Source organism: Hemibagrus wyckioides, linkage group LG03 (assembly GCF_019097595.1).
Source record: "Hemibagrus wyckioides isolate EC202008001 linkage group LG03, SWU_Hwy_1.0, whole genome shotgun sequence".
Classification (NCBI taxonomy): domain Eukaryota; kingdom Metazoa; phylum Chordata; class Actinopteri; order Siluriformes; family Bagridae; genus Hemibagrus; species Hemibagrus wyckioides.
This window is the reverse complement of record NC_080712.1, coordinates 26229288-26373466: the sequence shown is the minus strand read 5'-3', so window position 1 is coordinate 26373466 and position 144179 is coordinate 26229288. Positions and strand designations below refer to the sequence as shown.

At 38.7% G+C, this 144179-nt stretch overlaps 8 protein-coding genes and 1 long non-coding RNA gene across 13 annotated transcripts in view; 3 read left to right on the top strand and 6 right to left on the bottom strand.

Annotated features, from left to right (window-relative positions):
- The window catches only part of acoxl (acyl-CoA oxidase-like), a 48141-nt gene extending 35834 nt beyond the window's left edge, over positions 1-12307 (bottom strand). Inside the window, exons 1-9 of the mRNA XM_058379588.1 lie at positions 12102-12307; positions 11736-11832; positions 11560-11646; positions 10485-10571; positions 7086-7184; positions 5876-5990; positions 4564-4650; positions 4392-4464; positions 1330-1462 (exon numbers count right to left, since the gene is read on the bottom strand). Coding sequence (XP_058235571.1) covers positions 1330-1462; positions 4392-4464; positions 4564-4650; positions 5876-5990; positions 7086-7184; positions 10485-10571; positions 11560-11646; positions 11736-11832; positions 12102-12244 — 921 coding nt within the window. The 5' untranslated portion in view covers positions 12245-12307. The remainder of the gene's footprint in view (positions 1-1329; positions 1463-4391; positions 4465-4563; positions 4651-5875; positions 5991-7085; positions 7185-10484; positions 10572-11559; positions 11647-11735; positions 11833-12101) is intronic.
- A 10609-nt stretch (positions 12308-22916) lies between these two features.
- lhcgr (luteinizing hormone/choriogonadotropin receptor) lies at positions 22917-44890 on the top strand. Of its 2 annotated transcripts, XM_058385697.1 has the most exons (13): positions 23323-23390; positions 33898-33969; positions 34804-34871; positions 35703-35777; positions 36128-36202; positions 36865-37006; positions 38639-38713; positions 39155-39232; positions 40146-40214; positions 40316-40390; positions 40618-40803; positions 41098-41163; positions 41790-44890. In XM_058385697.1, the coding sequence occupies exons 6-13, from the start codon at positions 36906-36908 to the stop codon at positions 42991-42993; spliced, it is 1854 nt and encodes a 617-aa protein (XP_058241680.1). In that variant the 5' UTR covers positions 23323-23390; positions 33898-33969; positions 34804-34871; positions 35703-35777; positions 36128-36202; positions 36865-36905; the 3' UTR covers positions 42994-44890. The 2 variants fall into 2 exon arrangements, with proteins under 2 accessions (XP_058241679.1, XP_058241680.1); XM_058385696.1 differs by lacking the exons at positions 34804-34871; positions 36865-37006 and having other exon boundaries at positions 22917-23390.
- A 175-nt stretch (positions 44891-45065) lies between these two features.
- Positions 45066-67307, top strand: mertka (c-mer proto-oncogene tyrosine kinase a). The gene is made up of 19 exons (XM_058385695.1): positions 45066-45262; positions 47045-47324; positions 47546-47646; positions 48035-48205; positions 53260-53346; positions 53470-53585; positions 54131-54311; positions 55116-55261; positions 58775-58910; positions 59822-59969; positions 60755-60843; positions 61933-62028; positions 62169-62249; positions 63075-63167; positions 63389-63507; positions 63742-63851; positions 65042-65201; positions 65353-65489; positions 66305-67307. The coding sequence occupies exons 1-19, from the start codon at positions 45202-45204 to the stop codon at positions 66735-66737; spliced, it is 2745 nt and encodes a 914-aa protein (XP_058241678.1). The 5' UTR covers positions 45066-45201; the 3' UTR covers positions 66738-67307.
- Positions 67308-71481: 4174 nt separating this feature from the next.
- On the bottom strand, positions 71482-85893 carry tmem87b (transmembrane protein 87B). Of its 2 annotated transcripts, none has more exons than XM_058385963.1 (20): positions 85633-85893; positions 83005-83065; positions 82784-82875; positions 82471-82605; positions 81526-81579; positions 81377-81433; positions 81182-81275; positions 80988-81049; positions 80674-80857; positions 79427-79526; positions 79244-79337; positions 78617-78688; positions 76299-76407; positions 76074-76132; positions 75881-75987; positions 75293-75366; positions 75125-75195; positions 74074-74126; positions 72909-72939; positions 71482-72806 (listed from the first exon to the last, which is right to left on the bottom strand). In XM_058385963.1, the coding sequence occupies exons 1-20, from the start codon at positions 85891-85893 to the stop codon at positions 72765-72767; spliced, it is 1812 nt and encodes a 603-aa protein (XP_058241946.1). In that variant the 3' UTR covers positions 71482-72764. The 2 variants fall into 2 exon arrangements, with proteins under 2 accessions (XP_058241946.1, XP_058241947.1); XM_058385964.1 differs by having other exon boundaries at positions 71483-72806; positions 75881-75984.
- A 4729-nt stretch (positions 85894-90622) lies between these two features.
- LOC131350912 (fibulin-7) lies at positions 90623-114351 on the bottom strand. 2 transcript variants are annotated; one of them, XM_058385919.1, is made up of 8 exons: positions 113638-114351; positions 108225-108387; positions 106209-106385; positions 100570-100701; positions 99900-100037; positions 95507-95641; positions 92452-92590; positions 90623-91286 (listed from the first exon to the last, which is right to left on the bottom strand). In XM_058385919.1, exons 1-8 carry the CDS (start codon positions 113713-113715, stop codon positions 90911-90913), a joined length of 1338 nt encoding a protein of 445 aa, XP_058241902.1. In that variant the 5' UTR covers positions 113716-114351; the 3' UTR covers positions 90623-90910. The 2 variants fall into 2 exon arrangements, with proteins under 2 accessions (XP_058241902.1, XP_058241903.1); XM_058385920.1 differs by having other exon boundaries at positions 100570-100698; positions 113638-114349.
- A 448-nt stretch (positions 114352-114799) lies between these two features.
- LOC131350913 (zinc finger CCCH domain-containing protein 6) lies at positions 114800-124799 on the top strand. The gene is made up of 12 exons (XM_058385921.1): positions 114800-115256; positions 118675-118891; positions 119001-119123; positions 119240-119450; positions 119708-119859; positions 119937-120065; positions 120156-120270; positions 120390-120499; positions 120608-120825; positions 120960-121387; positions 122298-122474; positions 122564-124799. The coding sequence occupies exons 1-12, from the start codon at positions 115171-115173 to the stop codon at positions 124045-124047; spliced, it is 3450 nt and encodes a 1149-aa protein (XP_058241904.1). The 5' UTR covers positions 114800-115170; the 3' UTR covers positions 124048-124799.
- Positions 124485-130714, bottom strand: LOC131350914 (uncharacterized). The gene is made up of 2 exons (XR_009204317.1): positions 127663-130714; positions 124485-125074 (listed from the first exon to the last, which is right to left on the bottom strand). It is a non-coding gene; the product is annotated as an uncharacterized LOC131350914 (long non-coding RNA).
- An 88-nt stretch (positions 130715-130802) lies between these two features.
- Positions 130803-137134, bottom strand: LOC131349502 (catenin alpha-2). The gene is made up of 6 exons (XM_058385253.1): positions 137017-137134; positions 136544-136739; positions 135005-135188; positions 131604-134897; positions 131308-131490; positions 130803-131197 (listed from the first exon to the last, which is right to left on the bottom strand). The coding sequence occupies exons 1-6, from the start codon at positions 137132-137134 to the stop codon at positions 131021-131023; spliced, it is 4152 nt and encodes a 1383-aa protein (XP_058241236.1). The 3' UTR covers positions 130803-131020.
- Positions 137135-139760: 2626 nt separating this feature from the next.
- Positions 139761-144179, bottom strand: part of itga9 (integrin, alpha 9) — a 66501-nt gene continuing 62082 nt past the window's right edge. For both annotated transcript variants that reach the window (XM_058382891.1, XM_058382901.1), the window contains one exon: positions 139761-140005. In XM_058382891.1, coding sequence (XP_058238874.1) covers positions 139907-140005 — 99 coding nt within the window. In that variant the 3' untranslated portion in view covers positions 139761-139906. The remainder of the gene's footprint in view (positions 140006-144179) is intronic.

Sequence of the window (144179 nt, the reverse complement as noted above, 5' to 3'; positions counted from 1 at the left end):
ATTGTGTACATGACAAATAAAATTTGAAGCATGGTGGAGGGTCCCTGCAAGTCTGGGGCTGCATTTCTGCAATTTCATTGTTAATCACGAGTAAATATGCACAGTGTGAGACATTTGGGACCAGCACTGAGAGCTGTTAGACCACCAGGGAACACTGGGAAATATTGCTGCATCAAAGTTAATATGTAAATCAGCTCAATACATGTAACTAGCAGCTTCCTTCGTTGTTTCTCCTTTTCGGGTTGATATATGCATGAGACTGTGGCTCTGTCGACTGGATGCTATTCTCAATCTGCTTAAAAGTAAGCATTTTCTTATCATTCTGGCCCATAAGCATTTTCTTTTTGTAATATACTGGAATATATGTTGGAGAAATTATTGCATTTGTACATATTTGACAAATTCCTCTCAGACCTCCTGTAGTAGACTTCAATGCATCTGAGGTGTGTTTTTACATGATCAATTTGTTTAATCTATTTGGAAAAAATGGGAACGGCACAAAATAGAGGCACATTAGGGCAAGAATCCTGCTGCTCCATTCTACGGGGACAAGCAAAGGACAGGAATGTTAATGACAGGGTTGCCAGATTTTGGGTTTGGTTATAAAATCAAATACTATGTGTATAGCAAGAGCTAGTATTCCAGCAAAGTATCAGAAATAAATCAAATAAATTTCCACAAAGGGCAGACAGTCACTGCAGACACTGTGTCTGTAAGGTACATAATCATCTCCACTGCTAGACGTATTCTAAAGATTGTAAGAGGGAGAGGGGATTTATGGAGTGAGTAATATCCGTACCTCAGAAATATGTGTGAAATACTTTTTCTCAAAGGCTGAGAAACAGAAAAAAGACATGCGTACACACTCATTAACACCTCCAGGCGTTAAAAGAAAGCTGATAACTGGTTATATCCGGTTTGATGAGCTGTTTAACTGTCAGTGTTTAGAATTATAATGTCTTAAGTTTTGTAACAGCTTATCAGTTTAAAGTGTTACTAGATTTCTAGTCTGGTTCATTTTTTATTTGTTTGCGTTATTCCCCTGCCAATGTTCACTTAAAGGGTTATCTGAAAGCTGATGAGCTGTGAGCCCTGGCCTTGAACTTGTTCCAGGAAAAAAATAGGGACACCATGACATTGAGTTAGAAATCCTATCCATCTCTAAATAAACACTCTTAAACCACGCTGGATTGCTCCGAGAGGGCGAGGAGTTTAAGATACAACAAGATTTGTAATATACTTAAGGATAAAAGAAGTGCTGTGTGAAATGTTTAGTTTCAGGTCACCCCCTTGTGGTGAGGCAGAGACAGACACAGTTAAGGCTCTGACCTTCATGGCAGCCATGGCCTGCACAGTGAGAGCCAAACGTGTCGGGGTGAGAGCAGCAAGCATGGCGTTGAAGCGGCTGCCTTTACTCTGAATGGGAGAAGAGTACTGACCATCAGCTGACACCGAACCGAATCTGTGAGAGACAGTAACAGATATATTTATACTTGGATGAGATTTATAAAGACGCAGCCCAATTTGTCATGTTTAGATTTTAAAAACTTTTTTTTTATTATTATTATTATTATTATTATTGTTATTTTTTCAGTAATGACAAGTCCTGCAAAGCTTAGACCCAAAAGATTTTAACATATCAATCGTGAAAACAGATACTGCATTGTTTAGTTTCTGTTTATCCATTTTGTCCATCACCAAGTCTATTAATTAGGTTTAATATAATTTGCATATAGTGGTTAGCACGTTCGCCTCACACCTCCAGCGTCCTGGGTTCGAGTCTCGCTCCCGCTCACTGTGTGTGTGGAGTTTGCATGTTCTCCCCGTGCTTGGTGGGTTACCTCCGGGTGCTCCGGTTTCCTCCCACAGTCCAAAGACATGCTACTAGGTAGGGGCTTAGGTCAGTGGAGGATAGGGTTACAGGGTGGGCACTCAGGTGTTTTGCCTTCTGGTTATATTTAATATATGGAACCCATGGAACAGCCACTGACTATTTAGGTCTAGTGAAATCTTTTACTTAATGTTTCTCTTGACATTTATCTTCTTAGCATTCCCAACATGGGCATTATTGTGAAAACCCTATGGCTTCAAACCAGCATCTTGCACACTTTGTACACTTGCACAAAGTCGGGGATTTTGTAGGATCAGAGTCAGGTATATGATTAACGAATTATACCAAGCAGATGCAAATGATCATCAATTTCACTTGTAGGTTGAAACACAGTCATTACCTGAAACAGAAATAGCTGAGGTTTAAAATTGGGTGAGGAATAGCTAAACTCTGCTACTAAGGCGTGGTTGTGGAAGACAGTTTCATGTCACAGGTCATACACCAGGTCAAGACTGAGCACAGCAACAAGACACAAGGTATTTTGCATCAGCAAAGTCTCTCCCTGGCAAAGATTTCAAAGCAGACTGGGGTTTTAAGATCTGCTGTTCAAGCTATTTTGAACAAGAATTCTGACCAAAAAGCCACAGCTTTGGCAAAGAAACAAGGCTAAGCGACTCAACTACGCACAAAAACACTGGAACTGGGTACAGAAAAATTGGCAGCAGGTTCCCTGGACTGAAGAGTCAAAAATTGAAATCTTTGGTTGTAGCAGGAGGCAGGTTGTTTGCTGAAAGGCTGGAGAGTCGTCATTGAGTCTCTGCAGGCAACAGTGAAGCGGAGGTGGAAGTTCCTTGCGAGTTTTTTTGCAAATGTTAGAGATTTGGTCAGCATTAATGGTGTCCTCAATGCTGTGAAATACAGACATATACTTATCATGCAATACCATCAGGGAGGCATCTGATTGACCCCAAATTTATTCTGCAGCAGAACAATGACCCCGATGACATTAAGAACTATCTTCAGTGTAGAGAAGAACAAGGAGTCCTGGAAGTGATAGTTTGACCCCCCCACAGAGCTCTGATCTCAACATCATCGAGTCTTTCTGGGATTACATGAAGAGACAGAAGGATTTGAGGCAGACTGCATCCATGGAAGATCTGTGGTTAAATCATTAAGATGCATTTGAACTCTGCTGAAGTGTACCCAGAAGAATTGATGCTGTTTGTATACATATAACAAATAAAACTTGAAACTTGCATGAAGTCGCTCCTTATTTGCATAAAGTTCGAATTGTTTCAGCCTTGTCACACGGCTGGACGCTCCCACATCTATTCGCCAGAAGTCTTCAGATCTTACTGAAAATGAATGTTCTCTAGTCGCTTTGTCGTTGTGAGTCTCTGAATGTGTGAACGTACTATAGCATGTATGGCTTCCTGATGCACAGGAAACAGTTCTGTATGTTCAGCTGGGCTCCTGCTCACCACACCGCTTCACCATCAGAGGAAAGGCACAACAGCACCTGCATTTTATTCTAGTGCTTCTAAAAATAGTGCATAGAAAATCTTTTTTATAGGCAAAAGTGTAAGAAAGAAAGAAAGAAAGAAAGAAAGAAAGAAAGAAAGAAAGAAAGAAAGAAAGAAAGAAAGAAAGAAAGAAAGAAAGAAAGAAAGAAAGAAAGAAAGAAAGAAAGAAAGAAAGAAAGAAAGAAAGAAAGATCTTTTCGCTTCCACTGGTGTTACTCAGTCTTCATGTTTTAAATAACTCACTGGATGTAACTGAAAAAAATTCAATGAATAGGAAAAAATATTTTCAGACATATCTATTGTAATCAACTTTTATCCTGATGAATGATTCCTCTGAATGCTGCTGAATTATTTTTATGAGAATCTTCTTTCTTTCTTTCTTTCTTTCTTTCTTTCTTTCTTTCTCTTTCTTTCTTTCTTTCTTTCTTTCTTTCTTTCTTTCTTTCTTTCTTTCTTTCTTTCTTTCTTTCTTTCTTTCTTTCTTTCTTTCTTTCTTTCTTTCTTTCTTTCTTTCTTTCTTTCTTTCTTTCTTTCTTTCTTTCTTTCTTTCAGGAGGAATCACCTCCCTGATCTCAACAAGTGCTGCTGGGAAGGAGGAGAGTAGAATTCACTCAGATCTTCGCATGTGTGGGGTCACAACATGGTCGGGATGATAAAGGGTTACCTGGATAGGAAATCTTAGCTGATCTGTGTTGAAGAAATTGAGTTTTATGGCTAAACTAGGCTTAAAGGTGTTGAGGGGTTGGGACTAGGAACCTAGGCAGGACACTTGAGTTCTTCCACTTCGAACAAACTAATCATATCTTCATGTGTAGCTTGCTTTGTGCAGGTTTTTGGCCCAGTAAAGGAAAAGCTGAAGCTACAGCATACAAAGACATTCTAGAAAATTCTGTGCTTCCAACTGAAAATGTAGATATGGCTGTGATGGTCAGGTGTCTTTGAGCCAAATAGTGTATTCTCTATATTCAATGGTCTAACTCTGATCCACACCATGTCAGGTTAATAAACATGATAAATAAGCGGCTGAATCTACTCACTTGTGTAGCAGGTTTTCCCGTGGGATCCTGACATGATCAAATATCAAGATACCATTGTCAACTCCATGGAGGCCTTAATAAGTGCACAAAACAACAATAGAACATTTTCAGAGCATTCTCAGAAGAAATGTTAGTGCTTATTTTGTAAGATGAATCTATCAATCTCTCCCACCTTCTTTATGTTCCATATCAACCGCAGTCACTCCTACACACATGACCCCATTCTGGTCTCGGATTGGTACAATGAAGCAGTGAGGACCTAAGAGCAAATAAATAAGAACAACAAATGCAATTTAAATGTGTTTCATGGAAGGAAATTGGGAGTATTTGATATATAAATCCAGTAATCCTTAGCCGACATCTACACTGAAAAGTCCATTAGGTTTAACTTTCAATTATCGCAGGAGACTTGGGGCACAAGGCAGGGGAAACCCTGTACAGTATGCCAGTCTATCACAGGTCACAGTCTCACACACACACCCATTCATACACTACAGACAATTTAGAGATGAAAATCAACCAAAAATACATGGATCTATGGATCTGGGGAGGAACCTAGAGAAAACCCCTGAAGCAGGAGAGAACATGCAAACTCCACACACACATGGAAGAAGCATGAATCAATCCCCCAACCCTGGAGATGTGGGGAGAAAGCCTCCTATTTAAATAAAAAAAAAAAAGAGAGAGAAAGTGGCCTAATATACTCTGCACTTATGCTTGTGCAAAGAGCAGTTAAAGGCAATATCTATCCATCCTTTTTCTGAACCATTTATCCTACACAGGGTCACATAGAGCCTGGAGTCTATACCAGGGGACTCTGGGGACAAAGCAAGCGCACAATCACACACACACTACAGACAATTTAGAGATGCCAATCAACCTACAATGCAGGTATTGGTCTAGGGGGAGGAAACTGGAGTACATGCAAACATGGAGAACACAAACTTCACATACAGAGAGGAGGTGGGAATTGATCCCCCTTAACCCTGGAGGTGATAAAGTGAGAGTATTAAGTGCATTATTATAATGTTGCAGGAGACTGAACTGTGTTCACTTAATCTGTTACTCAGAGATCATCATCAGAATGCTCATGTATTTGATAAAGAAGTTGGGGATTTATAAAAACAAATGCACATATAATCACACAACACATGTTTTACATGATATACCCTAATTTCTGGAGATCATGAGCAATCAAAACCACATTTTAATATTGTTTAAGGATACAAATCTTTCCTCAATACTTTTTCCATTTTCGAAAAAAATCATGTTGGAGGAGGGAAACATTTACACCAGATATCCGAATGGATGACTTTAACATTTATGTATGGCGTTTACTATAAACGATTACTTTTGATTGTGTCCTTTTAAATGTCAGCTACTGATCCCTGAGTTGGATATAATTATGGTTCATGTCAGTTACCCAACAATAAAATCTTGACAGATTGAAGTAACATGCGATGCACCTTTTCAGTTGTACGTACCGTGGCATTCTCCGTTGATCATGAGCTGTGCAAAAACAGCAGCATAGTTTCCTTTCATTGCATTTCCGATGTACATCTTCTGTGCATTTTCACATGGTGTGTGGATAATGAACTCCTGTCCTCGTCCAGATGAAGGAGAAACAATCGGTGATGAAGGCAAACTGAATTAGATCTGTTCACAACGCTGGATCATAATAAAACCCTGTGTGAACAGAATCCTGGGTTTTCTTGTATCATGTTTTACACTGCTCATACTTTTTTACATTTAATCCTGGCTATTCATAATCTGATGTACATTCACTGTACATTTCTAAACCCTTAACGCTTAATCTTCTTATTTGCTTATTTGTGCTAGCAACAAAATGACTGGATAAATATGGTGCTTTAAATAACGGCAGGTCTCTTGTCTTGTTGCTAAGCCTCTAACATTCTAACACATCATTTCACACTGTACATATTTGACACCTCATTCTCTAACTACAAGTGTAACCCAGGGTTAAAAGCTGGGTTTAGAACAGCAATAACCTGGGGTTGAACACATATTGTATACATAGACAGCAATAATAATAATAATAATAATAATAATAATAAACCTGTTGTTCTGTGCATTAATATTGTATGACAGACCTGATGCTGCTCCTGTGGCTAGCATGACTGCATTTGTATAACGATATTAAATGAATTCTAACATACTATTGCTTTATCTATAAACATCAATGCTATTGCTTAAGATTTCTTGCAAATTTTCATTCTTTCAAAAGAGGAAAATCAACATCAAGCATTATGCTGCCTTTATATGTTATCAGAATGATCCTGCTTCCTCCTTCTGAAGTGGTAATAATGAGCAAGTCGTTTTCACATGCTTTAAGCATGAAACATGGACGACAGCAGGTTCATTCAGACAGATTTCTTTGACACCATAAGATATATTACTCACTCATGGAATTTAGGTCAAGCTATTTTCACAGTGTAAAAATGTACAACATGTAAAGCACTGTTGCTGATATACATGAATGAAAAGGACCAAAACAACAAGCGTAACAATTAACAGCATATTAAAAAAATTAACAAAATCTGAAATTCAGTAAAGAAACTCTACTCTCCTGCACCACGATAAAAGTTTAAGACTTCTGATAGCGTGTGAAGGCAGCTTTATTCCAACAGTATAGTAAATAGAGGGAGCAGTCAATAAACTCTAGCTGGAATTTACCTGTACTGAAGGGTCATAGTGAGCCTCGGTGAGTATGCCTCGCACGTTACTCCCATGACCTCGTTCTGTCATGGCAAACATCCCAGTGAATTCCAACTCCTACATGTTAAAAAAAGCAGACAGAGACTTTAGTAAGCCATAGAAATATTAGTAATTACAAGGCAAGAGTATGTTCTGCAAACTACAAATAATGTAAATTTAGATATAATTACATTTCCCTAGAAGACAGCATTTTATATCAGATGTTAACCCCATGTTTCTGTAGAGAGAATATCTTCACTATCAACTAACGATATTTACATACCAATTTTTCACATATCTAGTGTGCCAAATGTAGCACTGTAAAAGATTTTTGTAAATAGCAAGTCATTCCATATTGTAGTGATTTCCAGTGATTTCTGAGGCCCCTAGCAGTGTCTGATCCACCCTGATGCCCTACTTCCGCTTGGAGTCTCATCATTTGGAGGCTGCTGCTGAGGATGACTTCTCATGGACAGTCTGGAGATCCAAGAGATTGCTGTGGATGGTACCACTAAATCAACAGGAATATGGCTTTGGACTGCAATTGCCATGAACAGTCTCAAGTCTCCCTGACTGAACAGTTAAAAATCACACTCTCTGGTGTCACCAAGATAAAGAAGGGTTCTCATCCGAGTCTGGCTCATTTCAAGCTTTCTTCCTCATGCTGCCCCAAGGAGTTTTCCTCAGTTTCGCAATTTTAGAATTTATATCCTAAATTTATCAATATCTGTAAGGTTACTTAGTGGCAATATCCATTGTCAAAAGCGCCATACAAATAAAATGGAATTGAATTGCATTACTAAATGCAAGGTAAAAAGATCCATGTCATTGCTGCTGCAGGGAAAGTAAGGAACAAATGTAACTAAACTCTAATGCTTCCTGTAGGCAATTGTCCAGTTTAGGATGCTTTGCTGGCCGATGGTGATGATACAGAGAGGAAGTCAATGGTGCAGGTGTATTACTGGATCTCAGCGCAGCATTTGATGGAAAGGACTACTAGAATAATCTATTCAAACAAAGACATCTTGCTGGAGTTAAGGGAATGGTTCTTTCCTGAATCATGTCTTATTTGATTTATTGCTATCAGTTTGTACATGTTAATGATGACGTCTCTATGCATGCAAAAATCAAGTTTAGTCTTTCACAAGGCCATGTTCTAGACCCACTGCTCATTTCATCTATATATGCTACCGGTGTTCCTGGGTATTAGCTTCCATTGCTATATCTATGACACACAGCTGTAGGTTTTAGTAAAATTAGATGACAGATATCAGCTTAATAAAAGCTGAAAAATAGGTAAAAAATGTAAAAATCAGTCAACAGTGGATGCAGGCAACTAGAAATAAACTCTATGGTTATGTAATAACTCTGGCTGGACCTTGTTGTGATTATCGACTCCAGTCTCATGTTTAAAGCTCATAAAGATAATGTTACTAGGATACTATCCCCAATTCATCGTAATAGCATTGTTGCAGTGCTGTGAGGATGTTCCATTAGGTGCAAAAAATAGAGCTAAGGTTAATCCTTAATAGAACAATTGACCAGTAATACACCAATTTTATCCACACTGACAAATTCTAAAATATTACTAATAACCTATAAAAACAATATATGGTCTCACACTACAGAATTTATATTTTTGCTTTAATCATATGGTTCATGTTCTTACTCAGGAACCCGAATAACGAATACTACAGCAGGGTGAGTTTGTTTCACTACACAGCCTCCAGACACAGGCTCAGTCCTTAGGTGCAAGCTTATTTGTTTTGTCAGCCATTTTGTTAAAAAACTTCACTCATAGATCGTGCTGTAGATCTGAGGGGTCATGGACATAGAAAGTGCTAGAAAACTGTAATGTTCTGATTACACTCGGTACTTGGGATTGTGGGGATTTGAGATCATTCAGCTACAAGAGCATTAGTGAGGTCAGGCAGTGATGTTGGTTGTGGAGGTCTGGGGATCAGAAGGTGTTTCAGCTCATCTCAAAGGTGTTCAATTCAGTGATATTAATGTGTGTTACCAAATTTATGGCAACAGTTTCAACCATATACTGGTATGCTGGTCAGTTGTCCACAAAACTTAATAGCATATATAATATTTAACATGTATAGTAGTCTACTTAGTAGTACTTTATATAGAATATATAGAAACCTGTGGTTTGCCTTGCTGACACCACTATTGTCAGAGCAGCGGTTGTAAAAAAATAATCAACACCTTCTGACCAATCAGAATTGAGAATTCAATAGTGCTGTGGTGTAACATTATACAGCCATTGAAAGATTATCACAAGCCACCAGTTGCCAGTTTTACCTATATTTAAAAAAAAAAAAAAAAAAAGTGTAGTATGTTGGACACAACTTTGCTTATGAGGAGGAAGGGGTGGGGCTACCAGGTGCTGATGCTGGAATTTTCAAGATGACCAACAGCAATCACCTGACCTGAATCGAACTGAGTTTTTCACTATATAATAATAAGAATATTATTAAGAATAAGTAGGAACGGAAGATCTGGTATTACCAGTTAAAAAAACGTATCACCTGTTAAGAATACTAGCATCTGGTTATCCAGACTTGGGGCAGACACTGACAGCAAGGGATTTGCAATTTGTGTTTCTTAGTTTGTCCAGTTTCTTTTGGTTGGTCCATATGAATGGAAATCACACATATAAAAAGTGCTGTAATTCCTACATCTTTAATTACGTCTCTGTAAAAACTTACAGTAACTTTGTCGATGTTTAAATATTTACTGTACGTGCAACTTGTGCAGAAAGTCTTAGTAAACGTATCATTGGGAGTCCAAAGTTCTGTAGTATGCAGGCAAAACAAACACAGTTCACTACTGAAGTATTTTTTGTGATGGAATTTTCTCTGAAGAACAAATATCCAGTGAAGTACAACACAGGGGAGGCAGAAGTCCAGGGGTTAAATTGGAAAAGATTGATAAAGATTCACCTTTGGTTTATGTGAACGAGTGAAGCTGATCATTGGGATTAGAACTTTATAGAAAGGAAGGCTAGAAATAATTTTAGAAATTGTTTATAAAGAAATTCTTTCATTTTATGGTGCAGCAAGTTAATTTCTGTTTATTAATTTTTTTTAAGGAATAAAACAGTATTAGTATTGCATACTTTTGACAGAAAATGATTGGAATAACCTGTTATAATTTTCACATCAAACCTGCAAACAAGAACTACTGAAAACATAAGGTCTGTCCACATAATTCTAGTTTGTAAAGTCAAGCCCTTAGACAATAGTGATTAATCACATCACTATTATATCAGTTTTGAGAACTTGGTGCATAAGAACATATGAAGAGAATGGTACAGCTGATCAAAACACAATGTATAATCAGTGACAATGTGAGGTGTTTGACACTCACTGTGACAGGCACATACAATCTCTCCACTTGCTCTGGACTGCCTAGGTTGGTAACTGCCCCACCATACAGTCCACACACAACTCCCATCTGCAGGTTAGAAGAACAGGTACAGTAATATCACATAACTGAATTTCTGCCAACCCAAAGGAATGCAAATACAGTCAGAATATGCAAAGAAGCCACCACCAAACATGCCAGTAGAAATGTTTGTACTCTATGTTACAACAGGTAAAGGTGGATGCATGCCACCATACATTCAATTCTCCTCCCCAGGTTTCATTCTATAGCCAAAAAAGGTACACTCTACGGTCAAATGCATGTGGTCACCTCATAATCATGCCCATGTGTGTTTTTTGAACATCCCATTCAAAAGGTGTTCACCATTTTATATTCATATTAGCCTCTTTCAGGAAGGCTTTTCACTAGAGTATACAGCAAGGTTGTGTGAATTTCTGTCCATTTAACTATAAAGAGCATTACTGAGGTTAGACTATGATGTTGGGTGAAGAGGTCTGGGGTGCAGTCTGCAGTATTCCAGGTCATTCCAGGTGTTCAGTGGGGTTGAGGTCAGGGCTGTGCAGGAGACTCGAGTTTTTTCAGTCCAAGGCTGGGGAAATTATAAGCAGTACAATTTCCAGTAAAGGGGAACTTGTACTGCTACTGCATATAAAGACATTCTTGTTGTCAAGTGTTTTTAGAAATTTGTGGTAACAGTTTGAGGAGAATCTTAGTACACGACTTTTTGTTATATATAACGTTATATATTTATGTAACACTTAGCAAAGCAATATAAATTGTAGTACAGTGCACCAAACATTCTCTACACCGAAATTTAGCCAGTAGTTGTCCTGTAGGACAAGGACTGCTGGGAAATTGTAATGCTACAGCATATGAAGACATTGTAATCAAGTGGCGTGATGGGCGTGTTGGTCCGGTGTCCACAAACTTTTGGTCATACAGTGTAGGTGTTACAGTATAGGTTTTCAAACCTAGCAGACTTCCATTTTTTTCTAATCTGAACACACATCAACCCACCTGGAGTAAAAAACAGCTGAACAAATGTTAAAAGCATCACCTTTACTCCAGTGGCCATATCTGCAGAACAGATCAGCTCTGTGATGCACAGGCTCTTGCTTATGAAACCCTTTTTTCTTCCAGCCACCTACAGACAACAAACAACAGTACAGCCAGACATGATGCTCATGTTATAGTCCATAATGACCGGTGTATGAATGGTCATTGCTCCTTCACCTGATCATTGAGATGGCGTTTCATTAGGGGTAACTTCAAGACAAAGTGCAACCTCTGTGCAGTTAGCTCTCTGATCTGCTCCAGAGTCAGGTCATAGCTAAACACAAGGCAAAAACAAGACATTTCAATGAAAAACGCTTCATTCATTCATTCATTCACACATCCATCATTTGTCCATTTCTACCGGTGCACGCTAAACTGACTGATCGTTTATGACAGAGCTGTTATGTTGGTTAATATCATAGTCATTTTCCATAAACTACTGCATCCTAGAGCTGAGATCAATCTAATAATGTGTCAGTAAGCGACCTTGTTATATTACTATTATTAACGGCACTGTTGCTCCCCTACACAACGTTTGCATACCTGCTGTGCTGGAAGAGCTCACATTCAGAAATTTCCTCTCGGAGGATATCTTTGGTTTGACAGAAATCTCCATCAAGATATCTGGAAAGGCTGGTAGCGAAATATTTCGGCTCCATGTGGAGAGACATGTGTGAAGACAGCATTGCGGTGCTCGCAGCTTTACTTTTCTGACCATCCCTTTTTCTTTTTTTTTACATTTTACTTCCGTGTTTATGATGATGTCAGTTTAGCGCATACTCGTAACGATTCATATAAAGAGCAAGAATTTTAATGCATTTAAAAGGGTTTCATTTAATGTTTAGTGGATCTGTGTTTTATTTTAGCTACCTTTGTGTAAACCTTTGCAGATTTTTCTGTTACCTTTCACCTTATGCTCATATACGTTTTCCTCTTGGGAGAGAGCTTACAATTTCATGCAAATGAACTGCTGAACCTGACCACACCTCTCTACAATTTATGTGCTCAATATAAATAAATAAATAAATACGTTTTTTTATGTATTCCTTAGCCGTACTTTTTGTATTACTAGTGGTCTTCTAATATTATTGGTTGTCATATACACCAATCAGGCATAACATTATGAGCACTGACAGGTGAATAACAATAATAATCTCCTCATCATGGCACCTGTTAGTGGGTGGGATATATTAGGCAGCAAGTGAACATTTTGTCCTCAAAGAAAGGTGTCAGAATACACAGTGCATGAAGGGTCAGAGCATTTTTGGCAGCAAAAGGGGGACCGACACAATATTAGGCAGGTGGTCATAATGTCATGCCTGATTGGTGTACATCCTGTTTAAGGGCATATCATTTTAAAAAATATTATGGTTGACATCTAGAGAAAGAATTCAGAATGTATTCATGTGCCTTCAGATTATAGCCTTGCATTAAATTAAATGCATTAAACTCACTCAGCTCTGTTATGAACACCTGCTCATTCATGCAAGTATTCCAATCAGCCAATCATGTGGCAGCAGTACAATGCATGAAATTCTGAATCCTGTCAGTGTAAAAACAGCCTGTCTTACAGTAGCATGTGCTATTCATTGGATGATTTTTGTTTTCTGCACCATTCTATAACAGAATGTGTCATAATGAGCAGCAGAAAACAAAAAGCAGTAGTCCTTTTGGTGTTTTTTTTTATTCAAACATTTAGTTATTTGTTAATGTTCTCTCATTTTTCACTGACCACTCTACCATTGTGTGAATCATTGATCCTTCCCCACTAGCAGATTCTCTCATCTGCATGCAAGACCTCTAGAGCTGGTCAGAGTGACCTTCTTGTACTTGGCCCCCACCCTTAATACACCCCTCCTGCTTGCATAATTTCACTGGGTGGATTTCAGTAGAAAGAGTTTCTATAGTTTCCCATTTTAGGAATGATAGAAGGGAGCAGGTTTTAAGCCTTTTCAGTACTACAAAAATTGTTTAGTGTCCAATTCAAAACCTGTGTCTCTACACAATCCAGTCCCAGAGGTATATTAACAATTTATTTGATTTTATTAGTTTTATTGTTGTCAGATATTGGTAAGCAAATTCAAACACAATGTATTAATCAAGAAAACATATATTTAAAAACTGCACAGAAACAAGGATCATTCACCAAATTTACAAACAACTACTATTTTCACAGTACTGAGCACAGTCATGGTGAAATGAAACAAAGCTTGTCAAAAAAACACCAGAAGTTGAAATTAATTCGTGAAGTACAAGACAGATTAAAGTAATCAGTGAAGTATGTGACCAGAGCTTGACTTGGGAGGCTGGTTTGTCGGTCTCTGGCTCCAGCTGGGCTGAGGAGGCTGAGTCATAGGTTTCAGGCTTAAACTTGGTTGAAGAGGCCAAACCACTAGATAGACAGACAGACAGACAGACAGACAGACAGAGAGATAGACAGACAGATAGATAGATAGATAGATAGATAGATAGATAGATAGATAGATAGATAGATAGATAGATAGATAGATAGATAGATAGATAGATACTTTATTCATCCCAAAGGGAAATTCAGGGTACAAAAATATAACAAAAAAATATATCAAATAACAAAAATATAAAATATTACCAAAATACTCAAATTAAGGTACAAAAATATAACAAAAAATATATCAAATAACAAAATATAAAATATAACAAAAATATATCAAATAACAAAATATAAAATATTACAAAATATAGCAGAATATAACAATATAAGAAAATATAGCAGAAAAATACTAAATACAGAGATTTAGGAATAATTATGGAGAATGAGAGGAAAAACAAGATAAGCAATGTGCAAAGCCTCTGGCTCAAGTTTGGCTGGGCCAGCTGACCCATTAGTTCCAGGATTGACCTTGAGGAGGCTGGCACACTGGCCTCTGGTCAAGCTTGGCTGGAGAGGCTGACCCATTGGCTTCTGGTTTGAGCTTGTCTGTGGAGGCCAGCTGACCCATTGGTCTTTGGTTCAGGCTTGGCTGGAGCCTTTGTTCACCTTTGTCTCCAGCCATCTCTTCAGTGCCGCAGCCCATGTTCAGCCCACTGGACTTGGACAACACACCAACTATTGACTTCCACCAAAATATTACTAGGTGAGGCCTAGCAACAAGTTGGTTTTGCCTTGAGCTGCTTCTCATGTTCCATAAGTTGGCAGATCTGTGCCATCAATTCCTGATAAAATTTTAGGAACCATGTTACATCCATGTTTAGGTTAGATATAAGAAAACAGGTGCAAATGAAGGGTTTTACTAAAGACAAATTAACAAAACAACAAAGTAGAAACCATCATTCACAAACAAAAGACATGGGTGAGAAGCAAGAACAATGTGGTATACTACTGTACATACACAAGACTAAGCACAACTGAGGACAAATATGACAAAATCTTGACAATGAAACACAGAGAAACCAGAATGTAAGCAGAGTTAATAATTTGTGTAACACAATACAGCTCTAGTGAACTGCACTTTGTACACTTTTGAATGGGGTTAAATGCATTGTTTAAGCTGATCAGAGTTGGATCTACCAAATAAGTGACATTGTCATGGATGTTTGGGACACTTCCCTGCCAGACCACTAGAGGGCAACCCTATACGTTTGAGTTAATGTCTTATTTTAGTATAGTATAGTATATTTCATTTTGTCTGTTCATTGTATTCACCTGTCCTGTGTTTGCTGATTAGTCACCTTATTTAGGTTCCTGTTTTTCACATTGTATTTTCTAGCTTTTGTTGCTAGTTTTGTTTTTTTTGCAGTTCTATGGTCTTGCCCAAGTCAATGTGTATTGCTATCTTGACTCTAGTTGTTATATTCTGCTGCCTGATTTTTCTACCTAGATTTGTGTTGTTTTTTTCTTATTAAAAAAATTCTTCACTTGCATCCGCCTTCACCTTCAATTTGTGACAGACATAAGCAGTTGCTTAGGGCTCCATAGCCTCTACACCTTAACAATGATGACTTATTAAAATATTCATGTGAGTGAAAGTTGAAAACTTTAAAAGAAATGTAACTGATTATGTGTGTGTTTCATAATGGCTCTGTCCCAAATTTGCATTCACAGCATACAAGTAATATAGAAATGGACATGAACTTGTTACTGTTATTATAGAGAGAACACAGTAACTACAGAGTACATTTACATTTCTGGCATTTGGCAGACAGTCTTATCCAGAGCAATGTACAAAAGTACTTTAAAGTCTCTATCAATGAATACAATAACACTGATTTAATAGGTCACAGACTTCGAATACCATCAGTGTAAATACTTTTTATTAAATACAACAATACACAAAACAAACAGTGTTGTAGTGCTTCTAGTGTCAGAAACTAGAACAGCAAAACAAAACAACACTTTTGTCTATCCAGCTTGATCAAGGTCTCTGTTGTTGAGATCTTCCCTGTGGTCTCACACAGCCACAGTCTGATAGAGAGGGAGAGAGTGTGTGTGTTTGTGTGTGTGTGTGTGTTTGCACCTCAACACTCTACTTGAGGTTTATGTTCTATCCCACAACCTGCAATCACTTAACAGCCAATGCTTGGCAGTGCCTATTCAGTGACACATGAGATCCCTTTCCACAGGCATCGATTGTATCTTAATGGTGGAAGGAACTTCCAACCTAAATCTGGACAGCAGAATCCGTCTTCAAAAATGGCTAAAGATTCACCTCTACCATGAACACTTAGCTAACTTCTAATTTGTCCCTACTCTGGGACAAAAATAACTTAGCTCTTATACCTCTAGTCTGTGGACTTTATGTATACATGTGTGTGTTTGGGCCAGATTTTGATGGCTAGATGACTGAATCAAAGCATCTTCAAATCAGCAAGTCTTGTGTGGTGTTTACATTCTGCAGTGGTTTGTACCTACCAACAGTGGTCCGAAGGACATCCGGTTGCAGAGTCATGGGTGCCCAAGCCTCATTAATGCACATGCGGAGCAAAGGCTTGTCTGTCTGATCACCGAGAAAAGCTACTATAGCCGAAATTGCTGTAAAAGTTAATGCTGGCTATGACAGAAAAGTGTCAGAACACACAATGGGGTTCTGTAGCTGCAGACCATTCAGGTTGGCCATGCTGACTCCTGTCCACCACCTTCAGTGGGTATGTGATCATCAGTACTGAACCATGGACCAATGAAAGAAGGTAAACTTGTTCAATACATCATGTTTTCTTTTACATCATGTGAAAGACCAGGTGCATGTGCATCACTTACCTGGGGAACATCTGGCACCAGGATACACTATGGGAAGGCAATGTTCTGCTAGGAAACTTTGGGTCCTGGCATTAGTGTAGAAATCACTTTGATACATACAAACAATTTATACAAGCATCTTAAACAAAACATGACAAAGCATTTAGAATTATTGTAATAATCATATTTTGCAGAAATGATTCAAGATCAATCCATGTGAAAAAAAACATGTCCGTCTAATCAAGAGGAAATCATTTTTGGATTTTACAAAATTATATATTGCAAAACTATAGATAAATGCAGATGTACATTCTCTTCATCCTGTCATCATTACTACACATGAGAAGGGAGCCACAGGATGGTGCTATAATGAAGTTAATAATTCTGGTGAGGAATCTGAAATTGAAATAGTCCCAAAATGCTAGAGCTTATGATCTGACACTCAGGCCATTTATAGATATGGTACAATATATCATGGGAGACAGGAGGCTATATTATAATTGTACTGGGCAGATGTACACCTAAGAGGCCAGTGCAATTAAAAAGCATCAGGTACAAGTTTATGACTGGGGATTGGCAAATTCACAACAACGTGCTTCAGCTCACTTGGAATACATTTGCGGACAGTAAGTCATACTGTTTGCGAACAGAATTACAAATCATTGCCCAATATGGTTCACAGACAGAGGAAAGATGGAGGCTGTCGCCCAGAATGATCATAGAATGTTTTTCAACTGCTGTCACGGTTATGGGTCAGACTGCAGCACATCTGACAGTCCATTAAACCAGTCACCTCTGAGGCCAAACAAGCCACTGTTCCACCAACTCTTGATGTTATTGGTATACTCTCTGTGGCTGCCTCTCAAAAAACTAGATTTTGTTGGTATGGTGGCACAGCAAACCACACAACTTGAATTTATGGATTTTGTGAGCAACTCCAGCAAAATGACACATTTATAAGGGGTCAGACACATTCTTGTGAGTGTGTGTTGATGGATTGCCTCGGTGGGTCCATAAACTAGTCAAAAGTTGATCCCTTTGTCTCTGATTGCCATAAAAAAAAAAAGATGGTTCTGAGTAGGATCTGGATTTGTTGCTAAGCAGTACATGCAACTTGCCAAGTGAACTAATGTAAGACATACAGTTCCCTCTGAAACTATTGGAACAGCAAGGACAATTAATTTTTTCGCTGTAAACTGAAGATGTTTGGGTTTGAGATCAAAAGCTGAGATGTGAGAAGTTTAGAATTTCAATTTCAGCCTTCATTTCCTGTTTTTTATATACAGATGTGTTCAGTGCCAGAACATTGCTCATTTTGTATTTGTCGGTTAAATACTGGAACCTGTGACTGACAGGTTTTTCTTGTTACAGGTGTGAACTGCTGGATTGAATGTTTCAACAACAAATAGCTCTGAACATGGTTTTAGCCTTCAGTGTCACCTGTGTGGCCTGCATTTGTTGTTAGAAAGGATATCATGAATATCAGACAGCTGTCTATGAAGCTGAGAAATGAGGGAAAATCAATCAGAGGCTTTGCACTAGTACTGGCCAAAGCCAGTGAAACAATTTCCTGAAAAAGAAAGAAAGCATGGGTGTTTTGTGAAACAGACACTGAACAGGTTGGCCAAGGAGAACAACAGCAGAAGATGACAGAAATGCTTGAATTGTGAGATCTGTGAGAGATGCAAAGAAAATCCCCAAAACAACAGTCTGTGACATGAACAATAAGCTCCACAGGGCAGGGGTAAAGGAATAACAATCCACTGCTCAAAGAAGACTTTGAGAGCCATACAGCAATATGCAAACCACTCATTATCACTAAGAATTAGAACGCCAGATTGGAGATCACAAAGATCTTTTTCCTAATACAGAGACAAGCTAAAAAAAATCCTGGAATTATGATTAACCTCTACCAAAGTGATGGAAAGAAAGGCCAAACTGTAGAGACAGAAAGGATCTGCTCATGATCCAAAACATACAAGCTCATCCGTGATAGAGGTAATGTCTTGGCTTCGGCTTGCATGGCTGCCTCTGGAACAGGTTCATAGAATGAATTCTATGAAGTCTACAGAATCATTCTGTCTGCCTGTCAAGCAGAAATGCATACAAATCAGAAAGAACTTCATCATGCCGCAAGACAATGACCTGAAACATATTGCCAACAAAACAAATTGCTTCATCAAGAGAAAAAAGTGAAAGGCTTTAGACAGGCCAAGTCAGTCACCTGACAGACTGTAAATCAATTGAACAGCATTTCACCCCCTGAAGAGGAGAAACCAGTCCAAAACACACAACAACTGAAAGATGCTGCAGTAAAAGTCTGGAAAAGCATCACTAAAGAAGAATGCAGCAGTCTGATGATGTCAGTGACTTGCAGGCTTGATTCAGTTATTGCAAGTAAGGGATATGAAGCCAAATATTAATTGTTATTTGTACTTTAATTGTCTTATTAGTTTCCATATTTTTACTCACCTTAACATAATGTGGTTTGATACAAAACATTATTTCATGCTGCTTTACACATCTAGATTTAAATACCAGAAAATGAAAGCTAAAATCCTGAAGTTTCATCTCAGATCCAGCTCAAACCCATATTTATCTATATACACTATATTGCCAAAAGTATTCGCTCACCCATCCAAATAATCAGAATCAGGTGTTCCAATCACTTCCATGGCCACAGGTGTATAAAATCAAGCACCTAGGCATGCAGACTGTTTTTACAAACATTTGTGAAAGAATGGGTCGCTCTCAGGAGCTCAGTGAATTCCAGCGTGGAACTGTGATAGGATGCCACCTGTGCAACAAATCCAGTCATGAAATTTCCTCGCTCCTAAATATTCCACAGTCAACTGTCAGCTGTATTATAAGAACGTGGAAGTGTTTGGGAACGACAGCAACTCAGCCATGAAGTGGTAGGCCACGTAAACTGACAGAGCGGGGTCAGCGGATGCTGAGGCGCATAGTGCGAAGAGGTCGTCAACTTTCTGCAGAGTCAATCGCTACAGACCTCCAAACTTCATGTGGCCTTCAGATTAGCTCAAGAACAGTGAGCAGAGAGCTTCATGGAATGGGTTTCCATGGCCGAGCAGCTGCATCCAAGCCATACATCACCAAGTGCAATGCAAAGCGTCGGATGCAGTGGTGTAAAGCACGCCGCCACTGGACTCTAGAGCAGTGGAGACACGTTCTCTGGATTGACGAATCGCGCTTCTCCATCTGGCAATCTGATGGACGAGTCTGGGTTTGGCGGTTGCCAGGAGAACGGTACTTGTCTGACTGCATTGTGCCAAGTGTAAAGTTTGGTGGAGGGGGGATTATGGTGTGGGGTTGTTTTTCAGGAGCTGGGCTTGGCCCCTTAGTTCCAGTGAAAGGAACTCTGAATGCTTCAGCATACCAAGACATTTTGGACAATTCCATGCTCCCAACTCTGTGGGAACAGTTTGGAGCTGGCCCCTTCCTCTTCCAACATGACTGTGCACCAGTGCACAAAGCAAGGTCCATAAAGACATGGATGACAGAGTCTGGTGTGGATGAACTTGACTGGCCTGCACAGAGTCCTGACCTCAACCCGATAGAACACCTTTGGGATGAATTAGAGCGGAGACTGAGAGCCAGGCCTTCTCGTCCAACATCAGTGTGTGACCTCACAAATGCGCTTCTGGAAGAATGGTTAAAAATTCCCATAAACACACTCCTAAACCTTGTGGACAGCCTTCCCAGAAGAGTTGAAGCTGTTATAGCTGCAAAGGGTGGACTGACGTCATATTGAACCCTATGGATTAGGAATGGGATGTCACTTAAGTTCATATGCGAGTCAAGGCAGGTGAGCGAATACTTTTGGCAATATAGTGTATATCTATATCTATCTCTATCTCTCTCTCTCTCTCTCTCTCTCTCTCTCTATATATATATATATATATATATATATATATATATATATATATATATATATATATATATATATATATATATATATATATATATATATATAAATATATATATATATATATAGCTGTTCCCGTCAGGGTGAAGTCAAGTAACAGATGATCCTACACCTTAGACATTTCGGTTTGAGCTGTATATGAGATGAGAGTTCAGGATTTTAGCTTTAATTTCTACAGTATATGGAGTACTAGATTTTACTGTGTGCTTACTATATTTTATTATATGTCTATATCTTATCATATATTTTACTATATTTTATTACATGTAATATGTTATATAACACTTTATTATATTCAGTTTTTTCTATCGTTTATTGTTGCACTCTTGGATGAGTAAAAAAGAAGCCCTTTTCACTACATCATATGTATGTAATATGTATTCAAGAAATAAAGCATCATGAAGCTTAAAAAACTTTAGTATCATACACATGTAAAGATGGACATTTACCATAATAATCCAGAAAATTCTTGGAGATAAAAAAGGTTCATGAGCTGCACATGTGATTGCTTTCAATGTTCAGTTGTTTTGGAAAATTTGTTTATTCTCTGTAATTATGTGTGTGTGTGTGTTTGTGTGTGTGTGTGTGTGTGTGTGTGTGTATAACCATTTGGAATCAATCAGCAGACTATTAATAGTCACACCATTAGGACTGTAAAATCTAGTAAAATCCTTCAGTATGAATATCTATGTAGTATATTAACAAGTGTTTTAGTTGAGTATCAGTTACATCATCAGCTAAAAATCACGTAGTCCATGATTACACTGCATCTCTTTGCTTATCTGTCACAAACCAGGCACTGGAGTGAAAACAAATAGTGTCTTAGTCTAGGTCATCATGGCCTAAGCAGATGTGGACAGCCACTTGGCACGAACCCGCAAGATGTCTTTCCTCCTATTTTTCTCAAATTCAGCACACATTAAATCAATTTATTTCATTTCTGTTGACAGGATCATGGGGGATAACATCCCTGGAGATTTAATCCATATAAATAGTTCATTTCTCACAGGATTCTATCTGAGCTGAGTTTGTAGGGTACAGTGAAAGTCAGGCTCTAGTCAGCTGATCAGTTTGTATGTATCCAGTTACAGCTAGTTATAAACAGAGAGAGAAAAACTTTTGTGAACTGTATAGTTATATGTAACTGCAGTGTAGTTAACGAGACGAGAGTTTTACTAAATTAAAAATAGAATTATGTTTTTTTTTTTGCCAAAATATGCTCAAGTATGACTAAAATACATATAGCAACAATTAAATGTTCTAACTGATGGAAGGTTTCCATGTGAAAGGTAACATATTCCTTATCTTAAAGTCATGGTTTTCATTTTAAAGCATAAATCCTTTTTGTCCAATGTCAAATGTCATGTCAGTGTTTGCCATTAGCTAGAATTTGTCTGTCGCTGCTGCTGATGATCCCACATGTACAAGATGGAGATACATGAGATTTCTGTGATTGGTAGCACTTAGAAATCATAAAGATGGCTTTAGGACGTCTTCAGCAATGAATAGTTCAACATAATTTGAACAAGAAATTCATGTTAAAGCTAGAATGAATTTCTGGGTTACTAGTTACAGTTGTCCTTTTTGACCATATAGTACACCGTAATAGAAGGGAAATTATTTATAATCTATAATGAGTTTTCTTGCCACCGTCACTGATGACTTGCTCAATAGGGATACATTTACAAATTTAAAATTTCTATCCTTAAAACTTTTCCTTAGTCATGTGGTTCTTCACTTTACACCTCTGTATGTAAACAAGCTGGGTCGGTTCTGTCCATGATGATGGTGGTGTAAATGTCCTCCAGTCATGGAAAGGTTGTTCCTGAGATGGATAGAGCGGTTCTGCTCACTCTCTCTAGAGCCTTACAGTCCTGAGCAAAGCATCTTCCAACTTTTGGGATGTGTAACCAGTACTTTGAAGGTTTGGGTAACAATTGAAGGCGCAGAATTATACAATTAGAAAAAACATCTCAAATTCAGTATAAACGAGACCAAATAATACTTAATGACAATTACTTGAGAATCTTCCACACTTGAGGTAAACACATAATGACTCCTTCACATGAAACAGGAGTGCCTTGATTCATTCCCAGAGTAACGATGCCAGGGGAAAGTCCGTGTAAAAAAAAGGGGGGGAGTGATGAGCTTTAGTGACTGTCAGTACAAACCTGTTATCTTGTCTCTATGGATCACTGAGTCAAATGGTTTGTATCTGTTCGACTCGACTCACTAGTGGGAGCGCGGAGCACTTCCTGTCCCCACTATCCCCAAGTGCGCATCACATCGCCTCTCTCTTTTTCTCTACACACTTTTCAAATACTGTTGTAACAGTACACTGTTACAAAAGACATCTCACTCTTCTTCAGTTATTCTTTTTTTTCTTTAATGATCCACTTTGGTCGAAAGGAGATCTGGAAAAGAACTGATTGAACTGTGCAGTGCGCGCGTCCGCCGCTGTCATCACTTAAACCAAGAAAGGGATTTAGGATACAAACCGAAGACAAGCATACACAATGAGGACATCGCTTTTCTTCTTCATCCTAATGATGTGGCCGTGTGATTGTTTGCGTTTTGTTTGTCCGGAGATGTGCCGGTGCTCCAGTAAAACCATCAGCTGCAACAGCGCGACTGAAGCCACGGCGCAGAAGCAGCGCGGCGCGTTCAGCAGACTGTAAGTACAAATATTATAAAGATATACACATGTCTCATCAGTGAGATCGAGCTGTCAAATCATGACACATATGCAATGGATGGAGTTAGTAATCGTTTCAAAATAAAGAAAGAACTTTAACTTGACAAGTCATAACACAAATCCAGATGTTGGAGACAATGTTACCTTAAATATCTAGTGTTCGGAACAAAACTTTGTTGCATGCAACACTGCAGTAAAAACCCATACATCTTTACATGTTACGTGTATGTAAATGCAGTCTATTATCTATAACATGCTTTAGTATATGCAATATACAATACAAAGGATGGTGAGCTTCGTGGTTAAGGTGTTAGACTACTGATTGGAAGGTTGTGAGTTTGAATCCCAGGTTTACCAAGCTGCCACTGCTGGGCTCCTGAGCAAAGCCCTTAACCCTCAGTTGTATAAAATGAGATAAACTGACAACTATTACTTCTTGTTAACAATCCCAGCTCATGTAGTCATAACAGTACAAATTAAAATCTCAGGAACAATCCTAATATTTTCATTATTTACATGATACAGGTATTTTAAAAATAGATCTGAGTATCAGATCCAGCCATTCTCACAACAAACTAAATCTTTCTTGATAATAGTCAAATTGAATGTATTTCCTCAATACATACAAATTGAGCTAGTATTTACTGTCATATGATCACAATAAAGCAAATATAAGATTATTAAATGTATTTCTAGACTATTTTTTCACTAATATCAAACCCAGACTTTTTTAGTCTGTTGGCAGAAAATTTCGCTTCTTTTGAAAAATCTAAAAGCTGAAAAAGTAGGACTATTTTAAACTTAAAATGAGAGATTGGTTTACAAAGCTTATATTTGATTTATTGTTATCTTGTAATAGGAAATACAAGACAAGATCAACGATAATCACTTTTCAGTATCACCAATGTTCAAATTACCATGTCAGTATCACATACTGTATGTTCATACCATAAAAGCAATAGTTCAGATAACAAAAATAATAATAATAATAATAATAATAATAATAATAATAATAATAATAATAATAATAATAATAATAATAATGATGATACATTGTAAGCATTCTTGATACGCAGTATTGGATTGGTATGTTACGACTTGTAGCATCTCCCTAAGGGAAATATTCTTGGACAGAATATTTTGGTGCATGATCCATGTGTTTACTTCTACCATTAAAATAACAAATAAAATGGCCGTTATCTTATATGGAAATTCAATTGACTCATTTATATGGCTCAAGATTGCCCAAAATACTTTCTCATTTCTAAGCTGTCCCATCTTCCCTATGTTATGGCTCACACAAATGCCAAACCATTAAAATGAAATATATTTGTATCTTAGATGGTCAAAGAAAATGTAAAGACATTTTAAAATATTTTGTTCTAAAATAAAAGAGCATCAAGGAGCTGTTTCTTTTGAGGTGTTTGTGTGTGCGGGTGTGTGTGTGTAGTAAAAAGATAGGAGGAACACAGTGAAACCTCATGAGCATTGAACAGTCCTTCATGCTAATACAAGTCTTTCATGCTAGTGCTAGTGCTGTGAGAACACATTCATCCCAATATCACATTTTGAAAGGAGCTGTGTGTCTTCAGGCTGTATCTCAGCTTCAATGCAAGCTACTTTGATATTGTTTCTATTTCACTGATGTTCTGAACAATAAGCATGCAGCTATGGCCAAAATACCATATCAGCACAATATAGCATCATACAAGATGGAGCTCATGTTGCAGGCTGGAAAACTGGCATCTGCATTTTAACATGCCATATCATTCAAAAATAGTATAATGTCAAACAATTATAAGTAGTTAGGCAGATCAACTTTGTTTAGTTCAGTATAAATGTATCACATGTGACAAACAGAATTTCAGAAATGGTGCATTAACTTAATTTTGCATTTATCATAGCAGGTATTTGAAAGTCAATATGTGCTATGAAGAATGAGAAAAAATTCAAGAAATGAGAATGAGAATTCAAACAGGAGGGGGCCAGATACACACAGATACACACCAATCAGCCATCCACTGACAGGTGATGAGAAAAGTATTGATTATCTCGCTACAATGGCATCTGTCAAGAGGTGGGATATGTTATGCAGCAAGTGAACAGTCAGTTCTCAAAGTGGATGTGTTGGAACAGGAAAAATGGGCGAGAGTGATCTGAGAATCTGACTGCCTTAGACAAGGGCCAAATTGTGGTGGCTTCAACTGAGTCATAGAATCTTTGTGTGTGTGTGTGTGTGTGTACAGATAGAGAAAGAGAGAGGAAGAAAGAGAGATCAGAACATCTCCATATAAATACATTTTAGATATTGAACTGAAGTTCAACAAGTTTTAAAGTTTTCTAAAATGGAAGTTCAACTTCAATTTACTGACGTTTTTAAGATGGTAGGTGAACATGTGTAAGATGGTAGGTAACAAGTGTAACCAACTTGAAACTACAATGTAGATAGATAGATAGATAGATAGATAGATAGATAGATAGATAGATAGATAGATAGATAGATAGATCTGTAATCCATAACCCTCCTTGCACACCTTCTTAAGGTGGCACTAGTCGCATGAACTAGTCGCTTTTAGTTCTTGCTAGCTTTGAAATTCTATTTCTAGCCACTCTCTCCTACTAAAAAAGGCCTCATATGTGTGTGTTTCTTTATATATTGCTTGCTTCTTCTCCTTTTGTGGAGGACCAGTAAGGGAGTTGTGGACACGTGTAAAAAAAAAAAAAAAAAGTATCTGGAGGAGAGAGGTCAAGTTGTTTTGCCAAAACTGAATATATCTCTGGCTGGCTTCAGGATTTAGCTTGTTAGTGATGTAAGAAAGGTAGTGCCTGGGGTGAGTGAGGAATGTGTGTGCTTCATGTCCTTGAAACTTTAAATCATCTCCTCTCTCTGATACACCCAAAACCTTGAGTTTTGATAACAGTCAGTCAAGGGCATCAGACAAATCATTGACACATGAAAATGAGGACGTGTTAAAATGGAGGAATTTAGCAAAGAGCTCACTCAGATTCATTTCGTCATCAATGCTCACAGCCTTGAATTTTGCTTTATGATGCCAGCCATATTGCATCTATACTGTCACTGGTCACAGAGCTCATGTGCAAAGTGACTGGTTAATATAGTTTTAAAGACAGATCTGCAACAATGGAAGAATTATATTGATTGTTTAATTCAAGGGGGTTGGTGCCATGATGCAGAGGGGTTTCCAGAGCTATATAGGTTTCCTCCATGTTCTTAGGTTTCCTCATGTCTCCCAAAGCCATATTGGCACCTAGGTGTGAATGAATATGAGTTTTTCTGAATGGTACTCTGTGATGGACTTGCTTCCCATCCAGTTATCCAAGCTCAGTAAAGGGAGAATCTAGAAATGAATGAAGGGGATACAAAAACCTTTGTAGCTGAAAACAAAAAAAGTTTGCGCACTTCTGAGTGTGCACATTTGTGTTGTGTGTGTTTGCTAGTATAGCACATCTCTTTCCATCAGGAAATATGCATGGTATGTGTATTATATAGTCAAGAGCAGTTGTATTATCTATTGGTGGGTAAAATGTAGTGTAACTCTTCTTCCCTCTTTTTATGATCATGCAGTATATGTAAAAAAAATAGCAAATTTTTATCTATATATAACCTAATTGTACAGTTGTGAGTATGTGAGTATTGTGAGAATTCAGAAGGATTTGTGGATTTGTTATTTTGTTTTCAGATTATTTTTGTTTTGCACTTTCAGCCACAGTAAAAAGGTCTAGCTTGGTCTCATTAGATAATAACATATTTCACCACATGGTTTTGATAAAGTGTAGATGTCTGGGAGTGAGTGTTTGCCAGACTTACCAGGAGAAATGAATAGCAGTGAGAGCTCTTTGAGTGAGTAGGTAGCAATGTCTAAAGAGTTCTCCTTATACATGAGGACACCTTCGTGGCATTAAAAGGTGACTGATTATGACACATATGAAGACTCATGTATCACATCCTTATTTCCAAGTTTCTAGCAACCTGGGGACAGAATAATGTATGTAAACAGTACAGAATGGTAACTCAGTAATTAGTTAGTTGTAACTAATTGTGTTGTTAGTAGTGTTTCATGTCATATACACTGAATATATCTAACCAGTGGTGGGCCGTCAGGGCTGGCCTAAACAGCAGTGATCTGAATCACTGACTTGCATTTTAATATATTTAATATATTTTTCCATGAATGTGTATTAAATTATTCCCAGTAGTCTACTCTCTGCATTTCATAGCTTTTCTCTTGGTTGTGCTGCTTCCAGTAGTGTATATTTATGATAAGAGTATTTATATTTATTTGCATAATTGGAGTAGTCAGAGGCAGCAAACTGCACAAACTAAATAAATTATATATATTTTAACTCACAACGCTGACAGAGCAGAAGAAATCGATTTGGTCGCAGACATCCATACAAATGCATTTTCAAGGCGGACTGTTATAAAATTGACTATTCCTTGTGAGGTGTGAAATACTGTCACCTAATTTCTTTTTTACTTCGCTATTTAACAGTTGATTAGTATATATTGCCGTGGTGTCATATTGATGGTATAGAAGTGAATTAATTCAGGAAGGATTCAGGATTCTTCCACTTTAGTAATGGCTGGTCTGGTCTGAGACTTCAGATTGAGAGTTTACTTTACAGATGTAACTAACTAACCATGACCCCAAATGGGTTGTGAGAGAAGCTTAATGGGACACCAGTCCATCACAGAGAACATTCATATAAACTCCTTGGAATTCTATATAGTTCTGTGGTTCTGTACTTGGCCAATAACCCCAACTCCCCACCCCCCAAAAAAAGGTTCTATGTAGTACTTTTGGAGAGCAATGAACCTTTTTATTTTACATTTATAATTCAAAGAAAGGTGTAATCAGGGCCATTACCTCTTGAAATTGTATCTATAAGTAGATAATGCTGCAAGATGTTTATGAATTATATATTTAAGAATAGTATATAAAGTTTGTGAAATAATTACAACTAAAATGATAGAAACACTTAAATATAAGGATTTTTGCTGTTATCTATACTATGGTACAAATTTCTCCTAACACAATATTTTTTTTGTTGCAATAAATTTATACTGTGTTTGAATTTGCTGTATTTTATAAGAACTATAATAATAACAACATTTAGAACCATTTAAATGATTCTTAAAAGAACCATCAACACAGTTGTTTTTTTCCCCAAAATTGTTGGATTTAAAGAAATGTTTTGAGGTTCCATATATCAAGCACATGATCGCACCTTTTTAGGTTCTATAGACAACAATTTCTTCTAAAAGTAAATACTTACAATCATACCTAGGGGCAAGTTTGTCAAGTTTTTTGGACAGTGGGGAAAATCCAGAGAACCCAGAGGAAACCCATATGTACATGGGAGAAGATATGAAACTCCACATATACAGTCACACAAAAACTCAGCCTCAAACCTAGGACTCTGGAGCTGTGAGGTGGCAGAGTGACCTACTGCACCACCACGCAACCCATACACAACTCACACAAGCATCTACTAGGAGAAGTGTAGAGCTTAATTTATTAGGCATTTATAATATGAAGCGAATTATTATAACCATTTATTACCACTGTATAAAGTTAATTACAACTCCAAAGGTGTCTAGTGTTGTATGAATGTATTTTGTTTGTATACTATAGTAAGAAAAAATGTATAAAGGACCACAGTGATTATCATTCACATGTACTGCAAGTGGACAGTTTAAAGGGTTATTTTAGCTAATGACAAATCATAAAACCTAGAATTTCACCTCATAAAGTTCTTAACAATGTGTCCTTTATCTGTTGTTAGCTGCTATTGCAAATGATTCAATTCAATATGATTCCTTATACAATTTTATTGCTCTTGTAACAGAATTGTAACAATGCCACAGAGTAGCTTTAGTGAAGTCTGGATACATAAATTCAGGACAAACTCTGAATTGAGAGGATGATGAAACCTTCAGAAGAACTGAAAAGGATTCCATCCTCATGTGGTTCTGGTTAACACTAATGTGATTATAAATCATTCCACTTCCATAACTATGTACTATAATGTCAAGCAGTGTTAAGTGTATTAAAAGGAACTTGAGTATGAGCATCTTCAGAGTTTTGAGTTTAAGAAAAAGTACAGAAGTAAATTAAAGGACATTTAGTAACCATGTGTCAGTCAATGTCAAACAATTTAGCACAACCATGTTATTTACCACAACTTTGTTATTTGCAGACAAAGAATCTGTGTCTAGTCTGGAAAAGTACTTCCTCAGTCATGAATCACTCATCTAATTATCAGCCATTCACTGCAACAATTAGTAACAGCAAAATAACAACCTGTGTTATTTCAGTGAATATGAAACAAAGCCACTAAGACTGGGCAGAATTGTGGTTATAAGCACTGGTATGGTGGGTGGTACTATTTATCATTCATACATTTGTGTTTCGAGTCTGAGTGTACTTGTTCCCAGTGCAGCATTGGTCAGGTTTTAGACTTACTGGATTCTTTCAAACGTAGGTACATTTGTGAAATTTGTCAGATTGGTCCAAAAATCAATTCTTACCTCATGTAAAATTTACTTGAGTAAATTCTGTTCATGTGACAGTCCATATACAGGGATTGGACAATGACCAACACAATGTTGGGAGGATTTATGCCTATATATGTTCCATAAGTAAGAGCACAATGTGGAGGTTTAACAGAACTAGTAGAGCAATAGTTCATCTGTACATAAAATATTGCAAGCCACACAACTGGGAGACTTATCAGAGTTCAAAAGTGGACAAAAATAGTTGGAGCGCGTCTCACTGACATGGCTTTGACCAGGATAGCAAGCCTTTGTGGTGTACTGAGAGCCACAGGATAAAGTCGGCAAACCACCATGAAGGACGAACCACATGCAGCAGAACTGAATTATGCTATGCTCTCAGTAACAGGGTGAGCTAACACAACTAGATTTCATAGCTCATACACAGAGATGCATCTTAATTTCTAAAGGCTGGTATGTAAAATATGAGTATTACGGTAGCTAAATTGTGCATTGTAATATTTCTGGTGGAAGTGGCAAGTAAGCATGACCTTAATATAAAATCTGACTAATTTAACAAAAATTAATTCCATAGATACTGTAAATATTTTATTATATAACATTAAAAGAACTCAAGCAAGCCTGATCATAGTGACATGATTATCTAGCTTGGTTGTACCAGTGCAATATCCATGAACTCACTACTTTTAATCAGCATCTCTTTAATCAGTTTTTTTCCATTTTTTTTAACCACTACCCCACCACTGCAACTGCTAATACAAATCATCTGTAGACTGTCATGAAGCATATTATTCACTGATTCTCAACATGCTAAATAATCGACTGTATCTTTTATGAACGTGTCATAAAATGTAATAGGATTATAAACATGAAGTGAATTGTACATTTTGATATGACAAATTGATTTCAGTCAACAGATGATCTGTTAAATACCAAAAGCTAGAAATTGGACTGTCTAGCTAATATGAAAGAACACAACTATAGAACTATATTGTTCTATAGAACGTGTATAGACTGGTTGCTGTCAGTATCTCAGAGTTTCTTGATAGTCCATAGATTAGTTGAGTGGTTGTAGAGTGTTTTTAGCAGACTATCCAAATCAAGAGTTACCTAAAATGCTATCAGCACCACATGCTGTTGTGGAAATTAGTTTTCATCTTTATAGCATTTTATATTGTTGCTAATAATTCATTTTATTCGTACTGTTTCCTATAAGCATGTATTCTTTAAAGATAAATAGAAGTAGACCTCCTTCTGTGTCACTGTCACCAAGCAGACTCAAAGAAGCTGGATGCAAATGCAGAGAGTTTTTAATACCAAAAAAAAAATCACAGGACGGGAACAAAACAGTCACAAAACAGGCAAATGCAAAAGTATTGGGATAGGCACAAAAACACAATTATGCAAAGTATTGGGACAGTCAAAAACTGGGATATGCAGAAATATTGAGGCAGTTACAAAAACTCAGATATGTAAAAGTACTGGGACAGTTACAAAAATGGGGATATGCAACAGTATTGGAACATACAATCATGCTAGATAATCCAAATTGACAGGCAAAAACACTAGTCAAACATGCAAAGGTCAACAGGGAAAATCACAAAAATATCAGAGCTAATCAGGATCACAGTTGGAATAACAAGCTCCAAAAAATCTGAAAAACTACAGCAAATAACAAACAGCTTAGTAACGCCACAAACCTACGCAAAGAGGAATTGAAACCAAGGGGCCTAAAAGGGTGCGAAACAAACATGCATAATGTGGAACAGGTGACATTATGCAACATGATCAGTTAACTTTACAGGTCTTTATTTAAATGAAAAGTGCTGATATTCATTATGCATAGAGACAAGTTTCCCTCAAATGGAGTTCATTCACTTATTCATCTTCGGCAACAGCTGTATCCTGGTCAGGATCATGGTGGGTCCACAGGCTATCCCTGAAACACAGAGTGCCAGATGCAAATAAACCCTGAACAGGATATCAGTCTATCGCAAGGCATCAGGCAACACCCTCGTCACACACTCACGTCTAGAGGCAATTTATTGTGTAATTCAGGCCAGAGGAAATCCATGCAAAAATGGAGAGAACATTCAGAGAATCACATACAGGAGAAGGGTTTTATTCAGTTATGTATGTTAGCTTATCTGATAGATTCCCCCCAAAACCAAAATAAATTGATATAATTTATAATTAATATAATTTTATATTTTTTTTCATGTGATGAAAACCATTTATGAATATAATTTTGTTTGCCGTTGTATCACATCACATTTGCTTAGTGGTTAGCACATTTTCGTTGTGGTTAGTATGTTTACCTAGTGGTTAGCACCGTTGGGGTTGGAGGTTTGATTCCTGACACCACCCTGTGTAGAGCTAACATGGTCTTACCATGCTTTGGAGGATTTCCTCTGCGTACTCTCAATTCCTCTCAAATACAGTCCATAGTCATGTGTTGTAAGCTGATTGGCATTTCTTAATTGTCTGTATTGTTATAATTTTATATTACAATATAATATTATAAATTGGTTTATGAGTGTGTGTGATTGTGCCCTGCGATGGCATGGGACCCTGTTCCGGGTGTCCCCTGCCTTGTGCTCTAAGCCTTTTTGGAATGTACTCCCTTTGACCCTGCATAGGGTAAGCACTACAGAAAACTGATGGATGGATGGATGGATCGATGGCTGGATGAATTAATGGATGAAGGGTATCCTTTTGGTATTGGGTACTTGATTTCTTTGCTCAGGTAAAAATTTTGCTATTGCAGCTTTAGTATGCTATGTTTGTGGTCCGTGCTCTATTCTAATACAGTAAGCAAGCGTGTTCATGTGAGATATAAATACTCAATACATGAATGCTAGGGAGATTTTATAAAGCAGTTAATTTCTTGCTGTTTACTGTTAATGCCTTTGGTTTCATGTTGTTTTGTGTAAGCTATTTGGGATGTTGTTTGGAATGTGTTTGTCTAAGGTTGACCGAAACACAAATGTCTGACACAGGAACGTCTATATCAAACAGCATATAAACATTAACAGTACTATCTGTGTTAGTGAGACTGAAGACCTTGTTGGATTTGCTTTTATCGAGTTGGATGATAAAAGGGTAAAAGGATCCTTTGCTGACTCAGACTTCCTTGAGGCTAGTTTATAAAACAGTGTGTGAAAGAAAGGAACTTGAACTGTTAATTGACTTTACAGTGTTGTACAAGAAAGTGCATAAAGGCGATGGAGAAAAAAATGAATAACTGATGGTACTGTGTGGTATAGATGTGACAGGCAGGTAACATCATAAAGACATTGAGTACATAGACACAAGGCTTACTGCAGATTAGGAAATTATGTGGAAAAGAACTGAGTAATGTCAAAATAATAGATACGTTGTTATAATTAAGCTTACATAGACTTTAAGTCCTATGACAACACAACTAACATCACTACAGAACAGTGCAGTTTATAGATAATAAGTATTTTGCTTCTCTGTCTCATATCTGCATGAGTAACCAGACAACTAAAATTCTGACAAGCTGATTACAAAACCTTATTAGTTGATATGTGTTTAATTTAGTTTAGTCCATATTCATTACCAGTAGCTGTATATCTTTACTGCTCTGTCAGGCCTGTAATTCAATTCAATACAATTTTATTTATTTATACTAATTGAAATTGTCTCTATTCCCGATGATAAAGACCACCAGTGTCCTAGTAAAAAAGGTTAATTAATACATTAACAAACATGTACTAACATGCACTTAAGGTGGTCATTATTCCTGCATGAATTCATAAGACTCTTGTTGTAGTTAAGGTTAACTCTTCATTAGTTTGCGCCATGCCATGCCATAACTAATTATTAGTTAATGCTTAAGTGAATATTAGTTCAGGTGCATGATTATTGTAAAGTTTTACCCTTAATTGTCCCTTATTAATAACAATTTATATCATTTTCTTTCAGTGTTCTGAATTATATCCACTGGAGGACGATTCCCAGTTTCAGCTTTGATGGACTGCGAGGTGTCAAAAGAATGTAAGTGTCTTTTACCATTGATCAAACCAATGTAGATGTCTGCAAAACATCTTGATTTCCAGATTTTTCTGCTTCAAATTTGCTTCTGCCATTAAATCTGAATGCCTGAATGAATAAATACAGCTGTTCTGCTGTTCACAGAATGTCAATTACTTAAAAAGATTTTGTCAATATTGATTTACACAATATTGCCAGAGATCATTCACACGCCTGCTTAAGTAGATTTTCTGGAAGAAATTATGCAAATGATGTTTATGTAGTTCATTCCTTGAGGTTGGCAGTTTTTTGAGTAGATGTGTCCAGAAAAGTTTGTTTTGCTAGTGTCAACACCACTGGTGTTAAATACAAACACTTGCTTTTAAGCCTGAAAACAACATTGGGTATATGAAATACAGGATGGAGAAGGAAGTAGGATCATTATTTTTGCTGTGAAATGTAATATGATGTAACATAAAAAAAGATATATTTAAAAAAAAAATAAATAAATAAAAAATCTAGTATTATGTGAACACATCAGCAATGCAAAAAATTATGCAAAGATAGGTCAAGGCCTTCAGTTAAAGATCACATCAGACATAAGAATGAAGAAAAAATGTGTGACCTCTATGGCTTCGACTGTGGCATGGTTGTTGGTTCCAGAAAGGCTGATCTGAATAATTCTGAAACTGCGGACCTCCTGGGATTTTCACACACAACAGTTTCTAGAGTTTGCAGAAAATGGTGCAAAAAACAAAAAACATCCTGTGAGCAGACGATCAACAGTTGAAAATGAGAATGTCCAGATTGCTTTGAGCTGACAGGAAGTCTATAGTAATTCAAATAATCATGCTTTAGAACCATGGTGAGCAGAAAAGCATCTTAGAGAGGAAGGCATTAGAACATCACTAGAAAAGAAACATCAGGTATGTCCCATATTGCACACTTATACACTCTTCTACAGCTTTTTGGTATTTATATATAGTGTCAGTAGTGTGTACAGAGTGAAAATTCCAACAAGAAGTAGTGCACTAACTGGATGATGCACTTACTCACCCGAAAAAAACGAAGTGTGGAATTTTGGATATTTCAAAGAAGAGGGGCGGAGCTACAAAACACTGACACTGGATGAGATCAAAATTTCAAGATGGTGGACAATACTCTGGTGGACAAGACGTCTTACAAATGTTTTTTTAAATAAAAACGTTTGAGACTATACTACCATTCTAAAATTCATAGACAGAATTGTAGATAATGTAAGTGAGTAAGTGCATAGTGTGTGGTATGTCATCTGGGACGCAGCCTCTTGCTCTGACCTAGAGGGCAAAATTTAATCCTGTGCAGGTTTTCTGAATAAATGTGAATTTACTTCATATCTCCTCAAATCAACTCATTTTGCTGTTGAATGCCTGAAACTGTATAAAGATACAAAAAGATACATACTCTATATCTTTTAACAGAAGATTATAATGATCTTAAAGATGATCTGTGATTGAATAGAAACATGAATTTAAGAAATAAGCTACTCCAGGCACAACCTTCACAAACAGATGCAAATCCAACCCAAGAAGCTAGGATCAAGGTTTAAGAAATTACAGCACATAAAAGCTAGTAACAGGCTTTGGACACTTTGAGAATGGAAGATGATCAGAATCAGAAACAGGGTCCTCAGATGACATGGGGGATGAAGAGTGATGTAAAAATACACTATTTTCCATGTTTTTTTGGTTGTTGTTTTTTTTTTTGTATGATTTTAGAGAAATTGCTCAAAGTGTCACACTGGAAACCATAGAGACCCAGGCCTTCAACAACCTCTTCAATCTCTCAGAAATGTAAGTGTTCATGTTATCATATTATCAGAAAAAAACAATCCTCTAATACTGCACTACATGTATAACCAGAGGAAGCAATACCATGATTTGTATATTGCTCAAACTTTTGGAAATTGTTAGGAATATCAGCATTTCTATTTCATTTATGATGTTTAGTTTTCATTCCAGTCTTTTCCATTTAAAACAAAATTACCTTCTGATCGTATTATACTATATATTTTTAGACATTAATGCTTAAAGGTCATGTCTTTTGATGTAACAGTAGTTTCATTGTTTGATACTTGGATACGCTGTTATTCATATTTCTTCATGAAATTATTGCTGGATTGTCATCTATGATTAATTCACAGATCCATCCAAAACACACGGAGTCTGGTTCATATCCACCAGCGGGCCTTTAACAATCTCCCCAAGCTGAGATACCTGTGAGTATCAAGTTTTTTCCATATGTTTGAGGTCTGCTGCTTTCACCTGTTCTATGTAATGCTCAGCATGGTGCTAAAGGCACAATGCAACAAATCATGCAGATCCAGGTCAATATCTTCAGGTGATGTTCACATCAAATAATAATAGTGAAGAAATTTCTGTGAAATCTCTATGTTGGTGCCAGATGGCCAGGTTTGAGTATTTCAGAAACTGCTGATCTGCTGAAATTTTCAAACAAAACAATCTCTAGAATTTACACAGCATGGTGAAACACCTTGTTGATGGAAGAGATCAGAGGGGAAGGATCAGACTGGTCTGAGCTGACAGGAAGTTTATAGTAACTCAAATAATAACTTTTTATAATTGTGGTGAGCAGAAAAGCATCTCATAATGTACAACACATCAAATTCATGAGATGGATGAGCTACAACAACAGAAGATTACATCAGGTTAGCCAAGAACAAGAAACTAATGCCATCTTGAGCACAGACTGACAGAAACTGGACAGATGAAGACTGGAAAAAGATTGTCCAGTTACTGGAACCGCATTTGGTATTCTGCTGTTATAATAATATTAATGCCAATGTTGTTGGCTTGTTATATTCAGCAATGCAGCATTGGCTTGCTGGTTTCATTCATTCCTTCATTCATTCATCTTCAGTTGCTGCAGTGGATCAAGTATCTATCCCTTAAAGACTGAGAATGAGGCAGGAATACTGGGATTCCAGTCTATCACTGGACACCATGAACACGCCTAGAGTCCATTTACAGTCATCAGTCCACCAACTGCAAATTTTTCAGAGGTAGGAAGAAACTGGAGGAAACCCACAAGGTCATGGGGGAAATATGTGAAACACTAGATTCACTGTAAGCAGTAACTTAAACAGAATGAACTGGGGGCTGCAGCTGTGAAGTGGGAATTACACAACTTTTTATATAACCAAGCTGCTTGTCATGACGATTTTACTTTTAATAAAATAAATTTTAAAAAAACCACAATGTGGTGTTGACAGCCATCATGTCTCTTGAAGCCAACCCCAATGCTGTGAGTTCTACAATATTATATTATGTTTTGTTTTATTTTTTTTTTAAATCAATATCAGCAATAGCTATGCAAAGATCAACAACTTCCAGCTGGTTTTGGGGAAAAGCTGTCAAGGAGCCATTGAAGAGGCAAAAGAGTTCACTCTTACTGATAAGTTAAACCCTTATCCTATAGCTGTACCTATAGGACATTTCTGACATCTTCTTGATAACGTCCAACTAGAAAAGCCATGGCCCACAAAGAGCTTACAAATCACGGGATCTTACGGGATCTCATTGTTGAAAAATATCAAATTATTACACACTATTGTAATTTTTACAAAAGAAAATTGATATGACACAACAGATGTGACACAACAGTGACATCCCAGGAATGACCAGGAGAAAACTGGTCAGGGAGGCTGCCAAGAAGCCTACAGCAACATTAAAAGAATTGCAGAAATTACTGGCAAGTAATGGGACAGCAATCTTCCGAAGTGTTCATATCTGTGCTGGAGGTTGGCAAGAAGAGATTGGCAAGATGGAAGCATTTTTTAAGCAAAAAAACAAAACAAAACAAAACATCCAAGCCTGGCTAGAGTTTGCAAATAAATACACCTAAACTCTTTGCCCATAATACTAAATCACAGCAACAAAGATTACCATGGTGGTGGCAGCATCATGCTTTGGGGCTGCTTTTTTTCAGCTGGTACAGGGGCTTTAATCAGGGTGGAGGAAATAATAAATAGATCAGAATACCAGTCAATTTTGGTGTAAAACCTTACGGCTTCTGCTAAGACAGTTAAGATGAAGAGGAACGTCACCTTTTAGCATGAAAATGACCTGAAGCACACCTTCAAACGAACAAAGAAATAGCTTCACCAATCAAACATTTTTGGCATGACCTGGAGTGTTTAAGAGAATTCTTTTGCAAGGAAGAATGTCAAAATTGGCCAAACTTATAGACTTTTACCTACAAACACTGAATCTAATGGTGCTTCAACTAAGTACTAGTTTAGGGGTGTGCAAAGTTATGCAACCAGGTTTTTGTATTTTTTTTTCTTCGTAATATCATTCTTATTGTTTTTCATTTTAATATATAGGTTACAAATTCACAATAAAGATGGAAAATGTTCTGTCATGATTTATTATGATTTTATTTTTTTACATCACAAAAACCTGTCATTTTAACAGGAGTATGTAGACTTTTTATATCCGGTGTACATCTGGCACAAGTGAGCAAGATCCACACTGCTTACAGTTTCTTTAACATACAAAGAGGTCCCAACTGAACAAAAGCCATTATTATGAAGGACAAGAAGGACTGTATGTTGAAGTTAAGCCTGTTATCTGAGCTGTGATAGCAGATTGTTTTTGGCGACACAATGCTGATTGCTTTTTCTCTTTCACAGGAGCATCTCCAACACCGGGATAGTTGTGTTTCCCGACTTGTCAGCCATCGTGTCTCTTGAAGCAGATTTCATGCTGTGAGTTCTGTGTGGTCTAAAGGGTTGACAGGTTAAACAGGAGAAGTTAATGGAAATTGCTAGATCTATATTGTAATGCATTTACCTGTTTTGATTGTTTAACCCATGAAGTAATAATTATTATTATGGGATTAAGTGAATTACACTAAAATATGTTAAAAAAAATAAATCCTGGGCTAAGTTTTTGAGGTAAATTTAATAAGTTTTGTCAAACAAATTAAAGCAGAAGAACAGAGAGAGAGAGTGTGTGTGTGTATGTGTGTGTGAGAGAGAGAGAGAGAGAGAGAGAGAGAGAGAGAGAGCCTAGATCATTCAGTCTTATATTGTATAGTCTAGGGCTTTACAATGTTATGGATGATGAACCACACAGCAGAGTACAAACACCCGGGATAGTGAGATTACCCTTTTTTAAATTAGATTACTGTCTCTGTTTCTTTTTAGCGATATCTGTGACAATCTCCACTTGCAGTCAATCCCATCAAATGCCTTCATTGGAATGACAACTGAAGACACAACAATGTAAGCTTATAGTTGTTCATTTGTGCCCTGGTTATTAAAGCCTTCAAGGGCTTGTGTGGTTTTTATGACATTTGTTTGTTTATGATTTTATATCTTTACATAATCGCACTCATTGGCAAAGTCTGTTCTTAAAGTTGAAGGGCCAGAGCATCTCTAAAACAGCAGGTCTTGTGGGGTGTTCCTGGTATGCAATGGTTAGTAGCTACCAAAAGTGCTCCAAGGAAGGACAACTGGTAGGGATAGAAGGCTAGCCTATCTGGCCTGATCCCACAGAAGTGCTATAAAAGTTAATGTTGGCTATAAGGACATGCAGTGCATTATGAGGCTGCATAGCCACTGATCAGTCAGAGTGACCATATTGACACCAAAACACCACCAGAAGAATTTGATGCATCAGAACTGGGCCAAGGAGCAGTGGAAGAAGGGTGTGATGAATGATGTGTTCTTTTACATCATGTGGTTGTCTGCATGCATGTGTGACACTTATCTGGAGAAGAGCTGGCAACGGGATGCACTATGGGAAGACAGCAAGCTCATGGAGACATTGTGATACTCTGGGCAATGTTCTGCTGGGAAATCTCAGGTTCTGGCATTCATGTGGATGTTATTTTCACTCATACCACCTACTTCACCAATGTTGCAGACCAAGTACACCCCTTCATAGCAACAAAAGTGGCTTTTTTCAGCAGGATAATGCACTCTGCCACACTGTAAAAATTGTTCAGGAATAGTTTGAGGAACAGAGTTTAAGGTGTTGACCTCCAAATTCCTTAGATCTCAATCTGAGGGATGTTCTGGACAAACAACTCTGAGGTCCAACCTTGCAACTTGCATTGCAACACACAATTATGTATTTATGTATTTGAGCATAATATGCTTGTTAGGTTAAAAAATGTATATTCTCTTTTCATAGGAATCTGTATAACAATGGCTTCAGGGAAATACACAAGCATGCCTTCAATGGGACAAAAATAGATAAACTGTAAGTACTGATCCATTTTTAACATTTCTTTTACTCTCCCTGCAAATGTTTGATTAGCAGATTAGCATCATCTAAAATAACCTTTTCTGTTTGCTTCACAGAACCTTGAAGAATAACCGCAAGCTCCAAATAATCCACAGGGATGCTTTTGTAGGAGCTTTTGGCCCAGCTGTATTGTAAGTTACATCCTGCAGAACTTCTCGCATCTAAAGGTCCTGTATTAGCCAGATAAATACCAGCTTCCCCCTGTGTTAGTATTTAGTATTCAAAAGCAAGAAAACACATCACACTCACTGACAACAATCGACAAAACTGTCATAAATTTACAATATTGTTTAATTATGCTATGCCCTTTATTTTGTATGTTGTATTTATTCAGAGGTTGATTTCTATTGTATTTTAGAGATGTGTCCTCCACTGCTCTGGAGACGTTGCCATCTCATGGCCTGCAGTCTGTGTTGATGCTGGTAGCTCGCTCAGCATTTTTGCTAAAGAGATTGCCTCCTTTAAACAGTTTGGAGAGCTTAAGAGAAGCTCATCTCACCTACCCGAGCCATTGCTGCGCTTTACTCAGCTGGGACACACACAGGTATCCGGGCTTAATTAACAAGTAAAGATCCATTGACAAAAAAATACACAGTTGAATCCTCATTCATTTAAAAAATATATATAATACATCTATCACATAGCATTATCAGCTAATTAGCTCACAGTCAATTGTAGAATAGGTGCAGGAAATCCTCTCTTGAAGATTTTTTATTGTTGCAGGTTTAAGTCTACTTAAATTCTAAAAAGAAAAAAAAATTCATCTAGTTTGATGATCTTGATCTTGATTGAAGATCTTTCTTGAGCAGACTTTCTTATTATGTGTCTCCTTTAACAGAGAGTCTCCGTCTTCAGCACAGAGAAATGGATCTTCATACTGTGAACACCAGAGTCCGTTAGATACGTAAGGTTTAAAAAACTGTTTAGTCTTAACATTACATCAAAAAGTTTGCTATGTTTGATGAACATTTGCAGCTAATTTAGCTTTATATGTAGACAGGTGACTACAAATCAATATTTGTCTCTACAAGTCGATCGTATTTGTCTACACAGGCCTATATTTTATCACTAGTTTTATGTACTTTAAGAACTTTCACTATAAGACTGAGTGGTGCAAACCAAGTTCATTATACTTGTATAATGACAATAAAGATAATATTCTGTGATATATTCTACAAAGTGTCCAAAAAGTCAGAAACCAATGAGAGTGAAACTAAATATGCTTAATGTTCACTCTTGCTCTCTCACGCATTTTCTGAGCTGCTGTATATTGTTTTTTAGATTTTGCTCAACACATTTAGATTGACATACTTACTGAACATATTCCTTTTGGTTCCTGAATTTTTTATGCACTTTGTGTGATGCAAAAACATGCTGCATAATAGTGTCTGCTTCTTTAGCAACCAAGCTTTACTTAAACCATACTCAGTGTTATAGCAAAGATACATTAAACTCTGTAGTAATATGTGTGTAAATAAGGATTATTCTGAACTAAGCCCTTAACATTTCTCTTTATACCTCCATATTTAGGGGCTCTGAAAAAGAGGCTTTCTATCCTGACCTGCTGGATCCACTATCTGAAGCCAGTTTTGGCAATGTGGACTTTGAGTACCCGGATTTTTGTCAAACCAGACCAGCCCTCCAGTGCAGCCCAGAGGCAGATGCCTTCAACCCATGTGAGGATATTGCTGGGTTCGGGTTCCTCCGTGTAGCCATCTGGTTCATCAACATCCTGGCAATTGCTGGCAACCTGACAGTTCTTCTTGTGTTATTTGCCAGCCGCTGTAAACTCACTGTGCCACGCTTCCTCATGTGTCACCTGGCCTTTGCCGACTTCTGCATTGGTGTGTACCTCCTCATGATTGCCATCGTGGACCTGCGGACACGCGGCTACTATAGCCAGCATGCTATCGAATGGCAGACAGGAGTGGGCTGTAACATTGCAGGTTTCCTTTCTGTCTTTGGCGGAGAACTGTCCATCTACACACTGTCTACGATCACCATAGAACGTTGGTACACCATCACCCATGCCATGCAGCTGGAGCGCCGACTTGCTCTGCCCCATGCTGCTGCAATAATGGCTGCAGGCTGGCTGCTCTGCCTGGGCATGGCACTACTTCCAATCGTTGGCATAAGCAGTTACAGCAAGGTCAGCATGTGTCTTCCCATGGACATTGAAACACCTCTAGCCCAGGCTTATGTTATTCTTCTGCTGCTTTTCAATGTTGTGGCTTTTCTAGTTATTTGTGGTTGCTATATGCGGATCTACATGGTTGTGCGCCACCCCGAAGTGCCTGGGCGTGCTGCCGATGCCAAAATAGCCAAACGAATGGCCGTGCTTATCTTTACGGACTTTCTTTGCATGGCACCAATCTCTTTCTTTGCCATCTCGGCTGCCTTTAAGGTGCCCCTCATTACAGTCACCAACTCCAAGATCCTGCTGGTGCTCTTCTATCCGATCAACTCCTGTGCCAACCCGTTCCTCTATGCCATCTTCACCAAGGCCTTCAGGAAAGACACCTGCATTCTGCTAAGCTCCATGGGCTGCTGTGAGAGCAAAGCCAACATGTACCGCATGAAGACCTACTGCTCTGAAAACACTGCAAAAATGATGAGTTCCTCAGTCACAAAGGGACCTCACACTACCATGTGGTTGTCCAGCTTTCCTCATCAAAAGTGCCAGCTACAGATAGACGGGTTACAGAAAGATAGCTGTGGAGAACAGCTCACATAACGCATATGGGCTGCTGGGCTGAGAGCTCTCATCTTTTTTTCCCTCACTGTGCATGTTGTATGGTGTATTATGTAAGCCTTGTTCCTTCAAAGTATTTTCAAATTTGATTCTCACTCAGGTTGGAGAAGAGAGTCAATCTGTTAGAGGGAATTTGTGACTGTTATTTTATCTCACATAAAGAGGTTTCTTTTTTCTGAATTGATTCTGAATTTATTCATACCCTTGACAGTGAGGTAGACAATAGAGGCTGATAGACTCGGACAGCCTAGATTAGTAAAGAAAAAGGAAGAAACTGATTTGTCCTCATCTCAATTCGTCCTTTCCATCCATTTTACACTTTTTTTTTTTTACCTGTGAAGTGATCATCGCCTAGTTCTCAGATATAAGTAGGAACATCACAGACTGGACTTAGAGCACCCTGAGTAGATCCTTTCCCTCTATCCTTAATGTTCTTCATAAATTGGTTGTTGTTGTTTGTGTCAAACAAATTAGGTTTCATAATATTTATTGTTTATTACCGTGAAGTTGCCCGCATCTCAAGGATGTCATCTTATCTCTTAGAGAACAAGATAGTCTACATCATCGTCAAAGAGGTCAGAGGGAAATGACTGCGTGTTCTGCAGCTAACCTTGTTTTATGAACATTAGGACAGCTTTATGATTCGAACGTGGTGAGTGTGCGATGAACAGTTTCCTAGGAGAAATTGCGACATACTGCGGACAATAAATGAACTCCGTTTTATGGAAAGAACAGATAGTCACACTTAAGTTGCTAAAAAATTGAGCTTGATCTGACCGGCTACCATGACAGAGGCTGGGCTGATGCATCTGGTAAGATGTTAAGTTTTCTCTTTTCTTAATACTTGTATGAATTGATTTCCTTTCTTGCTATTCTTAAAAATAACTTCACAATGTAGCATCAGTCGCATTTACCAAGTGCCAAAAGAGTCTACCAGCTTGACCATCTCAGCCTCGGTTTCCTGATAGCTGGTCAGACTTTTTTTTTATGTCACATATTTGGCAGAGTATTTTATTTGAGCAACATATAAATGAATCAGTTCATTCAAATTAACACAAATTTCACACAATACTGTTTTGAATAACTAACCTTCTGAGATTTCCTGACAGTCTGATCACATCCAGATATTCTCAAATATTTTCCTCTTGCCAATTTGTTACAAAATCAAGGTCATTTTGAACGCGGTTAGTATTTTAATAACAATGTTAGATGTTCTGGTTCCAGACACTCTGTGTAAATGTAATTAACAGCATGCTCCTGAAAAGACACACTACATAATATTGTCTGTTTGACATAACTGAAAGGATGTAAGGTTACAACATATGGTTGTTGACGAACTGACAGCTTTATCGTCTTGTTCCAAAATCAAGGTCAGCTTGGCCTGGTCACTATTTTGATACATGCCAAAGTGCATAGCAATAATAATTTCTTGATTGTATCATGCAGGACACCAGTTTAGATGCTTTCTGTCTTCTCCACTTATTTATTCACATATGTCATTTTCTGTTATTTGTTACTGGTCTAGAGCTACCACAAAACTATATGGAAAATAAAGTTGAACAGTAAACAGGGAAGTAGCTTTAACAGTTCTGTCAGGTTTTCTTTATCCTCATTGTGTCTCAGCATCTCAACCACTGGACCTCTGAGTTTGCTGTTTTTAGTATTTTTATATATATATAGATGTCTTGTTTGTTTAAAGATGATTAGAAAATATTTGTGGACGTTATATATATTGTGAGGATTCATTATCTTGACTCTTGTAGGATTTTCCATTCAGAATAAAAACTATAATCCTTAACCTTTAAAAATAAGCAAATTTTGTGGACTCATTTATTATAGTTTATTTTACATGTCTGTTAAAGAAAGACTGTGTATGGAAATGATGCTAAGTCGCTAGCATCAGTAAACGATGATGGATGAGGATGTCACGGTGGTGAAGTTACCGCTGGATGGCGCGCGCGGTGCTGTAGCCCCTTGAACAGCTGGAGTTGTTTTTTAATGACAGAGAGCGCTAAAAGCTCCTGCTCCACTGACCCTACATGAGAGGAGGTGACTCCTGTTGGACAAAGCTCATTCCACGTTTCATGTAAACATGTGTGAGAAAAAGCGCTTCTGCTGACCGGGTTTCACTGCAACCCGCACTTCATTAAAGAACTGGACTTCATTTCTGGTGGACAAAAGGATCTAACTATGGCTTCAGAGGTTTTAAAGTTCCTTGGATTTGTTTCGTGTGTGGTCACTTTGGCTGGTGGTAAGTTATCGGGATTCAGTGCCCTGTTTACATTGTAACCTTAATGACTTTTAGGCTGAACGTACAAGGAGTGAAATAGTAACGATAAAATAATAATAATAATAATATAGTGCACATAAACAGTGATGTCTTGGGGGAGTGGTTATTTACGGTTTTAAAAACAACTTAATTTGCAAAGGTAAACTAATGGGCAGAAAATAAACTGGAGTAGTTCTGTCCTCGACTAGCCAAATACAACGAGTTGTTATTATTGACCAATAATCATAAAAATATCAGGTGATTAAATTCAGCTCCATCTATTAAACCACTGAAGATATCTAATATCTAACTTGTGTTAATTTTAATATTAATCCAGTTATAAATATAAAAAAAAGTTTGTCATCATCACATCACAAAATAGAATACACCTTTAAACGTTATTAAGCTTTATAAACCTTTATTAACATCCATAAATTGTTTGAATACAAGGCTAGGAATTGTTGGTCATTTTTACTGTCAAGCTCAAAACTGAGCTTTTTCATTTTAATATTAATTCAACTAACAGTTTAAAAAATAAAAAAAAAGTTTGTCATCATCACATCACAAAATAGAATACACCTTTAAACTTTATTAACTTTTATAAACCTTTTTTAACAGCCATAAATTGTTTGAACACAAGGCTAGGAATTGTTGGTAATTTTTACTGTCAAGCTCAAAACTTAAAAAAAGGAAAAGAATTATTTATACACATCTTTACTATTAAGGCTAAAAAGCATGGTGGGTAAACAGTAGGGAAATTCTTCAAAAGTTCATTCACTGAGTAGATATCTGTCCCATAGTCAACTGTAGATGTAAGTTTATATGGATTAAGAGCTTCCAGTCAACACAATATGCTTCCTCTGATAACAGATCTTAGTTGTAAAGGACCGTTTCCGTTGGCTGGTTGAGATATTGGATATTGAAGCTTTAAAAATGTTTGATGCAACTGAAACAGTCAAATGGCACAGTCAGAAAAATGCTACAGAACCACAAAAATGTTAGAAAATTATTAGTGTGTGTTTACCTGTATGTGTCATTTTGGGATGCAGTTAACAGGAGCAGAGTGTCCGCTATAAGACGGTTCATCAGTGTTAAACTTGAATAGAATTTAGTATTCTAGTGATTATTTATTTATTTATTATAGTGGTTAACACATTTGCATGTGCTCCTCATGCTTCAGGGGTTTCCTCCAAGTCCTCCTGTTTCTTCCAGTCCAAAGACACTAGTAGGCTGATTGGCATCTCTAAATTGTCTGGAATGTGTGCGTGTGTGATTGTGCCCTGTGATGGGTAGGCATCCATCCAGGGTGAACCCCTACCTTGTGCCCCAAGTCCCAAGAGATAGACTCCAGACTCCCAATGGCCTTATGTAGGATAAATGCTATAGGAAATGTATTACTATAATGTACAGAATACTACTTGAAAATTCTGTCAAAATAATGTGATTTGAATGGCAATTGTCTTTATGGTGTCTTCTGAAGAAGAAAGCAATTGAGCTCTTTAAACCTTGGGACATGATTAGGATCACAGTCATAAAGGTTGACCTTTGTATTTTTTTTTAAAAAATATTATATTAATGCGTATCAGAACATGTTTGTTGGATGTAAACAACAATATATACCAGATCATTTGTTAAAAGCTAGGTATGAATAATTACTCTGAATCTGACATTAGAAACATGATACATATACCACACAGTGTTTTTCCTCCAACTGCTAGCCATCGATGGTTCCTATTAACTCTTGTGTCTGGTCGTGTCATTCAGATGTAGCAGCTTCCGGCAGTGCGGAATCCTTGGTGGTGCCTGGCCGAGTTCAAAGTGTACACTTGTCTCAGGAGGAGCTCCAGAGACTCCGCTTCAAACCCACTGTGGGAACAATTCAGTGTTCGGAGGGTTCTGAAGTCATGTTCAACTGTTCGATTGACCTCACTGACATGGGACAAGACCTGAGTATCCTGTGGTTCAAAGATGGCAGAGAAATATTTGATGGCACGCAGACCACTGTGTCCAGCCATGGAACAGTCATTCTGCTGTCTAAGATCAGGTTTGAAAACAAGAAATTTTATTATTTCTAAATTTCAGTAGGATTGATTAATATTAGGTGGCAATATGGTTTACAAATATCATGTGTTTTGATCATTCATATTTTTTGTATTTGCATTTAAATGTTTAAAAATAAACTGTGGTAGTTCTCTGATTTTAGCTAAATCAAAGCCATCTAGAAGGTGCTATTTTGTTACTATAATTTTTTTCGATTTCTCACAGTATTAAGAGTGTTCAGCGAGCTGACTCTGGAGAGTATCAGTGCAGACTGAGTGTCAGTAACAAAGTGATCGAATCAAATCCCATCATTGTTGAGGTGGCTGGTAAGATCCTTTTCATTTTTTACGGTGTTCCGTTCTTATCAGTCCCTCCAGGATTTTGAGATAGCAGAAATTAAAAACGTAAAATCGAGCCATTTTCTTGATATTATGATTTTAACACAGATTTTCTGTAGATTTGGGCTAAGACATGTCGTGTGATGTCATCACAACACACATTCAGTCAATTCCCTTTGATTCATGTGTGTCTCTAAGTATAGCTAACATAGAAAGTAATTATATCTGTGTCTTCTTGCTTGCAATTTTGCCGATTAAATAAAAGTACAAAATAATTTTGAAAAACTCCACAACACAAACAGGCATCCTGGAGTGGCTGTCTTATGTTAGTGAATTTACGAACAAAGTCTCATGTTATCTGGTTGTCTCAATACAGGTTTACCGACTTTTACTAAACAGCCAAGCGATGTAAACGTAACACGGAACAGCTCTTTCGCCTTGACCTGCGAGGCTGTGGGTCCCCCGAATCCTGTCACAATTATGTGGCTTCTCAATGGCCAGAAGTTAAATCAGACCAGTCCCTCTCCAAGCACAATAACTATCCAAGGTAAGCGTTGTGCTCGTGGATCCCAAACTTTGCTCTCGCTGATTTTGTTCAAGCAATGAATATTACCTCATTTGGACCAATTGACAAATGCAACATAGATGATTTTTTTTTACCGGATGCATGAATGGCTTTGAGAAAAAAATATAGAGGTCTCAGAAAGTTATAGCTCATAAGTGATGTATCAGCTATTGACAAAGCATTATGATCTGCTATTCTGGTTATTCACAGCCTTTAATATTCCAGCACTTACCAAACAAGTTAAAACAACAGGAAACATGTGAGACCCTCAAAGTATTCAATGGGAAATGAGGTATAACTAGATTCCTCAGGGGTCCAAAAAAATGCAAAGAAAATCAGTGAGTCACACATCTGACAGCCACATCACTCACAATCCTAAAACAATGAAATAACAGGGTCAGTATGTTGGGAGGGACTGTGGTATTTTCTCTCTGTGAACAACCCTGGATGTTTGGAAGGTGTCACTCAGACTGTGTCATATACAACTGAATCTATTGAACACTAATGAATTCCTTCGTCTTTTTTTTGCTTTGGACCACTGTTTTTAACAAAAGAACCTTCCGCAGCATTTTAGTGTTCTCAGAGATCTCGATTGCATTGGCACATGCTATTCTGTCTTGCTCTGGCTCTTTTATTGACCTTTTATTGCGGTCACCACCACAGGACAATAACACTAAAGGGGAATTAAACCCTTTTTACCAGTACACTGGGGTTCCATTCTGCCTACAGTATAGAAACTTATAGGACATTTTCAATCAGTAGAAACAAATGAGTGCAAGTCTGATATGAAATGAGTCAGGACACTGTTGGCTTTCAGTGTGAGACCTGTGTTTTTACCTCAGTTGGATAACCTTACACAGGATTTTAGTAGTTGAAGATAACGCCTTCAGATTTTTTTATGCTTATGAACAAGAACTTGGGGACTCTCAGAGCAGAAATGGGTTTGATATCACAATTTACTGTGAACAACTAGCCATTCTTCATATAAGACATTACCCATCACTGTGGAGTGTAACAGGACAAGGGCATAACCTCAACACGTGCAAATTCCATTTTCTAGGGGAAAAAAGGGATAAAACCATTTCCACAAAGCTGAAGGAAAACACTCAGGCCCTGGTGAGATTAGTTGTAGAAGATCCCAAAGTTGGACTTTGTATAAAACGTCACTGAGCCACTGGCAGTGTGTTGGGTTTTGTGTAGGCACTAAGCACCAATGGAATCTGATCCAGGCGGTGAAAATACCACATTGTAAACAAAGCATTATCTAGATTGAGAACAGGGCTTGAGTTTGTTGTGGTTTTTTTTGCCTGCACTGTATTTATTGCAGTAATTAGTCCACGTTTGTTATTTTATTTTATACAGCATTTTGTCACACGCTCTGGAAAAGTGGTTTCACAACACGCTTTAATGAGATACCTTCCTGCAACTTCGTTATAGTAACACTGTTAAATTTTGAGCTAATCGCATTTAGCTCTGTTTAACAACAAAGCACTCGTCCAGAAACAATAGAGAGTGCGATGTTGTGAAAGTGGGACCCAAAAAGTTAAAGGTCACATTTTTTGTGCGTGTGCTGAGAGACAAGGGGAAGATGGAAAACGGGGGAGGGGAGGGGAGGAGAGCCGTGCACGAGAGAAAGAGATTAGCCACACAAAAGAGCTCTTTGAGGCCCAGGCTGCGGAAATGTTCGAGAGGAGTGAGGCAATACGCAAAAGTTAGAGGGCTACGCTCATAGAAAAAGAACATACGGCTTAAATAACCGAAACGTACTGAAGTATAGCAAGTCTAATTTTCTATATTCTACTTACAATCTATTAAGGAAGTATATATAAAATATTTGTGTCTTGAAAATGTTTTTTATTTTGCCCAAGAGTGGACTGAATCAACATGTTTAAATTATAAATATTATTATAAAGTGAAATTAGTTCATTAATTAGTTCATTGCTAAATGTAAGATACACTATATTGCCAAAAGTATTTGCTCACCTGCCTTGACTCGCATATGAAATTAAGTGACATCCCATTCCTAATCCATAGGGTTCAGTATGACGTCGGTCCACCCTTTGCAGCTATAACAGCTTCAACTCTTCTGGGAAGGCTGTCCACAAGGTTTAGGAGTGTGTTTATGGGAATTTTTGACCATTCTTCCAGAAGCGCATTTGTGAGGTCACAAACTGATGTTGGACGAGAAGGCCTGGCTCTCAGTCTCCGCTCTAATTCATCTCAAAGGTGTTCTATCGGGTTGAGGTCAGGACTCTGTGCAGGCCAGTCAAGTTCATCCACACCAGACTCTGTCATCCATGTCTTTATGGACCTTGCTTTGTGCACTGGTGCACAGTCATGTTGGAAGAGGAAGGGGCCAGCTCCAAACTGTTCCCACAAAGTTGGGAGCATGGAATTGTCCAAAATGTCTTGGTATGCTGAAGCATTCAGAGTTCCTTTCACTGGAACTAAGGGGCCAAGCCCAGCTCCTGAAAAACAACCCCACACCATAATCCCCCCTCCACCAAACTTTACACTTGGCACAATGCAGTCAGACAAGTACCGTTCTCCTGGCAACCGCCAAACCCAGACTCGTCCATCAGATTGCTAGATGGAGAAGTGAGATTCGTCACTCCATAGAATGCGTCTCCACTGCTCTAGAGTCCAGTGGCGGCGTGCTTTACACCACTGCATCCGACGCTTTGCATTGCACTTGGTGATGTATGGCTTGGATGCAGCTGCTCGGCCATGGAAACCCATTCCATGAAGCTCTCTGCGCACTGTTCTTGAGCTCATCTGAAGGCCACATGAAGTTTGGAGGTCTGTAGCGATTGACTCTGCAGAAAGTTGGCGACCTCTTCGCACTATGCGCCTCAGCATCCGCTGACCCCGCTCCGTCAGTTTACGTGGCCTACCACTTCGTGGCTGAGTTGCTGTTGTTCCCAAACACTTCCACGTTCTTATAATACAGCTGACAGTTGACTGTGGAATATTTAGGAGCGAGGAAATTTCACGACTGGATTTGTTGCACAGGTGGCATCCTATCACAGTTCCACGCTGGAATTCACTGAGCTCCTGAGAGCGACCCATTCTTTCACAAATGTTTGTAAAAACATTGCCTAGCATGCCTAGGTGCTTGATTTTATACACCTGTGGCCATGGAAGTGATTGGAACACTTGATTCTGATTATTTGGATGGGTGAGCGAATACTTTTGGCAATATAGTGTATCTGTGATAGACTTAAAACTGCCTTAAATCAAAATCTTTTTTCTGGAACATTGCAATAGGCATTCAGTTTTTTACTACTGTAGGTCTCTTATGTAACACACACACACACACACACACATACACATACATGCACAGAAAGCTGTCAGTGTGTCTTTTGTGTCTATGACATATGATCGTTTTACCCATAAATTCCCCAGCACTCTGTATGAGCAAAAAGTTGTTGTGTTTAACCAAACCGCACTTTTTTTCTATATCCATGTTTCTGTTTTTCTAATTCTGTACTTTAGAAGCATGAGTGAACGCTGCATAAAGATGTGTAGGGTCAGATAAAGAGACTGTTGCCATGTAGAAACACCACAGCCAGTAATTACAGTTCCTCAGATAGCAGGCAAACAGCTGTGAGATCTCTCTGCTGCTGATGTTTTACCAGAAAGTAGTCGCCTCTTTGTCTCAAAATTTATTGCTCTGCTTATCCTTTTTTTTTTTAAATACCACTACCATGAATGAAGTGAAACGTGAGGGCAGGCAGTGTGTCTTTATTAGATGTTTTGTACTTTTTGACCTTTTTTTCAATGCCATCTTTCTGTGGGTTTGGTGGCTGACGGCATGCTGCCACACAGTTGTGATTTGTTTGTCTGTTGATTCAGCTTGAAGTGCAACTTGCTGAAATGGCATACATTTGACAACCATTGCACGGAATGTATTATGCTTTGCCAGATTGGTTAACATCAGAGTACCACAACAAGTTCTACTTTCCTGCAAATGAGAGGTCTGTTTAGTGCATTTAATCCACCATCCAGAATTTTTTAATTTGGGCATGTGCTTTCCACTATTTGTGTATTCACCAAGTGAGGGAATAGTCAGTGGATATGGCTGATGTGGCATCTGGGAAATGGCACATGACAACAAAATTCTCTGATTACTTTCTCTGAAAAAAAAATCCTACATGCACTTAACCTGAAAAACTTTGTAATCGTCTGAAAGTATCTTCCAGATCTCAAAGTATCTTCCAGATGTTTGGTCAATAAACAAGACCAAGAATCACTTACTTTCCCAATAAGAAGCCAAGTAAAATTTAGACATGTGATGCCATGAACTGTTTTGACCTCATGATTACATCTAGCTCCAAAGAGCTGATTCAAAATTCATATACATATACAGCACATGGATGTTACTCTGAACTTTGTAGGCAACATTGTAGCGTCAGAAACATACAAGATACTCTGTAGGCCATAGAGCTAAAATCAGTCTGAGACAGACATGGTTGATATTTTGCCCCATGTAAACAATTAAACAAACAGCTTCCTGTTGATGACAAGAGGGAGCGCAATAGTACACCCATTGTGATAGCTTTTCTGAGCAAGCACAGGGAAAAAAGTGACGAATAAACAGAGACAAAAGGGATATTATGGCTCTGTTGTCACTGGTTTTGGCAGAGTGGACAGTGTAGGGTTGATGGGTAAGAAGGGGCTTTGAAAGCCTGGTACTGTGTTTCATGTTCAGAATGAGAATTGCCCACCCTGTCAGAGTTTAGTTTGCCCAATGGAAACAAAGTCATTAACCTTCATTGTGGTCTGAAAGAGATATGAGGCCATGTTAAGGGTTAAGAAATTTTAGTCACAAATACCTATGAACATGTGAAAGAGGATCTTGAATTTTTCAGTGTAGGCACTTTAACCTCTCCTACAAACAACTCCTAGTTCCACATTTTGGAAATTCTCACTGTCTTACTAATATTGCAATATGTGAACGCTCTATTAATATTAAACTGTATTCCACAATGCTCTAATTCTAAATAATATCATGATATCATTTCTCATGTCTGTAGGTGTGGATTCACCCACTCAGTACAGCTGCGAGGCTCACAATGCCAAAGGAGTCACAGTTTCCAGAGAGGCTCATGTCAACATTAAAGGTAGAATAGCAGAGAGAGAATTCACTTGCTTTCAAACCAGATTCCAGGTTTGGATTTGAAAATTTAGTGCAATGCATGAAATCCTTAATTTGTTGTCTTGTGTATATACAAATATTTTTTCAGACGTTCCAGCCAAGGTGTCCAAAATTACAGTGGAGAACCGTGAAGCAAACAAACTCGTCTTAAGCTGGACTCCTGGACATGATGGCTTTTCCCCGCTCAGCGTCTGCTACGTCACAGTAAATCATTTAACTTGATAGGAGTTGAGCATGGGGGCACGGTGGTTTAATGGTTAGCACCTTGAGTGGCCTCGCACCCCTTGGGGGATGGGGATTTGTTTTGCCCCTTTGTTCTGTGTGTGTGGAGTTTGCATGTTCTCCCTGAGCTTCAGGGGTTTCCTCCACATCCTCTGGTTTCCTCCCCCAGTCCAAATATAAGTGTTGTTGGCTGATTGGCATGTCTGTAGTGTGTGAATTGGTGTATGTGTGCGATGGACTGTCCAGGGTGTTCCCTGCCTTGTCCCTAGACTCCTCTGGGTCAGGCTCCCTGGGACCCTTTGTAGGAAAAGTGGTACAGAAAAGGATAAGTGAATTGTTAATTGTTAATATCAATAGGAATCACAGTATGGCTCCTAATATGGTTTTAAAAAGGCCACTCATAACATGAACCCTGGTATCCATTTCCTTGTTACTTAAGTCACTGAAATTTCTAAATGAGCTGAACACATAATATCTTTTTAGATATTTTTTTTTCATTTCTAAGTAATGTTTTGCCTCTGTTCTAGGTGAGAGAGCTGGGCCGAAAGGGAAGCCCTACTAGGGTGCACAGCGTGTCTGTCCCTCAATTTTCCTACGAGATCACTGACCTGAAAGCCATGACCTGGTATAACATGAGTGTGTCCTGCACAAATGAGATTGGCCCCTCGCCACCCAGCTCCTGGGTACAGAGCAACACTACAGAAGGAGGTGTGTGTTCTATTGGAATTTAAACAGAGTTAACTTTCAATTTCACTTGAGTTAGGATTAAGTTGGTTAGACAAATGAAAGTTAGTCAAGTTCGTTCCAGTTGATGGATATGTTTTTTGTTCCAGGGAAACAATCTAGCGTAGCCAACTACAATAGTTGCCTGATATTCGTTAGAGTCAGTCTACTGTCATTATGTATGAAGCAATATTCAGGATTTTCTGTTTGCACATCGTTGTAACACATCTGACTAGACATCTGTGGCTGAAAATAAAAGCAACAGAAGTTTTCAATCATTTTATATGTAACCACGTAATTCATCAACCTGTTTTGTATAAACAACAAAACCACAGGGCTACAATTCAACAGACTGGCTGACATATTCAGTAAAAAACAATGAATTTGCATGAAGTAATGAAACTATAACAGCTTCATTAGTTATGAAGCTTCAGTAGCAATGAAGTCACAATCTATCAGCACATTTTTTCTGGAAAGCTCGTGTGGGAGTAGGAGTAGTATTGGAGAGGAAATATGCCTTTCCTTTAAGGCGTGTTCACATTATGCTTCCTGTGTATTCCTAAAGGAAAGGCATAGAGATATTTTCAGATACTTCAAGACTGTTCTCTCATTTGCAGTCATGTGGTGATGGGGCACAGATATGATTGTGAGATGATTGTGGAAATTTAGAAGTTTACATCACCACTGGACATCCTGTCAGATCCATGTTAGCTACGTGCTGGTTTTCAGCTTGGTTTCAGTTTCTGCGCAATGAATTATCAATATAAAAAATTTATTCAATCTCTTCAGTCCCTTCAGTGGCCCCCCAGAATGTGACTGTTCATGTAAACGAGTCCATGCTGCTGGTACGATGGGAAGCTCCTCCTCCTGACAAGATAAATGGGATCCTACAAGGATATAATGTCCTTGTCGATGATGGGAAACATGTCAGAAAGGTTAGTTGTTTCCTTGTCATTTATTTCCTAATCTGCTAAGGACTGGTGAAGGACAACATACGCTTTCTCTGAGACTCAAAGGTGAAGCCAGCCAACTGCATCTTTTAGAACCGCTGCTCTTGCTGCATCACAGGGCAGCGTAACAGCCACGTTTCTTTCTTTGGCTCTTAGCCTGGCTGCGAGATTCATGTTCGCCTAAGACAAGACAAATGCTTTTTTGTTGCACTCCTTTGCCTCAAGTGGTTAGAAAATAGCAATGATTTAAAGGGACAACTGCATAGAATTGCTAGGAAAACAGTAACACTTCCCTGACAAACAATCTCAGGGTTGCTTTTTAGGGCAAAAGGGCAGAACGTAACAGCTCCAGCTTGAATGAAGCCTATTTTTAAGATTATCCTGAAGAATAATTAATGATAAAAAAAATTCACATCCAATACATGAAAATTAAATATTACATTTTACTACTTGTCTATGGAAAAACTTGTAGCTCAGGATGTTGGGATTGCGAGTTTGTATCCTGATGATGCCTTCTGTGGATAACTAGCTGTCTGGGTGGGGAAGATGGCATTACCTTTTCCCCTGTGACCCTTAATGAGCAACAGATTGAAAAGATGTGATGGCTTCATGTGTCTCAGAGGAAGTGCGTGTTGACTCTGCTGTTGTGAGAAAGGGGAGCTAGTGAGTGTCTATAAATTGGAACACTTTACCAATCCAGTGGAATCAGATATTAGGGTTCTCTTAGATTTTATGTGTGCATTTTGCTCACATAAACTACAGAAGATTGTTGCTACTCACATTTCAGTTTTGGAGTACAGTGACTTGTATGGTGTGTGAGTCATTGTGTTTACTACAGACTATAGTATTTCGAGTGAGTAATAAAAGAGAAGGTCATTGGGTTATACTGGGCTATATACAGCAATGATGAATCAAAAATGACAAATATGTATTTAGATAGCAAGGTATTCTAGTAGACTATATATTCAGTGAATATTCAGTCATGAAGTCTCATATTAGATTTTATGTTAAAAAAATGTAACTTGTGTCAGTGTTTTGATAACAAGCAATTTGACACTTTCACAGTGCACATTGTCACAAAGCAGCTTCACAGAAATATATAATTCACAGGAGATAAAAGTTACATTTAAAATGTGAGTGAAAGTTGATGGGGATAAGGAAAAAATCACACTGAGAGACTCCAAAGGAAACCCACCCTCACCTGGCTAGTGTGATCATAAATCATTTGCGTCTATAACTGTGTTCTATATGGTCAAAAAGTGCAATTGTAACCAGTAACCCAGAAATTCATTCTAGCTTTAACATGAAGTCTGTCTTGTTGACATTATGTTGAACTATTCACTATGCATTGATGGAGACTTGAGCGCAAAACTGACCATAGCAGTTGCAGTCCTTAAGCCATTGTCATGGTTTCTAAGAGGTACTATTCAAAGGAATCTCATGTATCTCCTGGCTGGACATTTGGGATCATATGCAGCATCAGCGAGTGCTTTCCAAGTAAATAGACTCAACCCAGAAGTAACAGGTTGGATCAGTCAGATCCTGAAAGCAGAAGTGGTCATGATTACTGGCATCTATGTAGTAGCATGTGTAGTTCGAGAGGGAGAGGGAGAAAGAGAAAGAGAGACTTGTATTTGAAACATTTATGCAAAATCTAAGTTGGACACTTGCTAGAGGAAATCTCTAGATGATGCATAAGCATCATCAAGCCTTTTGTTGCTGTTTGTCTTCTTCCCCCTCATCATAAACAAGCTTCCTTATGGTTTTAAGATGGCTATACCGGAGAATCAGCATTTTTCTAACTCTGCAATAATCATAAAGTTGTTTAGTTTTGTAGTACCTGGACTATGACCTGCATCTTGGACAGTTTGCTGTAGTTTTGAAATAAAAGTATCTAGATCATTGTCAGGAAAAGGGAAATGTGTTTTGTGATTATGATGAGTAATTATCAAGAAAAAGGATTTTTAACCTTGAGAATGGGGAATTGGAACTATTAAATGTTGTAATTTTAATGGTCATTAAATCATTTATCATTTATATCATTGTACATATATCATTTATCAACATTTATATGAGCTTATCACTTATAATAATTTAATAGTTTTGATGTAAAGGTCAGGAAACAACCAGAGTAAAACTACATAATAAATGTTGTATTTATTGTTTACAGTGCATGCTGTACATGTTTACCCATTCACAGTGTTTTTGTGGATTTTGCTCAACATATCCCGATATATATTGTGTATATTCACTAAGAAGCCAGTCTGTTTTGTGAGTGATGTTTCTGTCTAGACCAGAAAGAAGTTCTTCTTTTGACAAAGGAAAAGAACGGTGTGAAAATTTAATTGTTTTTTTTTCTCTTCAGACCGTGAGTCATTGTCGTCTGAATGGAATTTTTTGTTGTGAAAGTAGAAAGCAAATTGTGCCGCTCTTTTCTCTAGAAGTGATTCACTAATATGGCTGTCAGACAACAACCAGTTACTGGAAGTGTGGAAGTGTGGAACTGCACTTGATTGACCTCTAACACCTGTTACTTCCTCTTAGTTCAGCTGGTGTAATGTTCATTACGTGCATATTTAAAGACATATTTAAAGCTGCGATGCCAGTAATCATGACTCCTTCTGCTCTTTGAATCTGACTGATCCATATTGATGCCCTACATCTGATTAGAGTCTCATTACCTTGAAAGCACTCGCTGCTAGAATGAATTTCCTGGTGACACACTTTTGAGCATATAGTGCACAGTTATAGAAGTGAAATGGTTTCTAATCACGTTATCCGGTGTCACCCAGATAAGGATGGATTCCCTTTTTGATGGTTTCTCAAGGTTTGTTCCTCATGTCGTCTCAGCCATCTCCTCTGGCTTGCTCATTAGAGCTAAATTTAAAGTTTATAATTAATATCCTGTATTTATATATTTCTGTGAAGCTGCTTTGTGACACTGTCCACTCTTAACAACGTTATATGAATACAACTAAACTGATTAAAATGATCATCCATCTAGCTATTAGCCATAAGTGTAAGCAAGGATCCAGCTGTTTGGTAACAAATACACATTTTGATCTTCTCGCCAGCTGCGTTAGCTGTTGTGCTGTCATGCTTTTGTAATAGAAGGAACAGATGCGAATTTGTCAAGCTGAGCTGTTGATTTGTCACATGCCTGCCTGTTGTTCCAGTGGACTTTGAGAAATAGGCTTTCTTCCTCTTTCCTTGACGTTTGTCACTTTGTGTTCTCTGCATGACTCATCTTGTGACTCTTGGTGTGTCCTAAATCAGCAGAGTTTCTTTTATATTTCCCAGTTTTCACTGACATTTTGACCCTTATTTCTGTTACATGATTTATTTTTCACTTTTGTTTTTTATTGCAGCACATGTTTAAGTTAGCTTTGTTATGAACACTGCCTGCCTGGAATTCAAGTCCTTGTGATGTACTGGTATTTCTGTGTGTCGAAACTTCTGTGTGTTACCTAACTTTGAGCTTTTTTTTGTGGGTCTCAGATTCGCAGTATGTCCACAGAGGCAGCAGTGGCCATGCAGGAGTTTAACACTTCATACACTGTGGAAGTGATGGCTTGCACTCAGGCTGGCTGTGGAGTTAAAAGCTCTCGTCACTGGTTCTTTGTCCCGGCAATTGGTGAGCTTAATAACATTGGACAAGAATTCAGGAATGTCTTTCCTTTTATACCCCAATACCCCGACGTGTTTTTTCAACTCGCATTGCAGCATTCATTTTTGAATGGAAAGAATGGCACCAACTTTGGTAAATTTAACCCCCCCAGTCAATCGTGTCCACATTACTCACTGCCCACTTTAATATAAACACCCGTACCTCTGCTTGTTTATGCAGTTATATACCATTCTGTGTATTAGTGACTGTGAAAATCCCAGATCAGCAGTTTCTGAACTGAAAGCCCGTTTCACACCAACAATCATGCCACAGTTAAAGTCACAGAGATTACACAGAAATTTACTCTGATGTTTGATGTGAAAAGGAGCTTTTGATGTGTATCTGCATGATTGTATGATGCATGCTGCTGCCACATGATTGGCTGACTACATAAAAAAGCAGGGGTTCCTAATAAAGTGGAAAGTAGGGGTAATCAACAGCTATTGTTATTTTTTTATTTATTTTTTTATTTTTTTACATATTAGTGAAATAATAAAGTACTTGATCACATAAACAAGGCTTTCACATCAATATCAAGTTAAATCTTTACATCCCATAAATTATAATTTATCTACATACCGAGGATTGGCTTAACCAGGAAAATCTGTGCAAGTGCTCTAAAAAACTGATCACTCAAGTGGACACGGATATATAATGAGTAACTCTGATCAGTTTCATTTATGTGGAACCCAGTTCTCTAAACTATATGAGTCCTTAATAAGCTGCTGATTTGCACACAAATGAAAGTTAAAGTTATGCCATATTTGAGTTTTTGAGCGTTTAAGGGAAATTATTATTGCTGATGTTTATTTGCTTGCTTGTTTACATGTTTTGTGTGTATATATATATTTATATATGTGTATTCTTTTTTCTCCCAGATATGCCCCGGCCATCTTCTAGTCCAGACAGACATGTTTCAGACTCTGTGTACATTGTGTTTGGTATTGTTTGCGCCATCTGTCTTGTGCTGATTCTGATATTTGGAGCTATATGTCTGCGTAGCCAGATATTAGAGACTCGACTACAGTAAGTTTGGATACACGTTTTTTCTTTTTCATCATACCTTCCTTAAAAGTATGCCGTTTAAAAAGTTCACATGCTGCATATTAAATGCATCTAAAATCACCCCAACAGCTTTGCTGGCTGGATATGAGTGAGGAGCTCTGGTGTGACTTTTTGGAAATAGACACAACAAATATACATAGCTCATAGCTGCTCCTGTGGTCGGAACAAACTGTAGCTCTCGAGGACAGGAAATCACCTACTTCCAGAAGTTGTTTACACATTATAAGTTCCTCAGTTCCTCAGACATGTGGATATTTTAAGATTAAATATAATAAAAGAGATCTTGGGAGAACTTAAATAGCCTTAATACCTCAAATCATCTCAAAAGCCTCAGAATTATTTCAACATTTTTAAAAACAGGAGCATTTTTTCTGAGGTACAAATGAGGAACAAGGGGAGTGACATGCCAAGCTGGGGAGGAATTTTTTTTCTTGTTAAAACTGGTATTGCTGACTGGGTTAGTTCTGAGGGGCTCCAGTGCCCCAAACTGAGTCAGGAACAAAAATAAAAACACCCCTCCCCTCAGCATTCCCAGGCAACCTTTATGGAGCTTCTGACTCACACCACATTCCTCTGGGAATTTGTCTTATTTCTATATTCTTTTGCAGCCTGATTGATTAAGCTCTACATTCAAATGGCTCCTGCTTTGATGGCTATGGTTTGAGGGTTTCTTCCCCTCTGGCTGTGTAATTGCTCTGTGAGTCTCATGTGTGTGTGTGTGTGTGTGTGTGTGTCTCCACCTACAGGAGGATGCTTGGAATCGGTGGGAAGCTTTCACCAGTCGTCGAGTACAGACCTCAGAGGTCCTACAATCGATCAGCAATTGAACTGACACGTAGGTCAAACAATATCAGATTTGTTTCTTAGAAAGAGAGAACTAAAACTATATTTACTAGATGATAAGTTTAATAAAGACTAATAGAGTATGCCTGCTACAGAGGAAAAATATATATAAACATGAGTCATTTTTATTAGACACACTGTTGTATGAAGCTTTGTCTGAAATGTTTATTAGAAAAAAAGCTTAATGTTACATGCACACATATAGCGACTCACAGCGACAAAGAGAGAGCTGTTTAAGTCTGGGAAGCAGTAGCTCAGTGGTTAAGGTGTTGGACTTTTAAATGCAAGGTTGTGAAATTAAATCCCATGACCACCAAACTGCCCCTGCTCTGTTGAGTAAATGCGATAATTGTAAATCACTCTGGATAAGAACATCTGCCATGTGCTGTATATGTAATGTAAATATGGTGACATGAGTGACAGCGAGCGTTGGAGATTAGGTGGGGCGTGTCCAGCAACATGACAAAGTTGAGAAAAGTTTAACTTTTTGCAAACCCAGAGAGAATCAGTGCAGCGACTACCAATAGGATTGAAGACAGTTGAGTGCATGTGATCTGTGTCAAAGACCACTCCATCTTGTATGATATGATGCCTACAAACTCAAAATCTCCATCCAAAATATTTCATTTTAGCAACAATAAAACAAATTTTTTGGTAAAGTGTACTGCTAGTTGCGCCACCCACTGAGAAACGTTATTACTATGGTACCCAGTAGAAGAAAAACCTGGTGACTTCATGGTACATCCACTGATGAATGCAGATTTAGAATTTGGAAATTTATGGTTAGAGATTGTATACTGCTTACTCTGTTCATGAAGTTGTCAGTCAACGAAAAAACTTACAATCATTGTAACAAGTACCACAGCAAAGGAGAACACACATATACATAAACATAAACACACACACATACAGAATGCTGAGAGGATTGTAGATTTTATATCATTATTCCATATAGTTTCATGTAGTGTTGCATGAGGTCTTATTCAATCATACATCAAATCAATGTTGTATATTTATTTATTGTTTTTTGTTGCCTTGAAATTTCAATGTTTAACCTCAATCTTAACCGATGTTCATCTAGTCACGAGCCTGGGTGTCAGTGAAGAACTCCAGACCAAGCTTCAGGATGTGATGATTTTAAGAAACCTGCTTGTCATCGGAAAAGTTCTTGGAGAAGGTTAGAACCAGTTCAGAGCTGATTTAAAGCAGAATGGATTGTGTTTTTATGGATAGTGGAACCACATTCTATTTGCATATTGCATATTGTTCAGGTGTATCTCTGTTCATGCAGTATCACTGATCCGTTTCTTTTCTCAGGGGAGTTTGGTTCTGTAATGGAGGGCCGGTTAAATTGGCCTGATGGAACGAGAGAAAAAGTGGCTGTGAAGACGATGAAAAGTAAGTCCAGTTTAACACTGATCTGGAAACAGTAATTAGACAGGTTTGTATGCATATTTAAGTGGTGCACTGGCACACTGAGTAGCCTTGCAACCTTACGTTTCAAAGGTGTCAATCCTGAGCTCAGGTAACTTGTATGCTATGCATGTTCTCCCCCTGTTCACATGGGATTCCTCTGGGTTCTCACTTTCCTTTCACCTTCCAAAAACACATCAGCATGAGGATTGGCTAGGATAAATTGAATGTGTGTGAATATGTGTGCATCTATACCCAGCCAGGGTATTTCCCTGCATCATGCCCAATGATCTCTTGAAACCAATATAAGTGAGTGAGTTAAAATTTTGTCCGAACTATAAAAATGTTATTCTTTGCCAAAAATACTGTGGTGGATAAACCACACCCCATCTGTATAAAACATTATGAAGGACCTTTATATTCCTATTGTTTTATTACTTAATTGTACTTATTAATGATGTTATAATTTCACTCTTACTTACATACTGTATATTAATATTTACATTAGTCACATTCATTATATTAGTAATACATAGTGTATAGTAATACATAGTGCATTTCTTGAGCAACTTTATTTAAAAAAAGGATATAATAACCAGTGTCACATAGTGAAAAAATACATTTTTCATATTATTGTTGAAATGTTTAATTATGATGCACTGATTATTTATATTCCGTATTCAGTATGTTGGTGTATATGGATTTTACTTTAGTTTATATAAATATTTGGTGCAAATTGGATCCACCAACTCTTTGTGTGATTCATTAAAAGTGGAAACATTTAAACAGAGATTTGCTTTTTTTCTCCAGTGGATAATTTCTCTCAGAGGGAGATAGAAGAGTTTCTGACTGAGGCTGCCTGCATGAAGGACTTTAAGCACCCTAATGTAATTCGGCTACTGGGTAAGAAGTCTAGTTTTCAGTTCTTTCATGTCATCTGAAGAAATAGTTCATCCCAGAATGCAAAAATGTTCCCTTAATGATGCATAAACATAATTACACTAACTAAATTCAAAGTTTGAAGAAGGTCAGGGCTCTGTCCAGTTCTTCCACAGCTTTGGCTAGTTACATTGTCGTGCAATAACAAAGTTTTTTCAGCTTTCTTTTTTGATCCGTTCATACAGGTGTATGTTTAGATGTGGGTCCAGGCCACTTCCCCAGGCCGATGGTCATCCTCCCCTTCATGAGATACGGAGACCTGCACAGCTTCCTTCTTCGCTCCCGGCTTGAAAACAATCAATTGGTAAGCTATCTTTAGAGTCTATTATGGATTTGTGTTTCATTTCATTTTCAAGGAGTCTGGTTGTGAAATTAGCTTTGAACTCTTATGTTGGACCAAGTTTGTATGTGTGTGTTGTTTCTCATGGTTAATGAAGTTAGGGGTAAGGTATAGACTGAGCTCTAACTGCTGGGTTAATAATCATGGCAGTGGACAGATATTAAGGCAGATGTGTGTGTATGTATGTGTCTTTTCTAGTGTCTCCCAGTACCAACTCTTGTGAGGTTTATGATTGACATTGCTTCGGGAATGGAATACCTCAGCAGCAGAAATTTCCTACATAGAGACCTTGCAGCACGGAACTGCATGTAAGACATTTTTTTTGTTTGATTGATATAGGCTATAAAAGATAAGTTGCAGCTCTTTTCTCTTCCTTCAATCAATCACTGTAAAATTCAGCTGTAAAATGAATGTCCTTGAAGTTTGGCTGCATGCTGGATGCAGCTGGTTTAAATAAATGCACTGGTTAATATGGGAAGGAGTAGCAGATGGCTGTGGAAGAAATAAAATAAATAATTTTGCTTTAAAATGAGCTTTTCACAGCATTTAAATGACACACAAGCAACCTTCACCAGGCAGCGAAGTCACAGTTCTTCATTTTGATGTCATTAAGTGAAGCTCCTGATCTGTATCTGCATGACTGTTTTGCAGTGTGCTTTTGCTACATGATTGGCTGATTAGAGAACTGATTAGAGAACTGTTAACAATTATAGTAAGAACTTTTATAATCACACTACCTGGTGTCAGCAAGATGAGGATGGATTTCCTTTTGAGCCTGATTCCTCTCATGGTTTCTTCCTTGTATAATCTCAGGGAGTTTCTCCTTGCCACCTTCACATATAGCTTGCTCATTGATTTTTATCACTGCTCATTGAGTTTATATATTCCAGTAAAGCTGCTTTGTTACTATGTCCATTGGTAAAAGCACTATGCAAATAAAACTGAATTGAATGAGTGTACATTCAGTAAACTAATAAAGTGGACGGTGAGGGAGAATAAATGGTATATAAAGTGCAGTATCAAAGAAAAGGCAGTAAAGACAATATACAAAAAACAAGGCATGTAAGGGTGTGTGTATAGCTAGCAAAGACAGCATCACAAGAGTGCATAGTTCTTCTGTTAGCCATCTTAAAATGTAGACCAGAGCAAATAAATCATCAGAGAACCTCTTCAAAGAGCAAATAAATCACCAGAGAGTCCCATCAAATGTGCAGCCTAAATAAGTATTGTCTTGTACTTAATATTTCCTATTATTATGTACAGTCAGTATGTTAGTTGTGTAACTCATCTTTATTGGTATTCACTGTTCAAAAATTGATCCAAAACCATTGGAAATCACCTGGTTTTAGAATACTGAAAACAGGAGAGTTGCTTAGGATATCCAGTCCTAACAGTTCTGTGCTCTCCTAACTCTCTTTCTCTCTCATAGCCATTTTTATTTTCACACTTTATTTCTTTCTATGCTCTTTTTCATTCCTTCCTGTGTATGCCTTCCCAGGTTACGAGATGACATGACCGTGTGTGTGGCAGACTTTGGCCTCTCAAAGAAGATTTACAGTGGAGATTATTACAGACAGGGCAGGATAGCCAAGATGCCCGTCAAGTGGATTGCTGTGGAGAGTCTGGCAGATCGAGTGTTCACTGTGAAAAGTGACGTGGTAAGAAGAGGCTGTATGATGACCTAGTTAGTGTGTCAGTACAACATACAACACTTTGACCCTTGAGGATATGGAGTGTAGAATACTGATACTGAGTAGCTTGATCACATATTTATTACTTATTACTGATCATTTCTGTGTTTCCTCTCAGTGGGCATTTGGTGTAACCATGTGGGAGATAGCAACTCGAGGCATGACTCCATACCCCGGGGTCCAGAACCATGAGATTTATGACTACCTCTTGGAAGGCCACAGACTGAAGCAGCCAAGTGACTGCTTGGATGAACTGTGAGTGTCTATGATTTTTATCTTTTTCTCACTGACAGTTTTCCAGAAATGGCACCAAGCATCAGGTTATCTAATGGCATGTTCATGTCAGCGAGATTGTATTTACAAGTTTAATGCACATAAACACCACCACAAAGTCGTATTTACAAGTAGGGAAATTGGATTATCTTTGAGCTCCATCTTTCCGAGTTGGTGCAGTGTCAGTAAGAAGACATAGTGGAATCAATGGATGCACCATTTGTAGTCGAGGGTAAATTTGTTGAAATTGAATGTTTACTCATCTGAGAAGCTGATTTCAGTTATGTGTCTGGAGCAAGTTACTGAAATACATGCATTATATTTCAAATATGATAGCATATGATATATAAGGTTTTTAGTGGCTTCATAAATTGAAAAAAAGCATATGATGCACATTTTTTGTTCTTAATTTTCTAGCGGTAAAGATAAAAATCCTTGCTGTATTTTTTTGTAGTTAATAAAGAGAATGTACACCTTCATCTAAAGTGACTTGAACACACCTGACGTTGTAATTACGACTTCCCAACTTGTAAATACGAAGTTTTCAGGAGGATATGAACTCACAGTAAATCTATTGTAGTGTAGTGTCGGGAGGAAATTCATCCTTATGAGGAAACACATATTGCTTTTTAACTTGCTAGGGTTAAAAGCTTTTAGAAGCAAGTCATCTGTGTGACTTCATTCATGCATTATATTTCCATGCATTGACTTTCTACATGTTCATATGTACTGTATGTAAAGAATGATGGACGTTACCTGTCACTGTGATGATATCAACTATTTCTGTCATTTTGCAGGTATAACATCATGTTAAGCTGTTGGCGTGCCGACCCTGTGGACCGACCCGATTTTACGGAGGTGAAGCAGATGCTAACGAATCTGTCAGAGAAACTTTCTGACAAAAAGGACATCATTTACATCAACACCACGGTCTCCGAGGAGGACGACGAAGAGCAGGATGGCCCCATCCTCACCTCCTCACCGTCCTGCAGCCGCCAGACCACAGACACAGCCATAGTGACGGTGGACGTCCACGAGAGCTCGACAGCGGACGAGGACGACCGTTACGTTATTGTCGTCCCTTCAGAGGACACTGGTGCATTGGGACAGAGCAGCACTGTGGACACTCCACTTTTAGCAGTGACAAATTTGGACCAGGACACCGCTGACTCCTCTGGAGACGGAACAGAACTACATCAGCTCTCTTGCGATACGACACATTTACTATGAAGTACAAACTACAAACTGAACAGCTTTTGTTAGTGAAAAAAAATCATTTCCCGTCTGATATCTTCCAACACAAACTGATTATTTTTAATTACCAGGTTAGAAGCAATGTGTGAAAATATACATATATAAAATACAGATGTAAAAATGGCAGAGAAACACCAGCATTTATGTTTGTCAGTATATATGCCAATTTTAGCTCAATTCTTATGTGTAAGGTTTTTTTTCCAGTAAATATTGTCCCATATCAGAAATCTATATCTAGCTAAAGCTGACGCACACAGAAAAGAAACTTCCGGTTTTTTACTTATCACACAGAATAAGGGTTTCAGCCAGTTATTTAAGGGTTTGAAGGATTCGCTGTAATTTCCAACTCCATAATAATGCCATTGTGTTCTTAACAGTGTCTTCTTAGCAGAAATGTAAATACAATTTAATCTGTATATTCCCGCTGTTGAAAATATGATGTACATGATCAGTCTAGAGGTTTTGGAATGATACTGTATGTAACAATCTCTTTGTAACATAAGCTTCAGAAATTAATTGCAAATATAAGTATTCTGATTGTTACTACATTTTTATTGGGAGTGTGTATTCTGCCACCAGTATCAAATTAATGCTGGTCTGTTTGATAGGATGACCTTTAAAGTGTGATAGAAATTTCTAAATGAAGCTTTTTATTTACCACTAGTTTTAGTTTATTTTAATTCAACTTATTTAATAATACATGATAGGAGAAAGAAACTGTGAAGAGGAACCAAAGTCTAATAGAAACCAGTCTTTTTCTGGATTACACTGGAGACTGGGATTATAATTTACTGCACACCCTTATCCAGATTGATTTACATTTATACAACTAAGCAATTGAAGGGCCTTGCTCAGGGGTCCAGTGGTTGCAGTACAGTGGTTCAAGGATTTGAACCCATGACCTTCTGATTAATAGAGCAACCCCTTAACCACTGAGCTACCACTTCCCAAAGCTGCTATACAAAAACAATACTGAGTTGTGAAAGGACATATGAACATTTGTTCATTACCCATGTGAGATTATCAACTGAAACAAGAGTGACATCCAGAATCCAGCTGTGTGACTTATTTTGAACCCCACACAACACCAATACAATGCTTCCTCCAATGGCTTCCTTCCAGTAGCTTCCCTCATCAGATTTACAGCACTGATGCTTGCCTAGAAAACCAAAAACAGACCTGTACCTCACATACCCCATACTGCATCACACTCTCTCTGATCCTCCAGCACTTATCCCACCACCTCTCAGCGTACAAGAAAGATACACATCAAGACTCTTCTCTGTTCTGGCACCTGGATGGTGGAATGAACATCCTGTTCAGTAGATATCTGAACAGTGGAGTCTCTGGCTGTTTTCAAACAACATTTTAAACAGTAGATGGTAGAAGATATTCTTTGTCTATGACCAAGTGATCAGGATGTATTCACAAACTCTGGAATACCTTGGAGAATAGTGTCTGCCATATGCAATAAGTGTAAATGCGTAAAAAAAATTGTTTTAAATCAGACGCAAGGGTGAGCCTTTCTAGTAAACTGGGTCCCTCCACAGCAGCAGAATATGAATAACTAGTGCTGAAGTATCAAGATGAATTATAATGGCTAGTATAACATGAAGGCATAATGAAATTAGAGAGCCAGATGGTAACAGAGGGCACACTGGGATATGAAGCGTTCCACTACACCACTAGCAGCTTAACCCTTTATCCCCCTCCCTTAACTCCCTACGCCCAGCTTCTAAAATATATTTCTAAAATTTGCTAGGGTTAGAGTTAGAGTTAGATCTAGGTTTCCAAATCCAGAGCATATGCAGACTACAAACTCAAGAAATCACACAGAAGCCAAATTATTTAAATGATTTTTTTAGAGTATTAATCCTTTAGGATATCTCCATACGGTCATCCATCCTCCAGGGATCCTGGAGCCTATGCCAGGAGACTCGAGATACAAAGCAGCATACACACCAGAGACATGGGGAGAACATGCAAGCTCCACACACACACATGGTGGGAATCGAACCCCCAACAATATGGAACAAAAACAATGAAAACATCATTATACACTATAGACTCTGTAAGAAACTACAGACTGCCTCAACCCAGATTCCACTCCACAGTACATTTCTGAAAGAGCTCATTCCCAAAAAGGCTTACATATCATATAGAAATATTTCATTTCCATGAGGAGCCTGTGCCTATATCAGGCGTCATTGGGCATCAAGGCAGGATACACCCTAGACTGACTGCCAACCCATCACAGGGCACACACACACACACTCATTCACACACTAGGGGCAATTTGGAGACTCCATGTCTTTGGACTGTGGGTGAAAACCGGAGCAGCCGGAGGAGCGAGACTCGAACCCAGGACGCTGGAGGTGTGAGGTGCTAACCACTAAGCCACCTCATATAGAAATATGTTTAATTCAAATCAGTTTATCTTTATGGTATTTTTACATAGGCTTAAAGCAGCCTTACCAAACATTTAGAACACTTAATCCAATTAATTATTAGTATGGGAGCGGCAGCAAGCCATCACTGAACAAAGGCTATACGTGACTGTGATTACCATCTAGTATTGCCCGACCATTTGGGTGATAACACCTAGAACAATACCTAGGGGAGAACATGCAAGCTCCACCCACACATGGTGGGAATCAAACCCCCAACAATATGGAACAAAAACAATGAAAACATCATTATACACTATAGAGTCTGTAGCATACAGTATAAGGCAAGTAATGCAGAAACATGCTTGAACAGCATGTTCTATTTCACACCTTATCCCTCATTCCTCAGCGTTCCTCAATGACTTCACTCTCTGTACTGTCTGATGACCAAAAGACAAACCCCTACCAAGAGTCCCATACAAAGGCTGTATCAGTTCAGTGGATTCTGATTCTGCCATCAGGCCACTTCAAATCTGTCTAGACTTTAGGGCTTCAAGTTATAGGGTAGAGCCCATTGACAAAGCAGTGATTTTTATTCCATGTACATCTTAGTTCAGAAGTTTCTTTATCTGATTGTTCAGCCTCTTATGGCTCATGTTGTCAGCTACTCCCTGTTCAGGGTTGCCACAGCAGATCATACGATCCAAATATTTTCATTTGGCACAGGTCTTATGCCAGATACCCTTCCTGACACAACCCTCCTATTTTATCCTGGCTTGGGACCAGCACTGAGAGTTTATCCCTTGGTGGATGGGATGGTTCCCTGCCCAGGAATTGAACCTGGGCCATAGCAGTGAGAGAGCTAATTATAAGTAATTGTGATTATAAGTAATTCCCTATCTATAACTGTGATCAAAAAGTGCCATTGTATAACACATTTTGGGAACTGGTTTGTCTGTTTCCAGTCTTTTTCTGTTGTATCCTATCTGCCTCAACATTCAGTGTGTTGTGTATTGTCAGATCATTTCCCACCACAATTACAAAGAGGCGTTACCATAATATTCCTGTTATCTTGAACAGTCTGGCTGTTTCCCTTCTTTGTTTTTTGTACAATTCTGTGTAACCTCTAGAGTGATGTATGAAAATCCCAAGACATCAAAACCACCATATATGCACAGTCACTTAAATCACATTTCATCCCCTTTCTGATATTTCATAAACATTATCTGAAGTCTTTAACCTGTATGTGCACGGTTTTATGCATTGTTTTGCTGCCACATGATTGGCTGATTGGATATCTATGAATGAGCAGTGTACCGATGAAGGCTGGAGGTCGTTAGCAGTTTTTCCACTTTGTTTCCTTCAAACCTTTTAGCACTAGCACTGTTCCCAATTTACTACTACAAACCCAAGATAGCTCTTTAAGCTATAATTAAAGTGTAGTAAGGAATATACTATATTTACTGAATGCATGTGTTAAATGCTTATTAAATTTAGTTTACTTCATTTTTTTTTAAATCTTTCTTTTATCTCAGAGAATTTAAGTGGTCCATTAGGCACCAGCATGGGCTTGATTACTGGGCAGGGAACTAAGTCTCAATTAACTAGATAAAATTTGAGGGTTGCATCTGGTATAAACCTATGACAAAATCAACTATGCGGATCGGATGATACACAGTAAATGGAGCAGCCGAAGACCAACAACAGAAGATGTCTGAATGTTTAAATAATGAATCAAATAAAAGTACTGCCTTAAACAAAAAGGGGCCTTGTTCATGAGTGTGGGTTGAGTTTCATGAGAGACTGACAGATGCATCAGCAGTTATACAGACAGTATACAGGTGTGTCATGGTGAAGATGGAAAGGTGGCGTTATAACTTTACTGGTTAATTTATGTCCAAAAACACCCATGGTCACAAGCTTTGAGTAGTGACAAAGATTGATATATATTCTGGAAATGAGCTACTTTCGCAGGGGTCTGGGCTCAGCCTTAGAATCACTGCTCCTTTACATCAAAATGAGCCAGCTGCTCAGACATCTGCATCCTCTGATGAACAGACCAAGGACTAGATGGACAGCATCTGTTCTGGGTATCCATGTGAAAGATCTGGGCAGCTCTGCGTAGACCGCTGCCCCCCATGACGCAGACCCGGATAAGTGGGAGAAAATGTGATGGATGTATCAAATATTGAAACTACATTGTTTAAAGTAATAAATCGAATACCTATTATTCATAAGAAAAATGTCTTGACTCTTATTGGAATCCTGGTGCAAACTGGCACATTTGCAACAAGTAACTACAAAAAGAAGACCCATAAATAAAGAATCTTTATTTACATTTGAAGCAAACCATCATAAACATGGAAAACATGCATGACCAAAATCGACGCAATGGACAAAATGACAAATCTGAAACGGAAGAATCCAGAGATTCTACAGCAAAATTCCAAGAGAAGATAGAAAATCCTCAAGTAGAAAAAAAAAAGACCAAAATATTGCACAGAATCAGTCTAACCACTGCATTCACATGGCAAAAAAAATAAATAAATAAAAATCACTCCAAATTTAAATGGATGCGTTTTGTCATTGACGAGAACAAGATGAACACACAAGGACGCTACGATAGATTCTAACTGTATGCCTTTAAATCACAACAGTATCCTGTGGATTAATTACTGCATCTCTGCATGGCAAACTGTGCTTTTCTCAGAAATCTCAACATTAAGCAGAAAAAAATAGGGAAAATGTGTGATTCTACCAGACCAATTATTCTCAAATCATCTGTTTATTTGTAGTGTTTTTAAGGCTTAAATAAGAGAAACAGTGAGAAAAAAAACATGAATTAAAAATAATTTTAAAAAAATGCAGAAGGCAAAGGAGGAATATTAACTGCATATTGCTCTTCGATGCGAGATGCACATTTTGCTTCCTGTTAAACGAATCCAGCTCAGTTCAGTAGTCAACATTCAGAAAGGAGTTTATAGCTTAGTGTTTGATTTTACCCATCACCCAACTGTTCAGGACATCTGTATATTTACACATGAAGCAGAAGATTCTGCTTAACACAAATGTATTTTCAGAAGCAGAATGGTTTGACCACCATGAAACATAAATAACAAGAAACAGAATTTCAGATTCATTTTTTTCTCTAATAAAGACTAAATAAACCATCTTTGGTCATTCAATCTCATGTCCTTTTGGGGAAAAAAAAATCCTGAAAAAACACCTTTCGAAACCCAAGCTGGCGCAAAGTAGCAAAAAAACTGAAAAATAGTTTCTGTTTGGATTGATGGGTTGTGTGACATTGTTAAATGGAATGTTTATAAAATGTGTGAATGAGAATTTGTACCTCTTGGGGGAGAAACAAAAATCTGTAATCTTTTACATTAGATATAAAAAGCATGAATACAGACAGGACTGTTGAGGTGAGTCAGGATACTCCTGTGAAGCAGAACTCCTCTTCTCTTCAGACCCATCACTAAACTCTTCACCAGTCTCTGTCTCTTGTCTTGTCTGGTTTAAATCCTACTCTCACTAGTATGGATGTTGTACCGGTAGTGGGAGCACAGCAGCAGCAGCCCCTTTGGTCTCTGAAGGAGGCCATACATTTGTGCTTTCACTGCATTTTTGACATCTCATATTTTGTCGTCATGATTTCCTGCAAAGTGACCCAAAGTGAAAAGCGTGCTTATTTTCCATATTAAAAAAAACATTACAGTATTGAAAGAAATGTTTTGAAAGAAAGCTTGATCTAACAAACCTCATCCGAGTCGAGAAGCACAGGCAGAGCACTGAAATACAAGAAACATTTATAGTTATGTATGTCAGAGGAGCTCAAAGCACATTCTGCCTGTAGGCAAGAATGAAACATGAAAGCTATTTGAACATATGTTTTCAACCAGGAACTTTACACTCAGTCCAGCCTGATACATACACAGATCAGCCATAACATTAAAACTACTGATGGGTGAAGTGTATAATATTTATTTTCTTGAAATAATGGCACCTGCCAAAGGGTGGGATAGATTATACAGCAAGTGAACAGGTAGTAAGCAGTAAAACTGGGCAAACAAAAGGTTTTAGTGTCTTCAAAACAGCATGTCTCGTGTGGTATTGTGATAGGATCTGGGTCATGGTGCCCAAGGCTCACTGATGCATGTTGGGATTGAAGACATCAAGGCCACAGAAGAGCTACTGTAGAACAAACTGCGGAAAAACATGACGTTGGTTATGATAGAAAGGTGTCAGAATACACAGTGCATCGCACCTTGATGCACCTGGGGCTGCAGACCATGCTGTCAACAAAATTTTGTTGCAGACCAAGCAACATCCCTTTATGGCCACAGTATTCCATAATGGTAATGGCCTCAAAATCTGTTAAAGAATGGTTTGAAGAAACCACCACCTCCAAATTCTGCAGATCTCAATCAAGCATCTGTGGGTTATACTGGACAAATAAGTGTGATCAATGGAGGCTTCACCTCACAACGTACAGGACTTAAAGGATCTGATGCTAATGTCTTAATTCCAGATAGCACAGCACACCTTCAGAGGTCTTGTGGAGTCCATGACACGACAGAGCTGTTTTTTTTTGGCACAAGCCAGAGCTATGCACCATCAGGCAGGTGGTTTTTATGTTCTCGCTGATCAGTGTGTAAGCACGAAGAAGTACAATGGATGAAATCCCTATTAGCAATATACTGTTGCGGATATCTAATCTGATGACTGTTTATCTATGCTTCCTCTGCTGTTGACTTTCATCAGAGCCTGAACGCAATACTAAAAAAGTTGCAGATTATACGGTTACTATTTAGCATGGATCATGTATATGATACAGACCAAAACTTTAAGTGGTTTTGTTTGTCCTCCCCCATATATAATGAGTCTGAAAGTAAATAAAGCAATTTCCTTAATAAGACACTTACACGTCTGTTAAAGAGGAAGGAATGTTGTCTTCCACCCACTTCAAGTCTTCATCCTGCGAAAAAAATCATTTCCTACAGTCAGCTTTTGTTTCTGGTTTATTTGCACTTAAAAAGAAATCTGACTTTTAATTGCACTGCATTCAGTCTCATGGAGAAAAAAAAAAAAAAAAAATCAAACTAGGACTCTTTCCCAGAGTCAGAATTATTGGAATCACATCATATAGTATTTGCAGCCTCCCTTTGACTAAAATAGCAGCACTGAGTCTCCTATTATGCTTGAGGAGAATACAGAGCAAGGAATCTGAGACAATTTCTCAGTACACAAGTTGTGCAGATCCACCAGGGCCAGCTTTTATCCTCCTCAATGTTGAGGTCAGCAGATCATTGGTGGTTTATTATGCCTAATATCTTAGCAAAAGTCTCAGGGTCTTGGGAAGAAAACCAACATCACAGGCACAGATTCTTCAGCATTCTTTGATTGGATTCTTTTCTGTATGGACCACAGTTCCACACAAAGTTAGTAGCATCTAACAAACTCCCAACATTTAGTTTCTTGTTAGATGAAAGCAAAAAAAAAACAAAAAAAAAACAACTTTCTTCTGCTCCACCTTTCATGTAACCGACTAGCATGGACCTGGTGTCTACACATCTTCCTCACTGTGCATGGAAAAAAAATACGTGTCCTTTTCCAAGTCAATTTTATTACAGCCCCAGCTATTTAAAATGTCATGATTATTGATATAACAGTGGATATGGGCATTTTCAGGTGTGTGGCTTTAAATATTTTATATAGTTACTAATTTATGTATCTTATTTAATGTGTTTTGCCTAGTCGACCCCATGTTGATGAATTTGGCCTCTGTCACCTCACATTTAAATCCACTGGCTGCCTAAGACTTCCTAAACACTCAGGTGATTTAAAAGTAAAATATGCATATAAAAAAAAATCAGGGGTGTCAATAATTGTGAAATGCAGTTTAATTTTTGGAAAAAAAAACACATTTTATATATATGTATGTATAATTAATTTTTTTTATTGGCTGATACTGACCATATTCGGAGCAAGGGGTTTCATTGTTCCGTTAGTCTCAGTCTTAGCAGCTCTTAGTTTTATGCCGTCAGCTACAAATAAAGCAAGACACTGATGAGTTCATACAGCAGACAAAGTGGACGATTATCTTAATGCTCCTGTACATTTATGAACAGATATATTGCTCACCAATATTTGCAGACACCAAGAACTCTTCAATCTCTTCATCATCTGAATCATCAATTAACGGTGTGAATGCATATCTGTATTGAAGAGGGGGTACATAAAAAAGGAAAGATTTACTTTTAAATGTTTGCTTGCACTGAGAATTATTAAAAGAAGTTGTAAAACGTTCTTTGTATACATTTGTCCAGGCATAAATGATTGATTGAATAGTATAAAGAAAATAATCTATTCAAATTATAAGGAAAATTGGTTTCATTATATTAATCAGACACAATATACAACATCTCTGTATTAATCAGACACAATATACAACATCTCTGTATTAATCAGACACAATATACAACATCTCTGTATTAATCAGACACAATGTACAACATCTCTGTATTAATCAGACACAATGTACAACATCTCTGTATTAATCAGACACAATGTATGACTTCCCTGCCTGAATCAGACACAATGCAATACGTCTTTCCAATACGTCTGTATTAATTAGTCACAATGAACAGCGCTCTGTATTAATCAGACACAATGTACAACGTTTCTGTATTAACAAAGAGACACTGCAATCAATTTGGTGTCAAATCTTGCCTTTGGTTATTTGCAGATGGTCTCCAGAGAAACATGATGACCAGCAGTATTATAGAGAACAGAAACCTCCAGAAGGCATCATCTACCCAGAGCTCCATCCAGTCCTGCTGAGAACATCACCACAGGTAAAACACACCACATATCCCTCTTTTTACAGTGAAAGTAAGACAACTATAGCGCATCAGATACTCACAGCCTGGCAGTCTGCTAATCGGAATTTCTTTGTCGTCCATATCATGAAAATGACAGAGGCTAAAAATAAGGCAAATGTAAATAACGTGTACAATGTGCATTGTGTAATATAAAAGAAACATTCAACAAATCAATGAACACTTTTCTTGTAAACACAAAAACATAAATCACAAAAATCCTAGAAATAGGAATTATATTGCATTTTAATATTTCTTAATTTACTCACCAATTACAGCAAAGATGAGCGTATTGGTGAAGTGTCTGTACAATGACAACTTCACTGGGTTTCTCCTGAGTTTCAGTGTCTTTATGGTTTGTGCAAGACTAACAAATATTTAAGAAGTAGTCAAGGAAATAACATAAGGCAGCATCTGTTATTGCTTTTGAAGAGAACTGTCAAAGAAACTCCAATTAAAAAAATAAGAGCTCTATTAATTATGAAAGAAACAGGATAGTTGATTTACAGCAGACTGAAACTGAACCCCTCTAGCATTCATTCATGTTAGCCATAGTGAAACACACCCATTAAAGACTTATATACACTGAAATAAGCATGCAGAAGTTAAACACGATGACAGAGAAGGCCCTTGTGTATGCACGGGCCAAACTAAAAGGATATCCACCAACAGAGAGAGGAGTCAAGCAGTGCCAGTGGAATGTTGGCCAGCAAGGCTAGGTCAGAATCTTTAGCCTGAGAAAGATAGAGAATGAAAGGGGGAAAGATGTAGAGGAAAAACAAGACAGACAGATAGAATGAGAAAATTCAGGACAGGGGAAGCCAAACCAGTCTGACCAGATAGATAATCACTCACTGTGACAACACACTCACATCAAATGGTGTAACATTATATTTTTAGTCAATTTTACATGAAAACCATCAGATCCTTATCAAGCAATTTTAAGCAAGTATAATTCATGACGTTGTTATAATTCATGACATGTCCTATGGAGACATAGTGCAGGATATACTAAGAGACGGCTGTGCTATTTATTCTTGAAGGGAATCAATACATTTATAAAGGGAATTGAACTAAATGACCAAATGTTTGTGGACACCTGACCATCACACCCTCTACTATTCTGGGAAGGCTTTCCACTAGATGTTAGAGAGTGGCTGTGGGGATTTGTGCTTGTTCAGCTACAAGAGCATTAGTGAGATCAGGCACTGATGTCCGAGGTGCAGTCAGTGTTCCAGTTCATCCCAAAGATGTTCAGTGGGTTTGAGATTAGGGCTCTGTGCAGGACAATCGGGTTCTTCCACTTCAACCTTGCCAACACTCTTCACAGAGCTCGGTGTGTGGGAATTGTTATGCTGGAACGGGGTTTAAGTCTCTTAGTTCCAGTGTTGGGAATTTGCAATGCTACAGCATACAAAGACATTCCATAAAGTTATGTTGTTCCAACTTAAGTGTTTGTCAACTATTTGAGGAATGCCCATGTATGGGTGTGATGGTCAGGCATCCACAAACATTTAGGCAAATGGTGCATTTGCTAAAAATGAAAAAAGCTTTATTTTAAAAAGTGTTATTTAAATATTCTCTAGTTTTTCTTGTGAGATCAACTAAATCAGAATAGTGTAGCTTGAGCTACATTGCTCAATAAGTGACATTCATCGGGTGCATCTCAAACAGCTCCTTTTGACCCCTAAGTCATAAATTAGTACATCATGAACATGTGCAGAGTTCAGGCACTCTGACTCACTACACATCGCAACACTGATGATTCGATTCCCAGCAACATTTTACTTCTTTACTTTACATCACCATTTACCTCTCAATCACTGTAAAAACTTAAACATAAAATATTATAATTTTATGTCATCTAAATTCATTACTCAAGCTGGATCTCAGGCTAGCTCATGGATTCTTTAAATCATTAAACAGTTAAAAGATGTGAGCCCCAAAAAGTCTATATATATATAAAACATCATAAAATAAAGTTAAAAATCACTAGCATGAGTAATCGTTTGAGAGCTACAAGGATAACAGGTAAAAGTTAATTTGTAGATGATGTTGGATGAAGTAGATAAAGAGTTTGTAGATTAATTGTTTTTTGAGATTAAAGGCTTCAGAAAATATGACTTCATTTTCACTTTAAAGTGAATTGGATTTTAGAAGTGAATTGTGGGATTATTATTATCATCATTTTTTTAAAACATTTTTTTCCCCAAAGATTTTGCAATTGAGAGAGAAGCAATTGAACTAGGGAGCTGATTAAGATGCACCCATGTACAGGCTACAAGGCTGTAAATAAACATCTTTATTTTGTGAATTAATGTGAGGTCTTGAAGCCTCACTGTAGCTTGTGTAGGTCTGGTTCCTTTGATTACTGATATAGACACAAGTATTACATTTACACAGTTCGGTTCTATCCTGTTATGGTTATAAAAGTTTGGGAACCTCTACTTTGCCCGACTCTACTGAAACATTTAGCTTTAACATTTAAACGTATTATTAGTTAAAGGTGAAATTGTTCCAACCCTAATAGTTTGCAGAGCATTTCCAGGTTAACATGACTGGAAGAGCAAAACCTTTGGAAGGATATGAACCAAATGATGCAGGAGTCAAACACAGTCAGTACAATGGCAGTGAGCAGAGATGGCACACTGTCCCAGCCCTTTCAGATCAACACACATAACACACTTACATGTTGCAAGAGAAATCACCTCCTTTTACCTTAGACTTTATAGAAGAGGCCATTACGTTAAATAAAAGGAAAAATCCACCCTGAATGACATTAAAAATGTGCACGCAAGACTTTTCTTTTTTTTATTGTAACGAAATTCTGGGTTTGAAATTCTTTAAACAATGCTATTTGACTACCTGCCAATATGTGAATCAGTAACGAATTAGCTCTCATTAAACCTGTGTAAAGGTGCTTTGATCTGTTAAGGCGTGGTCACACTACACTTTTCGTTCGCATGCGAATGATGGAGACTGGTAGCACAAGAAAATTTCCATTTTGCTCATAATTACATAATAAATATTTCATTAAAAACTTATGTAATGCGTTTCAGGGTGGAGCTTTCCTTCATCTAAGGACATGAAAATGCAAATATAGACCAAATCATTTCCTAAATGTCCAATTAGATCATATAAATGTCCCATTAATATTCATAAGAAAGACTTATATGTATACAAACAAAAAGAATTAGTAGTAAAGCTTATTTACCCCAGTAATCCTCAAAATGCCCTCAATGGCAGCAAAGGCAAAGTAGAGGACCCCCAGACCCACGACTCTGTGCATAACCGTCCCCAAGCGAGGCCTGGACAAAACATACCATCACAAAACATTTAATAGCCAACACCAGCCCTGATAATTAATAATATATAGCAGATTTTACTCTCTACTCACTTGACTATACCATAACCCAAACTGACAATGATGACCAAGAGTCGTGCTAGTGTTCTCTTCAGAGCGGACACGAGTTCAGCGAAAATCAGCAAGCCTTGAGCTGTAGAAAGAAAGAAGAGAGAACTGACACTCTAAATGGGCAAACAAAATTCAAAGCTTTTCAATGTCTTGTTTTTAAGTACACTATATGGCCAAAAGTTTTGGGACACCCCTCAAATCATTGAATTCAGGTGTTGTTTTTCAGGGGTTGGGCCAGTGAAAGGAACTCTTAATGCTTCAGCAAACAAAGACATTTTGGACAATTTCATGCTCCCAGCTTTGTGGGAACAGTTTGGAGATGGCCCCTTCCTGTTCCAACATGACTGCACACCAGTGCACAAAGCAAGGTCCATAAAGACATAGATGAGCGAGTTTGGTGTGGAGGAACTTGACTGGCTTGACAGTCCTGACCTCAACCTGATAGAACACCTTTGGAATGAATTCGACTGGGAGACTGGGAGCTAGGCCTTCTTGTCCAATATCAGTGCCTGACCAGTGCTTCTAGAGGAATGGTCAAAAATTCCCATAAACACACTGCTGAACCTTGTGGAAAGCCTTCCCAGAAGAGGAGGGCCAACTCCATATTAAATTCCTGTACTTGTAAAGGTCCCAAAACCAAGCAAATGTTTTTTAGACAAGATAAGCATTTCTTGCTATGGTTTCAATTACTTGCACTGCAGAGAGAGTTTGCCCTCTGATCTTGACAGGTGTCATATTTAACCTCACCCTGCCCCAGAAGAATAATTCCATCATGGATCTCCTTATATAATGTACACACTTTTTCTTGTTTACAATGCACACATACATGTTTTCTTTTTTTCCTCTCCCTCCTTCATGCACCATATTTAATTTATGCTTTGCGTGTCTTCCATATATCCTGTTTAAATTATGTCAGAGGTTACAGAAGGAGTGGCCGAGCAAGAATTTTTACTGCATTGTGTAACTTTCTTGTACATATGACAAACTCTTGAACCTTGAATATTGACCTTGAATCTCAAAAAAAAGAAAAAGAAAAAGCAAAGTGGAAATTACCCAAACATACTTTTTGTAGATATGCAAGTTAGCATGTCTGCATAGCCGTGACTCCCTCATCATCATTTAACAGAAAGCACACAAACTCCATCAGTGGTAAAATTCCCACTACTACAATTCCATGAAATCTTTTCAAAACTATATTTTTGCTTGAAGGTTTTGTTTTTGTCACTTACTTGCTGAGCCAACAGCATTAGCATTCTCATACTCGGCACAGAAAACTGCCATTTCTATCATGCCCAAGAAGATCACACCAGCTATCCAGAACTGGATACGCAGCAGGTCTTTCCAGTAGCAAGAAGCCCAGATGAACCAGAGCAGAGCATACAGGATGTAGACAATGCACATCACCATGTAGAACTAAGGAGGTGGAAAATAACATGTAAAAAGTGTTATTGATCATTTATATAAGCATTAACCTATGTAAAATGGTTCAAAAACTCATCACTGATTTAAAGGTAACATATATAATAAACTATAAAACACTCACGATCATAAGAGGCCATTCTGTGACCGAGATGTAACCATGATCTCCTTTCATGATCACAGTGACTATAACAAAGGAAAAGATGTTACACTTGTAATTAGTAGTTAACGTTCCAATATTTGTGTTTGTAGGAAACCTAAAGTCCTAAAGGAATACTAAATAAGACTTAAGATAAGATAATAAGATGTGAGACTTACAGGTTAAATTCCAGTTGCCGTCCTTTTTCTCAGTCTCGATCAATACCACAAGCAGATATGGTCCATCTCTCCATGTTGTAGCAATGACATGATCCTTTCGAGAGAAGGATGCATAGTTGATAAAATTGCTTTACACCCTCCTTTTTTTGCAGACATACTTTTTTTTTGACAGACAGAAAGAAACATGAACTTTACCTTTTTACCTGGTTTAACTTCAGCTTCTGCTGTAAGCCACCTGGTGTAATTGGCATCCTGACAAGATGAAGACAAAACGTTATGGATATAAGCACACTTTGTGAGTATCAGTTAGTCATACTCCTTGATACAGGCTTCTACAGTCTTACATTAAATAAATCCATTCGCTGTGGTTCCACTGTCCTGGGCTCTGCTTGGGATTTCTGCAAATAATATAAAAGCACATTCAGAGAACAGGGAAGATGTTCTGTTTGCTGAAATTAAAGGAAATAGTATTAGTACAGATAGTGCTACTGAGCAAACATCATGAGCTCTGAACAGTATGTAGTAATGTGTGTAATACCATGTGTAACATTTTCTGTGTCGGAACAACCTAAAGCAGTACGGCAATGTAGTAGCAGCTCTGTTGTTAATTGTCAGTGTTCATAAAACAGTAGGTGAGAAATACCCAGATGTACTGCTGCTTTTACAGAACTAGTGAATACTGCGCTAAACTGGAACAGGACTTGCATGTAAGTGCTGCCAGAACCAAGAAATGGCATGAGGCAGCGTCGGCTCTTTCATGTGTATGCAAAATTGTTTCTTGTAGTTAAACCACACCTGAGAAAAACATGTTGAAGGTTTAAAGAAGAAATTTAAGCAGTTATTAGGACATTGTAAGTCACATGACAATGCCAACATGGCAGACGTAGTATGTCTGGATTGCATTCATACTACACAAATATACTGATCTGTATGTGCTGTAGCAACAACCAAGCAGTATATAATCAAATGCACTAGGCACTGAACTGAACACAGCAGATACTGAATCAAATGCAGCAGGACCCGTCACAGTACACAAACTGGAAGCACAGATTCTCTTCCTGCCTCAGTCTACACTCTCTGGCATACATCAGCCGGGGTTTCAAAGAACACTACCATGCTACTTCTCTGCCAAATAAAAATGTAATTTCATTTGACATTTTCAATTGACAGAATACACATCTACTCAGTGTCCTAAGAAAAAAAGTGGTGCCTGATTAAGATATTACAAATTGGTTGCTGAGGCCATGTTTTAGTCGTTATGAAACAAAAGGATAGCAGTTTTTACGTACATTTAACATGGGGAAAAACTGGATGCCGTTGTTGCAGGTTAACATTCTGTACTTGTGTTCGATGTACTCTCCTGCTGCAAGAGGATTGGGGTCTAGTCCATTTCCTCTGCTTAGTGGTGTCCTGTCATACATTTCCTGCTCAGAAAAACACAATGGAAACATGAAATTTCAGATTCTTACATACACAGCTTAATACTATTACATACTATACTAATAATTAACAGTAATACACTTTTGTTCGCCACTCTGGATGAGAGCGTCTGCCAGAAATGTAAATGTAAAGGTAAATGCCCTATGTACAAACACCACTCACCTCTATGTTACTGAATTCATTGTGACAAGGGTAGAACTTTAAATACCACCTAATAACGAACGAGACCTCTGCGGGACAGTTGAAGGAAGAGACTGCAAAGGAGAAAACATTATATTAGTTACCTCCTGTTGTGTGACAGTGTACAGTTTTCAACAAACAGTCAGCAGTTAATATGCAACATGTACATCATATTATTTGTACTAAATTTAATTTCTTCCTACCTTTTAACTGGATGTCAGTGTCTTTGTACATGGACTTTTTTAATAACAATGGCCTTGATGTCTGTTTAAAAAAAAAAAAAAACCCCACAAAGATCAACAATCACAGTTATAATACCATGGACATTGTGTTACAGTACAAATACAAAAATTTACAGCCTTTAGTCATTTTGTGAGGTACTGCATTAACATTTATCAGGTACTTACAGTCTCACACATGTTTACACCATACACTAAGGGGGCTTTCACACTGGCAGTTTAATCTGAATCTGAGCACGATTTTCAAGAACTGGTAATGTGAAAGCTGTCATGTGGGCCGGGAACCGTAGGATATGGCCTTTGTTCTGGAACTATGCGGCGATTCCCATAAATGTGAACGCACCTCGTACTCGGGTCCACATTTGTTCAGGAAGTAAAGTAATCTATGTGGATGTTCAAGCCAATGATGATGTGGATATTAGTTTTTCCACAAACCATGTGTACCATGAGTGGAAGGAGAATGTTGTGGCAGACAGAAGAGGTTAAGTCGTATAGTCAGAAATGGGGTGAAGAAAACACACAGGAGCAGTTCTTAAGCACGCAGATGGATAATAGCATCAAAATAATGATATATACATATACATGTGTGTGTGTGTAATATACACTACCAGTCAAAAGTTTGGACACACCTTTTAATTCAATGTTTTTTGTTTAGGGATTTATTTTCTACATTCTAGAACAATACTGAGAGATAGAGATTTCAAAACTATGAAATAACACACATGGACATAAGTAATCCATATGTAATGACAGCAAAAAACAGTCAGTTGTCATTTTAAGACACGAAGGTCAGGTGTTCTGGAATAGTTCTTGCAAGAACAGTATTGTCAAGTGCATTTACAAAACCCATCAAGCACCATGATGAAACTGGCTCACATGAAGACCCTCCCAGGAAAGCAAGACCAAAACTTACCTCTGCTGCAGAGGAGAAGTTCATTTAGAGTTACCAGCCTCAGAAATTACCAATTAACAGCACCTCAGATTAGAGCCGTTATGAAGGCTTTACAGAGCATCAGTAGCAGACATATCTCAATATCAACTGTTCAAACGAGATTATTGTGTATTTCGGCCGCCTCCAGCATTGTTTTACAATGTAGAAAGAAATAAACATCAGGAAAGACCATGGAATTAGAAGATTTGTCCAAACTTTTGACTGGTAGTATACATATGTCTACAGTGTCTAGTGACGGGAGATAGAAAAAATGTAACTAATAAATAATTGACTGGCCAAATTCAATGGTCAGAATTGTGCGGTCTGTACACGTGCTTTACTAACAGTCCTCTGGCTCATTTCCCTAAGATTACAATATTGGCTTTGTTTGTAGCGTCTCATGCTCAATAGCGCCCCCTGTGAGAGAGATACGCAAGTGCACCAAGCGCTTCAAAGTAAAATGAGCGATGCCTGTTTTTCATTTAATTCTCAAAAACAAATATAAATCGTGAGTAGCATTTTACTACTTGAGGCAATCACTAGCTAACATCTCAGATCCTTCCAAATGTCTTATTCACGAATAGCGTTATTAGATGGAAAAGACTCTGATCAGATCTGCGTATAGACATGTCACCATACCCAGAGGAAACCCATGTAGGACACATCAGCTCCTTTTTTCATGCCCTATGTGTTAATCAGCAGTGCTCAGTTTTCTGCAGCGCTTCATTTGTGCATGAAAAGTGTTTAAAACACACTGCTGTGTCTGATACACTCGTATTGTGGATGGGAATTGTTCAATAATATTGATTGACTACAGACTACAGCTGTTGTGACTGAAGCGCACCTTTATTGTAGAATTAAAAATGACAACATGGATAATTAATGGCAATAGGTGTTAAAAAGGAAAAAGGCAAGGGATTGTATGACAGCACTTCACTATTGTCCAGCATTAATGTTCTGCTGCTTGCTGTAGTTTCCAGACACGTTACTGAGACGCAGCATCACCTTTCAAACAGCCAGCTAGAGCTATCAGCTGTCTAGGACTGCCTTTAAATATTTAATCACAAACAAACAAGCAAGCGTAAACAAATCAAGAAATAAAAGTAAGCCCGAATAATGAAAATGAATCTCAAGTAAAACACGTTTTTTTCAAGATCTTTTATATACTTGTCAGGTAGAGGTTAATTCCTGAGTGTTTAGTCGGACTGCTATCTAGCTAACTAAACTAGCTAGCTACATTAGCTAGAGCCCAGCTGACAGGTTAGCTAGCCTACCAGTATGTTCAGACACTGGGGTTGTGTGTTTAGTGATGGTTTTATGTTCTGGCTGTTTATGAGTGGCACAGCAGCTGTCTTTTACTTCACCTAACTACAGCTTGGGACATCCTGTTAGCCGTGCCTTACTGCCACATCAGCTTGCTAGTTAGCTGACCAGCTAATAGGCTAAGCATATGTAAAGCTAGTTTGGGCTCGGGGAATAAATCATACACGCTCCTGTAATGCGAAAATACTGCATAAGTCACGTCGGATTTCATCTAAATAAAAAAAGAAAGACAGAAAGCTTATGAAAACTGACTGTTTGGTTAGTTAGACAGTCCTGTTCACCGGCCTGGCTACTCGACTCATAACCACACACTGCACTCACTCCGTGTGTCTACTTACGTTGACAACTGTAATAGTCCAAAGTCCCCTCTCTGGAGCGGTAAAAACGCCATTAATGACTGACATGAATAAAATGCAGAACTGGAGAAAGGACCACAGCATCTTGTCCAGAGCAGTGGAGCTCATCGTCCACCAAAAAACAGTCCCGGCCACAGCTGAGTGGCTGCTTGGACATGCAGTGTAGTGTATTGCAGTCAGTGAGACTGCGCCCACAGTGGCCAGTAGCGGCGTCCTGCTTTCACACACGATTAGTAATGTCATCTACCGATTCAGCGTCGATTGAATGTTTATTGCATTACTGGATACTTTATGTAGGTCAGTTGTGTAGGGGTCAGGGAATAAACTGTGATTAGTTCGTTTTTTTTTTTGTCCTACTAAGTGACAGCTCCTATGGAATCCCACAAATAACAAGAAATCATCAGTATCCTAATGATGAGCTCAAATGATACAGATCTAATGGAAATACAAAAATGACAAATACTCAAAACAGTCCAAATATATATATATATATATATATATATATATATATATATATATATATATATATATATATATATATATATATAATATTAGATTTAATCCTATTACATTTTCTAGTTTATCATTGAATTCAGCACATTCAGTCATTTATCTATTTATCTAAATGTATGCAGACACCTGAAAAAAAGAGGGATAATACATTTTTTTATTTTGTTTTTTATTTAGTTCTGCCCCCAAATAAATTATTCCACCTAACATATGTTTACATATAGTCCACAACACATGATAATAACTTAATTTACACAAATGAACCAGTTCAGCAGTTTCTATACACTTGATTCTTAATAGTGGGTGTTTGACAGTGACAGTTGTTCATGAGTCACTTCCTAAGCAGTTCAACTGAACACTGTTCTTCAGAAAAATCCTCCAGGTCCTGCAGATTATTTGCTTTTCTAGCAACTTCTGCATGTTTGAAGCTTTTCAGACAACTGAATGACCCAACAAAATTATTACAAAAGCTGCAAACATTCACTGATGCTCAAGAAGGCAACACAGTTCATTAAGACCCAGGGGAGTGTAACGTTTGAATAGGATTATCGTTTAAAGTCCTCTCTACATTTCTGCAAAGGGTTTCCACTACATTTTGATGTGTAGCTGTTGGGATTTGTCCATTCCCAATGCACAAGAGCATTAGTGAGGTTAGACACTATTGCTGGGCAAGAAGGCCTGGTTCCCAATTGATCCTCTAGGTCTAAGGGAATTAAGTCAGGGTTCAGTGCAGGCCATTTGAGTTTTTCCACTCCAACCTTGACAAAGCATGTCTTTATGGTCCTCTCTTTCTGCACAGAGGCATTGCTATGCTGGAACATATTTGGGCCTTATAGCGAACAAAAAATGAATGCTATAACATACATTCTAGACAGCGGTCTGCTTTCAACTTTGCAGCAATAGTTTGAGGAATGACATACTGTATATGGGTTTGATGGTCAGGTCATTTCTGTCCACATACTTTTGGTAATACAGTGTATTTCAGTGTCGTCATTTTTCTATGATAATGGGCAAAAGAAGTGCTGAACTAAGTAAAGCAAAACTGGAGAACAATACTGTAGTGGGGGCTGTGTGGTAAGAAGAACTAGAAAAGTAATCACACCAGGGGAAAACCTGAAGCAATGAACGTCCTGTAACATGAGTGCCACACCTAAAAGGAAACCCTTACGTTATTTTATCTCTTAGTGAGAAACAATTAACAGAAGATAATTGCTAGACTTAAATGCAGTCACTGTTCAGTTGCTACCCTAATGCATGCATTGGTGTGGTTGTAATTGCAAAAAGAATGCAGGTGTTGAGTCATCCAGGTGTTGCAGTCTGTATAATAGAGCAGGCTTTATAGTGTCTCAACTAAACTGTTTGTTCACAGTGTATAAGAAAGTAGTCTGATCATATATAAAACTTAGAAACCACCTTTTCTCTGTTTTTGATACTCCTGGTTCCTAGGTACATGTGAGAAATCTGTACTTGAGTAAGTTACACACGATATACTGTAACTGATACTTGTGTTGTTTCCCAGTTAGCTACCTTAAACATTTAGGGGTTTGACTAACCCCTAAGAGGGCACTGCAGAATATTTCTAAATGAAAAAATGATCTTCAGAATTAGTGTTTGCTGGTTGTCTGTCTCACCGTGATCAGAAAATGTTAACCACAAGGGGGCCTAATGGTTCAAACCAAAACAACAGGGGAAAATGCCAGCTGCTGTGAAGTCTCCTAACTATTATGGTATTATTTTAGTTAATGTATTTATTTAAGAAAAAATAATGATTTTATGCAACCCACAGGCAAAACAAAGTTTTGTTCAAAGACATTAAGCAGCTCTGAACTTCATCACTGGACATGAGTCACCTAAACATAAACTCTTACCTCCATGACCTTTAGTCCTGGCCATGTTCAGCCTGCTGTGTTTTGTAAATGGTGACCTTTTCACCCTTGCCCTGCCTGCCCTGCTCTTTGTAGTTGGTGTAACTCGCAGGTGCTGAAGAGTGTGTTGTGAACAGAGTCCTCGAGTACTTCATTACTCGGTTGTCTTGCTATTGATGATTTATAGCCAGGTGCGAGAACCGAGCTGGCTCAAGTATCCGCTCCACTCGGTTTGAATAGTACTATATTTTGATAATGTTTTTAAGCAGCAGCGAGTGGTCACAGTGGACACTGTTGGAGTGGGACAACATTAATAACAACATAAAGTAGTCTCAAGCAAAATTTAGTCAGCTATCATGTATCAGCTACTACCTATAGTGAATTTTAGAAGTAATGTGATAATAGACAGTTGGGACTTGGGACGCACATACACTCATACAGTCTAGCAGCACTTTTTGAGCAGTTTTATATGTACATTTGTTCAATTCAATACCATTAACTGAAGTTTTAGCAAAAGTTCTAACTGAACTACATCTCAAAACCACACAAAAGAAACGTTTCTCAGTTTTTCATCAGTATTTCTGGTGTCTGTAATTTTTCACTCTATTCTATAAAAATTACCCCAACCCCACTATCAATGGTCACAATAAAAATGGTTCTGTACATCATAGGATTAATAATTCAGATTATTTGCCATAAACCAAGACCTTTCCTGTGTATTTTTTTCAACCGGAGGCCATTTGCACCTGTTTAGTTGTGCCCATGTTCAGCATTGAATTTCTTTAAGTCACATTCCACACACTAGTAGTTAATGTCTTATATGAAATTATATAATCACATTTTTCACATTTTTAAGAAATTCTAGGGGTTTTTTTTTAAATAATATTTTTATTATAAATATTTCTGTTTTTACCTAGCTTTATAGGAGCAATATATTCAATTTAAATATATATTAATATATTAAAACACCCCAAACAATTAGTGTTTTTCAAACAAATGGTTCTGTTTTCAAGAACTCTAAGAACTCTAGTCATGATTCAGCCCATTACTCAAGCCATGGTTCAGAGGAATTCTAATGCATTTACTATTTTTCCTTAGTGAAAGATTCTGACTGTGTGGAACACAAACGCTGCAACATAAGATTGAAAAACATGTGCAGATCAAACAGAAAGTCTCAAATACGTCATTCCTAATAATTATGCAGCTGGGGTTTGAAGATTAGAGCTCTGTCCCATTTTGAGGCCTAGGCACTTGGTCCAAATGTCCTTCTGGAAATGTGTGGTCCCTTTGATCTGTTTGTATTACTAGAGTACAGATGAGTGAATGACTGTGTGAGACAGCATGATGGTTAACCTTCCTTTTCCTTTTCTATACTTCTCAAAATAGATCATTACTAAACCCACTGAAGTATATTATTTCAATTTTTTTGGCTGATGTTGCTCCTGGTATTCTTCGTAAAGAATATTCATGAAAGAAGACTTATTTATTTAAGATAAGATACCAAGCTTATTATGCACAGATACAGAAAGGTTATGTCCTGTCATTTGATCACTGAATCAGAATTACAGAGGAACAATTAAATAAAAGAATCACTTCATTCATACATTTTTGTTCTCTGCCTAAGTATCGTGAGTGCTGTTTTGCTGAAAGGTCCTGCACACCTGTACATTGGCTGTACCCATTCATGCAATTATCTAATCAGCCAAACATCTGGCAGCAGTGCAAAGCATAAAAAGAGATACGGGCCAGCAGTTCTGGGTAATGCTTACATCAACCATCAGATTGGGAGAAAAATCTGATCTTAGAGATTTTCACAATGGCATAATGTTAGTGCCAGAAAGACAGGTTTGAGTATTTCAATAACTGCTGATTTTCTGTGATTCTCACACACAGCACTGCCTCATTTACTCTTTTCTTTAGTAAAGAAAAAATATCCAGTGAGGAACAGTTCTGCAGATAGAAACATCTTGTTGATATGAGAAATCAGCAGAGAATGAGTAGAAAGGTTTGAGCAGACAGAAATGCTACAATAACCACTTTGTACAATTGTGGTGAGCATCTCAGGATGAGAAAGGAGGATGTGCTACAACTGCAAAAGATCATGTCAGATTCCATTTCTGTCAGCCGAGAACAGAAAGCTGAGGCTACAGTGGGCACAGATTCACCAAAACTGGACAGATGAAGACATTGCCTGGTCTGTTGAATCCTAATTTCTGCTGAGGCTCACAGATAATAGGGTCAGAATGTAGTGCCAAAATGTTTTCTTGGCACACTTTTGGCCTGTTAACACACCAGTAACAATTCAGTAACACACCTTTGGTATATACTAACGAGAGATTCAAAGCATGAAAGTGCATCTGAAAAATCTGCAGGAATTGTGTGATGCAGTCAAGTCAACATGGAGCTGAATCTTAAAGTAATGTTTCCAACATCTTGTAGAATCCATGCCATGAAGAACTGAGGCTGAGAGCAAAAGAGGACCTACACTGTAGTAGTCTTGTGTTCCTAAAAATGCTCAGTGAGGACTGCACAGTAATATACAGTAGATAAATAAATCAAGTAGGTTGACACTTTGTGTTTATGTATTACTTTATTTTATTAAAAAACATGATCAAGGTTCCAAATTATTCTCAGGAATAACTGAAAAAATATAAAAATACCACATACACAGATAACTAAAAAAAATCTGGTATCTGAGATTTTGTAGGTAGGCATTTTAAAGTTTTAATGCTTAGTTATTAAAGCCAGTTTAAAGTAAAGTGACAGGTTCATATTTACAAAGATGAATCGTTTTTGGCCATTACATTTCAGTTTAGATATAAATCGTAGTTATTCTACCATCATTCCAGTTTCAAAACAGAATTGAAAGAACTGCTTCCTTCTTGTCAGAACTTATAGGGAGATATGATCACATGGACCCGGGCGAGGTGTTTGGCCTGGAAGGTGCGATCCAAGTACTCGGCCATTTCCACGTCCACGCTGAGCTCCTGTGGCCCGAGCAGCGGCTGGACGAGGATCAGCTCGCCGGTCTGCCGGTCTGAGCGCTGCATGAGAAACATGCCTCGAGCGTCTCCTCCCTCCACAATGCTGAAGCGCAGGCTGTCGGGTCCTGGTCTGCCAGGAGCAGTCGCTGTGGCCATGCGGAACAATGTTGCTGGGGTTTGGAGGTTCGAAGGCAGAGACAGGTAGTGATAGGAAACTGTTTTTGGGGCCAGGTGACAGGTGCGGCTTGTCATGGAGCAGGGATTCCTCTCACATTGACTGCAATGAGATATAAGCACATAACTAATGATTAACTCATTGTTTACAAGATGAGTTTTGCATTGCACAAATCTTTTGAACAATTATACAATACCGATTATATACCAGATTAGCAGTACATTTTTTATAATGGGTAAAAGGGAATGTAGTTCAACTAACATACAAGTAGTATCCTAGTATCTTTAATCCTTTGCATGTTGTTTACTAGGATTTTTAAAAGCTGTAAAAATAACACTCCTACTTGTATGCAGAGCTCTCATGTCTGGTTATTTCTACCAGCAAAATATGTGAAATCCACTGAAAATTGAAATGATTTAATTTTTTTTTTTTTTAGAAGTTTGCCTATACACACCTTTTAATAAAATGTCTCAACAGTTATGGCTCTGGGTTACTGATCAGAAGGTCAGGTGTATCATAAAAAATGCTTATAATATTTTACTAATCCAGCGTATATTATTTAATTTTTCTGGGGCATTTTGTAACTTCTGTGTTTGATGGTTACCCATCATTTTTTGTACTAATAATAAGAGTAGTAAAGTATTTTTAGCTAACAGACCATCCACTTTATTAGGATCCCCTGCACATTCATATAGTTATCTTATCAGCTATCTGATTCCATTGAACCCAAGGTGCCTTGCGACTGAGAAACTGTGATGAAGACTTCTCCATCTTTGCACCAAGAATTCAGTTAAAAAAAGCCTTCTATTTTGTAAGCTTTACTAATTTAATACTAAAATGTTCAATTACCAATGATATCATCAGCAATATCTTAAGTATTTTTTCTTAAAGAATATTTACATGAATTGGAAAATTTCTTTGCATTTGCGAGCTGTTGATGACTCCATAGACGTTTGTGTGAAACCTGATAATTCATGTTAGATCAAATTGTCTAAACATTGTCTTTATTGATCTGTGCCAAATGTTGAGATTTTGAACATTTTCCATTGTTTGTTTGAATTATTACTTTAAAAAAGTTATGATGATTTACAGAAAAAAACAACAGAATTTCAATGTGGTCTCAGAGATTTGGACTCCACTGAAGCTCCTGTCTGTTGTTATTGCAGATGATCATGCTGAAGTATTACAAAGATAAGAAGAACCTTAAAAACAACGTGCATTTTGGACTTTCTGTCCGTTTCGATTGTGTGTGTGTGCTGGGACTCACAGAGGTGACGTCTTGACGTAGCTGATATTTCCGTGCAAGTGTGGGCACTCTGGATTTACACACAGGAAACCTCCTCCGGTATTGACACAGGTGGTGCCACGGCTGCAGATATGCTGTTGTGTAAGACACTCGTCCACATCTGGAGCGGCACAGGCATGTGAGGAGGGAGGAAAGAGAGAACCAGGGAGAAGAAGTTTGCATGAAGAAAGAAAAAGAACACCCTCAACATGAAGACGGGTCATGTGGTGCTAAGGAAGAGGTTTAACAAAACATGACTAATGAACTAAACATCTCTTCACCTAGACACCATGTAAAACTCTCTCATTCTCACACATCAACCTGCAGGATTCACAGGCCACAGTTTCCCAGCTTCAGCCAGTTATCTCTGGATCACTCTAAATCGCAGGTAAACAGAAATCTGTGTTTTCTTGTTTTACTGATCATACTTTTTTACAATTAATCCTGGGTATTTACAATCTGACTTTTCAACACTGTACATTCCTAAACCCTGGCTTAACCTTTATATTTGTATATTTGTGCCATCAGCAGCCATGACCTCATAAAGACTGTGAGTGTGATTGCTTTAAATAATGGCCTATCTTGCTCTTTCTCATCAGTAACTAAATAAAAATGGAGCCACATAAATCCTTTTTGCCATTTTTAATTTTATCGTGCAGTTGACCAGCATATCTAGCTTCAGCTGATTTTTTCAGTCAGTTCCATAAATACTCCATTTGCTCCAATTGAGGCGTTTTCCTTCACCATTTAACATCATGTTTTATTTTCCCCCTAAATGCTGTGATTTCTGAGACTGTACAAAACACAGATTGGGTGTCTGCTGCTAAGAATCTAGCTGTAACATGCTAACACCATATCATTACAAACTCTACATGATTAGCGCCACAATGCTCTTCTATTCTAAAATACAACTGCGAACTGTTCCTCTACACAGGGGTAAAATTGGGGTTTAGAATGATTATAACCTGAGATTAAGCATGGTGTGAAAAGCCTTTATGAGTAGACAGAATTCAGTAGCAACAACCCAGTTTTTGACTTGTGCTTGTGAATAGCAGATGGTATAATCCTGAACATTTTGCAGTTAGAGAAATACTTCTTGTGCAATGCATCAGCAACAAGAATTTGCTCAAATAGTTTACTCCAACTTCATATACTCACTAATCATGACAGTTATGAGCACATCTGGGGTGGTTTTAAAGGATTTAAATCATGTTACTCTTCTGTCTGAATCTAATAATGTTCAGTCAGAAAATGCAGAATGAGAGGGCATGAGTTATCCATCCATCCATTGTCTGTAGCTCTTTTCCTGAAGTCTATCCCAGTGGACTTGGGGCACAAGGTGAGGGACACCATGGACAATGGCTTGGAGGTTAGCGCATCTGCCTTGCACTTCTGGGGTGGGGGTTTGATTCCCACCTCTGCCCTGTGTGTGCAGTTTGTATGTTTTCCCTGTGCTTCAAGGGTTTCCTCCAGGTATTCAGTTTGCTCTCCCAGTCAATAGACATGTGCTGTAGGCTGATTGGCATTTCTAAATTGTCTGTGGTGTGTGAGCATGTGTGTAATTGTGCCTTGTGATGGGTTGCGACTTCCAGTGTGTCCCCAGCCTTGTGCACAGAGTCCCCTAGTTTAGACTCCAGGCTCCCTGTGACCCTGTGTGAGATAAACAATTCATTCAATGGATGGATAGGCTGGTATTTAAAAAAGAAATACATAACAGAGTGAGATTTAATGCAAATTTTATAGTGGGTACATTGCTAATCTCTCTCTCTCTCTCATCTCCACATGTATGATTTAAATATCTGGGCATCAGCTGCCACAGAGTGAGACTGAAGAATTACTCCACTCTTCACCTCTCCCACGACAGTCTGTCCGCCATTGCTAGTCATTTTACGTATTAGTCTATTAGGGTATTAGGGCAATGGTAGTTCTGCGAACCATTACGCCTGTGTCAGGGTTCCTGAACTAGGGCTAGCTTGAATACATATGAGATTGTAAGAGAAACTTTTCTCTTTTGTTTTATTCCTATATTTTATGAATTAATATTAGAAATATTGCACTGACTGAAAATGTGTTTTGTGGGCTTATATTTTAGAATGCTACTTAGAGATACAATCAAGATACATTTAAATGAAACAAAAGTGTACATATTATTGTAGTCATTTTCACTATTTTGGCTATTTGCTCAAAATGTTCAGCAATGAAATGAACAAATTTCTAAGCTCCCTAAACAAACTAGCTTTGTGACTCTAATTTCATACTTATGTACTATTGACTATTAACACTAACACTAACATGTTACTTGGAAACATGACGAGATGACTTTAGTGGGTGTTGCTTTTAACCCCTCCCAGATCTAGATCCAGATCTGCACCATTCTTCATGTCAGTTGGATCACACCAATCCAGTACGGGTTATTTGTCTGCATCATTTAAAGCTTGATGTGAACCCAGAAATACCCTTCTCACTCGACTCGTAAGATTAGAGAGCTGGTGACTTCTGGTGAAATGAGTGACAGTGAGCGATGGTGACTAGATGTGGGTGTGTCCAGTGCCACAACAAAGATGAGAAAAGTATAACTTTATGATGAATACCGTAAAGTGACTACCAATGGGAGTGAAGACAGTGGAGTGCACATGATCTGGAGCAAAGAGCACACACTGCTTCTCCTTCATCTCATATGATTTGATGCTCAAATTTATACACAAACGCCAAATCTCCATTCAGAATGTTTCATTTCGCCACCTGCTGATAAACACTATTACTATGGCAACCAGTATTAGCAGCAATATAACTGTAGTATGTGTGAACACAGCTTACGTTCCAGTAGTTCTAAATCAGAAATCTGAAACTGAATAAAAATGTATAGTATTAAAGGCTTGAGGTAACTCAAAATTCATTATGCATGTGTGGGAACTCCTGATCTACTATATACATACACACTCTCTTTTCTTCTTCAGAATAAACGTCTCATGCCTCACTTCTCTCTCACTGTTCTGTTTTGTATCAGTGTTTTGATGGATACGAACATGTCACTTACCCTCACAGCTCCTGCCATTTGCAAGCAGCTTGTAGCCACTGGGGCAGGAGCAGCGGTATGAACCTGGAATGTTCACGCACATGTGAGCGCACAATAATCCGCTGTCCGTTTTGTAAACCTCGCACTCGTTCACATCTGCACAGAGATGGATGGTAAAACGGTCAAAAGGTTTTCACCCTGAAGGCTGGAAAGTACAGAGTAATTATAAGGTGAGATACAGATGATGAAACCATCTGAACAAATACTTCAGGCAGAACAAAATAAACAGAAGCAGGGAAAAAAAATAAATGAAAGAACACTCATAATCGAAAGGAATACACCTCTTCCTTTCCACTCATGTGTTCAGCCTGTCTGGGACTCTCAAGAATCTTAATGGCTTTTTGGCTGTTATGGACTTTGGACATCTTACATACACACACTCGCGCGCACACACACACACACAAATAAATAACTCACAAAAAGTTAAGGATATTCAGCTTTCGGGTGAAATTTCAGGACGCACCTAAAATGCACTATAACCTTTACAGGTGAACTTAATTTGACCTTCTCTACACTTTTGAATGCACATGTCCAACTGTTCAGTGTTTCAGTACTTTTTGTATAACTTACTGTTCTCTAACAAGGTGCTTAACGGCAAAATTCACAACTGGTGTTTGATCCATGAATCGACCAATAAATGTTCTGGTTCAATTAGAATTGGTGTTTAAACAGTCCTCTTCATCATGCTGTTCACATTTTGACATCATGAGACCAAGACGACACCTAACAATTGATCAACAGTACCTCGCCATTGTGAGGCTTCAAACAGGATGTTCTCAGAGGGAAGTGGCCACTGAGCTTAGATTGTCACCAACAGGTGTGAGTGTCACACCAACAGGTTAGAGTGTCATCAGCAGGTTACGACAGAGATACAGAGAGACTGGAAGAGTCACAGAAAGGCATAGAAGTGGACGTCCTTTGGCCACATCCTATCTTGATGACCGCTTCATTGTTAACAGTGCCCTGCAGAACCGGATGATGAATGCTACTCAACTCCAGGCAGATTTAAGGGAGGTGAGAGGCACCCAAGTGTCACGTCAGACCATTCGAAACCGTTTACATCAGCATGGTCTGCGTGCTAGACAGCCTGCAAGGGTATCTGACCACACCACCAGACACAGGCGTCGGGCCAGGGAGCATTTACTCTGGACCAGTGGGCCTCAGTGCTGTTCTCTGATGAAAGTCAATTCACGTTGAGCAGAAATGATGGCCGCCAATAATGTTGGAGATGTCAAGGAGAGCGCTATGCATGAGCCACTGTTGTGGTGGTGTTACAGTCTGGGCAGGTGTGTCTACTCAATACAGAACTGCCCTAAATCTTGTGAATGGTACAGTGACAAGCCAATACTACCTGAATAACATCATTAATCCAGTCATTGTGCCCCTGCATGAACAACACAGGCCTAATTTCATCTTCATGGATGACAATGCTCCAGGTCATCGAGGTCGCATCATTAGGGAACGGCTGCTGGAGGCTGGGGTACCTCAAATGGAGTGGCCTGCACTTTCTCCAGACCTGAATCCCATGGGATCCCATGGGATCCTATGGGATCAGCTGAGTCGCTGTGTAGATGCTAGTAACCCTGCACCCCAGAACCTCAATGACCTGAGGGCCGCCCTTCAAGAAGAGTGGAATGCCATGCCTCAGCAGACAATAAGTCGACTCGTGAACAGCATGAGACATCGTTGTCAAGCTGTAATTGATGGTCAAGGCCACATGACAAATTATTGAGACATTGACATTTTTTGTTGTGGTATAACCACCACTGTTGTTGGCTTTTGTTTCAATAAATTGTTTGAGATGAGGAAATCATCATTGCATGCTACTTAAAGGTCCTACTTTTATGATATAATATCACTGTAGTGTGAACTTTTTACATTTTCCATAAATTTCACCCAAAAGCCAAATATCCTTAACTTTTTGTGAGTAGTGTATATATATATATACACACACTATAATGCCAAAAGTTTTCGCTCACCTGCCTTGACTCGCATATGAACTTAAGTGACATCCCATTCCTAATCCATAGGGTTCAATATGACGTCGGTCCACCCTTTGCAGCTATAACAGCTTCAACTCTTCTGGGAAGGCTGTCCACAAGGTTTAGGAGTGTGTTTATGGGAATTTTTGACCATTCTTCCAGAAGCGCATTTGTGAGGTCACACACTGATGTTGGACGAGAAGGCCTGGCTCTCAGTCTCCGCTCTAATTCATCCCAAAGGTGTTCTATCGGGTTGAGGTCAGGACTCTGTGCAGGCCAGTCAAGTTCATCCACACCAGACTCTGTCATCCATGTCTTTATGGACCTTGCTTTGTGCACTGGTGCACAGTCATGTTGGAAGAGGAAGGGGCCAGCTCCAAACTGTTCCCACAAAGTTGGGAGCATGGAATTGTCCAAAAATGTCTTTGTATGCTGAAGCATTCAGAGTTCCTTTCACTGGAACTAAGGGGCCAAGCCCAGCTCCTGAAAAACAACCCCACACCATAATCCCCCCTCCACCAAACTTTACACTTGGCACAATGCAGTCAGACAAGTACCGTTCTCCTGGCAACCGCCAAACCCAGACTCGTCCATCAGATTGCCAGATGGAGAGGCGCGATTCGTCACTCCAGAGAACGCGTCTCCACTGCTCTAGAGTCCAGTGGCGGCGTGCTTTACACCACTGCATCTGACGCTTTGCATTGCACTTGGTGATGTATGGCTTGGATGCAGCTGCTCGGCCATGGAAACCCATTCCATGAAGCTCTCTGCGCACTGTTCTTGAGCTAATCTGAAGGCCACATGAAGTTTGGAGGTCTGTAGCGATTGACTCTGCAGAAAGTTGGTGACCTCTTCGCACTATGCGCCTCAGCATCCGCTGACCCCGCTCCGTCAGTTTACGTGGCCTACCACTTCGTGGCTGAGTTGCTGTCGTTCCCAAACACTTCCACATTCTTATAATACAGCTGACAGTTGACTGTGGAATATTTAGGAGCGAGGAAATTTCACGACTGGATTTGTTGCACAGGTGGCATCCTATCACAGTTCCACGCTGGAATTCACTGAGCTCCTGAGAGCGACCCATTCTTTCACAAATGTTTGTAAAAACAGTCTGCATGCCTAGGTGCTTGATTTTATACACCTGTGACCATGGAAGTGATTGGAACACCTGATTCTGATTATTTGGATGGGTGAGCGAATACTTTTGGCAATATAGTGTGTATATATATATATATATATATACAGGGCTTTGAAAGCATAAGTCCCATGCAAACACCAGGAAAATATCAACTGTAGTGGAAATGTGCACACCTTTACACATACTTTTGCTCACTTTTATAGGCATGTACATTTGTTGCTTTGACAACTGAATATTCTAATCCACTTTAGTCAGAATTAACTGACATCCATGTGTAATAATCATACCTGAAGCCCTTTCCAGTAAGCCTTAGCACAGTGATGTGTTCTTGCCTTATAAAAAGAGACATTGTAGTGATACAAGATAACAGACATACAGAAAAGGTCAGTGCTTTTAGGCCTAAGGCTGTTCCCGAGGACTGCTGAGAATGATGATCCTGACCAGTTTGGCTCTCCGGACCAAAAACTGCACCTGATTGCCCTCTGAAACCTGTCACTTGCCGTTATTTCGGCTGGTGTTTTTTTGTTTGTTACGTGCACATTTAAATACGAGCTGTTTCTGTTACTGCTGAGATACCAGTGATCCTAACCCCTTCTGCTCTCTGGATCTCCCTAATCTATCCTGATGCTCTACTTGTTTGTTGTTAAAGTCTCATTACTTGAAGCCTGATGATGATGCACATGGACATCCTGGAGATACATGAGATTGCTGTGGATGGTTCCACTTACAAACCATGAAGATAGCTTTGGACTTCAATTGCCATAAATTGGTTTGTACTCAAGTCTCCATCAGTGAACAGTTAATAACTTCAACAAGACAGACTTCATGTTAAAGCTAGAATGAATTTCCTGGTTAAATAATTGTACTTTCTGACCATATAGTGCACAGTAATAGAATAGAAATGATTTCTAATTATGCTATCCAGTGTGAACCAGGAACATGAATTTAGAATGGTTTATCTTCTAATCTAATCTAGGAAATTATTATAGCAAAGAAATTTTTCTCTTTGCTTGTCTATAGCAGTCTCATGATGTCACCATTTTGCAGCCAGATACTTCTCTTTTTCTATCCTGATGATGCTCATACTGTTGTTCATGCTGACTAATGCATTGTAATGGCACTGATAGTTCTTTTCTATAGATGTATGCATTTTGCATGTCCCACAGTAATCCCTGGAGAATAATAAAAGACTGACAGTGTGTAAAAACCTGAGAGGAAAAAGGGAGGAGTGTACCCTGGCAGATGCTGCTGTGAGAGGTGCCGCTCATATGGAAGCCTGCGTCACAACTGCAGTGCTGAGCTTGGTCCACTTTAGTGCAGCGGGATTTGCGGCTGAATTCCGGATTATTCACCACGCTCCACTCCGGAGGGGCTAAACGTGAGTGGGGAGGTGAGAGGGGGATTAGACTTCAGCATGTGGCTAGCTGCAGGGGGACGATGCAGCACTGGCACATACACACATACAAGTACACGTACAGACATATAAACAGAGACACATGTAGAAACGCAGAAAGTCACAGACATGCAAGACAGAACATGAATAAGAACACATGCTTCAGAGAAGGTGATTTACTAACACCAATCACACCACTAATGTTTACACTAAAGCATGTGTAATGAGAATTTAATACTAAATTTGCACATACTAGCATTCAACTACACGATAAAGCACTGTTAAGTAATGAGTAAGTAATAGGTTATGCAACAAGATGGGTATAGTTTGTATCAAAGACAGACATGTCTCAGTTTCTGAGTGTGGACATAAGTGGATTTTTCTTGTGCAAGGAACAGTAGTCCAGTGTCACTTAATGCTATTAATTAATTATTAAAAACTAAGCTAAACATAATAACATTGATCAAGGACAATAGCGTAAACTAGGCAACAAAAAAAGAGGCTATTTCACCTGTTTGAGTCTGCTGCTGACAGCGGCTCCCGCTCCAGTTGTGAGAACATAAGCACTTGTACTGGTTCACTCCCTCAGCACAGGTGCCACCATTCAGGCATGGGTTACTGGCACACTGACTTAAACCTGCTACTAATAAAAGACAAGATCAGTGAGCTGTCTCTCTCTCACTCTCTCTCACATACACACACATCTCTTTCTTTGCATGCATATGACTTGGTTACTTATCTGTTTGAGACTCAGAACCACATTTTAGTTTCACACATTATGAAAAGCTTTCACATTACACCAGAGCTAGAAATACACACACACAAAGAGAGAGAGAGAGAGAGAGAGAGAGACAGACAGACAGACAGACAGAAAGAGAGAGAGACTGAAGAGAAAGTGGCAGAGACAGAGAGCGAGACAGAAAGAGAGGTGTAATGAGCAGCTTATAAGCACATAAGCATCCACAGCTAAACAAAGCTTTAAAATAGATGACATCATTCGGTGCTTAAGTGGATTCAAATGACAATCGGAAAAAAAAACCCAAGCAAATCTTTGATTTGATTTAAACTTACATTATATTAAATAAAGTAATGAAACCGCACTGAATCAAGCTTTTGACCTAAATTCTGTTTTATGGGCCATTGTGACTGCAAAACCATCAGGATTGCATTTTTTTTACTTTTAAGATAAAGCACAGAATGGGGGGAAAATGTGATCTCACCATTTTCACTATGGTATAGTTGTTGGTGCCAGGCAGCCTGGTTTGAGTATTTCTACAACTGATGAAATCCTTTGATTCACACAGAGCACTGTCTAGACTTTACTCAGAATGGTGCGATAAAGTGAGCAACAGTTGTGCGGACAGAAACGCCTTCAGAGAAAATCAGTGGAGAATGGCCAGACTGCTTTGAGAAGACAGAAATACTACAGTAACTCTGATATACACTCTGTGCAATTGTGGTGAGCAGAAAAGCATGCCAGAATACACAACAGGTCAAAACTCAAAGTGGAACAGTGAAAATGGCATTAGGTTGCACTTCTGTCGGCAAAAAACTGAAAGCTGAGGCTGCAGGGAGCATAGTATCATCAAAACTGGACAGATGATGACTGAAAAAAAAACATAGCCTGGTCTAATGAAGCCTGATTTCTGTTGAGCCTCAGAGTGAATCCATGAAGCCATCCTGTGTCAACAGTCCAGGCTGGTGGAGGTGATGTAATGGTGTGAGGAATGTTTCCTTGTAACACTTTTAGTTGATGGATCCTTTTTATGTCTATAATTGACCATCTGCTAATAGCTGCTTCCAGCATGATAATACACTGTCTCAAAAAAGAAGCCTCAAACTGGTTTCATGACCATGACAATATGTTCAGTGTTCTTTCCAGTCTTTCCAATCTGAATCCAGTAGAATATCTTAGGGATATGGTAGAATGGGAGATTCACAGCATGAAAGTGCACCTGAAAAATCTGCAGCAATTGTGTGATGCAGTCATGTCAACCTGGACCAGAAACTTAATGCCATGAAGAATTCAGACTGTTTTTAAAAGCAAAAGAAGGTTCCTGATAAAGTGCCCAATAACTGCATTCTCAAACATTAATATTGCAACCGTTAGCCTTAAGCGATGTCTTATTAAGCATGTTACTCTGAACTAAAAAGAAATGCATTTGCCAGTTTCATGGTCAGGTTTGGTTTAATAACATTAATATAATCTAATTAATACAAACTTTTGTGTGTTAGAGAGAAAAAATATCAAGACCACCAAGAGTGGTTTTCACAGCTTTGCTTTCTGGGAATGCTCCTAATTCTTCTGTTGTGTATGTGATTCTCAACATGCTTTCAGGCACAAGCATTAGCAAATGTAAAAACCGTTCAAGTTGTTTCTAATTCTATTAAATACTTCTAGAAGTAAAGCGCTAGAAGTATGTTTATTTGGACAAATCCCTTCTTGCCTGACCTCTAAGCACCCCGTCCCAGAGAATTTTTGTTGTTGATTATTTTTTAAATCTTTTTTGTCTTTTTGTACAATATTGCATTCTCTCGCAAACCTTCAGCCCCGGTGGGATTACATGCTCCAGGCTCTTGTACCATTTGGAATGTCTGAGACTGTTGCCAGCTGCAGCACTCAAGGAAGCCATCAATAGCATGCTTTGCATACTTTCCTGCCATCAAACCTGGAACCCGATTTAATGAAATGTGTGAGTGGATTTAAAGGGATATTTCACATAAAAATGCGAACAGGAATGAAAGCAGGTGAGAAGCATGACAGCACCACAAATGAGTCTTTCATTGTCAATAATTATCATTTTTGAGTCAACTCATACATTTCTGCCCAATAGGACTTCCTGGTGCAAGGTACATGGGGAATGGAGTCTCTGTAGTCTTGGCTGAAACAGGAGCTTTGGGGCCTGCTCCTTTTACAGTGGCCCTGCCAACAACAGCTTTGGCATGTAATAGAGAAAGACTCAGACAGGAATATGAGTGCAAGGTTGTTCTGTTTTTGAGACATTTAATGCCACAGTAACGAGCGCTTCATTCAGTTCAGCTCAGCAACTCAATCCACTGTAAAGAATGACTCTTTCTTCTCGGCCTTGGCTTTATCAGTGTGTGAGTCTTCTTTACTAGCTGTAGGGTTCACAGTAATTGTTTGGAAAGCCTGGTTTTGGAATTCCACCGATCCAGTAAAAGGACTATGTCTGACTGAGGTGTTCTCGTTCCTGTTTCACACAAACATTTGTGCGGTTTAATTGAAATGTGAATTCAACCCTGAATAGATCCAACAGCAGGAAATGAACCAAACATGCCATGCATTTTTCTTGTAGACATGAGCTGCTTAAACTGAGCTATAAGGCAGCCAAAAGTCACAACTGTAGAGCTGCAGAAAAGCGAGATGTTCTGAAACATTATCCAATGACCTTTTTGGCAAAGATATTAGGCACAAGCATTTCTGTTGTAATTGTCAGTGCATCCTACATACTTATACACCATTCTACGCCATTTTGTATTATAAATAGCGTGAGTAGTCTGCTGCCATTTAAAAGTCCAACAAGAAGAAGTGCCCTTCAAGTACCCAGATGATGCATCTATACAACCAAAAAAGTGTGTGGAATGTTTCACACTTCATGCACTCCACAGCTTTGCTTATGTAGTGGAAGAGGGGCAAAGCTACCAGTCACTAACACTGGATGAGAAGAAAATCTCAAGATGGCTGACGATACTCCGTTGGGCAAGACATCTTACAAATGTCTTTGAAATTAGCTCATGCTATGCGAATTAATTTGCAGCATCATAGAAATTCACTGTATTCTGCTAAAGCTAGATGTGTCGCATTATGTGTTTGATGTCACTGACTAGGAAATGGCTTATACTTCTAAAAGTGTTTCATTTCAGATGACATGACACTTGTAAAATTCATACACTATGCAATAGAGTACATAGAGTAATAGCGTACATTGTGCCTAGTGTAAGTGCGTAGTGTGTCGTATCTCATTTTGGACACAGCTTTTGTCTTGAGCCGTTGGTTTGATTTGGGTCTATTCTCTGCCTCTGTCCTTTCATTGGTGTGTTTCCTGTGTTTCCAAGTGTTCTCTGCTTAGCACGTAGTTAGAGAAACACCGCTTTCAGGTCTGGAAATCGGGAGCAATACAGCGCTGCCCGAGCTAACCTGAAGAGAGGCATCAGAGAGGCCAAGCTGGATTATAGGAGGAGGATCGAGGACCATCTGGACAGCAACAACAGCAGGCAGGTCTGGCAGGGAGTCCAGCATCTCATCATTTTCAGGACCAACCCTGGAGCTGCTGAGGGTGACGCCACACTGGCAGAGGAGCTAAACCTCTTCTTTGCACATTTTGCGGTGGAGCCACCAGAGACAGCCACACCACACCTCAAGGCCCTCAGCAGCTTAACCCTCACAGTCGAAGAAAGGGGGGGTATAGGGGGTGAGTCAGCTTATAGGGACGAGGTGGAGCGGCTCTCATGGTGGTGTAAGGAGAACAACCTGCTCCTTAACACCACAAAGACCAAGGAGCTGATCACTGACTGCAGGAGGAAGAAAACAGACATTACTCCACTTTCCATCAGTGGGGACTGTGTAGAGAGGGTAGCTGACTTCCGGTTCCTGGGAGTCCAGATAGAGGAGGGCTTGACTTGGAGCAAGAACACCTCTGAGCTGCTGAAAAAGGCCCAGCAGAGACTCTACTTCCTTAGGGCGCTGAGAAAGAACAACGTCACTCAGAGACTACTGGTGTCCTTCTACCGGTGCTCCACAGAGAGCATCCTAACCTACTGCATTGGTGTATGGTTCACCAGCTGCACAGTGGCTCAGAGGAAAGCGCTCCAGAGGGTCATAAACATGGCCCAGAAGATCGTCAGCTGCCCTCTCCCAACACTGGAAGATCTACACAGTTCACACTGTATTAAGAAAGCCCAAAGCATCCTCAAGGACACCTCACACCCTGGACACAATCTGTTTGAACTGTTACCATCAGGGAGGCGATACAGAACAATCAGAGCCAGGACAAACAGACTGAAAAACAGTTTTTATCCAACTGCCATAACCGCACTCAATAATCAAAAAACACTGTTTACATGAGATGTGCAATAGACAGATGATGAATGTGACTGTGTACAATTCCATACCTATTTATTTATTTATTTTTTATATACTAATTAGTACTTTTTTTTTAAATGTTGAGGGTTTGAATGTATGTATGACTTCTGCACTTTTGACTGGTTGACACTTTTTTAATTTTGTTGTACATGCAAATGGTACAATGACAATAAACATCTATTCTATTCTATTCTATTCTTAATTAGTTTGACTACTTTTATACACCTGTTGTTTGTGGTCATTTCTGTTTAGACTGATATCTGTGCTCTTGTTTATGAATAGGATTAATCTTGTTTAATGTTTTCCATGAACTTTGATTATGTTGGATTACTCCAAATAAACAACAAGCTGAATTTATTTACTTGAATCCTGCCTCAGTTTAGAACATGTTACAAACACTTAAATTTTCAGTGGAGCTCCAGCAGAGCACTTCATTACAGCTACAACACAAGAGGACAGGGACTTACAGGGAGGACCAGGACTTAACAATTTTCAACAGTTTGATTTAGAACTGTACATTAGATATGTGTTATGAGCAGATGTGGTAGTGTGTGTATAGAAATGTCCAGCAGTCATAATTAATAGTATTTGGCAGATTAAATGCTAAATTTATATTTAATATAAATACATTTGCTCGGCAGCTTGGTGATCCTGGGATTTGAGCTGATGACCTTCTGATCAGTAGTCCACCACCTTTGCCACTTAAGAGTAAAGCGTGGGTGTGTGTGAAAGAACGGGCACTGACATAATTTAAAAATTTGTTGTGCTATATGCAATGTAGTAGTATGTGGGTAGGCAAAATCAGGTGGCAAGTGGGAAAGATTTCTCTATCCACAATCATTCATCTCCATTTTCCATTTTTACAGCAATACAGAATGTGAGACTGCATCTGACTTGATGTAGCCACCAAAAACAGTCATCTTATCTGTGTGTGATTCTGGTAATACTTAATACTCTTAATACTATTAATTAAGCACATTAATAATCTTATTCCCATAGAAATAATATGGAAATACCCTACTGAATGAAGTAATATGAGTACAGACCTTTACAGAGTGCAGCGACTCCACTCCAGCTGCCATTCTCCTGGCACACTCGGGTTGCTGAGCCCACCAAATGATAACCTGAAGAACACATGAAGTGCACTTCATGTCCAATGAGGTACTTGGAGCCAAACTTCTTCCCGTGAGTTGGGGCTTCCAGAGCAGGACAAGTGGATGAGGCTACAAGGGCAAAAGAAGGAAATGAATAGAAAAAGGAAGATGGAAATGGAGGGTATTTATACCCATTTTGCCATATAGACATGTGTATTTGAAGGCCAAATTAGTACTGATCTAAGGAAACCAAATCCCAAAAGAGATAAAAAATATTAAACTCTGGGTACACTGGAAATATGATCATAAAAGACAAGTACAGTTTGTACTGTTAAATTAGTGCAGTGGTAATTAAACTGCACTCATTTCCCAAAGCAAAAATACACCCACTGTCCAATTTAATAAGAATTTAACCTGATCATTCATGGAATTATCAGCCAATCATGTGTAGCAGTGCAACGCATAACATCATCTGCAGACACAGATCAAGAGCGTCAGGTAATATTCGCTTTGATGGTGGCATGTGATGTTGGTACCATAGTGGCTTGAGTATTTTAGACACTGAGTATTCAATCTTCTGAATTCAAAGACCACTCAGAAAGACTTGAAAGCAACCCCATATGTCTTGGCATGAGAACATACAGGTTGATTAGTGTGCAGGATCTGGCAACCCTGCTCACAGAACTTAAACCAAAGTGAAGCACACCACTTGATATATACCTCATACAGATCATGCACTGTTCCCAAAGCTGCATACCCCTCTAGGGCTCTATACAAAAATAATCATTTAATTTGTTTAAAAAGTATTGAAAAATATCAAATTTTGCTCAAATTATCATTATCCAGCAATGTTAAAAGAAGACTTTCTCAGAAAATCAGAAGGTTATTATAAAAACACTTCTTCAAGAATGCCATTTTTGGCTTGAACACTGTGAGACATTTCAAGTTGGTTAACCTGCTGCCTTAAAAATGGGAGGAAAGATAAGCTCACCAGTAGTGAACACAATGGATTACTTTGTGTCATTTTTCAATGTCAGGTCACTTTTCTTGACAATTAGAGATAAAGAGAAGAAACATATTCACATAACTTAATGGATTTATCAAGTGTGAGCTATCCAGTCTTATAACAGATTCTGATTCTGTCTGTACATCAGAGTTGCCTGACTTTTCTTCATCATAACAAACCCACAAAGTTCTTTTTTGAAACACAGTTATCTTGCTTACTAGGTCACAACAGACAGAAGATGTATTGCACATAGCTGTATGTTAGAAATAGTAAATGAAAAAATTACTTCTTTGTGCAGCATGACTTGACTTGTTTTTTCCAGAATTTTTAAGGCGTAATGCTATAGTGGGGAAACTGAGTTTCTGAGTTAGGGGCATGTCATTAAGTCTATAGTTGAGGGTAAATTTGTTGAAATTGAAAATTTACTTTCTCAGAAGCTGATTTCAGTTATGATGTCCTTGGTTTATTCAGCAAATCACTGAAATACAAGCAAACTAGTCAACATTTAAACATCTATAGGAAAGAAATGGTTTTATAAATTGATTAAAATACATAAAAGCCAAACACAAAAATCTTGCTGCATTTTGTTATAGTTAGTTAAGATATGGTTCAACTATAGCTTGCTCTGAACAAAGTGGCTGATGTCACATGACATCGTAATTACGACTTCCCAACGTGTAAATAAAACTTCCCAGGAGAACTTGAACTCAGAGCTGGGGATAACATAAATAAAAGCCCCCCAAAAACCCAAACAAAAAAGGACACTTCTGGTTCAAATCAAACCCTCTTCCTGGTCTAGGTCTGAATATAAATATACATGATAATTTTAAGCTCTAAAAAACTGAATTCCACTCTATTATGTATGCATGCCTTCACATTTTTAAATCCTTAACCCTATACCCACACTATTAAATTCTGATTTCACCAACATAATAGCATGCACATTAACACTGCATACATACATGAAGATTGGTCTGCTTGTGGAAACTTGGACACAGAGTTTTGAAGGCTGGTAAGCTTGGACTTCATTATTCGGAGACCTTCTGTAAACCGGATCTCCTGTCCCTTTAAAAATTTCTCCATCTGGCGAAGCACTCCCATCACCCTCTGCTTGTCTATGCAGCCCTGAGATATTCACAACCACATAAATATAATCAGCAACAGATAATCCATAGTCTGCCATTTGCACCAGAGCCAATAACATAATTAAAGGCATCCTGATGACATGGAAGCTGTGGCAAAACCACCCAAAGTCCCAATAGAGCATTGGTCAGCTCTGTAACCTACAGCATCACTGATTTCATCCAGATGTGAATGATTCCTATCTAAAATGGATCCTGCAGAGCAACAGAAGAACGAGGTTAGACTTGTTTGCCCAATGTTTAGGTTCAACTTAATGAGCCTGAAATTTAGCAGTTGCAAATTTTGCTGTGGTCACTTATTCATTACCAAATGTACTAATTATTCATTCATCTATCAATTCTGTACCACACTTTTCCTGGGGCCTATCCCAGGACACTCAGGGTACACCATGGACACCAAAGATGGCAGTCTATTGCAGGGTTCAATCACACACACATTCACAAACAACAGACAGTTTAGAAATATCAATCAGCCTACAACATGCATCTTTTGTCTGGGAGAAAAACCTGGAGTACTCAGAAGAAACGGTGGAGGAGGCAGGAATCAATCCCCTAACCCTAGAGGTGTGAGGCATGCTAAACACCTCTAATCACTAAGCATTTACTAATTGTAACTGGAGAAATTATTTTTGGATCTTAGCTATATAGATTACAGAATGACTGATTCTTTTTATGTCCTTACTTTATGTCCTTACTATATCCTTACTATAGATAGATCTATCTATACATTTTTACCACATATAATTTAGTTAGTAAAACCTAATCTAGGCTACTATAAACTAACAGGGACGGAGATAATTTAACTAGTTGGGTACCACTGTTTCTTAGCTAGCATGAAAATTGTATTAGTAGATTCTGATAAGCAGATCATCGCAGCACATTCGACTGGTATATTTCTGTCGTTCATTCTGTCGTAATTTATTTTTCTTCTTCATTTTTCTTGTTAAACTGCGTAATTGTTTTATATATATATATATATATATATATATATATATATATATATATATATATATATATATATATATATATGTATGTATATATATATATATTAGATTAGATTAGATTCAGCTTTAATTCAATGAGTAAATGCAATGAGTGCAAATGAGCAAATGATTGTTGTGGTGCAATAAAGAAGGTATTGTATACCATGATAATAATTAAATATGTAAACAGTATACAGAGGAGTTATGTACAATGAGTGCAATGATTTAGATGTGTGTAATGAGGAAGATATTGTATACCATGATAAATAATTTGTATATGTAAACTGTACACATATGTAAACTGTACACAGAAAGGGTTATATACAGAAAAAGGTTATATACACTGATGATAATGTGTTCAGTCAATGTGTGAGTTCAGCAAAGAAACAGCTGTGGAGAAAAAGCTGTTCCTAAACCTGCTAGTCTTGGTCCGGAGGCTCCTGTAGCGCTTTCCAGAAGGCAGGAGGGCAAAGAGTCTATTGGCAGGGTGATAAAAGTCCTTTATGATTTTGCGTGCTCTGGTGAGACAACGCTTCCTGTAAATGTCCTCGATCTTAGGAAGTGGAACTCCTACGATGCGTTGTGCAGTTTTCACCACCCTCTGCAGCGCTTTCCGGGCTGACACAGTGCAGTTCCCATACCAGACAGTGATACAGCTGGTCAGGATGCTCTCAATGGTGCAAAGGTAGAAGTTCATCAGGATGTCTGAAGAGAGATGGTTCTTCCTCAGAGCCCTCAGGAAGAAGAGGCGCTGGTGAGCCTTCTTGACCAGACTGGAGCTGTTGGTAGTCCAGGAGAGATCCTCGGAGATGTGGATACCCAGGAATTTGAAGCTAGTGACACGGTCCACCACCTCTCTATTGAGATGAATAGGTGTGTGTGTGTCACCTTTCTCCTTCCTGAAGTCCACTATGAGCTCCTTGGTCTTCGCAGTGTTGAGCAGCAGGTTGTTGCCAGCGCACCACTCAGCTAGACGGTCCACCTCCTCTCTATAAGCTGACTCATCGTTGTCTTTGATGAGTCCAATCACCGTGGTGTCATCTGCAAACTTGATAATTGTGTTGGAACTATGTACAGGCTTGTATAGGTGAAGAGAGAGTAGAGGAAGGGACTCAGCACACAGCCTTGTGGTACTCCGGTGCCAAGGATGAGGATGGAAGAGCATTGGCGATCTATCCGAACATGCTGGGGCCTGTTGGTCAGAAAGTCCAGAAGCCAGTTGCATAGTGATGCGTTGATGCCCAGGTCTCCAAGTTTGGTGACTAACTTGGAAGGGATGACAGTGTTAAACGCTGAACTAAAGTCCAGGAAAAGCATTCTGGCATAGGTGTCTTTATTGTCCACGTGAGAGAGGACTGAGTGCAGCGCTGTGGAAACGGTGTCCTCTGTGCTCCTGTTCTGACAGCAAGCAAATTGATGAGGGTCAAGGGTGGCGAAGACAGGTTTTGAGGTGTGCCAGGACCAGCCGCTCAAAGCACTTACAGTAGTGATGATGGGGGTGAGCGCCACTGGGCGGTAGTCATTAAGGCAGGATGCAGCGGAGTTTTTTTGGTACAGGCACAATGGAGGTGGTCTTAAGGCAGGTGGGCACAATAGCTTGGGCTAGAGACAGGTTGAATAAGTCTGTTACGACCCCCGCCAGCTCCCCAGCACATGCCCTGAGGACGCATCCGGGGATACCATCAGGCCCTGCTGCTTTCCTTGCATTGATCCTGCTTAGTATTGCACTGACGTCATTAGTGGAAAATGTGAGTGGCTGGAAGTCTGCTGGGAGCTCGATTTTGATTGCTGGCTCCAGATTATCCCTTTCAAAGTGAGCATAGAAGTTGTTTAGCTCATTGAGAAAGGAGATATCAGTGGACAGGGGTGAAGGGTTGATGGGCCTGTAGTTGCTAATGGCCTGAATGCCCTGCCACATCTGCTGGCTACTGGAGTTGGAGAAGTGTTCTTCAATACATATTTATATATTAAATAACATCTATTTATAGATATATATATATATATATATATATATATATATATATATATATATATATATATGTTATTTGAACAAATTTTATAAACTTTTACTAAAAAACAACAGATTATGTTATTGTTAAATACACATTATGCTCTATAAGTAATGTTGTATTTTTGTATCTTCTGTTATGTTTACTAAGTTTTAAGAACAGAAATAATTACATTTTTCAGCTTTAAGTATCATTTCTTATCTACCACAGTGTCAGTTCTGAAGTTTTGGCTTTATTCTTATACAATAATACAAGAATGTTGTTTATATACAGAAACAACACCGAAGTGTAACAGAACATTTGTAATACAATATGAGATCATCTGTTCTTTTAAAATAATTTCCCTATTAGCTAAACAACACTACTAGCTATGCTAGTAGTCTAGCTGGTGTTAGGGGAAAAATATCTTCAGACTCTTTTCAAGGAAGAATAATAAAATCCTTTCAGAAAGTTACATAAAAAGATTCTCTGGCTGGTCAAGGCTTGCGGATTCTGAAGGCTATGGGTGTATACACACACACAACACTATCCTCACAACAGACTAATCTTTGTTCACAGAATTTAAGATGTCATGTTTAATTCCAATATTATAAAAGAAAACATGTCAGACCAAAATTTTGGCACAAATGTACTGTAACTGGATGATTAGATTATAAGTCATTAAAGTATTCAGGAGTATACAAGACATGCACTGACATGACACTAGAGTATGAATATATTGTAAAGTATTGTATATAATATACTTTTATGTATAGTCCTGGGATGAAGACAGGAAAATCTTCATAATCACACTAGCAGTTCTTACAACCGAACATGTACACTATCCAGGTGAGATTATCCACTGAAGAAAAGGAGAAATGTAAATATTTAGGGTATTCATGTGGGATTGTTGAGTCAAAGTCAATTTTTGCCTCACACCACCAGGGTTGGGGATTCGATTTCCACTTCCACCCAATGTGTGTGGAGTTTATGATATCACAAGTTCCTTTCTCTCACCTCTTTTGCTCTCTACCAGGGATGGGTGATAGCTCAGCTAAAAGCTGTTGCGCAGATGTCTTCAGGAGAAAAAGCTGGTCTCTTGTATATTTTTCATGGCAGGAAGACACAGAGGAAGGGAATGCATCGGCTTCGAATTACAATGTTTCATTACCGTTATAAAAATAGAAAAGAGTGGCATTTACAGTCTGTGACCAACATTTGGAATTTCAAAACCTTGCAGGACGTTCACTTAGCCAAGGCGAATGCTGAAATGTCTGGGTTTTACACCTTTATAACCACAGGATTTATATAAAGAGAGATAGTTTAGAAATTTTGAGTATACCAGCAGCAGTTAAATAATTCTTTAGTTAGATTCATAACAAATGGCTAAAAGACATGATGTGACAATTGTGTGTGAGTGAGTGAAAAAAAAATACAGTTAAGTGGTTAAAAATACATTGAAGTGGTTGAAAATACACTGTACATCATCTAATCACATCATCTAATGATATTAGGTATGGTACTTGTCTTCTTTCCAAATAGGCTGTACATGCCCCACATTACAGGATTTGCAAAGCTATTATGTTCTTATATAAAAGGTAAATGAATAATGGGTAATGAAATCTATTCTCAAAGGTAAAATCTTAGATAAGCTTTTACACTTCACCTTAAAAAGCTCACCAGATAAAACCAAAACTCTAGACCTTTATTTTCCCCCAAAGAGTTAAAGGCAGTAGAATAATTGCTTCCAAAACATATACAGCCTACACTCTTTAAAATAAACAAAACCCGAAAACAACAACAACAAAAAATGCAGAACGCTTGAGATGTCTTGGCTGTCACTCTGGGGATCTCATGCAGAATTTAGGTGAACCCCATGACAGTGGTTAAAAAAAAAAAACTGTTGTAGGGTTCATCGAAACGCTTTGAAGGAGTCAGAAATGTTCCTTAGGGAGGTGAAGAAGGATTAATTATCTAGTTAACTCTTAAAGAACCTGTTAAAAAAAAAAACTTTCTGGGTATTAAAGTGAGTTTTTACCAGACAGTTGCAAACTTAATGATCCCCTCTACAGTTCTTTGCTTTCTGATAGAACACTTGCAGGATTCAACAAGGACCATTTAAGAGTGGTATAGTTATTTACAGATATATTCAGAATGATCAAACATGATTCTGATTATTGGCATACAACTTGTGACCAAAAAAAAATGACAAAATTTTCACACATACACACACACACAGGCAGAGCAAGTTGTGTCACTGACCTGCATCCCGTCATTACAGCCATGTAAAGCCAACAGCGACAGAAACAACACAGCACGGTACTGATGCGAGAGAGTCATTCTCCCAAATCCACTGCCTGAGCTCTTGTCTGATGAGGGACTTCAAGTGTTTTCAAATCCAAAGTGCCAAAGGACTGCAGTAATCCACAGCCTCACACAGTGCTCGTGTTTTGTTTTGGTTTTTTTGCTTGTTTCCCAGCTGATGTACAGATGTGCTTTTATCAAATGAAGGAACAGCAGCCACTCGCTTGCTCGGGGGCGATGGAGAGGCAACCTGCTGGAGTTTCAGCAGTCTGCAGGACTTACCGGTCCTCCAGAGAGAGAGGGAGAGAGTGAGAGAGAGAGAGAGAGAGAGAGAGAGAGAGTTTCCCCGTCTGAAATGAGCACTTTTGCGCACTTTTCCATGAAACTATGCTAAAAAGGCAACAAAATAAAACCCTACATAATGAGGGAACGTTACACAAAATGAAAACGTCATGAATTTAGATCACTTGATCAACCGGATGTTTTCGGACATATTATAAGGAGCACGTCTCATTGTGAAGTAGCTCAAAATGATTAGGTCTTATTTGGTGACCTGACTCAATTGCTAACACGAAACATATGTTGTTTTATGAACTGCATTATATTTAGAAAATGATAAAAACGGAGGTATATTTAGCGAGTTTTTTTTTTATTATTTTTATTTTTTATTATTATTATAACAAACCAATTTCAGGGTTCGAATGACTGGCACCTGCACGTGCTCACACTCCTGTTTGAAACGAGTGACACCTAGTGCCAAAAAGTCAGAGTCACGTCTGATACAAGGCAAGCTGTCTTAAAAAAAGTACTTGCTAAAGAGCAATTTCGACTATAAAAAATAAGCAACATTTTGCACGAAAATATGTCTGAAACCGACATGTTTATATAACGCAGGTTATATGCGCTCAGCTGTGTATCGATACTGACTGGCTGCTGCTCCAGGGACGAGCCTGTGTTTTGACAGCCTTGAAAACCAATAAGGCGAGATAAACTGGTGACAAACTCCAGGGCGCCAGGACTCTGACCAATCATAAGAGTGTTCCGGGTCCGCGGCAACACAAGCCCGGATTCCGATTGGTGAAACCCTAAATGGGCGGGACCTTTCTTCTTGTTCATCGTCTTCGCAGCCATTTTGCGAAAACTCTTAACGGGCGCCATGTCTGAAGGAGATACTGACTGCATCGAAAATCATAACAATCTCTGTTCCACACTCCGTCTGCAGTATCGCACCAAGACAGCTGTCAACCGACGGGACGTTAGCAAACCTGCGGTATCAAAGCTGTGTTTACAGCGTAAAAATTATCATCATTGACATGAGAGAGGATAATGTCTGTTAACCGTCTCATTGTTGAGACGTGTATCCGTGAGTGTTTTTTTCAGACTAGCTAATACAATCCGTCATCATCTCTCACAACAAGCCAACGTCTCCATGAGTGACTGAATGCATCTCACTCTTGTTGCGGAGAAGGGCAAAATCCGTTTCTAACCATCATGGCTTTTGTGAGCCTCTTCTCCTGTCCCCCAAACCCCGTCCTTGACAAAAACATGACAGACTCTGAGCTGGCAGGGGATGAAAGGTCGAGTAACGTTCTTATCTGCTTCTGTGCAGGATTTTATTTGTACATTTTATTCAGTGGCTGTTTTTCATTTTCACTCGAGTTTTCCAACGTTTAGGGCATTGGCTTGATTTCGTAGCTCATTGCAACAGGCCTGCCCAAGTCCATCTTTTATTGCATGCACTTTCATTTTCCTAGCACAACTTATCAAAGCCAGTGGTTCATGTGTTCCCGCCCTGCTCGTCTGGTCCATTTTTTTTCATTGCTTTCCCCTTATATATATATTTAATGATTTTGTACTGGCAGTTAATCTCCAGAACAGGAGCTGTTTCGCAGGACGGGCAGTAACCTGCTCGTTTCAGTGTATTGCTATGAACTGCTTCTAAGCTGTTTGAATATTTGTTGACGTGATGGAAACCCCGCCCACTGACGTACTTTGGAGCAGATTAATCCCGCCCTTTCCAGGACCGCCCACTTATACAGGGAAAAGTCCTGGAGGAGTTTCCTATATATATATATATAAGGCAGACTAATGCTGTGTCTTTCATTGAAATATGTGTCTTGATGGTAATGTGAAGGTGATAAAGAATGTAGGTTAAATTGTCTGTCATATGTCTTATAATTAATCAGGGTAAGGCTGGGCCTATTTATTTATTTCATTTATTTATGCAATAATATGTAAACACCTTTTAATACAGGAGTACAATTCGGACCACATCAACTTACCCGATCTTTTTTTGCTAAAAGTCCTTAAGAGTGGGATAAGTGATCTCTAAAGAAATCACAGAGATTGGGGCATTGTTACAGCGTTTGCAAAACGCCATTACGCGTATTACACCATATATTTAATTCATACAATGAACACCTCATAGTGTACTGTTTCTGTTATAGTGCTTGTGGCCATGCAAGTTGTGCTTTTGGGTCTGTAGGTCTTACCTGTGCTAGAAACTTGCCTAAAAGTCCCTAAGAAGCATTGCTTCTCTGAAAAGCTTTTTTTTTTATATATATATATAAAAAAAAACCGTCCTTTATATTTTAACATCCTGGGTTTTAAACTGGGACATAACTTGGCTTTGATTTGGTTTTGGCAGGATATGACAGAAAATCCAGCTTCCTGGACTGTCTCCATACTGAAGGAAAAGCACAACCACTCGTTTATCACGAGATGTAATGGAATTATTTCACCACAATGTCAATTTGGATTAGGTATATGTGAGGTGGTCCTGCAACCTTACACACTTTGAACAGCTGACAGCATTAATGGCCTAAAAAAAAAACCCAGGACAACCAAAAATGCAGCAAAACTAAGTTAATTAGTGATTATTTCCTTGCTGGAAACATGACTTTCTGGGCGAGATTACAATGCATCAGTAATAATTGCATGACCTTACTTCCCCCCGTATAAAACTAATCCAGTCTGAATAGGAATTTGATCAGATTATTAGTGCATGTTTCTCTGCTATCTAAAACAGTTTCTGAAATCATCGGTTGCAGTGATTTGCAGTGATTTACAATGGGTGGTTGCTGGTTAGTTAGTTGTTGGCAGTCTTTTGGTTCAAATACAGTTATAAAAAAAAAAAAAATGGTGATAAACATTTGCCGGTGCTGTCAGTGGGTTATGTTAATGTGTGTCTGTGTGTATACGTATATACATCAGCTGTAACATGAAAACCACCTGTGTAATATTGTGTATAGGTCTCCCTTGTGCCTCAAGAATAGCTCTGACCCATTGTGCATGGATATATAAAATCAGACATTTTATATTTACAGAACAACTTATACATGATTGCCTTTACTTTGTAAACACACAGTGTCGTCCCTCCCAACTTTGTCTCTCAGTTTGGCAACAGTGTTGTGTGTGATGTGCTTGCCATGCTTCCTGTGGCTACAGTGTATTAATTTCCCTTATGTATGGAGTCTTTTTGAACATCATGTGTGTGTCTATGTGTGTATAACGTAAATATATTTGTGTGTTTGTGTGGATATTTTTTAAGGATTTCTGTTTTATATGAAAGATCCATCTAGGAATCATTACATTTTCTATTACAATAATGCTGTGTGTGTTGGAAGTCATTCGACTAAAGAAAAAAACTGAGTGAGAGTGAAAGATGATGGTTCTGCTGGCATTCACTACAACCACAAAACACATTAATGCCTTCCTTTGTAGAACAGTTGTCACCAGAAATATCTTTACAAAGCCACAGCCTAAAATCTTGCTCCTTAAAAGGTAGAAATGAGAGTATATACATAAATAGTAGAATCATTACTACAGTAGTAGTATCATTTGCTTGTACTTTATTGCAGGATGATTAAAAAAATTTTAATGGTCCACTTAAGTATAGATAAGGCAATTCAAATTTGAGACTTGTGGCACAGATGCAAGACCTGTCTTTCTTTCTTTTTTTTCTTTTTTTTTAGATGGTTAAAAGTCTAAAAAAAATGTCAGATAGTCTCAAAACGTCCGTGCCCATGTTCTCTAGCCCTGTATATGGCCAAAAGTATATGGACACCTGACCATCACACCTATATGTGAGCCTGTCCTAAACTGTTTCCATAAAGTTGGAAGCATACAATTGTATGGAATGTCATTGTATGCTGTAATATTAAAATTCACCTTCACTGTAACTAATGGGCCCAAAAATGACAATGCACAAAGTCAGGTTCATTAAGAGGTTCATGCTTTTCCAAAGTTAAAGCTGAAGTGGAAGTGTCCTGCACAGTCCCTGATCTTAACCCCACTGAACACTTTAGGGATGAACTGGAACACTGACTGCACCCCACACCTTCTCACCCAACACCAGTGTCTGATCTCATTAATGCTCTTGTAGCTAAATGATCACAGATCCTCACAGCCTCGCTCTAACAGCTAGTGGAAAGCCTTCCCAGAAGAGTAGAACTGTAAAGAGGGGACTAATGTTGGAAAGGGATGTTCAAAAACATGTGGGGTCAGGTGTCCACAATCTTATGGACATATAATTTTTGTGATCGGATTGAGGCTGCAACCGAGGACATACAGAAGCCATGCAAAAATGTTTTTAGAAAAAAAGTGCACATTTTTTTTCTCTCCATATTTAGTTTGACTCCTGTTACTACAGTATTTTCAAGTGTTCAGTTCAGTCTGCTGAAAAAGTCTGCCGGGTCCTGCATCTGGGCCACAGTCTGCTAGATGACTTTATTTTGGACACTCAGTTAAAGCTGAGCTATTTCCTCCAAGACACACAGCTTCCAAGGCTGTCATGTTGACAATTTAAGAATGCTTTAGAAGATTTTATGTTTTGCAATAATGCTTTAAAAGATCTTGTGTTAACAGGTACATTCCATTTCTGTTACTACTGGCCCAGTTCTCATCATCTGTTTCAGTTGTATTGGCACCCTAGTAGTTTGCTGGAATGTACATCCACATGTATTATTTGTTTGACCCTGATTGTATTTTTTTAAGGGAGGACGGTGAATTGGAGGATGGAGAAATCGATGATGAAGGGATTGGGATTGAAGAAGAAAAGGAAACCAAGGTGGAGCCTGAAGTTTTAGAAAAAGACAGAGAAAAGGAAAAAGTGCGGGAGAAAGATGACAAATCGCATCGGCACACACATAAGAGACACAGGAAAATCAAAGAGAAACACAAATCAAAAAGAAGGCGAAGGGACAGACAGAAGGTATATTCCCCACTTTCTCCTTTAAAATGCATTACATGATGTCTTTGTGAAAGTGTTATTTCTCAAACTTTTCTGATTTTCCTGTGTTTTTTTTTTATTGCTCTCTTAGCACCACTCACCGTCTAGTGAATCTAGTTCTGACAGTTACAATACTGATCATGAGCATCAAGACAGACACAAGAGCAAAAAGAGCAAAAGCTCTTACCGGGATTACGATGGTCGGTTTGCACAGGTGAATTTTAGTTCACTTATAAGTCAGATATTAGATTTAGCATTAGAGGTCAAATTCCTTCACTGTCCCCTGTCTAACCACTTGCTGTTCCTGCCTGTGTACTTGCTTGTGTCTAGCGTGAACACGAACCTAGTGGAGGTCATGGAAAAGCAGCAAGATCATCACAGCGCAAAAACAGCGACAGTGAAGAGAAATATGATTATGATGAGGATCAGGACGACTTCTGTGAGCAGCTTTCCAAATACAAACAAGCCAAAGAGGTCAGCACATCCGGCAAGGGGTCATCTAAAGAACAGGGGACAAAGTCCAGCACAAAAGGGCAGCAATGTATGTGAAAGATTAAATGTTTTGCTCATCTTTTAATTTCACTGTCAGTGTTTTATCACTTTCAAAGACTTTACCTGTCCATTTTGTTTTGGTCTGTCTTCATCTACCTTCATAATTTTGAAGGCATCATGGCATAATTTTGAAGGCAAATGCTCTCAAGTTCTAATAATAGTAAGCCAGGTGATGGGACTTTATCGCCTTTTGTTCATCAGTTTTATTTTCATTGGATCCACTTCTTTCTCACTCACCTGTTTTAGTTGGTGGTCCCCGTGGTCGAGGACGTGGCGGAGGAAATTTGGGCAGGGGACGTGGTGTGCTAAACAAGAACAAGAAACCGAAGGGCAAAAACTGGGGCCGTGGTCGGGGAAGAGGCGGAGAACCTGGAGAAAGTGGAGGTGGAACGAAAGGGGTGAGGCTCTCTAATGACATTGGTTAGCATTTCATATTCAATAACTGTGTTTAAATAGTATATTCCTGATCCTGCAGGAAGGGCACGGCCAGCAGTGTTTCCAGAAAAAGCGTCCAATCATGAGTCAAGAGTTCATCAATCAACACACGGTTGAGCACAACGGGAGAAACATCTGTAAATATTTCATTGAGGGCAGGTGCATTAAAGTAAGTCTTTGCATTTTACATCTTTGTGATGCATGGCATGTTGCCTGACTTGGATTTTATTCATAATGGCCTGTGATTGTCTTTTCACAGGGGGATCAATGCAAGTTTGAGCATGACAATGTAATCCCAGAGAAGAAGAAAGAACTTTGCAAGTTCTATGTCCAGGGATACTGTACTAAAGGAGAGAACTGCATCTATATGCACAATATCCTTAAAAAACCATCAAAAGAACTATTCATTTTATGTGAATTGTGTTCAGGTTATTGAAATAAACGTCAAGTGCCTTATTTCTTTCTTCTTATTGACCCTTGACACATATTTCACATGAATATCCCTGTAAGTTCTTCCACACTGGAGCAAAGTGCTACCAAGGAGACCACTGCAAATTCTCTCATGATCCTTTAACTGAGGTGACAAAAGAATTGTTAGACAAGGTAAGAGCTTATACTTTTGTGCATCTGACTGTTTGTTCATGTAATCTTTAAAATGATCTTTTATCATTCTCATTTGCTTGCATGCTGTGTGTATATTTACATTTTCAGATTCTGAACACAGATGAGGAGCACGCTAATGAGGAAGAGCAGGAGCTGGAGGACCTGAGGAAGCAGGGCATTGTTCCTTTGCCTAAACCACCTCCTGGTGTAGGGCTCTTGCCTACACCTGGTTCAGGGAGTCCCCAGGATGGCAGCAAGAAGATCCCCTCTTTATTTGAAATCAAAGTCCAGCCAACTGTGGACCTGGCACAGAAGATTGCGCTAAGGTCCTTTGATTTTCTGTTTCTTTGATAAATTAGAATGAACTGATGATCACCAAGGTGGTAATTGTTTTAAAACTTTGTAATCATGCAGTTATTAGTATTAATTATGTTTTTTGTGATGATGTTCACAATTTTAGGCCCAATTTCTACAATAGCACCTCTCCCCCATCTGGACAGTTTCAGGGTAGTGGAGGCTCTGCTCAGGAGGAGGTGGAGACTGGAGGTATGATGTCCCCTGGCCACAGTCATTCTATATTACCACCTCCAGGCTCTCCTGGATCCATGGGAGGTCCTGCTCTTCACTTCCCATTACCAGGTCTTCCCCAGAGCCCTCCAACACAAGCACCACCACAGGGCTTTGGCCAGGGCATTCCCATGCCACTTCCAGGACTGCAAGGTCAGCCATCAGTCTTCCATCAGAATACAAATCCTCAGATGAACCAGCAGGGGGCACAGTTCAAGACTTTGGCTGGCGGACAGATGAACGCACCCTTTCAAGCTATGAGTCAGATGCCCTCAGAGTTTTTTAAAAGCTTGTTCAGTGTCCAGCCACTTGCTTTAGCAGGTAGGAATGAAACTTGATTAACTTTTTTTTTCTCTGTTCCTTTAGAAAGTAATCATCTATTTGCAATGAGTAACATGTGCCCACTGCAAATCCTAGACAGATGATGATGATGATGCTCTTTTTGGAAAACTGACAGGAAGCTAAAAAAAGATGTCAATTTAATCACTGGCTATTTAATGAAAGTTAATATTTAAATGTAATATACATTTTTGTATTGTACATATAAGAAAAGTAGCAGCAAAAAATTCAGTCTAGAGCTTGATCTGGACTACAAATAAATTAGTAAAGTTAGTTAAATTCTTTACAAAGTGACTACACAAAAATTGAGATACAATAGAATCACTAGTGAGAAGAAGCTTTATTGAGATGAAGCCTGCAGAAAAAGTTGCTGATTAATTTTCAGTTATACTTCCATCAGCAGTTTCTTTTACACTTAATAAGGCTTATATTTAGAATTTTAGAATATTCATTGCATAATATACTGATTGTATAATTATTGTGTGGATGATCTATGTATGATTTTGAGTGGGCGCAAACGTAGCTTAGACACTGCTTAGTGTGCTAGCATTACCTTACGAAAGCCAGTTAGATTGAGTGCTCATTTGTCAAACAAATGTCCACAAAATTGTATGAAACACTATATGTTTAGCGAATTCTAATGAAGCTGGAACCCTGATTTAACACAGAAATCAACGACAACAAATAAAAAAGAAAATGCAAGTAATAGTTAATTATCTATTTACCGAAGACAAATCACCTCCCAAGTATATATCAAATCTAAAGGCAAAATACATGTAATGTGTATTACATGTAAACTGTGCTCACCAGGGGGAGTATAATTTTATTTTTTGAATGAAAGAGTTTACTGAACCCCTGATTTACAGTGCTCCAAATTTTCTCCTGTCCCTAGAAGAAGGCCAGGACCCCCAGCAGCTCCAGGGAGGCAGTGCCGAGTCCCACAGTGGCATGCAGGATATATTGCCAGCTGTTCAGAAAGCTCTGCTTCTACACCTGAATCAAAATCAACAGGACTCTGACTCCCATAGAAGTGAGGGACAGGACTCCACACCCCTCAGCAGAGACAAAGGTCAGAGAGGAAATATGTTGTGTGTATGTATTTACATATAATAATCTGAGCATGCATTTCATATACAATTAATGTATTCTTTGTTTCAGATGAAACCACAAATTGGTATTCTAGTGATGATGAGGATGGCAGCAGTGTCACAGCCATCTTAAAGACTCTAAAAAAGCAGAACGAAATGCTGCAGACACAACAGTCCCAACAGTCTATGCTTCAGTCTGGTGTGCCGATCCCCTTGACTGACCCCAGGCTTCACAAGGAAAGGGCTCTGGTTGACTCTCGACAGCACGTTCCAGACACCAGGAGAGAAGCAGAAACTGTAATTGACCCCAGATTAGCCAGAGATACCCACAAGGCTAAGCCGGTAGAGCCTATGAACTCAAAGGCAGTTCCTCACCACCACCCACACACTAGCTCCTCTGTGGCTCAGAAGGTTTCTGCTGGGGAAGAGGATGAGGAAGGAGAACGTGAGCTGAGGGAACGAGCTGCGCTAATCCCACTTGATCCTAGTCCTGGAGCTATGCTGCGTGACCCTCGCTGCCAAATCAAACAGTTTAGCCATATCCGAGTGGACATCCTCCTTCAGCGGCCGGCCTTTGCTCACAGTGTAGTGTGGGCACCTGAGGATCTTATTCCACTGCTGATTCCCAAACAGGAACCTTCTATTAATCTTCCTCTGCCACCCCTCATTGCAGATGCCCAGTTAAACCGCAACCTCTCCTCTTCTTCAGACCATCCATCCTCTGTTCTTCCTCCTCCAGATCCACGCCTGGCAGCTGCTCGACTTAGAGAAGATGTGGATGCGCAAGGCATCCCTCATGGCAGGACTCTGCAGCCTCGACTTAACGCAGAGAAACCAACAGATCCCCGGACTCATAAAGCCGGAGAGGCCAGGATAAATCGGTCTGGAAGCCTAGACTCAAAGCTTCCTGTCAAGAGAGAAGGTTCCTCTGGTGTAGGGGTTTCAGATCCAAGATTACAGCGAGCTGCATCTCGTCAGTCTTCCACTTCAGCTAGATCTGATTCAGAGAAACTGCCTCCATACGTCCCTCGCTTGGCATCTTCCACAGGTAGCGGCTTGGAAAGCCCTACCACATTGCTTGGGGGAATTAGCTTGTATGATCCACGTAACCACACCTTGCTTTTGCCAAAACGGGAGCCAGAGGAACCCCTGAAAAATACAGGCATCTTAAAGCAAACAGTGAAATCTGATAGCCTTCCACCGGCACAGGTGCCTTCACCAGTGGTAACTGAAAAGAGTGAAGATTTATCCGAAGTCTCAGAAAACCAGACCAATGGTTCTCAGCCAGGCCAGATCATGCCGATAGCGATGGCAGCTCCTTCCTGCTCCCCTGTGCGTGCAACAGCACCCGCCATGCACAACCTACCAATCCAGCAACTAGCGGGGCTTATACGGCCAGCTTACACAGACAGCCGACAGAGCAGACCTACTGGACAGACTACTGGAGCCCAGGAGGAAGAACTAGGTGATGACAAAGAAGTGGAAAAAAAAGACAGGCCATTAAGGGATGTATTTAAGACCTTTGACCCCACAGCCTCACCATTCTGTCAGTAAACACTCCAGTGTTGAGACCAGTCAGTCTCTGTTAGGAATTCACACACCACTGTATGTATGTTATATTTATTTATCTTTGTTTTTGTATATATACTTCACAAAGACACATGACCAGCTACCGTTGCATAATGTCATCAGTCACTGGAGTATGTTAGCATCAAGCATCAGCATACTGACAAGTGCTCCTCAAATGTTCTATGAGATTTACTCCGAGAAAATGCGGTTAGCTAGATTGTTTGAAGATGTAAACTTATTAATACAGAGACTGTTTGAGGAGAGCTGTCACTGTGTGGTTAAAAATAATGTATAGTGGTACTTAAAGAATAACAGTTAAATATCTTAGATCTATGTATTAAATAAAGGTGTAAAATTACGCAAGACATTTTATGAAGTAATACTGTGCTAAGCTTGTAATTATTTAAAAGTATATGTGATCATGTGGCTAATGTACTGCAACTAGATTACTTTTCAATCATTTGTGATAGTTTGTGCTGAAGATACAACTCGAGCAAGAAAAATGAAAGACCAAATTTCATCTAGAGAATACTTTTCTTTCTGTGTGGTGGAGTTTATCAAATCTTGTAGCACTTTATTTTACAGACATTTCAATTAATGGTTTTATTGTTTTATGTGTTTTCCATATATTTGTACTGAATTGTTTTGTTTACCTTTGTGAGAAAGGACACTAAACGATTGTCCATCACATTACTTTTATATTGTCTTAAATAAATTGCAAATGCTGTGACTTTTCACATAGTTGTACACCACAATCATTGCTTTTTCTATCTGAGGTATGTGTTTATACCATTTATTCATTACAGAAGCTTTATTTATATCTTTCGAGTACGCTGATGGGTGGTGCAAGGCTTGGAGTTGCATGGTGTTGTGAAGTCTTGCGGAGACCCAGGTCATCCGTCTCAGGGTTCAGCTGTTCTTGTGTTCGTTGGATGAGGAGGTTCCTTTTCCATTGTATGCACAGGGAAGCTGCCGTTGCAGCTTCAGAGTTGGGCTCAGGTTGTCTCAATCCCTTTCACATTAAAAAGAACAAGGAAAAATTGTATTTTCACCGGATAAATCAAATGCAATAGAAGTAGTAGAAGTCATTATGTTTCCAGTGTATTCAACTTTATACAATCAACTTCCACTTTCCAAACTGTGTACCTGCGCATTAATCCAATTTTCCAGTCAGCCGATAACATGGAAACAAGAGTTTCAGTTAATTTTCACATCAGAAATCAGGGTGAGGAAAAAATGTGATCTCAGTAACTTTGTGGCATGGTTAGTGGTGCCAGATATGCTAGGTTGAGTGAGTATTTAAAAAACTGCTCATCTGGGATTTTCAGGGACAAAAGAATGTAGAAGTTGCACAAAATTGTGCTAAAAACAACAAGAAAAAACACCCAACGAACCCAGGCGCTCTCTTGTTGATGCGAGAGGTTGAAGCAGAATGGCGAGACTGATTTAAGCTAATAGGGATATATAGCAAATATCCACTGGTTATGAGCAGAAAAGCTTGTTTAAAAAACATATGCTGAACGTTGACATGGCTGGGAAAGGGGGCTACACTAAGCATAGGTTCACCAAAACTACACCTTCTGTCTCGTAAGAATGGAACCCGATATGAGCTTCTGCTTTTGTAACTCATCTTGAAAGGTTCACCATGATGCATATCTAAGATGTTCGCCACCACTGTAAAGATCATTAGTCATTTGAGTTTGTAGGCTTCCTGTCAACTTGACCCAGTCTTTCATCAACATCTCTCATCAACAAGGGATTTCTGCCAACAGAACTGCTGCTCAGTGGATGTTGATTGTTTTCCACACCATTCTGTACTATTCTTTGTAAACTTTGTTTCCTGTGAACATCCCAGATCACATCCAGCTCATCTAGAAACAAGCACCATGTCATAGTCAAAGTCTGGCATGGAAGTCCCCATTCTGACAGTTGATATGAATGCTACCTAAAGCTTTAAACTGTGCTTGCTTTTTTAAAAAAAATTTATTTATGTAAATACAATAAAAATGATTTGGAATCGAATGTGATCAGCGCCCTTGCCCCAATGGTAAAACCTTCCCTTAAGAAAATAAAGTCTTTATGGTCCAACAAGACTGGAAACACTCAGAGAATTTTTAAACAGTTTGAGCTTATTGATATTCTTAGATTTTCACATACACTATATTGCCAAAAGTATTCGCTCACCTGCCTTGACTCGCATATGAACTTAAGTGACATCCCATTCCTAATCCATAGGGTTCAGTATGACGTCGGTCCACGCTTTGCAGCTATAACAGCTTCAACTCTTCTGGGAAGGCTGTCCACAAGGTTTAGGAGTGTGTTTATGGGAATTTTTGACCATTCTTCCAGAAACGCATTTGTGAGGTCACACACTGATGTTGGACGAGAAGGACTGGCTCTCAGTCTCCGCTCTAATTCATCCCAAAGGTGTTCTATCGGGTTGAGGTCAGGACTCTGTGCAGGCCAGTCAAGTTCCTCCACACCAGACTCTGTCATCCATGTCTTTATGGACCTTGCTTTGTGCACTGGTGCACAGTCATGTTGGAAGAGGAAGGGGCCAGCTCCAAACTGTTCCCACAAAGTTGGGAGCATGGAATTGTCCAAAATGTCTTGGTATGCTGAAGCATTCAGAGTTCCTTTCACTGGAACTAAGGGGCCAAGCCCAGCTCCTGAAAAACAACCCCACACCATAATCCCCCCTCCACCAAACTTTACACTTGGCACAATGCAGTCAGACAAGTACCGTTCTCCTGGCAACCGCCAAACCCAGACTCGTCCATCAGATTGCCAGATGGAGAAGCGCGATTCGTCACTCCAGAGAACGCGTCTCCACTGCTCTAGAGTCCAGTGGCGGCGTGCTTTACACCACCGCATCCGACGCTTTGCATTGCACTTGGTGATGTATGGCTTGGATGCAGCTGCTCGGCCATGGAAACCCATTCCATGAAGCTCTCTGTGCACTGTTCTTGAGCTAATCTGAAGGCCACATGAAGTTTGGAGGTCTGTAGCGATTGACTCTGCAGAAAGTTGGCGACCTCTTCGCACTATGCGCCTCAGCATCCGCTGACCCCGCTCCGTCAGTTTACGTGGCCTACCACTTCGTGGCTGAGTTGCTGTCGTTCCCAAACACTTCCACGTTCTTATAATACAGCTGACAGTTGACTGTGGAATATTTAGGAGTGAGGAAATTTCACGACTGGATTTGTTGCACAGGTGGCATCCTATCACAGTTCCACACTGGAATTCACTGAGCTCCTGAGAGCGACCCATTCTTTCACAAATGTTTGTAAAAACAGTCTGCATGCCTAGGTGCTTGATTTTATACACCTGTGGCCATGGAAGTGATTGGAACACCTGATTCTGATTATTTGGATGGGTGAGCGAATACTTTTGGCAATATAGTGTATATTCTGCAATCTTCAAATTAGAACACAAATGTTTTATAGGTTTCAAATCTGAAAGACTGGGTTTTCTGTCCTATAAACATTTATTAATTTTATTTACCTCCTTTATGCATTTGTTAACCTCCAGACCTTTTGGCAGGGGTATGAACTTTATTCAGCTGTAGGATAATAGCATTAGAGTTCATTATTATTTTACCTTTATGCATGCGGTTTCTGCAGCTCGTACCCCTTGGATAACTGTCTGCAGCAAATTCTGGGCGTTTTTCACCAGGATTTCATCAGAAGACTTGCACCCAGGAGTCACTGCATTTACACTGGAGAGACACCATGCACCCCTTGGGTCACATGAGATATTGTCCTATTTAATTAATGGTTGATAGCTTAGAAGGTTGATTCCTTCACTGTAGAAAGGTACAGTGAAGGAATGTAGAGGTAGTAAGAAAGTACCTTAACCTGTATACAGTTGAGGCCAAAATTTACATACACCTAGACAAAGTACATTCAAACTCAATTTTTTTTTTTACAACTCCATAAACTCCTGTTTTCAGTTAGGATTTATTTCCATAAGAAGCCATTTCAAAATAAAGCTTAACTCAGCTTTTATTTTCTATTATTAGATTTTTTAGTGGGTCAAAAACTTTACATACTGTGCATGCATACATAGTATTTGGTGGCATTGTCTTATATTTGCTTGATTTTAAATAAACTGCTAGAGGTAGCCTTCTACAAGCTTCTCACAATATTTGCCCCTTCCTCCTGGTAGAACCCAGTAAGTAAATTAGTCAGGTTTACAGGGATCCTTGATTAGGCAAGGGCTTTTTCAGTGTGTTGGGTACTGGATGTTCATTCTTCTTCCATTTATCAAATACTGGCTTTATTTCTCAGAATTTGTCAGTAATTAGCACACTGATGGAGAATATTGCAGTATTAGAAGCTTGCATACAGATGATAGAGAGGACTAGTGATGGCAAGTGCATAGTTAAGGTAGGGGAAAATCTTGTTACCTTAGATACACCAACTAAGGCTTTGTAGCCTTCACAGCAGCAACAAATCTAATTCTTACTCTAAGGCTTGTCCTTGGGAGCACCACTGCTTTCTGCTTAATGCACAGGTTTGCTATCTTTAGTGATAGTCTTTTAGGTCTTTATGTTTTTTATGTTCTTTTGGTTATATATGCTACCTTTGGGTAACAAGTGGGTGCAAGTGTTGAGGATGCAGAATAGGTGGAGATAGGAGACAGATAGGAATAGGTGGAGAAAGATGATTCGCTGTGGCGACTCCTGAAGGGAAAAGCCAAAAGAAGAAGAATAAGAAGATGCTACCTTTGGGTAAACATATTCAAAAACATGGTATTAATTTCCAAAGCTATGCACAAACTATTCCATCTTAAGCCAGAGTCCTCGCTGGAGCCAGATCATCCTTATGTTTTCCACATTGCATTGGCTCCTTGTAAAATTTCTCATTGATTATCATATGCTTCTAGTGACCTACAAAGCAAGCATGGAATGGTCTTGAACAAAAGTATTTGGGTGAACCTTTTGGTCATTATGTTTAAGGTTACTCCGTTACTCTTGTGGCTCTTGAGCTTCCTTCAACTGAGAATCGCTTGTTGCTGCTAAGGATGGCCCCACATAGTTATGCATAGTTATGGAGAACCAAAGTTTGATATTCACAATCGTTTGGATGACTTAAAGCTAAAAATGAAATTAAAAAATGGAAAAGTAATGAGTCATAATCACATAACCTTTTTCCAGGCAGCACGGTGGCTTAGTGGTTAGCACTGTTGCCTCACAGCAAGAAGGTCCTGGGTTCAAACAGGCAGGGGCCTTTCTGTGTGGAGTTGCATGTTCTCCCCGTGCTTGTGTGGGTTTACTCCGTCTATGTACATTAGGTTGATTGGTAATTCTAAATTGTCTATATGTGGCCCTACCTTTTGCCCATTGTGCGCTGGGATAGGCTCCAGCAGATCCCCGTGACCCTAATTAGGAATAAAGCGGGTATGGACGATGGATGGATGGATAATCTTTTTCCTTTCAAGGGTTTTTTCTCAGGGTGTTTTGCCTTTGCCACTTGCTTGGTCATTAGGATAAAAATCCAAATCTATTAAAAAGATAGTCAACCTGGTGTCTGTAAAATTTTGACCCACTGGAATTCTAGTGAATTAAAGCTAGATTATTTTTAAAATGACCTACACTATATTGCCAAAAATATTCGCTCACCTGCCTTGACTCGCATATGAACTTAAGTGACATCCCATTCCTAATCCATAGGGTTCAATATGACGTCGGTCCACCCTCTGCAGCTATAACAGCTTCAACTCTTCTGGGAAGACTGTCCACAAGGTTTAGGAGTGTGTTTATGGGAATTTTTGACCATTCTTCCAGAAGCGCATTTGTGAGGTCACACACTGATGTTGGACGAGAAGGCCTGGCTCTCAGTCTCCGCTCTAATTTATCCCAAAGGTGTTCTATCGGGTTGAGGTCAGGACTCTGTGCAGGTCAGTCAAGTTCATCCACACCAGACTCTGTCATCCATGTCTTTATGGACCTTGCTTTGGTCACTGGTGCACAGTCATGTTGGAAGAGGAAGGGGCCAGCTCCAAACTGTTCCCACAAAGTTGGGAGCATGGAATTGTCCAAAATGTCTTGGTATGCTGAAGCATTCAGAGTTCCTTTCACTGGAACTAAGGGGCCAAGCCCAGCTCCTGAAAAACAACCCCACACCATAATCCCCCCTCCACCAAACTTTACACTTGGTACAATGCAGTCAGACAAGTACCGTTCTCCTGGCAACCGCCAAACCCAGACTCGTCCATCAGATTGCCAGATGGAGAAGCGCGATTCGTCACTCCAGAGAACATGTCTCCACTGCTCTAGAGTCCAGTGGCGGCGTGCTTTACACCACTGCATCCGATGCTTTGCATTGCACTTGGTGATGTATGGCTTGGATGCAGCTGCTTGGCCATGGAAACCCATTCCATGAAGCTCTCTGTGCACTGTTCTTGAGCTAATCTGAAGGCCACATGAAGTTTGGAGGTCTGTAGCGATTGACTCTGCAGAAAGTTGGCGACCTCTTCGCACTATGTGCCTCAGCATCCGCTGACCCCGCTCCGTCAGTTTACGTGGCCTACCACTTCGTGGCTGAGTTGCTGTCGTTCCCAAACACTTCCACGTTCTTATAATACAGCTGACAGTTGACTGTGGAATATTTAGGAGCGAGGAAATTTCACGACTGGATTTGTTGCACAGGTGGCATCCTATCACAGTTCCACACTTGAATTCACTGAACTCCTGAGAGCAACCCATTCTTTCACAAATGTTTGTAAAAACAGTCTGCATGCCTAGGTGCTTGATTTTATACACCTGTGGCAATGGAAGTGATTGGAACACCTGATTCTGATTATTTGGATGGGTGAGCGAATACTTTTGGCAATATAGTGTATGTTGTAAACATCATAGATGCCCTACTTGACTTGAAATGTATGATGACTTGAAATGTGTAGAGTTGTGAAAAACCTAGATTCAATATAGGTAATAAGTCTGCCTTGATATACCTCACCTGGAAATAATGGTGAGCTGGTTAGTAATGGTGACAATCCGCTCAGCTATTATGCACAACTCCTTATTAGAGTGTTGATCCAGGCAATGGTCAGCTATGATCTTCACAAAATGTGTGACAGTCTGGCAGCTCAAGACTAAATCTTTAGCTGATGATACAAAGGCATCTTTACTCTGGAAATAAAATGCTGTTAAATTAAAACAAAATATCATTTTTAAATAATACTTTAGTGTTAATAGTAGTACTAATTACTACTGATGTTTTTTTTGTTTGTTTTTTTTACCTGAATTGGCCCTTTCCTCTTTAAGTATTGGGTCATGTCATAGATTTTATCAGCCATTTCTCTGGTCACCTTGACAATCTGATTTCCACGAACATCCCACCTTTCTGCTTCTTGTTTCAGGAAGAGTGAAGTGTAGGCCAGAGATGGATCCAGAGAGCTGAACACTGGCACTTTAGCACTACTCTGTGATAACAGGTCCAATGTCATACATGAATGTTTTATGTCTACATGAATCCAGAAAATAGTAAATAAAAAAAAAAATCAATTTATGATGTCATTTTTGAATAATGTGTTACCATTTTTGATTCCTGGTTCCTCACAGGAGGAATGTTTACACGGCTTGCTTTTTCAGAGATGACTTTTCTAGGAGGTTTTGTGGTCTCTGTGATGGAGCTTTGTTTTATATCAGTCTGCAGAACTCCACTGTAGGCTTTGCCCTGCAAGCCAAGTTTGATCTGTTCTTTTGTGACAGGAAAAATTCCATCTACTTTGTAAAGTTCTTCTACAAGGTAATGTGCTTTTGCTGACCAGCACTGTGTCTGAATGTCAATGCTTAAAGTCTCAGAAACAGTCTGTGTCTCCATTATTAACTTTGCTCTACTCACTATTTCTGACATCTGAAATGACAAATGGTCACTGATAAATCTCAGATTGGACCGCTCTCTTGGGTCCCTCATGAAGTTCAAACATTCTTGGACAGATTCCGTGGCACTTTTAACATTCCTCAGCAAAACTTCAGCAGTTGCATCAAACTGTGTTCGGATTTCGTCAGCTTCCATGGAACATTTTTTTATGATTGCTGAACAAGCCAAAGAGATAATGTTTTGAATTGCTGTTACATACTCCTCATTAACTTTGCTCAAGACACAACAAAGTGATTTCATTTTAATCTGAAGCTGTCTCTGTAGAAGCTCTGTTCTTGCAAGTCTCAGAACACCTGACCTGGATATAGTACCAAGGTCATCCGTGGCCTGTAAATAGACCTCACTGAGCGCTTTCACATCATCCCGTTCTTTCAAGAGTTTGGCTTTACAGCTGTCTGTACAGTTTAATGAAGACAGCCTTGCTGCCTCTTGGATTCGAAGTGAGTTCTCAGACATTGTTGCAAACCATTTTTTAGGTGTCATCTGATGCTGGCTCAACTGTCCCCTTCCATGAGTGGTACCCATTCCAAAAATCCTATCCAGTGAGGTTAACAAAACTTGGATGGATAATGCCCAGAGGATGCAAGGTCCATCAAATCCATCAGACTGGCTTGTTTTGGAGACCAGGAGGTCTGTAAGATTCTTTGTATTAGTTTGGGCTTTTTGGAGCTTGCTTAACAGAGATGTTATGCTGTCATTACTGTCACTGCTCCTCACTTTAATATCAGCTGATGTCACAAGTTCAACTGTGTCTGAACACAAACAAATAACATCCGTGAGCTCTTGGATGCAGTTGTCCACCATGTTTGCTGTGTGGCTATGAATCATTGCTTTGATTGCATGATACCACATGCCAGTTACTGGCAGCAGAATATTGTGTGTGGTTTTAATGAGGTCAGAAAACTGAGCACTATGTTTATAGACAGTATCTATGATCTTGACTGAGCTCATGGCTGTTTCCTGTGCTGTCTGGACAAGTAGTGGTGTCAGAGTAATTAGCTCAGACCGAAGGGTTTCCATTTCCTGATTAGCATTTTCCTCTACAATACTGGCAACCTCCTTTGTCGCCTGGGTATAACAAGTGGAAAGTTCCATAATCCGTGTGCAAGCTATGTTTAAAGCTTCAACGTTTTTATCTTTACTCATGTTAACCACTTCGTATAAGAGAGGCAACAAGTCAGCACTGTGAGACATTTGGACAGATTTCGAGTCTACAGATAATGGCTTCTTTACCTCTGTGCTTTCAGGCTGATGCACTGTGGTAAGTTCATGATGTTTCTTTTCTGGAGTTGTTACTTTAAGCTTAATTGCTAAATTTTCCTTTTCATCTCTATTATCTAAACTCTCTGTTTTGGCCTCATTATTTGTTGTCTTTTTTGGCTCCTCGATGGAAGGGACTGGTGGGGTAGAAGCCACCTGCCGAGCACCTTCTCTTAGAGGACTAAGCAGATGTGGGTGTTGTAGACCGTCTAAACCCTCATGAAGAACATCAAAGTTCTTTATAGCCAACGTGATGCTGTTGGCTGACAAAGGGAACGCTTCATCTTGAAATTTGGTGTTAAATATGTCTGTTGCATACCCTGTCACTTCAGCTAGAGATCTTTCAGCTTGCTTAACAAGTACCAGTAATCCGTTACGGTAGATGGGATCATCACTCTTATCTACACATCTTCTTACAAACTGAACTACCTGGCTCATTCGACCAATCAGAAGTCTTAAATGTTTGCTCAAAAGGTGATGGTCCTGGGATTTATGGGCCTCTACACACTTATCCAAATCATGCTTCATCTCCAGAACAGAGAGGTGTATGAAATCCTTTACGTTTATGATGTCACAGAATGCATTCAGCAGTTGCTCTGTTTCTTCCTCCCATTTCTGGTGAAAAATGATCAGTTTATGTAGAGCTCCATGGTACTGTACTGAATCTCCCTCAAGCTCCAGCAAAAGTGGTACGACTCCATCCTTAAGTCGCAGAAGGCAAGAAACTGAGTTTTCCAAACTCTCAAGACTCTTTTCATCAGTAGCTAAAGCTGAGACGAACCTGGCTACTTTAGCCATCCTATCTGCATAGGATATGAATGTTTTAGATAAAGTTTGGATAGGATCCAGGTCCAAACCAACCTCTAAATCAGCTTCAAACAGATTATGTATAGTGTTTACAAGCTGCTCTAGAGGACCTGATGTTAAGACAAAGGTATCAATTACCTGATATAAAGTTGCTTTTACCACTGCCTCATCCAGCTCATGGATTTGTATCATTAAAGAGACACGCAACTTCTCCTGATGATCTTTTGGCTCCTGCTTATCTGTGCAATTTATATTTATCTGTCTCATCTGCTGTGATATCTCTGACCACAGTTGCAGAACAAGCTTACAATTTGCAGTCACACAAGACCTAATTTCTCTCTGACAGGAGTTTGCGACAGCCATGCTATGGAACACCAAATCACGCAGCACCGCATCAAAGTTACTGTCTTTAAACAAATTGAATGCTGGATCAGACAGCGATTTCAACAATCTGATTCGTTTGTCAGTGTAATATCCACACAAGCTCACGGACAAGCACTGACAGTTTCCTTCGAATGTCATTATGATATCATGTATAGTGGACTCCACTAGTTGGAGGATGTAGTTCTTTGACTCTTGTGCCACCTCACTGGTTGGGTGTTTGATTGTTGTGTACATGGCAGTGTGAAGCATTGAGATACTTCTTCTCAATATTTCCACAGATGTTTTCACACAATCTTCATGCCTGTGATCACGTAGGTCTTTTACTCTATTCATTACCAAGTCGTGAAGTGATAGTAATGCCTTGGAAAATGCCTGGAATGCTTTTAGTAATGATGACATGTCTGTAGCGTCTCCAATGTTTCTTAGGCAGTCCAGAAGCCAGTGAGCAGCTGTAGTTATTTTCCTTACAGATGCATCATCCTCCACTAAAAGAACCTACAATAATAAAAGACACGATCAGTCTGATGTAAGAAAAAACAATGGTAAACAACTAGATACAACCATATACTGTGCATCCTAATTGCTCATTCTTCTCATTTTACCTTCACAACTCCTAGGAGCACATTCTGTGTTGCTTCAATAAGTTCTTCTCTGTGCTCTCTAACCTCTGGCTGTATGCTGAGCTTTTGAGTGGCAAGAAGTACGTGCTGACCTGACATCATTAGAGGTTCCAGGAGTAGACCCATTTCCAACCTCATGACATCATCATCTGACTCTGCCATCACTCTGTGGACAGGAAAACAGAGACACGCTAACAGTGCCTGTGTTTAGACTGGAATACTGCTTAGAACAACAATAGTTAACACACAAAAGTACATTTTTTGCTACCTGGCTGCAGCATGTAGATGAAAATACATTGTGTAACCAAGGGCATTTTTTTCAACACAGTTTTCCTGCTTATTATTTTGAAAATGACCACATTGCATCATAGGAGGTAGTTAAATACAAAGAACTCTCTGTCTACTTTATTGGAAATTTGGCTTTTAGTATCTTTGGTGTACTCAAAATTATTACGTGTACTGGAATTTTAAATCTCACAACAACTTCAATACTTGTTTCTACAAAGATATTGGAAACTTTTATTTGAGACACCACATTGATATGCCTGGTTCATATACTAGTTAGTAGCCTGTACATTCAAACTGTGAAGCTGCATATCCCAAAGATGCTCTATTGGATTTAGATCTGGTGAAGGCCACTGAAGAACACTGAACCAGCTTTCGGGTTCAGAGAACTAGCTGGAGACAAATTTTGCTTTGTGACGTTGCATTATCATGCTGGGTTAAATTACAGCCATAATATGTTGCACATGCTCAAGAGTCAAGACAGCAACAATCCAGACAATTCCAATTGATACATGACTGATATTAAAGTACCAAGAAAACATTTCCCGTGGTGTTATACCACCACCATCAGCCAGAACTCTTCACAGAAGGTAGACTGGGTCCTGATATTCAAACTGTGATGCCAAATTCTGATCAAACCTTCTGCATGTAGCAGCAATAATAATGAATAAGAATAAGAATAAATTAATATTCTTCAAGTTTTTCCAGTCTGTAGCTGACTAGTTTGGTTGAACCTGTGTTTGCTGTAGTCTCAGATCCCTGTTCTGGGCTGACAGAAGTGAAATCTTATGAAGTCTTTTGATTTGTTGTAGCCCATCTGCCTCAAAGGTTTGATGTGTTGTGTGTTCTAAGATGCTTTTCTGCTTACCACGATTGTAAAGAGTGCTTATTTTAGTTAGAGTAGCTGTCCTATTAGCACAAGCCAATTTGACCATTCTCTTCTGACCTCTCTCATCAACATTGTGTTTCCACCAGCAAATCTATCACTTTTGACTGTTGTATGTGGAAAATATCAGAAAATTCTCAGTTTTTCTTATTTATCAATGAGATTTTCTTCTTCCTGGTATTTGATATATAAATAAATTGAAGATTTTGACCTGTACCTGTTTAAGTTAATGCATAATGCTGTGGCTACATAACTGTCTGGGTAATTACATGAATAAGTAACAGTAGTAAGTAGTAATAAAGTGCACCCATGTTCAACATGGCCTGTTAATTCTTGAGACTTCAACTGACCTCGATGCTACATCAGCCATGTTTCTGGAGGCTTTTGCTACAGCACGAGCTGAAGCCTCCAGCTGGATGAACTGTCCTGACGTGTCATCAGCTTCAGACAGCAGCGTGAGGTAGCAAATGTGAGCGGTGATGGGGGCGACAACCTGCTCAATCAAACTGGTCTTTATCAAGCTGTCTTCTACCAGGAAGGCCATCACTAATAAGAAGAATATAATTTTATATTAGTGGCATATTGGAGCATATTAAGCATATTACAATAACACACACACACACACACACAGGTGAATATGACATCATGAATTACATTGCATGTTTGTATACTGAGCTTGATATGTTTTTTTCTTTTGGCCTGGTTATATTTAAAAACCTTTAAAGGTATTACAATTCACAAACTGATGTCACAAGCTGAGAAAATAAACTGAAACAATCTTGCACTGGGAAACTGTCCATAATAATAAAAATACTGTAATTACCTGCTGTTGTAGCAGCTCCTTGTAACCACCAGCAACCCAGTAGCAACAAATTATTCATGTAGTTTGCTGGCAAAGCCCTGTGATTGGCTCTCTTGTGTCTAATAGCAACAAGTGCCATCTGAGCCAAACAATGACCTCAGGAAATACTTAGATGATTAGGACGTATTATGAAATTAAAGACCAGCAGATATACAATTGTTAAAACCAACTGCAGTTACATGCAGGTAACAAAAATATGTAATCTTTTAATAAAACTACAATCGTTGACCATTTTGCTGTACAAAAATGATAAGATCAAAATAATAAAACATCAATTGAGACAGAAAATAGTACATACAGAGGAAAAAACTAGCTCAGGATGACTCATATGTTAAAAGATAAGTTTTATTTTAAACAGGGATTCTGTAGTGATTATCCTAATAGATAAAGGAAGGCTATTCCACAATTGGGGCCAACTATGGCAAAAGCCTGGTCTCCCTTTCTTTTAAGCCTTGATTTGGGAACCACTTTCTGATTTGATGACCTTAAAAATCTAGCAGATATGTGAACAGTCACAAGTTCAGATAAATAAGAAGGTGCCAGACCATTCAAGACCTTAGAAACAAAGAGAAAAATCTGAAACTCTATTCTAAAATAAACCGGCAACCACCGCAGAGAGAGAGAGAGAGAGAGAGAGAGAGAGAGAGATGGGGGTGATGTGCTCAAATTCAGATGTGCCAGTAAGGAGTCTAGCAGCTGCATTTTTTAGGACAACTACATCATAAACAATGATTATATTTTGAATTATATGTCTGAAAAGAACAATATGCGCTAGAACCAGAAACAGTATGTGAATTTCAAGAAGTATGCATGCAAATAAGTGCATTATATGCATTTGTGCAATAACTAATTTATATGTGGAAAGGGCAGGGTGGGAGCATGTGCCTTTTTTTTTTTTTTTTTGCATATTTTTGTGTACAGTGTGTTAAATATTTTTTTGTTTGTGTGTCAGATGCAAATGCAATTTCTTTGTCAATGACAATAAACCATTTAAACCTTGAACATCTGTAGATGTTCATTGTATTAAATGATAAAGTAGTTATTATTTACATTCTGGAGTTATGCTTTAAGCGTTTAAGCTTTATGCGTTAAGGTTTTGGCTTTAGGTTAAAAGGCCTTGTATGAGGAAAAAGGTCCAGTGCCACTTAAACAGCACTAGATGGCGATATTGCTACAGAAATCACACCAGAGTTGACAATTGAGGAACATACACAAAAAACATCCAATTGTGAACTTTAATTTTAAAATGGAAAAAATCAACAGACAAATATACACTTTGAACAACTCGTATTTCACTTTACTGCATTTACAAAAAAGAAAATCTGTGACAGTAGTTTATTCAAAAAAAAAAAAGTGATAATAGTAATACTGCTGAAATGCTCACAGTTAATATACAATACTTAAATAGCTATTTAATGTCAAGTATTTCTCTCAGATGCACATGCAAAAAAACAAAAACAAAACAAAAAACTTGACAGGTGCAGAGGAGAAATGTGAATTTCAATGCGTTTGCCATGCCAGTGACAGAATGGATCATTCATACAACGTACAAGCAATTTTCTTTCAGTAAATCAACAAATGCGAACAAAAAGCAGTAACTGGAAATTTTGCTGACTTTGGTATAAAGGTTCGGTGAATTATATATACAAAATTCAATGTCATCTCTATTTTTAAAAAATATTTATATTATTTACAAATGTCACTTTTTCCATTTAAACAAACAAACAAAAAATGATACATATGACAGGCTGTAGATTCAGTGTATGATAAAGACTATGGGAAAGAATTGAAAGAAAAGGAGAAAATGATGGCTACAGTTTGCTCCCAAGTTTACGTTCTCACACCAGAAACCAGAACATGATGATGGATTTTAATAGTTTCTATGTCCATTATGTTCGTTTTACTGCTGCATTTTATAATTATGCGTCATTGGCTGATGAAGCTTGAATAAAAATAGTTTGGAAAGACGTGACTGCACACCTCTGCTTGGAGTGGGGCTTTGCTTTATAACTGATGTGCTCTGAGTTATGAGGGAGCTTTGCATTCCAATGTGTTGACATAAAACATTTCCCAAAAGCCCCAAAGAGTGAAGCTTAGGGCCCAGTCATGAACTGCAGCGCATTCAGACTTTCTTTAGGTGCAAAATTTGACCAGAGGATAAGAAGAATTCCACTACGAAAACAGTAAAAAAAAAAGAAGCTTCTTCTGTAAATGATAAATAACCAAAAAAACAAATCTTTCGTAAATTGGATTGATGTGAAATGAAAAGAAACAGAGGTACAACCCTTCATTTGCAGGATGTTTCCAACATATTGTACTATTAATATGTTCTTCCTGGAACATTGATCTTTACATGAAGAGTATCAAAGCCTTCAGCATGTGTCAGTAATCAGTGCTTTCAAACATCAATACCAAAAATATATGTTTGAAGGCCAAAAATCTACAAGCCCTCTTGAAGCTCTCATTTATACATCATACATGAATACATGTAAAAAAATAGGTCTTTGCTCTTGAACAGCGCCCTGAGAGTTTTTATGATCTGCTAGTTTTGACGCAATATCCATATCCTTAGGTGGAAGTCTCCGTTGCTTTCCTTCCGTCTCTGTGCTCCAACTGGCAGACGGCCACCTCCTTTGGGATCGTATGGAATTCCACTACAAGTCATATCTGGTGAACCATGTCATCATGCCAAATATCCATTTCTCTACCTAAAAAAAAGTGTCAAGGCTCCGAAAAATTTGGAGAATATTCTTCTCTTCCACATATGGAAGACGATATGGATAGTGGGTCTAAGGACATGGCTGTGGTGAAGGTAGCAGCTTAGTGGGTCATCTGAAACAACTCCAGGCTTTCATTCACTCTTCTGAACCCAATCCCAGCTCTCATCGCTGTCTTTCCTGTTCTTTTCTGCCTCTATTCTCTCTCGGTAATGCCGCCTGAAAAATCCCATCTGACAGAAAACAAAGTGGGAAGAAAAAGCATGTCAGTATGTGACGTATTGTGATATTCTCCAAAATATAAAAGTCAGTTTCTATCACAGAGCTAAGAGGAAGCCAAATAAAAAGATTTTTACTGCCAAACTTTACCCAAGTGCTGTGATAAGAAGGATCACGGTGTAACACTGCATTTACCATAAAAGTACTTTAAAAGTACTTTAAAAATAGTTTGTCCAACACTGTGAGGAAATAATGAATGATTTATTTCATAGTTTCAACCTTATCAGGAATGAAATACTCCTCTCTAATAGCTAAAGTGGTTCAAATATTATAACCAGAACCTGCTTCTTTACTCCTTACTTTACTGCCTTTTACTTTTATGTAACAATATATTACATATAAATAGCCTTAATGATGACCAGCGATGGCTTGTTCATAGCCATTCAACAAATGATAAGATTCCAAAAGTCCTCTTTTATAATGCCGTACATTTTAAATATCCTATTTCAATACCTCAATCAAAAAAATGCTCATGTTTGACAGATGTTCACTTTTCTAGATGTTGTGATTAAACCAACCAAAAATAGGAACTGCAACAAGCACTACGAGAAGTCCACTAGGGCACGAATCATGCTGTCCCAATAAATACCAGAACTGAATGTTTTTTAAAATTATTCTGTGTCTTGGTAGCACTGGTTAGATCTGAAGGACCTCATGGACATGGTTTCTAAATAAATTTAATGCAACTGTAATAATGATCTATCACCTGCATTTTCTCTCTCTCTCTCTCTCTCTCTCACAGACACACACACACAGAGGCACTAATGATGAGCATGTGTAAGATTCTCCACAAAGGGCAGTGTTACTCATGTAGCTTTTGCGTGTCATTGGTTCATTGTTTTAAGCAGACCTTCTCTTGAACTCATACGAGCTGGATTTAGTGAACACAGTGTTTATACTCACAGATGTTTATGAAGTAAAAGTCATGAAACACAAATGCTATACAAGCTACACTTGTCTCTGCTGCAGAATGTGTAAGAACTGCCTATTATTATTGTTGTTATTATTATTATTAATATTATTTAAATAATAATTTATAATTTTTATATCAGCATTCCCCTACAGTACATAGCTACACTGCCCTCCAGAATTATTAGCACCTTGATGAAAATGAGCCAAAATTATTCAGATTTTATAAATGCATATTTTGACCCATTTTTTCCCCCCTTTGGTTCATTTTTTTCTCAAAATAGTAAATAAGCAATAGCAAAATAGCAAAAAAGTATTTGTTTACATTTTACCGACATAAGGCAAATTACACTCATTCTCAGGTTGAACCCTGCACAATATTTTTTCAAATGAATGCATGCAGACAGTGCTGATGCTGCTGTCATATTATTCCATCACAATGTTCATTTAAACAGATTTTCTTTTACTTTTATTTTGACATCATAACACATATTACCCAGTTAGCTAGCTCACAGATGATTGTGGAATTCTGGTCAAATACAAGCGTGTGAAAATATAGAGTGTAAAAATGTATAACATACATAGCAGTTATTGTTCTGGAGTGTTGATCGGAATGTTACTGCTCTACTCTAGGGTGCTGTATCATGGCTGACCCTGTGCTCTGACCCCAACCTCCTAACAAGCTGGGATGTGGGATATGTCAGTACTTTTCACTGTTCTGTAATGTATATGTGACAAATAATGGCTTCTTTCTTTAAAAAGAATACAACCAAAACAGCAAATGTTAACAATTAACTACATTTAGAAAAATGAACAAACTCTAGTCCACCAAATCATGCTGAAATTTAAGAGACTTGTCAGGACTTGTTTCATCTCAGGAACTCAGGTATATAAAAAAAAAGTCTCCCAGTCACATTGAGGTCACTCATGTGCAGTGTTCTAGTGCGAAACTCGTATTTACGATCATTCCGATAGCACAAGAATGTAGCATAACTACACTGTGCATGATAGGAAGTCACAGCCTATAAAATTGACATGATTTTTAATAATTTTTCCCTACACTTGATTGGATTCTATATTGAACCCATTCTAGTGAGGTGTACCGTCATTGGCTATCCAGGGCTAAAGAGGATTTTTTTGGATTTCAATAATACTCATAGTATAAATATGGCAAAATAATACTTTAATATAGTAACAACATAAAATTACTTAAGTATTTTACTCAACGAGAACTCATTAACTCAATTACCCTGGCTGACAGAGTATTATTTTCCAAGGATTAAAAAGTTTGGTGACACATTTGATCTTGTCCGCTACGCACAATATTTTTAAGCGCCTTATTATTCTTAAGTTTTTGCAATCTGACTTCCTTTTTCCAAAAAGTTTTTACTAGGGTGTAAATCTAGAGACATGGGAAGTATGTTTGGCTCAGCTTCTTGCTGAAAACTCTACGTCCAATTCCGAACATTGGGAAGTGGAAGCTTAGTGGTTATGGAGTTGGACTAATGATTGGAATGTTGTGAATTTGAATCCCAGGTCCACCAAGCTGCCACTGCTGGGCCCTTGAGCATGGCCCTTAACCCTTAACTGCTCAGCTGTGTATATATATAAAAAAGAGATAAAATAACAATTGCTCTGGATAAGGGTGTCTGCCAAATGCCGTAAATGTAGATGAACCTTCTGGCAGAGTAAACCAGGTTTTGTGCTGCAATAAAGTGATAATTAAATTAATTGCTTGCAGTGCAATATCCAGTGGAAAACTCTGAAGAAGAATGTATGTTCATTAGCTTTTTGTCAGACACCAACACAAATCTGTACAAGATCAGTAGCTCTATATAAAATGATGTGTCTGCTACAAACATTCATTAGGTAAATATCTAGATTAGATAATGGATCCTAATTGGTTTAATCAGTTATTTAGGGTTTGTTTCACAAAGGTTTTCAGACTAATGCTGATTAATGAGAAGTTACATTCATATCAAAACACTTGATTTTGGAGCTATTTTTGTCATGTTTTGTTTATCATGCTCTGATTGGTCCACTATCATGGAATGTGGGGTAAGAGACTGCTGAGTCCATTTCAGTGCACACTTTATTAAAGAGGATGATGTTGAGCACCATTATGAAGCCCTGGGAAATGAAAAACAAGACACATCCCTACAACCTTGTGCAAATGAGAACTGTGAGACAACAAGTGTACCTCTGGGAAAGAGCATTACAGCCTTGTTTCCTCAAATTCAAGGCCCTGAGAAAACACTTGCCAAACATGTACAAATTTTCAAGGGTAAATTTAGGAATTATTCAACAGATGGAGTGATGGACAGATGTACAGTTGGTATCTTTATACTGTATGATCAGAAAGACAAATAAAGCACTGTGAAGGTCAGTAACTGTCAGAGCTGTTAAAATGATGTTTCTCTTTGGGTGACTCAGTAGATTTGTCTTTGCTTTGCGCGCTATTTATTGATTTAGACCTCCGTTCTCCTCAGGCATTTCCTGAATATCTTCTATGCTGGATATATGCAGCTCTTGTAAAAGGGGTTTGTTTTGGCAGATTCAGGGTGTTGGGGAATGAGAGCGAAATGTATCCCTGTACCAACATTCCAAGATTTTGTTGTGTTTTTCCCGGCGGAAAATGGAAGAAAATAAAAGTAAGAATTTGGAGGGAACAAGCTTGAAATCGGTTTCATTGCCACGTCTCTTTTGAGGTGCTGTGCTTGCTTTTGTCCTTTTCATGGTCGCAATGACAGGATGGGATCTCTTAATTGGCCCCTTAGGCCATTTTTTCCAACAAAAGCTGCCCTTCACAAGACAAGTGCGTAAACGACAGTATACATTAGACCTTTGGGGCATGTGATGCTTATGAAAAAGGGAAGGAAAGACTCCCACACTGTCTGTTAATAGCCTGGGGTTGTATACTGCTGGAAGGATGCCTCATTTTAGAGAGAAATGTGCAAGTAGGTAGCATGATTTAAGACAATGTCATTACTACAATATTGTGAAAGCATCTGAAGGCAAAGAAAGAACTCTTAGCACATATGAGGTAAGCTTCTTTTGCACTGAGAAGTTCTTCTTTTTGCATACTGCAGTATGGCAATGGATGTATGACCTGATAGTTCACGTTCTTCAATGACCTCTGCAAATCGTTCAAACAATCAAGCATTGTGAATGTACGGGATATCCAGGTCAGGAGGTAAAGGGTGAAATAAGAAGCAGAAT

Bases quoted from the DNA above. Each gene is read 5' to 3' on its own strand.
- tmem87b (XM_058385963.1), bottom strand. From the start codon at position 85,893: ATGACATTACTAATCGTGTGTGAAAGCAGGACGCCGCTACTGGCCACT. The intron at 72,940-74,073 runs GTAAGTGTCTTA...CTTGTATTTCAG, and splicing joins CCTTCCTCTTTAACAGACGT to TGCTCTGCCTGTGCTTCTCG. The intron at 72,807-72,908 runs GTTTGTTAGATC...GTCACTTTGCAG, and splicing joins TGCTTCTCGACTCGGATGAG to GAAATCATGACGACAAAATA.
- LOC131349502 (XM_058385253.1), bottom strand. From the start codon at position 137,134: ATGGCACTTGTTGCTATTAGACACAAGAGAGCCAATCACAGGGCTTTG. The intron at 131,491-131,603 runs GTAACACATTAT...CTGTTATCACAG, and splicing joins GGAACCAGGAATCAAAAATG to AGTAGTGCTAAAGTGCCAGT. The intron at 131,198-131,307 runs GTAAAAAAAACA...TTTTATTTCCAG, and splicing joins AGAGGAAAGGGCCAATTCAG to AGTAAAGATGCCTTTGTATC.
- LOC131350912 (XM_058385919.1), bottom strand. From the start codon at position 113,715: ATGACTCTCTCGCATCAGTACCGTGCTGTGTTGTTTCTGTCGCTGTTG. The intron at 108,388-113,637 runs GTCAGTGACACA...TGAATATCTCAG, and splicing joins GCTGTAATGACGGGATGCAG to GGCTGCATAGACAAGCAGAG. The intron at 95,642-99,899 runs GTACACTCCTCC...ATCTCTGTGCAG, and splicing joins TCACAGCAGCATCTGCCAGG to ATGTGAACGAGTGCGAGGTT.
- LOC131350913 (XM_058385921.1), top strand. From the start codon at position 115,171: ATGGCTTTTGTGAGCCTCTTCTCCTGTCCCCCAAACCCCGTCCTTGAC. The intron at 119,124-119,239 runs GTGAATTTTAGT...GCTTGTGTCTAG, and splicing joins ACGATGGTCGGTTTGCACAG to CGTGAACACGAACCTAGTGG. The intron at 120,500-120,607 runs GTAAGAGCTTAT...TTACATTTTCAG, and splicing joins CAAAAGAATTGTTAGACAAG to ATTCTGAACACAGATGAGGA.
- mertka (XM_058385695.1), top strand. From the start codon at position 45,202: ATGGCTTCAGAGGTTTTAAAGTTCCTTGGATTTGTTTCGTGTGTGGTC. The intron at 63,508-63,741 runs GTAAGCTATCTT...TGTCTTTTCTAG, and splicing joins GGCTTGAAAACAATCAATTG to TGTCTCCCAGTACCAACTCT. The intron at 65,202-65,352 runs GTAAGAAGAGGC...GTTTCCTCTCAG, and splicing joins TCACTGTGAAAAGTGACGTG to TGGGCATTTGGTGTAACCAT.
- lhcgr (XM_058385696.1), top strand. From the start codon at position 23,233: ATGAGGACATCGCTTTTCTTCTTCATCCTAATGATGTGGCCGTGTGAT. The intron at 23,391-33,897 runs GTAAGTACAAAT...ATTTTCTTTCAG, and splicing joins CGCGGCGCGTTCAGCAGACT to TGTTCTGAATTATATCCACT. The intron at 40,391-40,617 runs GTAAGTTACATC...ATTGTATTTTAG, and splicing joins GCTTTTGGCCCAGCTGTATT to AGATGTGTCCTCCACTGCTC.